The 141,758-nt window shown below is 37.1% G+C and overlaps 12 protein-coding genes across 18 annotated transcripts; 6 read left to right on the forward strand and 6 right to left on the reverse strand.

Moving 5' to 3' along the window:
• Positions 1 to 469: 469 nt before the first annotated feature.
• fbln5 (fibulin 5) lies at positions 470 to 21,871 on the reverse strand. Of its 2 annotated transcripts, XM_048205416.1 has the most exons (12): positions 21,450 to 21,871; positions 21,092 to 21,351; positions 19,491 to 19,545; positions 19,185 to 19,233; positions 18,776 to 19,096; positions 5,488 to 5,610; positions 5,162 to 5,278; positions 4,903 to 5,019; positions 4,617 to 4,739; positions 2,367 to 2,493; positions 2,044 to 2,239; positions 470 to 1,339 (listed from the first exon to the last, which is right to left on the reverse strand). In XM_048205416.1, the coding sequence occupies exons 2-12, from the start codon at positions 21,133 to 21,135 to the stop codon at positions 1,178 to 1,180; spliced, it is 1,434 nt and encodes a 477-aa protein (XP_048061373.1). In that variant the 5' UTR covers positions 21,136 to 21,351; positions 21,450 to 21,871; the 3' UTR covers positions 470 to 1,177. The 2 variants fall into 2 exon arrangements, with proteins under 2 accessions (XP_048061373.1, XP_048061372.1); XM_048205415.1 differs by having other exon boundaries at positions 21,092 to 21,871.
• A 3,378-nt stretch (positions 21,872 to 25,249) lies between these two features.
• On the reverse strand, positions 25,250 to 51,755 carry trip11 (thyroid hormone receptor interactor 11). The gene is made up of 22 exons (XM_048205370.1): positions 51,210 to 51,755; positions 45,612 to 45,688; positions 45,289 to 45,399; positions 44,843 to 45,148; positions 44,677 to 44,748; positions 44,409 to 44,574; positions 43,903 to 44,238; positions 43,727 to 43,767; positions 43,391 to 43,489; positions 42,954 to 43,160; positions 40,078 to 42,816; positions 39,702 to 39,983; positions 38,533 to 38,673; positions 38,180 to 38,373; positions 37,663 to 37,826; positions 37,369 to 37,472; positions 37,191 to 37,290; positions 31,146 to 31,227; positions 30,916 to 31,030; positions 27,853 to 27,975; positions 27,632 to 27,770; positions 25,250 to 26,551 (listed from the first exon to the last, which is right to left on the reverse strand). Exons 1-22 carry the CDS (start codon positions 51,346 to 51,348, stop codon positions 26,328 to 26,330), a joined length of 5,961 nt encoding a protein of 1,986 aa, XP_048061327.1. The 5' UTR covers positions 51,349 to 51,755; the 3' UTR covers positions 25,250 to 26,327.
• A 1,923-nt stretch (positions 51,756 to 53,678) lies between these two features.
• On the reverse strand, positions 53,679 to 64,427 carry golga5 (golgin A5). Of its 2 annotated transcripts, none has more exons than XM_048205378.1 (13): positions 64,236 to 64,427; positions 62,787 to 63,455; positions 61,066 to 61,290; positions 59,439 to 59,658; positions 59,202 to 59,325; positions 58,861 to 59,064; positions 58,607 to 58,774; positions 55,244 to 55,372; positions 55,049 to 55,147; positions 54,686 to 54,908; positions 54,458 to 54,563; positions 54,313 to 54,376; positions 53,679 to 54,190 (listed from the first exon to the last, which is right to left on the reverse strand). In XM_048205378.1, the coding sequence occupies exons 2-13, from the start codon at positions 63,442 to 63,444 to the stop codon at positions 54,110 to 54,112; spliced, it is 2,301 nt and encodes a 766-aa protein (XP_048061335.1). In that variant the 5' UTR covers positions 63,445 to 63,455; positions 64,236 to 64,427; the 3' UTR covers positions 53,679 to 54,109. The 2 variants fall into 2 exon arrangements, with proteins under 2 accessions (XP_048061335.1, XP_048061336.1); XM_048205379.1 differs by lacking the exon at positions 64,236 to 64,427 and adding an exon at positions 64,045 to 64,191.
• A 591-nt stretch (positions 64,428 to 65,018) lies between these two features.
• rtf1 (RTF1 homolog, Paf1/RNA polymerase II complex component) lies at positions 65,019 to 79,624 on the reverse strand. Its single transcript, XM_048205380.1, has 18 exons — positions 79,465 to 79,624; positions 77,616 to 77,726; positions 73,796 to 73,946; positions 73,504 to 73,708; positions 72,108 to 72,225; positions 71,904 to 72,015; positions 71,465 to 71,606; positions 70,654 to 70,831; positions 70,402 to 70,484; positions 70,229 to 70,316; positions 69,915 to 70,022; positions 69,738 to 69,815; positions 69,535 to 69,656; positions 68,255 to 68,312; positions 68,093 to 68,170; positions 67,890 to 67,988; positions 67,689 to 67,803; positions 65,019 to 66,088 (listed from the first exon to the last, which is right to left on the reverse strand). Exons 1-18 carry the CDS (start codon positions 79,546 to 79,548, stop codon positions 65,982 to 65,984), a joined length of 2,037 nt encoding a protein of 678 aa, XP_048061337.1. The 5' UTR covers positions 79,549 to 79,624; the 3' UTR covers positions 65,019 to 65,981.
• A 24-nt stretch (positions 79,625 to 79,648) lies between these two features.
• ndufaf1 (NADH:ubiquinone oxidoreductase complex assembly factor 1) lies at positions 79,649 to 83,551 on the forward strand. 2 transcript variants are annotated; one of them, XM_048205421.1, is made up of 5 exons: positions 79,649 to 79,836; positions 80,666 to 81,204; positions 81,981 to 82,166; positions 82,756 to 82,830; positions 82,987 to 83,551. In XM_048205421.1, the coding sequence occupies exons 2-5, from the start codon at positions 80,704 to 80,706 to the stop codon at positions 83,125 to 83,127; spliced, it is 903 nt and encodes a 300-aa protein (XP_048061378.1). In that variant the 5' UTR covers positions 79,649 to 79,836; positions 80,666 to 80,703; the 3' UTR covers positions 83,128 to 83,551. The 2 variants fall into 2 exon arrangements, with proteins under 2 accessions (XP_048061378.1, XP_048061379.1); XM_048205422.1 differs by lacking the exon at positions 79,649 to 79,836 and adding an exon at positions 79,843 to 80,117.
• Positions 83,134 to 89,978, reverse strand: nusap1 (nucleolar and spindle associated protein 1). The gene is made up of 12 exons (XM_048205393.1): positions 89,702 to 89,978; positions 89,459 to 89,524; positions 89,223 to 89,372; positions 88,930 to 89,119; positions 88,685 to 88,768; positions 88,395 to 88,507; positions 87,921 to 87,971; positions 87,515 to 87,678; positions 85,461 to 85,627; positions 85,222 to 85,344; positions 84,999 to 85,104; positions 83,134 to 83,718 (listed from the first exon to the last, which is right to left on the reverse strand). Exons 1-12 carry the CDS (start codon positions 89,924 to 89,926, stop codon positions 83,631 to 83,633), a joined length of 1,527 nt encoding a protein of 508 aa, XP_048061350.1. The 5' UTR covers positions 89,927 to 89,978; the 3' UTR covers positions 83,134 to 83,630.
• Positions 89,979 to 90,002: 24 nt separating this feature from the next.
• On the forward strand, positions 90,003 to 92,619 carry oip5 (opa interacting protein 5). Its single transcript, XM_048205430.1, has 5 exons — positions 90,003 to 90,364; positions 90,527 to 90,593; positions 90,674 to 90,796; positions 92,228 to 92,309; positions 92,451 to 92,619. Exons 1-5 carry the CDS (start codon positions 90,133 to 90,135, stop codon positions 92,532 to 92,534), a joined length of 588 nt encoding a protein of 195 aa, XP_048061387.1. The 5' UTR covers positions 90,003 to 90,132; the 3' UTR covers positions 92,535 to 92,619.
• A 6,158-nt stretch (positions 92,620 to 98,777) lies between these two features.
• Positions 98,778 to 109,183, forward strand: tmem39b (transmembrane protein 39B). The gene is made up of 9 exons (XM_048205412.1): positions 98,778 to 98,997; positions 102,246 to 102,422; positions 102,521 to 102,740; positions 102,849 to 102,932; positions 103,033 to 103,187; positions 105,023 to 105,365; positions 106,848 to 107,035; positions 108,501 to 108,621; positions 108,809 to 109,183. The coding sequence occupies exons 2-9, from the start codon at positions 102,292 to 102,294 to the stop codon at positions 109,040 to 109,042; spliced, it is 1,476 nt and encodes a 491-aa protein (XP_048061369.1). The 5' UTR covers positions 98,778 to 98,997; positions 102,246 to 102,291; the 3' UTR covers positions 109,043 to 109,183.
• A 587-nt stretch (positions 109,184 to 109,770) lies between these two features.
• On the forward strand, positions 109,771 to 122,762 carry ccdc28b (coiled-coil domain containing 28B). Its single transcript, XM_048205429.1, has 6 exons — positions 109,771 to 109,961; positions 114,427 to 114,679; positions 114,791 to 114,963; positions 115,181 to 115,335; positions 120,698 to 120,720; positions 121,126 to 122,762. Exons 2-6 carry the CDS (start codon positions 114,444 to 114,446, stop codon positions 121,178 to 121,180), a joined length of 642 nt encoding a protein of 213 aa, XP_048061386.1. The 5' UTR covers positions 109,771 to 109,961; positions 114,427 to 114,443; the 3' UTR covers positions 121,181 to 122,762.
• A 475-nt stretch (positions 122,763 to 123,237) lies between these two features.
• Positions 123,238 to 125,573, forward strand: iqcc (IQ motif containing C). Its single transcript, XM_048205428.1, has 5 exons — positions 123,238 to 123,398; positions 123,778 to 123,921; positions 124,734 to 125,034; positions 125,129 to 125,250; positions 125,343 to 125,573. Exons 1-5 carry the CDS (start codon positions 123,357 to 123,359, stop codon positions 125,379 to 125,381), a joined length of 648 nt encoding a protein of 215 aa, XP_048061385.1. The 5' UTR covers positions 123,238 to 123,356; the 3' UTR covers positions 125,382 to 125,573.
• A 1,789-nt stretch (positions 125,574 to 127,362) lies between these two features.
• dcdc2b (doublecortin domain containing 2B) lies at positions 127,363 to 135,466 on the forward strand. 4 transcript variants are annotated; one of them, XM_048205392.1, is made up of 15 exons: positions 127,363 to 127,610; positions 127,820 to 127,930; positions 128,167 to 128,365; positions 129,929 to 129,986; positions 131,204 to 131,274; positions 131,383 to 131,514; positions 131,624 to 131,770; positions 132,403 to 132,442; positions 132,740 to 132,799; positions 133,071 to 133,248; positions 133,351 to 133,460; positions 133,530 to 133,601; positions 133,678 to 133,854; positions 134,029 to 134,140; positions 135,186 to 135,321. In XM_048205392.1, exons 2-14 carry the CDS (start codon positions 127,849 to 127,851, stop codon positions 134,134 to 134,136), a joined length of 1,434 nt encoding a protein of 477 aa, XP_048061349.1. In that variant the 5' UTR covers positions 127,363 to 127,610; positions 127,820 to 127,848; the 3' UTR covers positions 134,137 to 134,140; positions 135,186 to 135,321. The 4 variants fall into 4 exon arrangements, with proteins under 4 accessions (XP_048061349.1, XP_048061348.1, XP_048061347.1 ...); XM_048205391.1 differs by having other exon boundaries at positions 127,380 to 127,610; positions 133,678 to 133,855; positions 134,029 to 134,117; positions 135,186 to 135,466; XM_048205390.1 differs by having other exon boundaries at positions 127,381 to 127,610; positions 132,761 to 132,799; positions 134,029 to 134,117; positions 135,186 to 135,466.
• tmem234 (transmembrane protein 234) lies at positions 135,378 to 140,000 on the reverse strand. The gene is made up of 5 exons (XM_048205433.1): positions 138,878 to 140,000; positions 138,383 to 138,534; positions 138,230 to 138,296; positions 135,971 to 136,063; positions 135,378 to 135,893 (listed from the first exon to the last, which is right to left on the reverse strand). The coding sequence occupies exons 1-5, from the start codon at positions 138,888 to 138,890 to the stop codon at positions 135,787 to 135,789; spliced, it is 432 nt and encodes a 143-aa protein (XP_048061390.1). The 5' UTR covers positions 138,891 to 140,000; the 3' UTR covers positions 135,378 to 135,786.
• Between the last annotated feature and the right edge of the window lie 1,758 nt (positions 140,001 to 141,758).

Here is a 141,758-nt window from a genome sequence, read left to right on the forward strand (position 1 = left end):
GTGTATTACTGCCCTCCACAGGTCAAAGTTTGAACTAATTGTTATATACTTGCACAAGCATATTGTATATGACAATATGGTTCAAACTTAAAAAGAGAGCTAGCTCAAGACAAGCGTTTATGGTTAAAACGTATATATAATTTTAAAACTTTTTTTAGAAAATGAGAGATGGTTTCTCTAGATAAGACTCTTATTTCTCATCTGGGATCGCTGTAAACTGTAATTTTGACCTTCAACCGTTTGGAGGCCAGTGAAGTTCACTATAAGGAGAATAATCCTGTAATGTTTTCATCAAAAACCTTAATTTCTTTTCAGCTGAAGAAAGAAAGACATGAACATTTTGGATGACATGGGGGTGAGTAAATTATCAGGAAATTTTAATTTGAAAGTGGACTAATCCTTTAATGCCCATCATAAACTTTCTATGCATCAGTCTAAATTTGCTAAAAGTGAACACAAACAAACTAAATTTCAGGTCATCAAATTTTTGTTTATTGATTGACCAGGCTCTCTTTACCTGTCAAATAAAAAACAGATACACAGGAAATTCTGCACAGATGCAAATGATAAGAAATTCTGAGCCAAACCAATGACTTTTTCTTAGACTTTCCTGGCTAACGGGTGTTGAAGATGCACTGCAGACTCCTGTCTGAGTTATTTAGAAGATTTTTAAAAACGTGATTTTGTAGCATGTGCAAGCCTAGCAGCTCTCTCATTGCTTGGGGTATTCAAAGGTCAAGAACAAATTAGAGTGGCACTCAAAAACTCACATTCACATTGAGACAATGTGACACAAGTGCCACTAAAAGTATCAACAAACAAATCCAGCTTTAAAACAAAAATGCAATTGGAGGAAGAAAAAGCACAATGGGAAACACAAACAAATGAGACCAAAGAAACACAACATAAATATTCTTCTGTTTACGGGTACATTTGTGTGACTGCGACAGCCAGGCAGCCTAATTAAAAACCTGCATTATGAAATATCAAAGATCAACACAAGCTCCGCCCACAAGAGAGCAGACAGAGAGGGCGATGACCACATGAGAGTCCAGGACCACAGAACAAAAAAAATGAAGAAATGCAGCTGCCTGAAGGGTAGTGCAGTAACAGGAAGTCCATGATGGAGGTATGGGGCCATGAAGAGGTGAGAGGTCAGAGGTTCATTTGTAAAGCCTCAGAATGGATGTTCGGAGACAAATATTGTGAGGCGGATGATTGAACTGCCTCGGAAGTTGATGACGTTATTAACGGTAACCATCTCTAGGTCTAGAACGACGGTCTTTGGTCCTTTAATGGGCCGGGCCAGAACCAAAGTTGCACTGATATTACTGGTTTGCTGTGGTGAAGAGAAAGAAAAAGTCAAATTAAAAAATAAGAAGTTTTTTTTATTTTATTTCACAGGACAGGCGTTGAAATAACAGTAAATAATTCATGTTTTATAAATGAATGCTGGTTTTGACATTCTTTCTCTTCACAGATGAATTCTTCCAACAATTTCATCAGCTTATTCATTAAGGGATATATAAGACCAATAAAGACTTTGTGGTTTGGCTCCAGAGTAATTCTGACAGAAAGTTTCACAGAAATCCTTCAGCTCCCTCAAGTGGTCACCTTTATATATACGCTACTCTTCAAAAGTTTGAGGTTGGTAAGAATTTTTAATGTTTTTGAAAGAAAACTTCTCTTATACTCACCAACACTGCATTCATTTGATCAGAAACACAGTAAAAACGGTAATATTGTGAAATATTATTACAATTATAACAATTGTAATAATATTTCACAGCATCATTACTCCAGTCTTCAGTGTCACATGATCCTTCAGAAATCATTCTAATATGCTGATTTTGGTGCTCAAGAAACATTTTTTTATTATTACCAGTGGTGAAAACAGTTGTGTTGCTTAATATTTTTTTGGAAACCAATCACTGGGGTTTAGACAAATCATATATCATTGTACGAATTAGCCACCTCGTAAAATACATTATGAATTGGTCGTGAGATAGCGTTGGATATATAGACAGAAGCCCACTCACTCACCCGCATGTAAAACTCTCGCCCCTGATTGCCAGACTTGATCTGAAAGATGTAAAATGCTCCAGGGTAACGTGTGGTGGCCTGCATTTGAAAAATATCGGCAGGAACACTGCGGCCAGAAGACAAATCCATATGCCTGTACAGGATAGTAAAGGGTCTTTCCCGACATGCAGGATTCTCCGCAGAACACATGCACTGACTGAGAGAGAAAGAGAAATGTAACAATATGTCACACCTGTTCAACAATAAACCAATAAGTCAAATGACTGACTTCATGCTTTAACTACAGTAAACAAGTTGTCTACTGCCAGCATTCATGAACTCACTTGTCACTGAGCTCTATGTAAGGTGGATCACATCTGAGAGGATCCAGACATGTGTAACCTCCCTGGAAATTGAAACACACTTGTGCTGTTGTACAGGTGTTGTTACCAGACTCACATTCATTGAGATCTTCAAAATCAAACACACAACAGAGTCAGGTTATCATCATGTTCATCATTAACAGCAGCAACTGTAACAACAAACAATCAATGTAAAGGAAGCTAAATGGTGCAGTAGATATTAAATATTCTAACTCGCTAATGCCAGTGGTGGATGAACTGAGAAAATGTAGCCATAAGTATGACTTACTGGCCGTGAATGTATTTTTCATAATATTTTTTCATTTTATATTATTATTTTTTTATTATTATTATTATTTTTATTTTATTTTTTCAATATTTTTTCATTTTATATACACACATATATATATATATATATTTATATATACACACACATATATATATATATATATATATATATATATATATATATATATATATACACACACACACATATATATATATATATATATATATATATATATATATATATATATATATATATATATATATATATATATATATATATATATATATATATATATATATATATACATACACACACACACATATATATATATATATATATATATACACACTCACACACACACATATATATATATATATATATATATATATATATATATATATATATATATATATATATATATATATATATATATATATATATATATATATATATATATACACATACACACACACACACACACACACACCCCGATCAGGCATATCATTATGACCACTGACAGGTGAAGTAAATAACACTGATTATCTCTTCATCACAGCACCTGTTAGTGGGTGGGATATATTAGGCAGCAAGTGAACATTTTGTTCTCAAAGTTGATGTGTTAGAAGGAGGAAAAATGGGCAAGCGTAAGGATTTAAGCGAGTTTGACAAGGGCCAAATTGTGATCTCCAAAACTGCAGCTCTTGTGGGGTGTTCCCGGTCTGCAGTGGTCAGTATCTATCAAAAGTGGTCCAAGGAAGGAACAGTGGTGAACCGGCGACAGGGTCATGGGCGGCCAAGGCTCATTGATGCACGAGGGGAGCGAAGGCAGGCCAGTGTGGTCCGATCCAACAGACGAGATGCTGTAGCTCAAATTTCTCAAGAAGTTAATGCTGGTTCTGATAGAAAGGTGTCAGAATACACAGTGCATCGCAGTTTGTTGCATATGGGGCTGTATAGCCGCAGACCAGTCAGGGTGCCCATTCTGACCCCTGTCCACCGCTGAAAGCGTCACTTGGGGGCATGTGAGTAGCAGAACTGGACCACGAGCAATGGAAGAAGGTGGTCTGGTCTGATGAATCATGTTTTCTTTAACATCACGTGGATGGCCGGGTGCGTGTGCATCGCTTACCTGGGGAACACATGGCATCAGGATGCACTATGGGAAGAAGGCAAGCTGGTGGAGGCAGTGTGATGCTTTGGGCAATGTTCTGCTGGGAAACCTTGGGTCCTGCCATCCATGTGGATGTTACTTTGACATGTACCACCCTTTGTACACCCTTTCATGGAAATGGTGGCTGTGACCACAAAGCAAAAATGGTTCAGGAATGGTTTGAGGAGCAAAACAGCGAGTTTGAGGTGTTGAATTGGCCTCCAAATTCCCCAGATCTCAATCCAATCGAGCGTCTGTGGGATGTGCTGAACAAACAAGTCCGATTCACAGTGGCCCCACCTCACAACTTACAGGACTTCAAGGATCTTGGTGCAGATACCACAGCACACCTTCAGGGATCTAGTGGAGTCCATTCCTCGACGGGTCAGGGCTGTTTTGGCAGCAAAAGGAGAACCAACACAATATTAGGAAGGTGGTCATAATGTTATGCCTGATCTGTGGGTATATAAATCATACAGAACGAGTTTTTTTGAGAAAGTAAAAATGTGCACAGTTTTCTGTGATGGGTAGGTTTAGGTGTAGGGGGATAGAAAATACGGTTTGTACAGTATAAAAACCATTACGCCTATGGAATGTCCCCACAATTCACAAAAACAAACGTGTGTGTGTGTGTTTGTTTGCAAAACTGCGCTTGTCATAAAAACATGAAGACATTTTCATTTTGTTGGTTTAAAGTGATAAATATTTCCCCCAGATGCACCTAGAAGGCCAAACAAACATTTATAAAAATATGCACAGAGAAGAAGCACATAATATAAATATGTACTGATACCTTCACAGCTCCTTCCATCCTCATACACATAATATCCTGGCGGACACACACAGGAGAATGATCCTGGCGTGTTCACACACGTGTGCTGACAAAGGAAGTCTGAGAAACTGCACTCGTCCAGATCTAAGAACAGGTATTGATGAAGGTAAACACATTACACACAACTCACACATACAAATATAAGCAACACGCATCCTAAACCTATCTCTAAAACCTCTAAACTGGACTGTCCTGTTTTCTGTTCCCTATTTTCCTCCTTTCCAATCATCTCTTCTCCCCTGTTTACCGTTGCAGGTGGTCCCATCAGAGGCGAGCTCGAACCCCTCGTCACAGGTGCACATGAATGAGCCGTATGTGTTCAAACAGCCGTGAGTGCAAGGGTTTGTCTCACACTCGTCCACATCTGGTGACAGAGAAAAAGGAAGAATGAAGGAAGGATGGAAGAAGATGGCATATCTCAAGATTTTTATTGAATAACAACTTTACTTTAACCTAAACTGTAATGATCAAAACAATACAAGTAATGTTCAAGTGTATGTGTTCACCTTGGCATGTCCTACTATCTGTATTAAGAAGGAATCCCGGACTACAGGAGCAGGAATATGAGCCAGGGACGTTAGCGCATAGCTGCTGGCAGTAACCATAGCGACACTCATCAATGTCTAAAGAAAGGTGAGTCAGAGAGCACTAAATACACAAAACAACAGTGACAACTGAATTAAGAGATTGTTTAGGGTCAAATAAGAACAACTGAATTATTGCATTATGTAACTAATGAAATAACTGATTTGTCATATAATCAAACTGTTAAACAAGTAACTTGATTTATAATGTACACTACCGTTTCTTGTTATTATCAATGTAATCTTACCTTGGCACTGTCCACCCACCAGCCAATAGCCCTCAGTACATGAGCAGGTATATCCACCGGCTGTATTTATACACACCTGAGTCGGGTTACACTGGTGTGACTCTGTCTCGCATTCATCGACATCTAAAAAATAAAAGAAAGCCATTGTCAGTTCAGTTCACTTGTGCTTTTCCCCAGCTGACCACTTTATCAACTCACCTGAAACAATCCATCTGTACAATGAGCTCTTCTGATTTATGACGTTGTATTAATCTGTCTTACTGATAACTTGCCCTATGTGGACAGATCTTTACTTTACTTCACACTTAGCAGGTCTGTTACAACTCAAACTCCATCCCTGACCTCATAAATTTTACCTGACTATCACATCTTACGAAAATAACTAGTCTTACACAACACATTTCCAAAACTGGAATTCATATCTCCTCGTTCCACTCTCACTAGCTCATTATCAGCACAAGTCCTTATGAGGGCATTATATGCCTTAAATACCCGAAAAAGCACCCTTGGTTCTCAGACCATGAAGTCACATATTTTAAAAGAAAGCAAATGTTACTATGAAAGTGATGAGGGCATGATGGAGTCGGGGGGTAGGGGACCGTGTGAAAGCCAGATAATTATAGTTTCTTTGGTCAAAGCTGCCAACAGTCCCACTGTTACTATATGGGTAGAATGATGCAATGGATCCTGGCAAACCGAGCTGAAATTCCATAATATGTTACTTCACAAAGCCTGAACAGTCCAAAAAGTCTAGGTGCATAAGCCACAAAAATTCAAATAGGCAAAAGTTGCAAAAAGGCCTGTACACTATGAAGGTTAAAAAGGAACAACATAAAAGCAAATGCAAGAGAAAAAGAACACAGCTTTATTGAGGAACAGCAAATGTTTTGGTCACAACATGACCTTCTTCAGTGCCTAATTTTAAATGAGTTTTAAATGACCCATTCACTTGCATTTGACATTTCAACAAAAGTGCCTTACTGTGCAGAAATCACAAAGGCAGTCATATGTTTTGCATTACATCTACCTGGAATTGAAACTTTGCGTTAGCAGCTCAGATCCTTAACAATTACATAGCTTGTTGGTAATACGTATCAGAAAGCATTATTATGAGGTGGATTCAATACAGCCAGGTCTGATAGCAGAGATGCAGGCCACATGAGACAGAAAACCCGCTCAGGCCCAGCTGGATCCCAGAAAGCGAAGGAGAGCATCTGGATTACATGTGTACAATCACACACATCTGATCTGAGGTAAAAGGATCTGGGGCATTCTGGGAATGAAAGCATTTTTGGGATCAGATCTGATCTGGGAACAGTAAAAAAGACTTAAATGAGGGTCAAAGGAAAGACATGTTGTGTAAATGAAAGAGAGATAAACATGCCTGCATGTAAAAAAGGAAAAGAGATCAATGATATTATTTGTCGGCGGATGATATCATTCATGCGAGTCAAGACTTTAACTGCACCTTTAACAAGTTTACTACGGTATAATTCTTTAAACTTAACAAGGGGTCCAAATAACAGATGTTGTTGAGGTCATTAAATCTAATCTTCACATCGGAGATATCCAATCCCTTAAAAGTAAACCCAGGGGGAAAATCTGAAGACTTTAATTGTATTTGGAAAATCTGTGCAATTCTATGAAATAGATTTACACTTGCTAAAATGTGTTAAAGTGAATCCATAACACTCTAAATTGTAGGTGAAAGCAAAATCAAATTAGCAAAAATATATAACAAACACAGAAGAGGGTGGGGAAATTGTAGAATCGTTTGAATGACGGGTGTTAGAATTCATACTCATAAGTTAGGACATGCTTGTAAAAATTAAAGCCAAACAATTAAACAAAAAAGAAACATGCAAGTCTAAACTTTTCAGGCATGGAAAACTTGTAGATGATTAACATGAACAAACAGGTTGAGGTCAATCCAGGACCCAAGAATCTGGCACCAACTCAAAGCTCTTGCTTCTATATGCACCTCTTCATTCCAGAGATTTAATGCCAGTGATCTGTTGCCACACACTGGTTGTTTAAATTATATCAAAGGCATTTACAATCCACCACTGCAATAGTTCAAGCAGCCCGGTCAAGCAACGCTTCACACAGCATATGTGAATTAGCTAGAGTCATTATACTAATGTGCGGTGTACAGCAAGGTAATAATTGCATTTTGTGTGGAATGTCTAGTGCACGAAGTCAGCCACAAGAAGAGTCTTTTTTAAAAAGGTGTAAGGCGTGATTTTCCTGCTAAACGGAAACTGAGATCATGCTTCCTGCAATAAAGCAATAAAACTTGCCTAGGGAAGAAGATATCAAAGGCAAAGGCACTGGCAACGCCTTGCCCCAAAAGGACAATACCTCCCCCACCACACACACACAAACAAACACACCTTCCCTTCCCCCTGACTGAAAGTTATTCAAAACATATAATGTAACTTGTGTATTTATTGTTTTTCCCTTTTCATGTTTGGTACCATTTTAAAGGTCTCAGTGCGAATTGGTAAATGGTCTCAATTTCACAGCAGTCACTGGTGTTATGAAGAAGATTGAAAACTAAGGAAAATTCTGTCCCCTTTTTGGGTGGTGTCTCTCTTCTCCTCTCCCCCAAAACAGGTGTTGGTGTAATAAACATTTACAACTCTTTGTTCTGGTCTGTATATAAGGTAAAAAGCAAAGCAGTCAGGGGGGATCTTCTGCAGGCCCCCGCAGAGATGGGTGAATGTCTGAGGACATTCACCCATCCCTGTGTATATATGCATTTCTTTGAGTAATCGATGTTATGCATTTAACATTTCTGAATTGGCTTTAATTGTCTAATTGTAATGTAATTGGCATCCTATATTCTTACTTGACAAATAAAAGGTTATATTTGGTTGATTCTGTATTATTCTTAATCCATTATTTTTAGTAGATCAAAGCGAAGGTATTACCTCAAATCTGTGTTCAGGATTGTTCATACGAAAGGTTTAATAGATGGAGCATGGGGCACGTCAATTAAATCCATTTCGATTTCTGACTATCACTGCCTTAAATAAGTTGCAGTTTTCGTAAATATATAAAAACTATGCTTTTTGTTACGAGTAAGCAGAGCGCGACCGACTTAAAGGTAGATATTTACCCTGCATCCAATGTTTAAGGTCAGACTGACGAGTTTGTGTCCGGGAAGAGTGCTCAAATCGGCCGAAGTAACTCTTCTAAAGCGATACCGGGACTGCAGTGAACGAAATAATTGAAGCTATAAGGTAATCAGAATAATCGAATATCTAAATTAATACATAACAAATGATTAATTTCTAATTGGAAACACAACCTAAGAGTAATAATCATTTGAAATTGGAGTCAGATTAAACGAGTGAAATTAAGTGAACATTCAGAGGCGCTGAAAAGGCATACACGCGTTAACCTTCCCCGTCCTGTGGGAAACCGTCATTGGACCCATTAGACGGGCCTTACAAAGTGGTGACGTTCCCTCCGTGATCTCCCATATCCTGTTGGCGAGTGTCTTTTCAGTGGAAAATTGGGATTTGCAACAAGTAAGAGGCTTGATCATCTTCTCTTTCTTCAGCTGTGGTAAGTCCATTCTTATTTGCCTTTTAGAAGTGTTAAGGGAAAGATAGCTGCATCCTACACATTCGTAGAATGGGTCGGCATACCCATAGATTTAAGACCGGAGACCGAAATCCGGTGGGGCTGGAGAATTAGACAACCACGTTATCAGGGACATGATAGCAGCAGAGTAGATGAGAAATGATATCCCTTGCTTTAACTTTAAAGATCTCCTTGTTTGCTTAAGCAACAGGAGGTTAACCTTAAATTGGAATAACATCATCCAAATTTTATTCTGGTATTCAGCAGAGGGCTGTAAATTAAAAAACCTAATTTCTGAGGTAAAGAGCTACATGTTTATTTGCCTTGCTGCAACAACGTTGCAACACTGAAAATAAGCAAATGGTCACATTGTGAAAAAATCTTGTGATTGGATAAACCAAAAGATAACAAGGGAGAAAATATCTCACTGGAATTCTTTGTGTGTGAAAATGTAAAGCTGGACAAAGCAATGTTGTGAAACTAAAAGTTTTCCAAAGAAAAAGATTTGGGCATAATTCTGTCTCAGTCCTGGAGAACTGCTGCCATGCAGAAGTCCTAGAGACTGCAATTGGGAAAACATTAAATGTTAAAACTAATGTATATAATGATAAAATGATGTCACTGAGAGGCTTGCAACCAAGCCTGAGGGTTTCACCCATTCAGAGGACATGCTTAGCTTGTCTTTTTCATAAAAGGAATTTAACCAAAGAATAAGATGAATTACCATACTTTGGAATTGTTCAAGAGGTGCTAAGAAGGTTTACGACTGAGGTCATAAATGGTGTAAACAGCACTGGTTAAGTTCAGAATTAAAAATTCTGGTCTCAGTTCAGAGAAATAATAATTACTGCACTCTTGTATGTTGTTCAGTGCCCCAAAAGAGACTGAAAAAACAAACAGACCAAAAATTAATCTTTGTGCTCAATCAAACCTGTGTTTGTCCGACCTTTCTTTTCACATCCAAATAGATTCTCAGAAGAGTGTAATTGATAACATCTTAGACCCAAAAAATAAGAAAATTGTGTCCAATTCTATATTGTAGTCACAAAAATCTTAAAGTTGAGCAGATGATTTGACCCAACATTCACAGCATCAAAGTCTATAACTGTTTCCAGTTTAGCCTGTTGCTGTGAACACAATGCAATGCCATCACAGTTGTAGCTGCAGGGCCAAATGCCTTCTAAAAGAGGTGACAAGTCACTCTCTGGGAAAATGACTCAGCCAAGACCCTCTTGATACCAGCAAATAGAATTATTTTTAATGTATATTATTTTAATATAATATAATTTATATTATGATCACATCATGATATATATTATATTATGATGGCCAGGGATGGCCTTTAATCTCATGATGATTCAAGCAATGGTGTGGTAGAAGAGAGGATTTTGGAGAGGAGCAGAAGGAATTAGAATGTAGTAAGATGGAACCAGAATGGAGACAGAAGTTGGGAGCACTATTAGTGCTGAGAGAATTATGAGGAATCAATGGAAGGATTCAAATTTGTAATTGTGTTAGACACATTGTTCTCACAGAACACACATTCTAGTTGTTTGTGCTACATGTGCACCTAGACTAGTTGAATTTATTCTTTAAAACACATGACTGCCTTACTGTAAGTGATGCGTTGACACACTTAGGTTTGAGGTTAGATGCTATGCATTTTAGACCATGTGTCTTGTGTAAGTTGGAATAACTAGTACTGAAATAGTACAACATGTGTGTCTGTGTTAAATTTGTTTGTCTCCTAAATGGAACACTCAGCTATCTTCCATATAGCTGCAGTTAAACCATGCACAGGAGCATAGAATCGCCAAAAGGCTACAATGTGCTTCACAATTGCATTAAATAAATTAAGAAAAATGGAAGGAATAAATAAAATTAATGGGAAAGAACTTCTTTATCTTCTATCTGTGCAAGAATCTTTAATGAGAAAAATTACAATGACCAGTATTTATTAACTAAAACAATCAACCCGATTGTCATATCTTGAATAGGCTAAATCCATTCAAGATCAAAACATGAATCAAAAAATTCAAATTCTATTGATCTGTAACCCAGTGACAAGAGGAAGTATAAGTTTTGATTTTCTTTTGCAACAAAACCACAAACAAAGTGGACAAGTGTTAGCAAACTCCTCTCTGGGAGCGCTAGATCATGTATGGGATCTGATCAGGGAAGTTATTTTACTGGAAATGTAATTAAAGTTGTGTGAAATGTTAATATCTAGCAGAAACTCTTCTGTCTTTACAGACCACAGAGGTCCAAATGGTCAAGTATTTGAATGACCCCATAAATACCGATTGCTAAACAAACAGCACAACACCACAAAAGGTGATCTGGTGTCCTAATCACAGATCTGATAAGTGTGAGATTCCCCCAGGAGAGCCGGGTGTGACAAAACTCACAACACAACAGACTGTGTAAGCACAGCTGTGATAGCAACTCAAGGTGTAAGATTCTCTGACAATGCTTAACACCAGCAGTCAGATCTGACCAATAACATTCAGTTTTATCTGGCCTTTTCTTTGCAGAAGCAAAATCATAATAATGATCTATGTCTCTGTAATCTAAAACAAATTTTCTTCTAATGGCATACAATCTTAACAGATTAAAGCCATTTGCAACAAGTGTCTGGATAAAACCAATTCAAGAAAAATTAAGATGGCACCATCTACCTTAACATAATTTGTTTGAAGGTTCAAGATAAACTGTTTTCCCTGTGTGTTTGTTTCCTTTTCAGGATTGACAGCTGCCATTTTAAGGGCCATAATACACAACTTTACACGCAGGAGATGGGGGTGTAGAAACTTCATGGGGCCATCCACATCTCATGACACTAATAGAGACATGGCCTCCCAGTGTAGAACTGGAACTAAATTATGCAACACAATTATGGTAGATAGACACCACCCATCTTCTACACAAACATACAGAACACACACTACAAACTCACAACATCTCTACCTGGAATAGATCATATAAGACTATCTAGGCTAAAATTATTCACATAAGGCAAACCTAACATATCATTCACCTTCATACATATAGGACAAGGGAAATTATTGTCATAATTTCTTTTCTTTTTTAACTGTGTCAAATTTGAGGTATAATGGAAGCACTGTAATATGCAGGACATGTGCATGGCTTTAGTCACACATCAATTAATAGAATTTCTGATCATTCCAATTACAAATTACAAATCTAAATGAGACCTATTCAGTAATGTAACTGGTCTTTCTCAGTCCTTGGCATTGTTGCAAACTAGGAGGGCCCCCTAGTTTCCAACATATGACTAATGACAAATTGAACTAAACAGCTAGAAATGAAATGCAGACATTTCTGCAAATCAGTTACTCAATTCCTAGACCTCTATTCTTGAGTGTGACTTAGCCTGTACATCAAATGCACAGATGATGGTTGAAAAAACTAAACAAAAGATTTTAAATCTCTGTTTCTGTAAATTCCATTCTCTAATTGACTTGAATGAAACCTTAGTTTTGCATTAAGGATGCACAGTTAAAACAACTATTATAGACAGTTTTATAATTGTAATTATGAAATTGTGTATTTCCATGTTTAAGTATGTGATATATTTAATTATGCATACCACTGGTAAATATACCTGTTATTTAGACTCTTTGCTACTTACCTTTAACTCATCCAGACCAAGTCTAAATTCCACTATCATATATGATAGTGAAGAATCTGGTGATTAAATGAGACCTGCTCACTAAAGATAGGACGAAAGAGAGACCTTGTTTACCATTCGCACTTTTGATATGTTCATCATGTGTTATTTTGTGTTATTCTGTTTCTCCAACAACCCTTTTCCTCATCTTACAATAACACCAAATTCATCAGTGTTCAAGTATTGAATGGTCACTCAGAAGTTGTTCAGGTGTCCTGCACGCAATGGAGCATCATCAGTGGAATGAATCCTTCACCCATGGAGATTTGACCTGCCCGGCAAACCAAACCTTCTACTTAAAGGTAACCGAGGATTTCTCACAGGATCAATTAAACCTGGGGCGGATACAGGTGTTTCCGAAAAGTGCAATGAGACTTTCCTGACACGTTCTGCTCGTGCTGACCAGCACAACAGACTTGGTACAACCAGTCATTCTACAGTCAGAATACCACCACAGCCAAGTGCAGGTGGAAGCAAACCTGACCAAGAGGATCACAGACAGCTGCTACAGCATCCAATCAACACAGTACACAACTAAAGGGACTGTGTGTCACAGAGATGCATCCTGCAGTACTTTCATCTTAATGTTCAACCTGCCTTAATGTTGTTATTTCAGGTGACAGCCTATGGACACTCTGGAAGCAGGAAATGTTCAAAAGTGTTCAAAATTGGCCCCTCAGGGACTCATTGAATTTGCCCCAAGGGACCAGGGGCCATCTGTAAGGCGTGATTTTCCTGCTAAACGGAAACTGAGATCATGCTTCCTGCAATAAAGCAATAAAACTTGCCTAGGGAAGAAGATATCAAAGGCAAAGGCACTGGCAACGCCTTGCCCCAAAAGGACAATACCTCCCCCACCACACACACACAAACAAACACACCTTCCCTTCCCCCTGACTGAAAGTTATTCAAAACATATAATGTAACTTGTGTATTTATTGTTTTTCCCTTTTCATGTTTGGTACCATTTTAAAGGTCTCAGTGCGAATTGGTAAATGGTCTCAATTTCACAGCAGTCACTGGTGTTATGAAGAAGATTGAAAACTAAGGAAAATTCTGTCCCCTTTTTGGGTGGTGTCTCTCTTCTCCTCTCCCCCAAAACAGGTGTTGGTGTAATAAACATTTACAACTCTTTGTTCTGGTCTGTATATAAGGTAAAAAGCAAAGCAGTCAGGGGGGATCTTCTGCAGGCCCCCGCAGAGATGGGTGAATGTCTGAGGACATTCACCCATCCCTGTGTATATATGCATTTCTTTGAGTAATCGATGTTATGCATTTAACATTTCTGAATTGGCTTTAATTGTCTAATTGTAATGTAATTGGCATCCTATATTTTTACTTGACAAATAAAAGGTTATATTTGGTTGATTCTGTATTATTCTTAATCCATTATTTTTAGTAGATCAAAGCGAAGGTATTACCTCAAATCTGTGTTCAGGATTGTTCATACGAAAGGTTTAATAGATGGAGCATGGGGCACGTCAATTAAATCCATTTCGATTTCTGACTATCACTGCCTTAAATAAGTTGCAGTTTTCGTAAATATATAAAAACTATGCTTTTTGTTACGAGTAAGCAGAGCGCGACCGACTTAAAGGTAGATATTTACCCTGCATCCAATGTTTAAGGTCAGACTGACGAGTTTGTGTCCGGGAAGAGTGCTCAAATCGGCCGAAGTAACTCTTCTAAAGCGATACCGGGACTGCAGTGAACGAAATAATTGAAGCTATAAGGTAATCAGAATAATCGAATATCTAAATTAATACATAACAAATGATTAATTTCTAATTGGAAACACAACCTAAGAGTAATAATCATTTGAAATTGGAGTCAGATTAAACGAGTGAAATTAAGTGAACATTCAGAGGCGCTGAAAAGGCATACACGCGTTAACCTTCCCCGTCCTGTGGGAAACCGTCATTGGACCCATTAGACGGGCCTTACAAAGGAAAATACAGTAAACCAACAGCAGAAAGTACCATTAGCATGTGAGCATTTGAAAATAACCAACTTTACCTGTAGAATCAGAAATATCTCCAGCAACTCTGTCTTAAGATCTTAAGAGCTTAAACCATTCTACAATAACGTCACACAAAGTACAAAATGCATGGTTGATATGAGTAAATTAATAAAATCTTTACAGTTTGGGGTCAGTAAAAATGTAATACTTTTTCAGTAAGGATCCATTAAATAGATCAAAAATGACAGTAAACATTTATAATTACAAAAGATTTACAAAAGAGATACAAAAGATTCTAATTCTCAAAGAATCCTGGAAAAAAAAGTTTCTCACAGTTTTTCAAGAACAATGTTTTCAATGATGATTAAAGTAAGAAATGTTTCTTGAGCACCAAATCAGCATATTAGAATGATTTCTGAAGGATCATGTGACACTGAAGACTGGAGTAATTCAGCTAAGGAATACATTTTAAAATATATTAAAATTTACAAAAGTATTTCACAGTATTATTGTTTTTACTGTATTTTTGATCAAATAAATGCAGCCTTGTTGAGAATAAGTGACTTCTTTCAAAAACAAAAAAGCAAAATCTTACCAACCCCAAACTTTTCAATGGTGTACTGTATATTAAAAAAAAATATCATTACAGTTAAGTTACAGTACAGTTACGTTCAGTGACTCAGTACTAATAATGACATCATACCACAATTTCCAGACGTCCCACTAAGCTAAAACACATTAATTAGTCTGCAGTACTAGAGCTACTCTCCATTTGCTGACAGACACCAGTTACAGTCCCACAGCCTGAACGGGCAAGTTTCAACTTGACAAATCAACATTTGGGAACCGTTTCAAGTTCCCACCTAGAATAAGATCATTTAAGCTCTTGAATTTTGATGCAAAGCATTCACATTCCAGAATCATAAGTGAGCCTTAGATCTTATTTTCTCAAGTTTCACCTGAACTGAACTGTCTTTCAGAAGTTTGCATGGGTTTATAAGTACAGAGGCTCAACTCAGGACTGAATGAAGTTATGATGGACACATTTCAGGTACTGACAGGGTTGACTGATTTGGTCCACCACATCTTAGCGCCACTGGCAGGGAGAGGGCATTCCCTTGTTTTTACAAACACACAACACCACAGCAATACCTGTAGGATGAATGATGGAATGGTTTAACACACTTCCTGTACAGTTTCTCTTCCATAACAGCATCCCATAACATACATAAATACTGAACGCACACTGTACAAAGGAAGCTTACAAGTCGCACAGCTGGTCAATGACAGATTTCATACAACAACCGATGACCTCAGATCCCGAGAAACCGCAATGGTTTGTATTTACGATTTTTCACGATTTATCCAAGCTTAACATGCTGTTTCTACAAGACCTTTCTGTGTCCAAAATCTGGAACAGGACATAACATTCATCTTCATTACTAAATCCAAGTATTTCCCAGGTCAGGACATGTGTGTGTGTTTGAAAAAGCGCATTCATGAGCGCATCTGTGCATCTGTCTTCTTTATAACACGACTGTCTTGGGCTCAAAAGGTAACAAATCTATCACTCTGTGTTTCTGCAGAAGAGTAAGAGAAGACTGGAGAATGCATTAACTGCAAAGACTGGCACCAACTCGAGACAAATCCGCAGACCATATCGAAAAAATAGAGCGCACAGTTATTTGTGCTACCATTTATCAAACGGCACGTGAAATAGGTCAACATGCTGACACACATAAAGACTCCAACAACACAATATATAACACCCATCTAGATGGAAGCAATAAAACATAGGAGATATCATCGACACCACATTCAGCTCAACAACTTCAACAGAAGCAGACCACATAGAGCCGGTTGCAAACTGATGATTTACGACAGTGAATAAGAAACTCAAAAACCGTTTCATTGTATTTGTAAAGTTGGATCAGTGCGCAGGGCTGAATGCCAGGACCTGTGTGTCTTCCTGCCTCTTCACAAGATGTAGTTTGTTCTGAGGTTCCACGGTATTTTGTGGTTCCACACTAATGTCTGATCCAGTCCAAATTACAAGATTCATTCTGCTGAAGTCTTTAAGATGCCACTCAGCCCACCGCAGCCATTACTAAATTACAGTCCAGCACAGAACTGAGTCTTTGCTTCATTTCAAAGCGAGAAGACCCATGGTCCATTGCAGAAAATGAAGTAAACATAAGACCACAACCTGATGTGACCCCACAGTGAGTACTGACCATGTCTCAAAGAGTCTTCTTAGCTTGTGTTATGCATTATAAAGAACTGGCTTTACATATGCCAGAATGTATGAAGTTCTTCTTGGGCACTAAACTTGAATTTGGTACTTTAAAAAAAAAAAATGTAAATCAATTATTTGCACATGATAAAGCACAATGCAAGACATGATAACATTTAAAGGGGACCTATTATGCAAAATTCCCTTTTACATGGTGTTTGAACATAAATGTGTGTCGGCAGTGTGTGTACAAAACCACCCTATAATGGTACAAATCCACCCACTCCTTTTTTTAATCCTCATAAATCATAAGCAGTGTCTCATAACAAGTCGTTTGCAGAATCTACCTTTTTTGAGGTCACAAAATGCCTAGGCCCCGCCCACGGACTGCAGACGGACTATTAGCACAGTCCCCGCCCTCAGCGTGCTGTACACAGTCCACCATTTTTATCTCCTTGCCAGTGCATTTAACAGCAGCGTTAAAGCTACTAAGTTATTAAAGAGAGCAGTGAATGATTTTATGTTTTTCCTTTGTTGTTTGATTCATATTAACAGCATATATAGCAGTAGGTACTTACACTGCTTTCACTTTAATACACAGATCTAATATACACACGTGATTTCTTTTACTTTATGTTCACAGACATAACCAACTGTGATTATGTGAACTTTGTGTGTTTTTGACATATCCTTGTGTGTTTGACAGTTTAAGTGCAATAACATGTGAAAGAGAACTTAGTTTAATACTGACGGGAAGCGCCATCTGACAGCCAGCTTTCTGTGTGCATGTGCTCAGAAAACCATATATCAGAAGTTTACACTGATATGGCTTCAAAACACATGCAGATAATAAATTTTCATGATGATGCAGAACTGCAATGTTGTGAGAGTGACCGCGATAGAGATGATAATCAAAACCAAACACATGTTTTGTTACTTTTGGCAGAGCATCCGAGGCAAAAGCTGTACAGGCTCCGCCCTCTTCTGGAAAGCGAGGTGGATAACAGCAGCTGATTTGCATTTAAAGATACATGCACGAAAACAGCATGTTTTTCCTTGCACTCAAAAATGGGCATTTACAACATGGTATAATAAATGATCTGTGGGGTATTTTGAGCTGAAACTTAACGACTTATATTACATCTTGTAAAAAGGGGCATAATAGGTCCCATTTAAAACTAACTAGTATCTGTTTTGTTACTCATTCTTAATTTCTAGTAAATAATCCAATAGTGACTAATATATATTCCAGCTGTCACTAGTAGGGCCTTCTTGTTCATTAGATACTAGTACTGTAATTAGATAATAGTAGTTTCTATTCAGTTAATGACTAGTACATGTTCATTAGATACTAGATGCTATTAGATACCATTTTTCTTTTGTACTAGTCACCATCTCTTTCTTATATAACAAATAAATATATCATTAGTTGACATATATTATTGCATTGGCTGCATCTCCTGAGTAATATATGGCAAAATATATCATATATGGTCATTTACGCTACCAGCCAAAAATTGTATATACTTGACTGACTGAATTTCTGTTTCTTATGACCTCAAAAGCCTTTTGATCTAAAGTATTAAATTACATTTTTAAGGATAGTAATTGCCCATGCATATATATTTCTGTACAAAGCTATTAAAACATTTTTTAAATGACAATGACAATTTTTAAAGAAAAGCCAGGCATGTGTTCAAATCTTGTGAGTTTGCACCTACAACCTTTTCTGGTACTGTCTTTAACAAACACCTCCGTGATCAACAAGGTTGTACAGGACACAGAAATGTATAGGACCATTAGGCAAACTTACCAACACAAGTGCCATCAGCACCAAGCGTATATCCGAGAAGGCAGGGAGTGGACCGGCTCACTATTGGGTAGCTTGGGCCGGGGCCTGGACCAGGGCCTGCTCCCACAGGAGGACCATTAGGAATGAACGGTTCAGAATATCCCAGCGATCTGTCAGGGTAGGACTCTTCAGGATAGGAAGACTCGGGGTAGGAGCGTGGGCTGTTGCGGGCATAAGATTGGGAGTAGAGTCCACGGGGGATGCACAGGTATCCACCGTTCTGATTTACGCACTGCATGTCACCCCGACATGGGTCTGGCAGTGTCCGACATTCATCAACGTCTGAAAGTATATGTGAGAAATGATGTTAACAGCTGTATTTGAAATACAAGTTCTTGATGAACATATTAATATCATGACATCCACTAACCGATACACTGTCTGGCACGGCGGTCATAAGTAAATCCATCTGTGCATGACTGGAGAGAAATAGGGATTTCATAATCAATCCATTAGATAAACAACATTTTATAGAGTTCATTCTGTGCAGCATGAAGGATTTCTGAAGAAGTTTGGCATTGCTATCATATGTTTATGTATATTACAGATGTACAACAGCACTGTAAAAGCAAAAAAGCCAAACTAATCAAAAAAGAACAAGTGAGACACTCTTATTATGACAGACATCAAACAATGGCAAGTTTGAAAAAAACAAAACAAACAAAAAAACACTTACCTGACTTTTCCCAGAGTGAATGCAGCATATGATACATATTAAAACTGACAACATTCTACAAATAAAAAACAAAATATCTCAGTAAATCATTTTGAAAACAAAAAACATTAAAATTCTTAAAGGGTTCATTTACTGATATAAGCACTAAATGGTCACCCAAAACCAAGAATATTTACAAACACTCACTAAGTTGGATCATTTTACCATCTTATTACCATGGTTCACATATTCTTGTGAAGCACTATGACAAAGCACAATAACATTTAATCATTACAAATATCTATCTGTTTTGTTACTGTAATACAACAATGACTAATATCTGTTCAATTTGTCACTAGTAGAGCCTTCTTGTTTATTAGATACTAGTACTTACTTCAACAATGACTAGTATATATTCAGTTAGTCACTAATAGGCTACATGTTCATTACAGACTAGCACTTATTTGCTACTAGTTACCATCCTGATAGTGATAATGTTAATAGTAATATTACTAGTAATATTTTTAATTATACTAGTAAGATTTTGAATTGAATTATAAAGTAGCCATTCTGACTAGTCAGTACATACAGTATGACACACAAAATGCAATTGTAACTAGTTGGATGTTACTAGTAACAATTGGTATGGATACCAGGGTAGCTACTTTATTTTACAGTCCTGTTCACCATGTGCATACTATGTACTTATTTTATAATAACTGGGTAATAACTAGGTACAACCCCTAAACCTAACCTTAACCCGTGTAGTTACTTTATATGTGACCCTGGACCACAAAACCAGTCATAAGTCACACAGGTATATTTGTAGCAATTGCCAACAATTCACTGTATGGGTCAAAATTATCAATTTTATTTTATGCCAAAAATGATTAGAATATTAAGTAAAGATCATGTTCCATGAAGATCATTTGTAAATTTCCTACCGTAAATATATCAAAAATGTATTTTTGTGAGTGGATGTGCATTGCTAAGGACTTCATTTGGACAACTTTAAAGGCGAATTTCTCAATATTTAGATTTTTTGGAACACCCTCAGATTCCAGATTTTCAAATAGTTGTATCTCTGCCAAATATAGTCCTATCATAACAAACCACACATCACTGCTTATTTGTTTATTTATTCAACTTTCAGATGATGCATAAATCTCAACTTTAAAAAAAAAAGACCCTTATGACTGGTTTTGTGGTCCAGGGTCACATATTACCCAGTACTTTCTTACACAAAAGTGCATATACTGTAAAAATAAAGTGCAACCAATACTAGTCTATAATAAATAAACTAGAATAGATCATTTGTAACAACAACTGGAATAGTTACTAGTACTAAGAAATTAACTACAAATCCCCAATGGCAATTAGCAACTTGTCACCAGTAACAATGGAATATTTACTTGTCACTACTAGAATGGTGACTTAGCAAATGAACAAGTACTATTGACCAGCTGAAGAGATAAGTCACACTAGTGGGCTATCAAATGAACAGTCAGTGAAAAGATAGTCAATATAGGATTACTTAGCAAATCATAAATAAGTGGCATAAGTTGTAAGTAATGTATGCTAAAGCGGCTTGCCATAAGCACCAGCTGACTAATTAAACTCACCTTTTGTTGGTCGACCAACTCAAGCCACGTAGTTCAAATAACATGTTTATGTGAATCCTTGTGGTTCCCTTGGAAAGAACGTCACACCACCAACCCGTAAACTCCTCGCAATAGGAAAAGAGTTGATCTTTGTGGTTTTACTACCTTTACGGGCTCGCAGGACCCAATGCGCAAAACGGAGTACCCAAAACGCCCCCTCCGCGTACGCGCGTTCACTTGAATGTCGAGACACTTGGCTTTGGTCACCCGCTGCGGCCGCCCTGTCGACCAAAGGCAAGAACGTGTGAGAACATTGACCAATAGTAAGAGGAGGGTCTTACTATATAAAAAATAGAAAACTTGCTGTATTTCTCCGTACTCGAACCACTCCACGGATTGTTTAGCAATGCAAATAAACGGGCCCCCAGAGCACTTGGCCAACAGCTGGATCCCATCAAAGACAGACAGCCCCCTTTGGAACGAAAGCGCGCACAGGGAGCCGCCACAGACTCAAAATGAGGAGAAGGAAGACGGCGATGAGGAAAACCGAGCAAAGAATCTAATAAAATTACGCATAATTAACTTGTGAGGCTCACCAGCCTTCTTAAATTTAGAGAGAGCTACTGTAGCCTACGTACTGGTGTCGAGTCATCACGTCAGGCGGACCCCATCAACCATATTAACTATTAAATAGAGTCGTTCAGGCTACTAGTAAAGTAAAACAATAGTTTTTTTAACGAAGTAAAACTCTTATGGTTTTACAGTTCGACTAAGGAGTGTAAAACGGTGTCAGAGCAACATATTTTGGACCAAAGGAAGTCAAAACAAAGGGTGGGGGTCTTTAACAAATAGAAGTAAAAAGTTCGCCCCACACACACACACACACACACACACACACACACACACACACACACACACACACACACACACACACAAAAGTTAGTCAAAGACAGAGCGCGTATTTATATCAAATAAATGCTAACGAATGGACGTAGTAAGTAACCATAGCAACAGTAGGCTGCTCTCGCGCTTGCCGGTGCGTCAAGTAGTAGCTGCACGTCGATAAGTATAATTATTTTTCACTTGTAAATATAAAAAATGTACACATCAAAAATGGCATTTATTACCAAAAACAGCCTATATCACAAAAAAGTTTTTAATTAACAAAAACATAAATGACCTTTAACTGTGTTAGTTAAAGAAAAAATGATTTAAAAAGTTGACTGCAGCCCAGTGGTTGGACAGCAGACCATAACCACAGTAAGTGTCACCTTGACCTGCATCTTATTAGCTATTGCCCAGTGTAAATATGCTGAAATAACCTTGTACTACTAACCTTTGAGCTATTAACACACTCGGCCCACACACTTGACTGGAAGGCTGCACATACAGTCAAACTTTGTTTTTATTGTATCCTTTTATATCAACTAGCTTTGCTTTTGCTTTTGTCTATTGATTAATTGGGTTTAGAGTAGGTTTGGCAGCATCTAGCAAGCCAGATGTGGACCGAATTCAGCAGGGAAGACTGCTGGGAGACCGAGACACTGTATCAGAGATCTTTTGGCATGGATAAAGGAAAGAAGATGGAGTCAATGGTCACATCACTGCCCCAGTCACTCAAAATAACTAAAACTCAACTGTTCAGTGTCAACAGTAAACTTGGGCAGTAGGCTTACAGTGTGCATGAAGAGGAAAAGTTTTTCGAGAGTTACATCAGCTAATAGTTCAGCAAGCCACTGAATGCATCAGTGATGTTACTGAACATTTCTTTAATGACTCAGACATTCATTAGACTCTGAAATACAAATATTTTCAGGCTCTGGGTGATCAAAGCCTGCCAGATTAACACACCCTCTAGGCAAAAGCCCATTTGGGTGGAGATCTTGAGATATAAAAAAGGTTTAGACTTGATCTGACGCTGATAAAACAGACAGCAGAGTTATGACAGTTCAAGTGTACACAATCTAACAGCGGGAAAAATGGCTGCAAGGAATGTGGGAGGCTGAAGCAGGTGTTCCCTGGTGAGGGCAGGGTTATTTTGTCTGGCTTTGTGAGTGCTGTGTGAGCAGCGTTCACATTAAAATCTGACACCTGCTTACATTTACTATATCCAACACCTTAAAAGTGTTTCCACCATCTAGTGCAACGGATTTGCTTCAGAGCACCACAGTTATTTTTTACAATTCAAATGTGCCATTACAGCATAGTAATTGTTTACATAGTGTATGTTTGTATAAAATAGCAGTAATACACCATGATAACAGTGTCAAATCATTAATTGCACTAATGACAACGGCAGTGATGTCTAGCACTCATTGAAGTCTATGCGTGAGACATCACTGTCGTTGTCAGAGCGTGATCAGACCTCACTAAGCGAGTGCTGAACGCAGTTGGATGTAATGGTGTATTAGAGGTAAAAAATGATATAAATACTGTTCGGTTTCTCCCACAAACCGATCGGTTCGTGTCTTAGGACATCAATGTGTCGTCACAAGCCGCATGGTTTAATTTGGATTTGTATGTGCATGTTTTTTTGACTCTTATTGTTCGAGTTCCCATTATTTGACTGACAGACGGCAACGGTTGGAGTTAAAAATCATTATTTGTGTTCTACTGAAGAAACAAAGTCACCTACATCTTGGATGCCCCTGGGGGTGAGCAAATAAACATCAAATTTTCATTTTTGGGTGAACTATCCCTTTAATATCAGAGTTAGAAACTGTTGTGCTGATTAATGTTTTTGTGGAAACCATTTGTTTCTGGATTCATTTGGAACATTTATTTGAAATAGAACTTATTTTAAAATAGAAAGTCTTTACTGTCACTTTTGATAAATTTAAAGCATCCTTGCTGAATAAAAGTATCAAGTTCTTTAAAAAAAAAAAAACTTTTCAATGGTAGTTTATGTACAGTGGCCAAAAGTGATGTCTGGCCTAGGAAAATTGGCATCTTCGCCCTTTATTCAAATATTATTTATTAAAGAAATGTTTGCAGATTGCATAGTTGTGCTTGGAGTCAACCGTTTTATTTGTGACACATGGCCTGGCTCTCATACAAAGAAATTATGAACGCATGCAAAAACGAGAGAAACAACAAAATATTATTGACTATGTTGTAGTCTATCTGTGCTTGCTTTTTCATGTGAGCTTTTTGTTTTTCTATGATTTTTTTGCATAGTAAAATTTTTTTTTTTTGCGAAATAATTTTGTCAGATAAATGTGTTAACTGAGTTTAGGGTTTTGTTCTTCTCTCATATTTAAAGTTTTTAAAAATATAAAATATTTTCCTCATATTCTTATGGTTTAATCAAACTTGTAGGGTCATTAAATATCCCCTCCGGACATCATTTTTGGCCACTGCTGTATATCCACAGCTGGATGTCAATATCAATATAGATTTAAACTGGTTAAATGTTCCAAGAATCTACGCACCAGATTACAGAGAACAGAGAGCTGTATTAGACGCGGTTACACTACAATTGGAATTCCAGACGGGGTTTTCCCTAGAGACATATTGGGAGAGACGGACATTCCCTTTTGAGGTTAATCTGGTCTGATAATGCTCTAGACCACTGCCTCCATAAGCACTTTTAAATTACAGCCTTGCGATTACATAGTCTGCCAGAGAAAAAAAAGAAAAAACAGAAAGGCAAAAGATCAACAAACCCCTATAAGTCTCATAGATTAGATGATTTACTAATTAAGTACCTAACAGCTGGATTTCCTTTTGCATAGTTATCATTAGATGCATTTCTAAAGAAAAACACCAATTATTAGAATGGAACCATAAAAACGTATTGAAAAGTGTAAGTGACGTGACGTGTAGCCAAGTATGGTGTCCCATACTCATCTGTGCTCTGCATTTCACCCAGCAGTGAGTTTTGAACACACACCTGGAGCAGTGGGCAGCCATTTTTTGCTGTGGCACCAGGGGAGCGATTGGGGGTTAGGTGCCTTGCTCAAGGGCCCCTCAGTTTTGGGTAATGTGAGTGGAAGAGAGTGCCGTTTATTCACTCCCCCCACCTACATTTCCTGCCGATTCTGAGACTCGAAACCGCGACCTTCGGGTTACAAGTCCGACTCTCTAACCATTAGGCCACAACCGTCCAAGAAAATTGCACTCGTGCACAAAAAATAAATAAAAACAACATAACAGAGTGAAAACAGAAAAATGCAAATATACATACAGAAGAGTTTATTCTGCAGAAAAGAGAAACACTGTTGTTGAATATCACTTTCATGAGCTATCTTTCAAACTTCAAAAAGATTGATCAACTTTAAATAAACACCAGCTCAAAATGTATAAATGTCTCCTAAATCTATATAATCAAGTGCACCCAACTGTTATGAAAGATATAGTAACCAAAAAGAGAATTACTAAGGCCATTTTCTCTTTAAAAAAAATCCACTTCTTCATATTAGGCCTCAAGGAGATGGCATTTTTAAATATTTGGTTGGAACCCACTGAATTAGGTGTCCTCTGTTATAATGATAACACCAATTTTAAAATATACAGGTCATTTTTACACTTTAATCCTTTCATTCCTTCTTATACTTCCATTTTTTTTTTCCAAATTGTATATACATAATCTTTCTTTCTACCTAGAAAGATCTGAATATTGCAGATATATTTTAGCTTATTCCCACTGCATAAGCGGTGAAAAATATGATCGATGTACAAATAAATAACATAACCGCACACTTGTACTGCATGGGAGCATGTGCAGCAGTCTAAATCCAAGATCAAATGTCACTTCTTGATTAACTGTTATTGTACCTGCCACACCATTCGGCCAACCATTCATAGCACTCAAAATGGGAGGATTTTGAAAGAGTAGGTAGCGTTTTTTCAGAGGTGGAAAAGGTTTAATAAATCCATTTGTGTGGTGGATGCCAGACAGCATCAGACAGTCTCTCAACACACTAGAAAAACATTAAACACCTCTCTTTGTCTAAAAATGAGAAGCTGAATGTTTATACGACATTAAATAAATGATGGGAGAACGTCACAAGAATATTCGATAATGTAATCTTCCTCAGTTTGCAAACTGAATTTGATTCTGTCAGACTTAGGCTTCAGTTTAGTGAAACCCAACGAGCACACGCAGCGCTTCGATGCTTTATCTTTTCTATTCCAATGGCAATCAGCCATTTTAGTAAATATTTGAATCAGTGACATGGCCCAGTTTCTGTTCCATCTGCTGGAACGTAGTGTCATGATAAGCTAAAGTGCTCTGAGTGGCAGTTCAGGTGGCCAATCACTGCTTGAGTAAATCTTTCAGCACGGCCCCACCGCTGGCCTCAGCTGACACAGGTACAGGTGTGAATGTTGGCAGGGCGTCTGAGATGGGTTTCATAAGCAGGTGGCCCCCAGCGCCTGCAGTGCTGCCTGCACTTGCGGTATTGAGGAGGGGTACGGCAGCAGAGCGGGGTGCCAGGAAAGGGTTTGAATCCCCTGTGCGCTTACCTGGGCCTGAAACACCTGAAAGAATATAAGCAGCATTAGAAATAAACACAGATATAGACATTTTGCACCAGAGTAACGTGTGCGCAGAATTTTAGAACTTCTTTAGAACTTCAATTTTCACAGTAGCCCTGTATATTTATTTCTATGGCATCGCTATCAAAAGAATAATTAGCTGGTGAAGTGGATTTACTTATTGTAGAGTTAACAAAAGTTATCATGAGCATTGTAATGTTTAAAGCAGATGTCTTAAATGTCAGTAGACCGGGAAGATTTTAAAATGAACAGTTAATTCATAAATATGTAAAATCGCTGTGGAAATAGAAACCGGAAGTCAAAAGACAATGAGCGCAGCGCTGAAAAGTGGCAGGGCTACATAAGGTCTATACGGGCATGTTCACACCAAGAATGATAGTTATAACATTAACTATATTAGCGCCCACACCAATAAGTGCATGCTGCAGTTATGCTGTCTGTTCCTTAAATTCTCAAGCTCTTTAAAGTTGGGTGAATTCTGATTGGTTGTCAATGTTTATCATTGATCAGAAAGAAAAATCATTCTGAAAACGTTTTCAACAATACCTATTCTCTGTGGCGTTATTGTTATAGCTGTGGCGTGGACTGCTATTCTCATAGAATTAGACTGATTAATAACACTTTATAGTTATTATAGTCATCATCCTTAGTGTGAATGTACCTTAAATTGAGTTATTTTGATTATGGACAAACTGATATTAAATTCTGGGCGATAAGTAGATAATCATTTTCATGTTATGGCTGATAACTGACAAATGGTTGATATTAAATTCTGTACTATTTTGTATGAATAAATTAAAAAGAAAAATGTAACATTAACAGTGTTAACTAAGTAAACTTCCTCAAATTTTTAAAAGTTAACTTAAAATAAATGTAAAAATAAGGGAAATTATCATGCACATTTAAATGTCCAATATCGGCTGATACTGATACATTCAAAAATAAATGCTAATATGGGCCAGTACCAATAAAAAAAAAAAAAATAATAATAATAAAAAAAAAAAAAAAATCAACAGATACCAATAATTGTGCATCCCAATTTTTTTTTATGTGACATTATACCTGATGCAGGTGTGCTAGCAGTACTCCGGCCAGGTGGGGGCGCACTCAGAGGCTTGATGTCATAAACGGGCAGTTTAGGGGCAGGACGTGCAGGAGTAGACTCTACCTCCAAGAACTTCACAAACATCTCAGAGAAGGACTTTAAAACACAGACAGTAGTGTAAGTGGAAAATGCACTTGTGTAATAAAGTGTGTGTGCATGCATTAGCATGTGCACCCACCGAATTAAGGTTCTGTGTGTGTGTAGGCCTTTGTGGGGTGTTGGGTACACTCTGAACAGCTCTGCCTCCCAGCCAACTCGAGACCCATCCGGTCACCCCAGTCTTGCCCTCTTCTTGTAATAACTGCAAAAAGAGAAAACGGTCAGTAAGTCAGTTGGTCAGAGGGAGTGTTTATGTGTGTGCGCCATCTTTGGTTGTGTGTAAGAGTTGTATTTTTCCCCTCTTAATTAAACAAGATAACTGTGCAAAGTTCAGCGAAATACTGATACAGAAATTTCCCTCTAAAAAAACACTGTCCTCAGAGCACTCAGACTAGAGCAAATTAATGATTTCTTTTAAATAAAACCACTGAATCAGACTTTAAAAAAAAAAAAAAAAAAAAAAAAAAAAAAAAAAGGAAAAAAAGGGCAGAACAGAATTATTTTTAGTCTTTGGAGTTGTAAACAAAGACATCTTGAGTGGAAACTTAAACTTAATGTGTAGCATAAAAAAAATGTGAGAAAGGTGTAGGGAGGAGTGGAGAAAGAAAATATGGGTTAAAATGGAAAGTCGATTGTGTGACACACACACTTTCCTTCTCTCTCTTCTCTTGGGACTGTTGGGTAATTTTGCTCACCACTTGCTGAATAGTTAGAGTCTCTCCTGCCAGACCCCAGCCTACTTCTAAGGGATTGTGGGTAAGGAAATGCTTTGGGTGCAGGATTGGCATGGGCCCATCATCTAATTCAGTATTTGTCAGTCTCCCAGTCTCTCTTTCTTCCTCTGAGTCTGTAACTCCTGATTTCTGCCTGCTGTCTGTTCATCTCCTGTTGCTTACTTACTTTATCAATTTCTATTGCTAACTTTCATCTGCAATAAAATCCATCAGGATTTAACTTGAAAAAAGTTTATATGACAAAATGTTAACAGAAATAATCAAACTTAGCCACTGAAGTGAGTATCACCTAGTTGGGATCCACCCATGGATCGGACTCGTACGTTCAGCACAACCCACAGATGCTCGATTGGATTGAGATCTGGGGAATTTGGAGGCCAAGTCAACACCTCAAACTCGCTGTTGTGCTCCTCAAACCATTCCTGAACCATTTTTGCTTAGTGGCAGGGCACATTATCCTGCTGAAAGAGGCCACAGCCATCAGGGAATACTGTTTCCATGAAAGGGTGTACATGGTCTGCAACAATGCTTAGGTAGGTGGTATGTGTCAAAGTAACATCCACATGGATGGCAGGACCCAAGGTTTCCCAGCAGAACATCGCCCACTGCCTCTGCCAGCTTGCTGTCTTCCCATAGTGCATCCTGGTGCCATGTGTTCCCCAGGTAAGTGACACACACATATCCGGCCATCCACGCGAAGTAAAAGAAAATGTGATTCATCAGACCAGGCCACCTTCTTCCATTGCTCCATGGTCCAATTCTGCTGCTCACATGCCCCCAAGTGACGCTTTCAGCGGTGGACAGGGGTCAGCATGGGCACCCTGACTGGTCTGTGGCTATGCAGCCCCATATGCAACAAACTGCGATGCGCTGTGTATTCTGACACCTTTCTATCAGAACCAGCATTAACTTCTTGAGCAATTTGAGCTACAGGAGCTCGTCTGTTGGATCGGACCACACTGGCCAGTCTTCGCTCCCCTCGTGCATCATTGAGCCTTGGCCACCCATGACCCTGTCGCCGGTTCACCACTGTTCCTTCCTTAAACCACTTTTGATAGATACTGACCACTGCAGACCGGGAACACCCCACAAGACATGCAGTTTTAGAGATGCTCTCACCCAGTCGTCTAGCCATCACAATTTGGCCCTTGTCAAACTCGCTCAAATCCTTACACTTGCCCATTTTTCCTGCTTCTAACACATCAACTTTGAGGACAAAATGTTCATTTGCTGCCTAATATATCCCACCCACTAACAGGTGCCGTGATGAAGAGATAATCAGTGTTATTCACTTCACCAGTCAGTGGTCATAATGTTATGCCTGATCAGTATATATCAATCATACTAAAATAACACTGAGCAAAATGGCTAATTAGGTACTGTTTCAACAAACTCATATTCAGACTCTATTCTGGTATGGAACAATCCAATTAATTCCCATTTCCCCCTTGCTGAATATCCAGTTTCACTCGGAAATACAACACATTATGGAAGTAAAACAGTTTGTGAACAATTGCAGCGTAATTCATTGCAAAAGAAAAAATTCCATACTGATTTTGACCCTTTGAGGATAGTGGCTAAAAGATTACGGCTTTTCCAAGAAAAAAAAAATTAAGCCACATCCTGCTTTATCATCAGAACTGATCTGTCCTAGTTATTGAGAAATTCAGCCCCACCAGGATCAAAACGGAAAAACAGCTATTCGAACAGAAAACAAATCAGCCCTATTAGCATTCTGCCAAATGAATGCGGTCATATGCGTGCAGGGTTTCCGGGGATGATGCCTTGTCATTTAGCACAAGCTGTCACAGGCAACCAAGAGCAGAAGTCTCTATACCCAGATTACCAATGAGGACTGAACGCAACTTGCAGTCATCCTTCAAAGGACTCAAAACAAGGACCTTTTTCAACAAGACCAGCGTGGGCAGCTCGAGGCTTGTGCCAAATTAAACACATGAGGTAAAATGAGTGGAAAAATCTTTTCAACATCTGATAAAAACCCTCACGCTGACATCAAACATGAGATAATTGAAAGAAAAAAAAAAAAGTAATTAGAGGCTGGGCGGAGAACCGAACATCAGGAGTCAGGAGGTCGAATATTAAATCCACACTTGTTTAACTATCAGGTTTCAGAGGTAAGACAAGGTCTGGAGCAGAGCCACATTTGAGAGTGATGAAAAGTCAGAGGAATTTTACAACAAGGGTAAGATAGAAAGGAGGAGTAAATGACAAAAAGTGAAGGAGGCTGCTCCTCTTTGAAAAATTTGACATAATATTTACTGAAAGTGAATATGAAAGCATGTGCACATTTGCGTTTGTGAAGAGGAATACTTGCATTTAAAAAAGTGAATGCAAAAGGGAGGATAAAAAGAAATGTACAGGATGAGAAGCAGAGCGTGCTGACCTACCTCGCCCACCTCATCTCGGTCCAACCCAAGCACATTACCCATAAGCCTCAGCACCTCGGAACGCTTGTTTTGGGGGGTATGAAAATAGCCCAGGTAAAGATTCTTCATCAGAACCCTGTGTCAGAAATGAATGAGGTTAGATGATATTTCACAGAAACACCCTTTTGAAAATATTTGGATCTAAATATATAGGAAATATGTTTCCAATGCAGACTGTGTTTTGGACTCACTTATCCACTTTGCCTTCGGTGGTGTTCAGGAGGTTCATCAGTTTCCTCTGAGCCTCTTCCAACATCTCCTGTCTCACATCCACTGCAAAACACACATAAGCACCGGTTTGAGTATTATGTGTTATTTTATCCTTCATTGCTGTCATAGTTAGGGCCATGAGTTATGAGCTAATTCATAAAACCAACACATTAATAAAGAAATAATTTACTTTGCTAATGTCTGGCTTCTATCAGATATGGCTGCGTGTCGGGTGCATTTTCTTTTCACACACACAAGTGATTTTTTTAGTTAAAATAATAGAATTTTATATACCCACACAGACTACAGTTCAATAGGGTTTTAGGGCCTGTAAATATATATATTTTTTTAATTAATACTTTTATTCAGCAAGAATGCATTATATTGACCAAAAGTGGCTATAAAGACATTGTATAAAACGATTTCTATTTAAAATAAATGCTGTTCTATTGAACTTTCAACTCAAAATAAAACCCTAAAAAACCTTTATCACCATTACCACAAAAATATGATGCAGCACAACTGTTTTCAATTTGTCTGGCTATCACCAGACCAAGCTCAATTAAAAATTGAACATTGGTCTGGGGAGTTTGCTATGTATTTCCTACTGCACAAGAGGCGTGATCAACGAGCATTATTCACGCAATTGGATAGTCCTTCAACCAATCAGATCAACGATCCGGGTGACGTACTTTTGCAGAGCGATGCGAAAACTCCAGACAGGTTTAGTTTGTATTGGTTTGTAGCATTGATCAGCGGTTTGCAGAAGCAGCAATGGCATCGAGCGATTTTTGCAGGTTGTGCAAAAAAAAATGAAAGTGAGTGATATTTACACCCAGTCGAGCGATTTGTTTGCTAAACTAAAGAAGTCATTTAGCATCGTTGAGAGGTTAAAAGGAATTGGATTGACGGTCATGCGAGAGACGTCATCGTGTTATACCCGCCAATAGCGAGCAAGGTGGATAAGCCAGTCTGTGATTGGTTCCCGCAAAAGTGTAACAGATGCAGCAGAAATGAATGTACGGGTTTCCAGACTGAGGTGCCGGGCGAAATCAAATCGCCGGCAGATCATGCTGGGTTTACCCAGTCTAGTTTTCAATATGTAATAATAAGAAATGTTTCTTAAGCACCAAATCAGCATATTAGAATGATTTCTGAAAGGAAAAAATGAAAATTCTGTCATTTATTACTCACCCTCATGTCGCTCCACACCTGTAAGACCTTCATTCATCTTCAGAACACAAATTAAGATATTTTTGATGAAATCCGATGGCTCAGTGAAGCCTCCATTTCTAGCAAGATAATTAACCAAAAAATAATTGAAGCTTCAAAGCTTCACGAATCTTTTGTTTCGAATCAGTGGTTCGGAGCGTGTATCAAACTGCCAAGTCATGCCCCCAGTGGTGAACCATTAAAATTTCGAAACACTTATGACATAACGAAGCCTCGTTTACTGAAATCACGTGACTTTGGCAGTTTGATAAATGCTCCAAACCACTGATTCGAAACAAAAGATTTGTGAAGCTTTGAAGCTTCATGAAGCAGTGCTTTGAAATCACCCATCACTAGATATTGTTGAAAGGTCATTATTTTGTTTTTTGGCGCACAAAAAGTATTCCGTCCCTTTATAACATTAAGGTTGAACCACTGTAGTCACGTCAACTGTTTTAAATACGTCTTTAGTAGCTTTCTGGGCATTGAAAGTGTTAAAGGTCCCGTTCTTCGTGATCCCATGTTTCAAACTTTAGTTAGTGTGTAATGTTGTTGTTAGAGTATAAATAAAATCTGTAAAATTTTAAAGCTCAAAGTTCAATGCCAAGCGAGATATTTTATTTAACAGAAGTCGCCTACATCGAACGGCCAGTTTGGACTACATCCCTCTACTTCCTTCTTTAATGACGTCACTAAAACAGTTTTTTGACTAACCTCCGCCCACAGGAATACACAAGAGTTGCGTTTGTAGAGTGTGTTTGTCGCCATGTCGTCGAAACGCTGTTATTTTCATCCCGCAGTCCAATCACCGGGTCTGATTCCGGCTCAAATTGACAGGGTAAAATTAAAGACATGTTTACAATAACACTGAGTGCGTGCATCTCCACGTTATGGTAAGAGGCGTGACTTTTCCGGGCAAGATGCGCTAAACTGCTGTCGAATCACAACACAGGAACCGCTGGCACAATCAGAACTCGTTACGTATTTCTGAAGGAGGGACTTCATAGAACAAGGAAGTCATCAGCCCGTTTTTATGACAGTGGAAACAGCGGTATACAGATAAGTAAATTATGTGAAAAATACTGGGTTTTTTTTTACACGCGAAACATGAACACGTTATATTGCACACTATAAACACAATCAAAGCTTAAAAAAAAAAAAAACACGAAAAACGGGACCTTTAATTATCTTGCTGGCAATGGAGGCCTCACTGAGCCATCGGATTTTATCAAAAATATCTTAATTTGTGTTCTGAAGATGAACAAAGGCCTTACAGGTGTGAAACGACATGAGGGTGAGTAATTAATGACAGAATTTTCATTTCTGGGTGAACTAACCCTTGAAGGATCATGTGACATTGAAGACTGGAGTAATAACTGCTGAAAATTCAGCTTTGCCATCACAGCATTACAGTAAATTAATTAATATTATTAATATTAATATTAACAGAATTAATATTAATTTTAAAATATTCTAAAATAGAAAATAGTTATTCTAAATTGTACAAAACATTTCACAATATTGCTGTTTTGATTGTATTTTTGATCAAATAATATTTGCAGCCTTGGTAAGCATAAGTGGCTTCTTTCCAAAACATAAAAGTCAAAATTAAATTTACTTCACTATTAAATTCCTTATAAGGTTACAAGCCACTGGCAAGTCTTTTATTTCTAGCCAAAGCCAATTTTACTTGCACTTGGTGAGTTATTTTTGGACACTGTATTTGTAAGATGCAGACAGAGCTTTCAGCAGAAGGTGGTATGACTTTGTTATCTATTAATGCAAACAGTAGAGAACAAGTGTTTGCACAGAATTAATAAGTATGTGTGTGTGCACCTTAACATAAACAGCAATAACATGGGTATGGGGTTAAGTGCGTCTGGGAATGTCTCTTGGAGTAATAACAAAGATGTGTGCGAGTATGACGTGCTCTAAATGCCTTTATCACCAACACCCCTTACTGGTCCAGAAGGTTTGGCGGTTTGGCTCTAGGGAACTCTTTTCCTCTGAGACTTTACCTCCAGAGACCACATGAACGCAGCGATAAGAGAGGGTGAGAGAGTTCCTGTCTGCGCTAAACACCATGGAATGTCTGTCGGCTGCACTTGTGCTTTGCTAAGCAAAAATGAACCGTTCTCGATCATTCTGTCTACATTCTCCTCAGTCGTTCTTTGACAGATGCAGTAAAAATCCCAGGGCTCATCCCTCACCTTCCTCTCCCTCTCAGACCGACAGCATCGTATTGTTGATTTGGGGCTTGATACGGACAGAGAAGAAAGGGATGGCTGAGATAGAAAGACAGGGTGGATGGAAAAAGAGAATCTTTGTCTACACGGTTTGGCTACTGACATGCCATAAATATCATCTCTCTGACATAAAGGAGATGCGAAGGAATGCTAAAAATCTATACCATCTACAGACCTGGCTGCTCTCTGTGCATCTCTCTTACAAATGCACGTTTCTTAGTGTCTGCACAGATATTAATCAAACTTAAACCACTACATAATGCAGAAATAGTCTCAAAGAGTCAAACATAATTTAATGGTTCCTGATGTTACTTGTCCTGTTGACATTTACAAGTCTCCTCAGAAAAATGGTTTACAGTGCTACAAATCTAATCTTGTATATATCGGACAATGTTTTAAGTTTCAGGGCTGAGAAAGAAAATTATTTCACATTCTTAACATCATTCTACATTATAGAAACACTAAACCATAAATAATGAGCCTTCAAAAAATAAATTACGCATTAAAACACAATGCTTGCCGCAGCACACCGGCAAAAGTAATGATTATGAATGTGTGTATGAATGTGAATAGAAAGGAGATTGTCTGAACATTTTAATTATTTATTAATAAACAAGTGTTTTTGAGTCATTGTCTGCGACAAAGATGAAGAGGTTGACGCTGACTCTCATCTCTGCAATATAGTGGATGCGTTTATAGAGAGAAATGCACAATAAGTTAAAAATGTCACGCAGTAAGCGCTGTACTAATTTAGCTTCCACACTTGCACAAACACTTGGATATGTGCCTAATAATAGTGCACATTTATAGTTTATTGTTAGAGTGAGTGGCCATGTAAAGTGGCTAACGTTCAGCTACTACTTACATGTTTCAAATGATGACATATTTGATGTTGATGAATGAAAGGCGCACATTTGGATTTTCTGCCTGACATAATTACCACATGGACCAACAGTGTTCAAAATCTGTCCGTCGCACTGCATGACTTTGCTAATTCCTGTGGATTTTTTTTTTCTAACCGACTAATTAAAATTTGGTCCACTAAGCCTCTTCTCGTCGACTAACATTTAGTCGACTATTAGGGGGCACCGCTAAATAAAATGCTACTTGATTAATATTAATAATAATCATTATTGTTATTTTATTAACCAATAATGAAGACATGAACAGTCACAATGCAAATTATACACAATCTGGCAATTATGTAATAACTGACAATACAACATTGTAACTGAAATGGACTCAAATCAAATAAATTAACGAAATCGAATCTAACTAAATTGAGAGATTCTGAATCAGAATCAAACTGAATCAGGAAATAAATACTGGATCTCAACCAGAGGACTGGGACAAAGGGACCACAGGATGACTTAAATTTATTTAATTATATTTTTTAAAAATTAAAAAAAAAAAAAAAATGGATAGTTCAACCAAAATTGAAAATTCTGTCATGAATTACTCATCTTCATGTTGTTCCAAACCCATAAGACTTTCTTTCATCTTCGGAACACAAATTAAGATATTTTTGATGAAATCTGCAAGCTTTCTGTCCCTCCATAGACAGCTACACGAATACCACTATGATGCTTCAAAAAGTTCCAAAAGAGATTGCAAAATTAATCCATATGAATTGAGTGGTTTAGTCCAAATTTTCTGAAGAGACACTGAATTTAAGAGACATGAATTTAAGCTTTTATTCACATATAAACATTCATCAACTCACACATCAGTTGTGGTAAACGGAAGCTCAAGCAAGTTTGCTTGATGTGTGAGAGAACCAATGAGGTTCATTCTCATGTGTTATGCAGCAAGTTTGAGCTTCCGGAAGATTTTTTTTCTCGCGTGTCAATCATGTTCGGTTGAGCTTCTGTTTATGTTCACTGATCAATGTTTATGTGAATAAAAGCCTAAATTAAATCTGTTCATCACATAAAGCGATCGTGCCTCTTCAGAAAATTTGGACTAAACCGCTCAATTCATATGGATTAGTTTTACAATTTCTTTATGAACTTTCTGAAGGGTCAAAGTTTCAGTTGCAAAGGCAGTCTATGGAGGAACATAAAGCTCTTAGATTTCATCAAAAAAGACTTAATTTGCATTCTGAAGATGAACAAAAGTCTTAAGGGTTTGGATCAACATGAGAGTGAGTAATTAAATTACAGAATATTCATTTTTTTTGATGAACTAACCATTTAATTAAAATGCTAAAAGCAATTATTCAGAGCCCAAAAATTAAGATGTAAATGAAAAATTTCCCTTAAATATTATTTTTTATTGAAATCAGCATCTCAAATTTTATAGAATCACAAATTAAATAAATGCTTAAGTATGTAATCACTCCCAGTTTCTGTTAATAAAGTTTGAAAACAACCAGTCATTATCAAATTTACAGAAGAAATACTAGAGGAATTATCTTATGGGGGGCCTTCAAATATTGTGTTAAACAACTGGGGCCTTCAAGTCAAAAAGGTTGAGAAGCACTGTCCTAGTTACACAATGAGGTGAAATGCTGAGTTCTCATGCACTGATTTCAACATAGTCATTGGTGATATACTCAGGTGGTCTCACCTTGTTTCTTCAGATCTTCTATCTGTTCCTCTTTGAGGTCCAGTTGGTCAGTGAGGCGAGAGGCAGATTCTAGAGCTGCGTTCGCTTCATCCAAGTTTATCTACGATTACACACAGACATTGAGCAATGATATACTTGTGTCAAGCAAAGTGCAGAAAGGACAGAGGTTTGAACTGACTTGCAGAGCAGCAGCCTGATCCTCAAGATTTTCTGCTTTATTTCTCCACTGCTCTTTTTCTCTCTTGAGTTTTTCCAGTTCTGCTGAGTACATGGCTTTTTCTTCTGTAAGGAGAGATATAGTTGTCAACTTTGTTCAGGATTGAAGACTTATTGCAGATTCCTCTCTTAATCCAAACATTTGAAAAAGGAAAAAAAAATCAGAAAATGTACACGGATTTTAATTGCTTTAATGGTCATCATTGAAAAACTGCTTTCTTAAAAATAGAATAGCAAAAATAATGTACACTCTTGCCTTGTTGAAACTGTTCTAGCACCATCTGCAGGTTAGAGAGTGACACTGCGTACTGGTTGACCTGATCCTGAGAGGCACGGAGCTGAATAAGTGCTTCATCTCTTTGTCTGACAGCACCATTTAGCTGTTCCTGAAGAGATTCCACCTGCAGGCTTGCCTGCTGACTACATACATCCACACACAATAGTTAGACACATTAGTGAGGCTAAAAAAAATACAATGGGTACATTAGAAAAATCAACTACAAGCATACTGTATTTAAACATTTTTAAATAGACTGCAGCAATTAACATTTTGAAGAACCTCTAGTAAATTACATGTTATTTTATTTAGTTGTCTGTTCAGAATCGTAATCTCTGTTTGAAACAAAAAAATCATATTTCTCAATTTATCCCGAATCGTGCAGCTCTATTTTGTGTGAATTGGTGTCAAAGCAAAAGTGGGGGAGGGTGTTGGAAGCAAACTCTGGTTAGGACCAAACAGTCTTACCAACAAATAAAAACCCTCTGACTCCCACCTTGCGCTCTCCACGGCGTTAGAGGAAGACGCCAGCCGCTCTTCTAGGAGTGTCACTCTGCGTCTCAGCTCTCCCTCTCTGTCCTCAGCTGCCAAAGCCTCACGCGTGTACGAATCCTCAATCTCTATCAGGTGATTGCGCAAACGCTCCACCTCCTGCTTCAGGCGCTGCTCCTTATCACGTGTGTGCTGCAGCTACACAGAATGAGCATGAGAGTACAGTAATTCTCCTATTAGAATATATTTTTAATGAATGCAATAGGTATTAAAGAGAATTGGTAGATGGTAACAGTTTTCAGTACTTCAGTAGGGCAATAAAGCACAGTATTGATGTGTAATCTTGGCCTTTGTTACCTCACTCTGCAGAGCAGATGTCTCCATTTGTTTCTGTTTGAGGGCCATCATCACTTGATCTCTTTCCTGCTGAAACAACACTGCCTTGTCCTGCATGGACCTAACTTCATTCAATAGTTGGTTCAGCTCACCAGATTTACCCTACAGTACAGACAAAGGCAGAATAGATTCATTTCACAACACATATAAAACCAGAAAAGTCCAGATCAGTGTTTATGAAAGAAGCCTCTTGTGCTCACCCAGGATATTTATTTGATCAAAAATATATTGTGAAATAGTATAACAATTTTAAATAACAGATTTTTATTTTAATATATTTTAAAATAATTTATTCCTGTGAATTTACAGCAGTCATTAATCTTCAGAGTCACATGATCTCCTCAAGTAAAATTTATCAATGTTGAAAACTTTTTTTTAAATAAACTTCAAAATATGACACTTTTTTAAAGTAAACATAAAATTTTAATAAGTTAAACAATGTCATGTCAACCACTTTCGATCACTTCTGTCCTGATTTCTTCGAGGAGAGGGTCTACGGCCGGGTAAATGTATGTTTTTTTCAGATCTTTCGATCTAATAGACAAAATGAGCTTGCACAATTTACGTATGAACACAACCATAAGAAGACGGCAAAACAGAGCATCAGCTTTCGTTTCTACGTGCGTGTTAGAAATCAGAAATGGTTCTGTTAAGCTTATCTGTACTATATATTTCTCCAATTAAAAAAAAGAAAAGAAAAAAAAAAGAAATCAGGAAGGGTGAGAGAACATTGTGCTTGGTATGTTTTTCTTCTACAAACCAAAATTGGGTCTTCATCCGATAAAGTTTAAATCCCGTCTGGCTAGCACACATTAGGTCAGCATGCGGACAGTAGGTGGTCTTTTGTGGCTGTTTGAACACATTCGACCACATAAGCCCCTACACTACGAAAGCAATCTGGTCAAATGTGTTTTCGAATACCTCGGGAAGTGATCAAAAGTGGGCAAGCTCAAAACTTTTACACCCCATTTACACCTGTATTTAGCATTGTCCACTTGTGATCCGATCAACCAAAACGCATCTTAATACCAGGTGTAAACAGGGCCTTAGGATATGATTATAACAAAAAGGGTCAGGAAAGGTATTATAAAACAAAATGTTTAGATTTAAACACAAACAAACATACAAACCTGCTCTTTATCTTTTAGCATCTTCTCCATGGCAATGGCCTTTTCATTCACAGCACTGAACTGAAACTCTCGTTCCCGAAGCAACAGCGACACCTGCATGTTGGTCTCCTGCAGGGCACGGAACTCTGTCTCTTTCTCGCGAACTTTTCCTGCTATCGCTTCATTCTCCTCCTTTAATTTCTTCACATCGAGTTCCAGGATCAGCGCACGCTCCTTGAGGTTCGTCACAGCCTGCTTCAAGACCTCGTTGTCATTCTCTCGGTTACGTAAATTTTCACTCACCTAGAGTGTACAGGGGGAAAAAAGACTGTCTAAAGTACTGCACATTTTACAGATTTCCCTAACAAGCATTCAACACATCAGAATTGTACGTCACCTGATTGAGCTGGTCTCCCTTGGTCTTAATGAGTATATCTTTCTCTCTTAGGGAGCGCTGTAGTGATTCTTGCTTATCTCTGGCCTGCTTGAGCTCCTCTGCATGGCTTCTCTGCTCACTTTCAGACAGAGATGCAGAATTTGACAAGCGATGATTGTTTTCCTGCAGAGTTCTTATCATGCTCTCCTTCTCTGCTAATGTTCTCTGCATTGCCTGCAACTCTTGATGTAGACTCTCATCTTGGCCAGGTAGTGCTGCCCCCTTCAGTTTTGGAGGATCAAAAGCCTGGGTAGCAATCGCAGCAGAAACTTCTGGAGATTGATTGACACTGCCTAGCTTCCCAAGCAGCACGTCTTTGGTGCTGCTCAACTGGCTGATGCTCTGCTGCACCTGTGCCAGCTCTTGATTCAACAATCCCAGCTTTTTCTCTTTCTGCTCATAGCTCTGAATAAGCCTCGCGTAATCCACCGAGAGCTTTGAGCTGCAGTCGCTGTCGGCAGAAACCTGCCCCTGCAGCCTGAGGAGCTCCTCTTGCAACTGAGCAGATTCATGCTGCATGTTCCTCACCGTCGTGATCACCTGCTGTTTCCACTCTTCCATCTTCTTCACTTGTTGTTTGAGGGTGTCACGTTCTTGTAAGAGCTCCTCAAACTGGTTGCTGCTAACGCCTCCTGAGCCACCGCTCACGGAATCATTGGCGCCAGAAGCCTGAAGGACAGAGACCAGGGTCTGACATTTCTGAGTCAAGGCGTCAATCTCGATATCCTTCTCACGGATGATGCGGGAGAGGTTCTGAATGGTCTCTCGAAACATCTCTTGACTGCCTGAAGGGTCGCTCATGGTGGAGAGCCGCTGGTTTTCTTGCTGGAGTTTCAACAAGGCTGCTTCCTTGGCTGCAACGATGTCCATAATTCGATGGTAGTCTGAGCGCAGTTGGCTGTTCTCTCTGGTTTTCTCGTTGAGCACAGCCAGCACCTGTTCACGTTCCACTGCATATGCCTGCAGCTGCTGCTGCAGGAACATCACGTCTTGACCATGGCCACCAGACACTCGAGCGTGGAGTGCCTGGATTTCTAGATCTTTTTGAAGAACCATTTGTGACAGTTTTCCCAGCTCATTTTGAGAGACCACAAGTTGGTCAAGCTGCTTGGTTAGAGAGAGGTTTTTCTCATTTAGCTGGTTAATCTCAGTCTCTTTCTCCCTGATCCCTTTGACTAGTTTTTCAATCTCTACTTTTGAAAGGTCATGTTTCTCATTACCATTTTCACCATTCAATGACTGGGTCTTGTCCTCCTGTAGGATGTCAACGGACTGTATTTGACTCTGCCCTTGCGTGCTTAGGCCCTCCACTTCTGACTGAAGCAGGGCAATCTCCTCATCCTTAGCACTGATGAGTCTTTCGTAATTGAGTGAGCTTTGTTCATGTCTTGTTCGTGCTTGCTCTAGTTCACTCTGTAGCATCTGTAGAGAATGCTGGGACTGCAGCGCTGTGGCCTGCTTCTCCTCTGATACCGTCCTCAGAGCTTGGACCTCTTCTTCGAGTTGATCTCTGGCAGCTTTGAGCTGGTTCACCTCGGTCTCAAGCTCTGTGATGATGTCCAGTGTCCGTGGCTCTGACAATAACTGCGGTCTACTTTGCTGGTCCCTCAGACGGTCAATCTCTTCTTTCAGATGGCTGTTTTCTTCCTTCATGGCTCCAAGCTGTTTGTCCTTCTCCTCCACTGACCTTCTCAGAGAGTCACACTCTTGAGTTACTCTTAAAACACTGGACTCTAATTCCTGTTGCATTTCCACAGCTTGAGCTTTCAGGGTTTCGGCAAAGGCGTCCTTCTCCTGCAGAAGCTCTGTGAGTTGATTTTGACCTGCCACAGTGATGTCCAACATCTCGCTGGTGTCTTTGTGGTCAGAGACCATCTGCTCTATCTCACGCCTGAGCTCTGCAATCGTGAGATCTTTCTCCTGATTCAGTTTCACCATTCGCTCATGTTCGGTCTGCAGTGCAGAAGCATCCATAGAGCGTGCTCTGGTCAGTTCATCGATGGTTTGTTGATACTGTTTGGTCTGATCTGACAGTTGCTTTTCAGTTTGACTCAGCTCAGATTCTAACTGGCTTTTCTCTAGCTTCAAGGCTTCAATGCGGGTATCTTTCTCCAGGGACATCCTGCTCAGAGAGGCTTGATTATCTTGGATCTGCCTTTCCAAACTGTCTATCTTGTCCAAAGCCTGAGTGCTCTCTTCTTTCAAATTCCTATTTTCAATTTTCAATTCAAAGTCCTCTGAAACAGCCCTTTCAAAGGAAGTCTTCATTTCTGCTAACTCTGTTCTTAAGTCCTGAATCTCTTTATCCTTTGCCTCAAGTACCTTCCTGTGACCCTCCAACTCATTCCCCTTCTCCCCAGAATGACTTAACTCCTCACGAAGTGCAATAAGTTCTGTCTCTTTCTCCTGAAGTGCCCTCTTGAGGTCGGAGGACTCCTGCCGCAGCTCTCTGCCCAGATCCTGCGACTTGCACAACTTTTCCCTCAACTCCTTTACTGTGGTTTCCAGTTGCTGCTTTGCCATGTGCAGTTCATTCAAGGAGAAGGCACTTTGACTTAGCTTCTCCCCCTGAGCTTCCAGCTCCAGTTGAAGTGTCCGTCTCTGGTCAAGAGAGGAGCTGAGATCTGACTGAAGACGGGCTTCTTCTGCCTCAGCCTGAGTTTTCTGCAGAGACAACTGGTCCTTCACTGCAATAAGATGCTGGAGGAGGAAAATAGAGCAAGTATGCAGTATATTAATTTAAATGTGAAACATTTAACAGATCCAATTATTGTTTTTTTTTATTATTTTTTATAAACGGGGAACATACATTGGCATGTATACATTGGCAAGAGTACCTGTGTGGCCTCCTGGTTCTGCTTGTCCAGTTCTTCCAGTTCAGTACTGAGTGTCTCTATATCAAGATGGGCTTGCTTTAGTGCTTGCTCCCGTCTGTCTAGCTGGCTCTTTAGGTCTGAAATTTCCTGTGACAGTTCCACAGCACCCTTTGACTCTTCAGCCCTGTGCCTCTCCTCGGCCAGGGTCAGTCTCTCAACTAATGCAAGCTAAGGAAGAAAAAGTAAAAAATAACATTAAAAAAATTATATGGAACTAGTTCGTCAGTTAAGCACATATTACCCTTTGCATGATAACATAAAAGTGTCCTTTCAAAAGGCTACTGAAGTATTGATCAACTTATCTTGAAAAGATTCAACAGATACTGCAACTTCTGTTTAAAAACAAGAGGAAATAGGTATATTTATTGTGTACCACAACTTTGTTAACATATACAAACCTTTTCTCTCTCCATCTCTTCCTTCTCTTTCCTGAGGGTATCAATAATGGTGTTGAGCTCCAGAATGTCAGCATGCTCCACTTCTTCTGTAGGACCACTCTGCATTAAATGAAAGTGGGGAATTATGTGAAAAGTATTATGACACTTGTGACATTTGAAGAATAAGCCCAGGTGTATTTCATATGGCAAACAGAAAGTGTCCAAATACTTTGTCTAAATTTCAAACATTTACATCAATTGTTTTATATTTAAATCCTAAGCATGCATAAAAATGTCTAAATATTCCTGGGCCACAAACTTTTAGCCTGTGCCGAGGAAGGTTTTCAGCATATTTACCTCACTGAGACTCCTCAATCTAGCCATCTCTTTCTCTGCACCTAAAAATAAAAAACAAAAATATAACAGTAAATAAGAGAGAGCAGTTTATGTTTCCCATTTAAGAACAACATATGATATGATATGATGAACATGGAGTCATGATGATCATACAGAATTTCTGGGATTCTCTATACCTGCCAGAGCTTTTTTCAGGGCTTGTATCTCATTGTCATGCTGGGCTTTCAGCATAGACTTCCCCTCCTGTTCCTGGACTCGATCCTGGAGTTCATTTACAGACTTCTGAAGGCGACTGTAATTCTGCAACAATTCTGCATTTTCTGCGTTAGCCTCCTCCTTCTCCCGCTCTATCTTGGCTTTATGATGCTCCGCCTCCTCCAGTCTGGCCAATAGATCTCTGTACTCTTTGCGCTGAAGCTCTGCCTCCTCCTGTAAAGACTGAATGGTCGATTGCAGCTCTTGAAGTTTGGAGTCCTGCACCGTGGTTGATTTTTGGACAACATTTCCACCTTCTGGGAATAAGGGAGATAAACACAGCATTGTACTCAAAGTTCATTTCACAAACTGTTCATTTTAAAGTTAACTACCAAATACAAATCAAATTCAAAACTGATTTCAACTGCATTTAAAAAATACAAAAAGGTTATCTCTAATTTTAAAATGGATCAATGCTACTCCTCACCACTCTGAAGCTGCTCCTCAAGCTCCTCGATTCTCTCCTCATACTCTGCCAGCTCCTCCCTGTGCCGTTTTGAGATTTCAGCCATTTTCTGCCTCTGGGCGTCCTGCAATGCAGCCAGTTCGTGCTGGTGCTCATCCACCTCCCGTGCCATTTCCTCTCTCAGCTCCTGATTGGGTCAGAATGTCAATTAGGTTAAAAACAGAACCCGATTCCAAGAGCTGACCAATAGCAAAACCCCTACTCTATTACAGTTCAAAAGGTTTTTCACCTTGATCGTTCTTTGCATTTTCAGAACTTCACCCTGGTCTCCGTTCCCATCAACTCCTGGTAGCTTGGATGCCTGGTAAATTAAAAGAAAAAATGATCTAATTCTAGTTCGATAGCTATACCATGACATTTGTTAAACTGTATCTGAGGTATATATTAAAAGTGACCTGAGCAACTCTCCTCCAATGGGCTACATCAGCCTCTAGACGATGCACCTCATTGGAAAGACGGTTAATTTCCTGCTGTGACCACAAGACATCACTGAGGTCCACCTCGTCACCATGGAAGCCTTGATGGACAGCTGAGGACCGGTGCAGAAAGGAAGATGAAGTAGTGGTAGTGGCAGCAGTAGTGACAGGAAGCACAGCAGCATCGGTGAAGCATGAGCTGGTTGCAGCTTGAGAAGAGTGTTGGAGTTTCTGAACCTCCTCTTGTAGACTACTCTGACGGGCCTTGAGGTGACTGATCTCCACCTTCACAAAAAACACACACACACAAAATCATCACTATGATTAAAATTTTTTCTCCTTTTTTATAGAAATTCTCTCACTAATATTAGATAATTGTTCAGCTCAGATATAGACCTTAAGTGGAGTTAGTTATAAACCCAAACCTCTTTTTGTTGCAGGAGGGTTCTGTATTCCACTGACTGCTGTTTGATCTGAATCTCTGCTGCCTCTAGCTTCTCCTCCAGCTCAGCGTTTATTCTCCGCAAGCGCTCATGCTAAAACACACAAAAATAAACAGAAAAACACAATTTTAATTTACAAATCTTAACATTCATACAAAATGTTTTGAAATGACTCATCCTGTAATTTAATTGTTGCGTAATGGGGTACAAATAAATGAAGTAAAAATGTCTCGTGATAGAATAGAGAAATAACAGCAGGATTTAGCATCAAGCAAGGTTTTTTGTGCATGTGCTTAATCAATCACCTCAGATTTTTGTGTTGCATATGAAGTCTCCAATTCTTGCAATCTAGAGTTGGATACGTGCAGCTCAGACGCAGCATCTGTAAGAAAGAAAGACACACATGCAGTCACTCAATAAAGTCATGGTTTCTGAAATAGCTGAGCCTACATCTGTACATACAGCTCTATTATACAGCAAGTGAGAGTGACAAATGCTTCCCATTTACATAAATAAAAAATATGATTAAAAAATGATGATGGGAACCTCTGTTCTTCTGTAAATTGTTATAGAAAGAGATGAAGATGATACACTGACTAACTAGAAGACCTCACTGGTTAAAGGTGAACAATCTTTGCCAAGTGTGTAGAGAGTAGAGATAACATTAAATCCACCCAGAGACGACAACAACAACAACAACAACAACAACAACGACAACAACGACAACAACGACAACAACAACAACAACAACAACAACAACAACAACAACAACAACAACAACAACAACAACAACAACAACAACAACAACACATGGTTTTAATGGATACATTTAGTCAATTGTTGGGTGACTGTCCCTTTAAATGCCAACATTCCAGAGGACATAGAGGATCAAGTTCAGTTATTTTATCCCAGCAGCTGCACAGCCAGAGCAGAATATTACACGTATATAACTGACAAGTACACTTGGAAATAAATAGGCCTACAGACGTAAGATTCTTGAGTAAATAACAAGAGGGGAAATTTAAAAATAAGTAAGTCTTAAAAACTCTTAAGAGTGACAAAAATACAATAATAGGTAACAGCATGTTAGCACCTTTGCAAGCTCTAAACAGTAAGGTACTAATTTCAGCGTGGTTAAAGTTCATCTGACAAACAAGAAACATTTACACACAGAGTAAGCTTACTCTGGCTCAACCACACTGGCAAATCTAATGCATACACATAAGACTAAGATTAAATAACTTATTTTCATTATAAAATAGTGATTTAAGAAAAAAAGTCTCAGTTTAAACTTTAGCATACGGCCAGAGTCTTACATTACTACATTTGAGCATTAAGGAACTCAGGAAATGACCAAACAGCCTTAAAACCACAATTGGGGTGGTGTAGCATAGTGTATAACAGCAATAACTGTATTAAATGTACATTAGTAGTTAGATAATCCTCTTGAAGTATGAAGCTAAGCCTGGCTCAAGGACACAATGACCATGGCTCATTGTTTGAATCTTATGGGGCTTGAACCAGAAACCATTTCAGCTAGAAGACCACACAAGTTAAAGGGACAGTTCACCCAAAAATGAAAATTATCCCATGATTTACTCACCCTCAAGCCATCCTAGGTGTACGTGCCGGGAGCTCTTTATTTTACTTCATTAAGTTTTAAATAAGGATATTTATCTTTCATGAGTGCATTGATTGGCTTCAGAAGGCCTTTATTAACCCCCTGGATTCGTATGGATTCATTTTTTTATGGATGGGTGCATTTTTTTGTCCACAAAATTTGGGCAGCCATTCACAACCATTATAAACCTTGGAGGACTAAGGATATTTTAAAATATATTTCCGATTGTGTTTGTCTGAAAGAAGATAGTCATATTCAGCTAGGATGGCATAAGGGTGAGTAAATCATGGAATAATTTTTGGGGGAACTATCCCTTTAACAGAAACTACTAAATGACTACTTGACATTGTGTGCACAGTGATGGAGTCACTTCAATATAGCCTTTATTTAAAGCAACTAACAACAGCAAACTAATATAACAGCAATTTCTCAAAAGTACTGCCTTGCTCAAGGGCACATTGCAAGTAGGTGATTGCTGTTGTGAATAGGACATACCCCTATCAGGTGTCACACCTGCCACTTCCAGGCAGCCAGCCAGCCATCCAAAAAAAAAATGCTACTGTACCATCTGTAACACTTTACAATAAGTTTCTATATATTAAGGCCTGGTTTCACAGACAGGGCTTTGATCAGGGTTGTCCAGTCCTGCTTCTGGAGGGCCACTGTCCTGCAGAGTTCAGCTCTAACCCCAGTTAAACACACCTGAACAGCTAATCAAGGTCTTACTAGGCATACTACAAACATCCAGCCAGGTGTGTTGAGGCAAGTTGGAGCTAAACTCTGCAGGACAGTGGCCCTCTAGGACCGAGTTTGGGCACCCCTGGCTTTTATTATGACAGGTGTAGGCCTTACACAGTGTCTGGACACAACCGTTGTCGCTCGCATTGCAACAGCTGTCTACACTGGACACAATAAAGAACCTGTTGCAAAGAATTTGCCCTCCGTGTCAGTACATCTTAAATAGAAAGAGGCATCAGTTCACTGTCAGAGATTTGTTGCTCGAGTTACACCGCATCCAGTGTAGACAGAATCATTGTTTATATTAAGTTTTGTTTTTAGTTGCACAGCTTGCGTCCGGTGTAGACAAGGTGTTAGTTCCTTCTTGAGAAAAAAAACAACAACAATGGAACACACATATTTTAAGGGTGCAGTGTGTAAATTTTAGCGGCATCTAGCTGTGAGGTTGCAAATTGCAACAAACGGCTCAGTCCACCGCTCACCCCACCCTTTCGAAGCACTTAGAAAAGCTACAGTGGCCGACACAGGACAAAGATGTTGTCGTCTGAGACAGCAGCGAGTAGCCAGTCAAGCAATGAGGTTTCTTCCTACTTCTAACAAAGCTTTTAAGTAGGGCTGGGCGATATATCGCATGCGATTGTCACGCGCATTTCGTCAGTAAAACCGGTTCCCTGATTGCCGCTAAATCGCCATCACCTGCTTTCAAATGGAGCGGCATTTAATAAACAGAGCCGTAGTTGATAACTGATAAGCTACGCAATATCGCGTTCATTATCGAAGGCGATTCATCTGCGATAATGAACGCGATATTGCGTAGCTTATCAGTGATCTACGGCTCTGTCTATTAAATGCCACTCCATTTGAAAGCAGGTGATGGCGATTTAGCGGTAATCAGGGAACCGGCTTTTACTGACGAAATGCGCGTGACAATTGCATGCGATATATCGCCCAGTCCTACTTTTAATAAACCAGACCAGATGACTACTACTACTACTACTTCTTCGTGCGTATTCAATGGAGTGACGATGCAAGCTGCCTCTAAAAACAGCAACAAAGAAGAACAACATAGGGACGAAACACACTCTGTAGAGCAGTTTGCCCGTTAAAGGGTTAGTTCACCCAAAAATGAAAATAATGTAATTTTTACTCATCCTCATGTCGTTCCACACCCGTAAGACCTTCGTTCATCTTCGGAACACAAATTAAGATATTTTTGATGAAATACGATGGCTCAGTGAGGCTTACATAGAGAGCAATGCCATTCAAACTCTCAAGATCCATACATGTATTAAAAACATATTTAAAACAGTTCATGTGCGTACAGTGGTTCTACCTTAATATTATAAAAGGACGAGAATATTTTTTGTGTGCCAAAAAAACAAAATAATGACTTTTCAACAATATCTAGTGATGGCCGATTTCAAAACACTGCTTCATGAAGCTTCAGAGCTTTACGAATCGAATCAGTGTCTCGGAGCGCCAAAGTCACGTGATTTCAGCAGTTTGATCGGAGATCCGAATCACTGATTCGACACAAAAGATTCGTAACGCTCTGAAACAGTGTTTTCAAATCAGCCATCACTAGATATTGTTAAAAAGTCGTTATTTTGTTTTTTTGGCGCACAAAAAATATTCTCGTTGCTTTATAATATTAATATTGAACCACTGTACTCACATGAACTGATATAAATATGTTTTTAGTGCCTTTATTTATCTTGAGAGAGGAAGTACCATTGCTGATGCTGGCCTCACTGAGCTCTCGGATTCCATCAAAAATATCTTCATTTGTATTTCGAAGATGAACGAAGGTCTTACGGGTGTAGAACAACATGAGGGTGAGTAATTAATTACATTATTTTCATTTTTGGGTGAATTAACCCTTTAAGGGCTATTGCTGAAACATGCCAGCACAAAAATGTAAACTTAACACGTGAAGGGACCTGGTCCGCGATGTATAAGATAGAAATGGCTCATTCTAAGGCAAGAAAAACATAACGGTTCATTATGTAAGGCCTTTATACATCACTAAAAAGATAGTTATGTATATTATATGGCATTTCTGTCAATAGATCCTCCTAAATATTACACTTTAGACCTTTAAGATATGCCAGTGCAAGTTGCTTTCAGTTAAAAAAGTTAAAACATGCATTTTAGTCTAGGACTAGGCTTCAGCCTCGTCTGTGAAACCAGGGGTATAAGTAGTTAATGAAATATATGACATGAAATAACAATAAACAATACTTTTAAAGTATTTATTAATCTTCTTGGTTATTGTTAATTCCTGCATACAGCTATTAATATATTTCTAACATTTCAAATTTTCAAATTAACACGAATATTAATGTATTAGAAATGAACAGGGATTAACAAAAAAAATTATATTAATATTAACCTATATTAATAAATGATGTTCAATGGTTTCATTATACCAAATGTAAGTGAACAGAACCTTTTTGCCACACCACCTTTATTTAGTATAATCTGCTTTGAAAGCCCTAACAGGCAGGTCGATGCATCGTGAGACATGACAGATTGACTCAAGGTCTGTCTGCTTTGCTGGAAGCTGCTGATCAAAGTTCTCAGAGTGTGTTTCTCCACTCCTCCAGTGGTCAAAAAGGGCATATTTACTTTAACACCAGCAGAGTTTTTGGTGTTTCTGTGTTTGCATAATTAATCAAGCTGATACAACAAAGAACAAGGCAGAGATACCCACCAAAGTACTTAATTTTAAGTCCCCACTCACAAAGGAAAACAGAGGAAACCACAGAACTAAGAACAGTCCAGCACTTTCTGGATTAAGATCAAGTGCCTAAAACCCAACCACAGCTACATCTCGGATAGGGATTCAATGGCTGTATGCAAACAAACCTCTCACTCTGTCTTACTATAATTACTTCATCCCATTATATAAGCGCTCTGTAGCACCATATGTTAAATTATAGAGAATGACAAGGGAAATCTTAAAGGTACAACACACTAAAAAGAAACTCCGCCAACCATCTATTCACCCTGACCTCACAAAAGTAGATGTTAAACAGAAGGACAGCCTCAGTCACTAATTATTTTCATTGCATTAGAGAGGAAGATGCAGATCCCTAACATTTCATTTTGTGTTCCTCAGAAGAAAGTCAGTCATTCAGGATTGAAATAGCATGAGCAAAATGTAAACAATGATAATTTCTCACTCTCTCTCTCTTTAATTTCTTTCAGGAGATGCCAATGTAAACAAAATCACATCTTCAAAAACCGAACAATAATATCTCAACAAAAAGAAAAAAAAATCAATTAGTACATTTCACAGAGAAATTAACTCGGATAATCAAGCATCACTGGACTGACTGTATTCATAAACTAATCAACATAAAACTGTCACATTCAGTAGTCTAGCCTACAGTTGTGTTCACTTAATATAAATGCATAATAAACACTTTTATCAAAAACTTTCAGTTTTTTTTTAAATGACACCCATTTAAAAAACAGCTGTCCTTACTGTACAAAGACGTTAAAGGTCTGTATAGGAAGTGATATGATCTTGTCAACTCACCTCCCACTTCCTCGGCGCTTTCCAGAAGAATATCTTTGGTAAAATTAGAGATCTGTCCAGTAAACGAAGACAAGCTCCCCCCGACCTGACCCAGACTCTGACCCAGGCCAGAGCCTAACCCTCCCAGCCAGGACGACATGACGAGCCGAACCGGATCTAACCCTTAATCACCGACCCGAGCCTTTCACAGCACAGTTACGTGCAAACGAGGGTTTCATGTACTCAGGCTAACTAATTACGATTAGCGTTGTGTGCTGGTTTGTTTTTAATAGAAGTGATAATCATTAATCAGCAGCAGATCCGGATTCCAGCTGGTTCGAAACTTCATGACATAAACAAAGACAAAACGCCGGATAATACGTTTTAAATCCACGGCAATTACGAAGACCTGGTCGCCGGGTTATATCCACATATGGTCAGGCAGGTTTCTGGTACGGGTTTGTTTTGGGTCGCGGTGTTTTTCACGCGGATAAAGTGCCAGCTCAACCGCGGCCATCACAGCCGGACTGATCAGCAGTCAGATGGGACGTGGACAGCACAGATGGATTATGGGACGGTGGAGGACCAACATAATCCAACTCACACTTCTCACGCATCCACAGCGACGCCACTGGACAGAATGAGTACTGAAGGGACAGCAAACGTGGTAGTGTGGCAAATGAGATCATATTACTATATTAAATTACTATATGATGAGATAAGATATATTTATTATAATTAGGTTATATGATATACACTACAGTTCAAAAGTTTGCGGGGTCAGTAAGATGTTTTTAAAGAAATTAATGTTTTTAATTAGGGATGCATTAAAATGATCAAAAGTGACAGCTTACACAGTTACAAAAGATTTCTATTTCAAATAAATTTTGTTTTTGAAGCTGCTATTCATCAAAGAATCTTAAAAAAGTGTCAAGGCTTCCACAAAAATATTAAGCAGCACAACTGTTTTTAATATTGATAACAATAAATGTTTCTTGAGCACCAAATCAGCATATTAGAATGATTTCTGCCAAGTCACCTTTATTTCTATAGTGCTTTATACAATACAGATTGTTTCAAAGCAGCTTTACAGTGATAACAGGAAAATGATGCAAACAGATTTCATTTTGGCTGTACAGCAGCTCTAAAAGAAAACAGTGTCATTGTTCAGCTGAAGTTAGTTCAGTGTTGATTCGGTTTCTGAAGGATCATGTGACACTGAAGACAGGAGGAATAATGGTGAAATTCAGCTTTCAATTACATTTTAAAATACAGTACAGTCCAAAAGTTTGGAACCACTAAGATTTTTAATGTTTTTAAAAGAAGTTTCGTCTGCTCACCAAGGCTACATTTATTTAATTAAAAATACAGTAAAAAAAAAAAACAGTAATATTGTGAAATATTATTACAATTTAAAATAACTGTTTTCTATTTGAATATATTTCACAAAGTAATTTATTCCTGTGATGGCAAAGCTGAATTTTCAGCATCATTACTCCAGTCTTCAGTGTCACATGATCCTTCAGAAATCATTCTAATATGCTGATCTGCTGCTCAAGAAACATTTAATGTGTACAATTGTACAAAATATTTGTGTACAATATTTTTTTTCAGGATTATTTGATGAATAGAAAGTTCAAAAGAACAGTGTTTATCTGAAATCTAATCTATTGTAACATTATAAATGTCTTTACTGCCACTTTTGATTGATTTAATGCATCCTTGCTGAATAAAAGTATTCATTTCTTTAATTTCTTTTCAAAAAAATAAAAATCAAAATTCTTACTGACCCCAAACTTTTGAACGGTAGTGTATAATGCTACAGAAGCTTTGTATTTCAGATAAATGCTGTTCTTTTGAACTTTCTATTCATCAAGGAATCCTGAAAAAAAAAGTACACAACTGTTTTCAACATTGAAAATAATCATAAATGTTTATTGAGCAGCAAATCAGCATATTAGAATGATTTCTGAAGGATCATGTGACACTGAAGACTGGAGTAACGATGCTGAAAATTCAGCTTTGCATCACAGGAATAAATTACTTTGTCAAATATATTTAAATAGTACACAGTTATTTTAAATTGTAATAATATTTCACAATATTACTGTTTTTTACTGTATTTTTAATTAAATAAATGTAGCCTTGGTGAGCAGACGAAACTTCTTTTAAAAACATTAAAAATCTTAGTGGTTCCAAACTTTTGGACTGTACTGTATGTTTAAAAAGAAAACAATTATTTTAAATAAATGCAGGTTCTGTGAGCATGAGAGACTTTTTTTCAAAAACCTTCAAAAATCTTACTGACCCCAAACATTTTAACAGTATTGTATAATTAATTATATATTAAAATACATTTATGTGTTATTTTTAAATATTATTCATTTATAATATATTGTAGCAACTTCTACATTTTCCTCATTATCTCTCCTCCTGTGCCCATCTGTACTACTATATAAAGAGTCACAAAAACAGCTGAGAGAATAAAGATTATGTCTGTGTTAATATTTATTAAGATAAATCTGCTTTACAGTATGAGGAATACAATCTGTTATTTCCTGTAACAAAAATAATCATGATTACATTTGTGTGAAATAGATGATTAAAAGAAAAGAAATTCTTAAATCGAATAAAACCACACCTTTAAATTACACCTTAAATATTTCACTTTATACTGCTCTTAACACTCACACCATACTTACTGAAAATGGGCCAAATAAATGAGGTGGAATGAGGGAAAATGCAAGTGTAACAGAGAAAGAGAGAGAGAGAGAAACGGCCAACAGCATGTCTGTGCAAATTGTATATGAATGCATATTGAGCCACTGTACAGCAGCCCGAAATCTCCCTAAGTTTAACCTTTAATTAACTTTCACTAATCACAAATAGATTATTTTGTTTTATTGTAGATAGAAAGTCCTTTATCTCCCATCAGGATGACTAGGGTGCATCTCTGGTGTGTATGTCAAAAGGACAATCATTACCCAAAGGTGTAGTAGTGCCTGCAATGAAAAACATACATTCAACAAACAAATAAATAAACATGGTAAACACACAACACATTACATTTTTCCCATAAGTTTGACTTCTTAATCTTTACTTCCTTGACACGCTATGAACTCACCATATAAATAATAACAAAGACCCTGGCCATGGGGTAACGTCTGAGAAAGATTCCTAACCGTATACTAGAGGAAAAGAAAAAAACATTTTTAATGCTATTGGAACACTGTAAAATATATTTATCAAATTTCCAGGGACGCCGTTACCTGAAGCGGTCGATGGTGCTGGCCGCTTTACGGACCCTCCCGTACACTCCCGTACCCGGTCCGTCTGCATCACTAAACAGGATTGGTGTGTTCCTCTGCCTAGTACCTGTACACACACAATCATGTTTGGCTTTCAAAAATGAAATGGTTCCATTCAAACAAGCTTGCGTTGAGTGGTTTGATTAGAAAAAGTCCCATAAATCCAGTCCTATCATGCAGTGCACTGACCTGGTCCCTCCATGGCAGCCATGTTGATGTGTGAGCTGCTGTTCTGACCACCCTGCAGGCTCTTCAGTTGCTGTTCCAGTCTCTCCAGCTGAAAGACCAGTGAGTTTTTCTCTGTGCCCAGGGCCTCTAACATGGTCTGCTTCTGAATCAGTGTCTCTGTCAGCTGGTGCAAACGGCCCTCCAGCTCCGCCTGACTGCTGTTGCTAAGAGCCTTATTGGTCAGCTAGCAGGAGAATTGTGAAATTTCCCATCAAAATTCAGAAAACTGCACAGAGGTTTCTTTTAAACATGCTTACTGTAAAACCTTAATTGCTATTCCATCCTCATAAATCTGTGTCCACCATGCATGTGTATGTGGGGTACCTGGTTTCTAAGCTTCTGGATCTCATCTTCACGGTCTTTGACGCGACCCTGAAGGGTGATTTTAGTACGATGATGCTCTTCCTCAATGTACTGCAGTTCCTGCATTAAAATGAATCAACATTCACTCAATATTCAGCATATTACTCAACCACCACTCACCCTCTCTAAAAACATGAATGGTGCCATCTCAAGTACCTGTTTGGATCTTTCCAGTTCTGCCTCTGTGTCCTGTTTGGCTCTGATCTGCTGGGCATGTTGTTCCTGTACTTCAGCCAGCTGTTCTCTCCAGTTCTCGGCCTCAGTGAGTGCCTGGGTTTCCAGATCCTAGAGAAAACAGAAGCGGTGAAAATCAAATATCTAGAGTGTTTGAATCTGCATTAGAGCTGGCCGATATACCTATCAAACATTCATTATACACTGCCCGGATAAAAAAAAAAAAAAAAAAAAAAGTTGCTGTTTGGATTTTAATAGGCAAATACTTAAAAATCTATGGATGGATCATTATTACAGTGATTATTATTTTCCTAGCATGTTATATGTTTGGCAACGGTCCTTTTAACCCTAAAAGATGGAGTGTGTAGCTTTTCATTTCTTAAACAACCATGTATTAAGATGTATCATGGCCATATTCCAGGATGACAATGTCAAGATTCATCAGGCTCACATTGTGAAAGAATTGTTGGGAGGGAGCATGAAGAATCATTTTCACACATGAATTGCCACTGACCTTAACCTCAGTGTAAGTTTTTGGGATGTGGTGAAGGTGATTTTACAGAGTGCTCATCTCTTGCATTGTCAATACAAGATCTTGACCAAAAATGTATGCACCTCTTGATGGAAATAACATCACAACATTTATTTCCATCGAGAGGTGCAACATTTTTTGGTCAATATCTTGTATTGTAGACTCTGTAAAGTCTTCTACAGCACATCCCAAAAACTTTCAGTGAAATTAAGGTCTGGACTCAGAGGTGCCAATTCATGTGTGAAAATGATTCTTCATGCTCTCTGAACCATTCATTCACAGTTTTAAGCCTGGTGAATCTTGACATTGCGTCATCCTGGAATATGGCCATGATGTGTCCTCCTACATGGTTGTTTAAGAAATGAAAAGCTACACACTCCATCTTTAAAGGAACCGTTAAAGAACTGTTGCCGAACATATAACATATTAGAAACATAATCATCACTGTAATAATGATCCATTCATAGATTCTTAAGTATTTGCCTATTAAAATCCAAACTTTGGAAAAACAAAAAACGACTTTTTTTGGCCGGGCAGTGTACAGGTGCTGGTCATATAATTAGAATATCATCAAAAAGTTGATTTATTTCACTAATTCCATTCAAAAAGTGAAACTTGTATATTATATTCATTCATTACACACAGACTGATATATTTCAAATGTTTATTTCTTTTAATTTTGATGATTATAACTGAGGAAAATCCCAAATTCAGTATCTCAGAAAATTAGAATATTGTGAAAAGGTTCAATATTGAAGACACCTGGTGCCACACTCTAATCAGCTAATTAACTCAAAACTCCTGCAAAGGCCTTTAAATGGTCTCTCAGTCTAGTTCTGTAGGCTACACAATCATGGGGAAGACTGCTGACTTGACAGTTGTCTAAAAGGCGACCATTGCACAAGGAGGGCAAGGTCATTGCAAAAGAGCCTGGCTGTTCACAGAGCTCTGTGTCCAAGCACATTAATAGAGAGGCGAAGGGAAGGAAGCAATAGGGATAACCGCACACTGGAGAGGATTGTGAAACAAAACCCATTCAAAAATGTGGGGGAGATTCACAAAGAGTGGACTGCAGCTGGAGTCAGTGCTTCAAGAACCACTACGCACAGACTTATGCAAAACATGGGTTTCAGCTGTCGCATTCCTTGTGTCAAGCCACTCTTGAACAACAGACAGCGTCAGAAGCATCTCGCCTGGGATAAAGACAAAAAGGACTGGACTGCTGCTGAGTGGTCCAAAGTTATGTTCTCTGATGAAAGTAAATTTTGCATTTCCTTTGGAAATCAGGGTCCCAGAGTCTGGAGGAAGAGAGGAGAGGCACACAATCCACATTGCTTGAGGTCCAGTGTAAAGTTTCCACAGTCAGTGATGGTTTGGGGTGCCATGTCATCTGCTGGTGTTGGTCCACTGTGTTTTCTGAGGTCCAAGGTCAATGCAGCCGTATACCAGGAAGTTTTAGAGCACTTCATGCTTCCTGCTGCTGACCAACTTTATGGAGATGCAGATTTCATTTTCCAACAGGACTTGGCACCTGCACACAGTGCCAAAGTTACCAGTACCTGGTTTAAGGACCATGGTATCCCTGTTCTTAATTGGCCAGCAAACTCGCCTGACCTTAACCCCATAGAAAATCTATGGGGTATTGTGAAGAGGAAGATGCGATATGCCAGACCCAACAATGCAGAAGAGCTGAAGGCCACTTTCAGAGTAACCTGGGCTCTCATAACACCTGAGCAGTGCCACAGACTGATCGACTCCATGCCACGCCGCATTGATGCAGTAATTCAGGCAAAAGGAGCCCCAACTAAGTATTGAGTGCTGTACATGCTCATACTTTTCATGTTCATACTTTTCAGTTGGCCACGATTTCTAAAAATCCTTTCTTTGTATTGGTCTTAAGTAATATTCTAATTTGGGATTTTCCTTAGTTGTCAGTTATAATAATCATCAAAATTAAAAGAAATAAACATTTGAAATATATCAGTCTGTGTGTAATGAATGAATATAATATACAAGTTTCACTTTTTGAATGGAATTAGTGAAATAAATCAACTTTTTGATGATATTCTAATTATATGACCAGCACCTGTATATTTCAAATGATTTTGCTGCAACATTGTAAATATTTTGATTTTATTAAAAGAATGAATGTTTGGTATTTTTCAGAAAATATTTTAGTAGAATATAAGTGAATATTGCTATTTATTACTATGTATTATTATAGAGATAAATATAAATGAATATAATTGAATATGATTTTTAGTTGTGTTCATCTAGTGTGGAATAATCAAGACACATTTTCTACAATTTTCCAGCCCCATTTCCATTTGTAATGATATAAGATGATCATATATTTCCAATGATTTTTCTGGCAATTAAAATGAAGCAACATTGTAAATATTTGTGATTTTAAACTATGCTTTTATTAATGTGATAAATAAATAAAAAATAAATAAAATGTTTGGCATTTTTGATCTTAAAATATTTTAGAAAACATAAATGATAAATAAATAAGTAAATATTGCTGTTTATTACCATATATTATTATAGTGATGCATATAAACAAAAATAATATAGTGTTAATATAGTGTAAATTTAGTGTTTGGTATAAATTTTGGTCCTTCAACCTTTGAAGTAATTTAAAAGCAAACTCGCAAAAATAAGGAGATGCACTAAATACCTTCAAAAGTCTAAAAAAAAAAAAATTTTTAAACCACATCACTCAGCCCTGATCTGCATGTGTGTGGACTTTATATCCATAAACTCTTCATTAGAGTGTGTATATTTTGGAATTTTGTTTAGTGTGCGTGTACCTGTATCTCCGTCCGCAAGCTCTGTACTTGGGCCTGTAGTTTTTGAATCTCTTCTCTTTGCAGCTCTTTCTCATGACGTAGCTCTTCGAGTTCAACTCCGGCCCCGGCCCCCTCCAACACCTCCAGACCTGAGCCCTCCTTCAGACTGCTGATCAGCTTCTCCTTAGACTGGAGAAACAACACACACCCATGATACTTCATACGCTTATCAAACCAAGATAAAAGGTGACATGAAAATAAAGAGAGAATGAGACCTGTAATATGCGTGATGCTTTGTTTTTGTAGTCCTGTAGTTCCTGTTTGGTGTACTCTGCTGCAGATCTGGCGCTTTTGACCTGTTGCTGTAGTTCTTCAGCTCTCTGTTTCTCTTCAGTCACCCGACGCTCTGCGTTTGTTAATGACTCCGCCAATGTCTGACGCTCAGCCTCCACCTTCGCCAGTCGTGCTGCAAACTCGCTCTGTGAGAAAATGGCACGTAACTTTGATCTACCAGGTCCATCTGTTTATCTCTAGATCCTACAGAATGTATTTGGACTAACAGAGACTGCAACATAAAACCTGTTTTTTATAGCGCTATTTACGCCTGTCAGCTCACCTGCATCTGTCTGTAGCTCTCCTGTTCTCTCTTCACTGCTGCGTCTGCATCTCTTACTCTTTCTTGTAGTGTCTGTAAAGCCTGAGACTGAAGACTGCTGCCCTCACTCTGATCCTGAAGAATCCTAAAACACAAAAAACACCAAATAGCATAAGAGGTTTGTTTATTCACAGAAGAGAAGTTATGGGATAAACCAGAAGTGATGTTCTGCTTCCTTGAGTTGTTGAAGAGACCAACCTGACCCTCTCACTCTGAGCTTCCTCAAGGGCTGAACTTCGGGCCTTCAGTAGCTGATCTGCCTCATCCAGTCGCACTTTCAGGACCGCCAGCTGACCATCTTTTGCCGACAGGGCTTCTGTGAGGTCATCAACCTGCGCGCTCAGCTCTCGAACCGTGCGATCGACGCGAGACTGGTCCGAGTTCCACTTGTCAGCACGAGCTCTGGAAAGGTTCACCTCTACACAAGCGGAGGAAATAATCATTTAATGGCTTCCTAATGCCGGGTACAAACTGCATGATTCTTCTCACACTACATGACTGTCTGGGGTACCATTTAGTTGCTACTGTGTGCACATTACACGACGAATCGGCGACAGAGGCTAACACATTACACAAAATTTCAATAGGATGAATAGCAAGACTCTGTCTGGTCTACAAACTATGTTTCACAACACATGCGAGAAGCGATACAGGAAATAACGTAAAATCACGCATGAGACAAGAGTTTTTATTTCTCATTTCTGTTAAAAACAGTAGCCCGCAAGAAGCTTGTGATCCAAACTGTACGCAGATTTACAATGGAAAAAAAAAAAAAAATGAAGAAGAATATGAAGGAGAGAATGGTTGCTGGCAGAAGCCATGCTTGCTGATGTTCCATTGCAGGTCTAGGACTCCTCCACCTGAACTTTGCCTTGTAGGTCATAGCTGATAGAATTTCCAGTCAAAACACATTCTGAGTCACAGACAGGTCAAGATATTTAGCATGCTAAATATATCTCACTCTTAGCATGCTAAATATCTGTAAGATAATGCCATTGATACACACTACGCAACTGTCACTCTTGTAAACGAGCACCGATTTCAGGCATTTGTTGGCGATTTCCACAAAACTGCAGACAAGTGAATATCAGGGCTAAAATCGTGCAGTGAGTCTCTGGCATAAGCTTCTGTACTTATTTTATTGTTATTTCAATATCAGTGTTGTTATTGTTCCTTAAAAACTACTAAAATCATTTTCGTTAATTGAAATAAAATAAATATTCGATGAAAAACTTAAACTTGAAAGACTTGAAAAACTTAAATTAAAAAAAAAAAACTAAATAGAAATGTTGCCTTGGCAACTAACTGAAATCAATAAGTTTAAAGTCAGCATGAAACGAAAGCTGTGATAGTCTTCTCTTCCCTATTGTGATGAATTTCCAAGTGAAAATTGATTGGATCGTTGGATGATTGGATGATCGCTTGCTATTGGTAGATCTCATGCGAGTGACAGATTGTACCGTCCTCGTGCCAGTAAACATCAGTGGATAAATCATTTATAATAAACACTGCAATATTCCATTGAAAAAAAACAACTGTCCATTTTGATTTCACGGTGACTTAAAGTACTAAAATGACTATAACTAAAACTGAAATAAAAATAAAGGAAATCTAAATAAAATTATTCAAAAAATAATAATAAAAATTACAAAAGCACATAAAATTACTAAATTACAAAACAAACTAAAATGAAAATGAAAACTGAAAATACAAAAATAAAGGCTAATTCAAAATATTAATAAACACTATAAAAGTATATATCTAACTAATACTGATTGATAGCATACAGTTCAACAAACACAGGTCAGAAATCTCTCTGGCTCACCCTCCTGCATGTCTTTGGCTCTCTGGATTAGAGAGGCCATCTCCTGGTTGAGAGAAGAGACTTCACTGCGCAAAAGCTGGTTCTCGAGACGAAGACTGGAGATCACCTGCTCCTGGCCCTGCTGCTGCTGAAGCTCTTGATGGCGGTCCTGATGAGGGATCTCCGGTGTTGGCTGGGCCTCTGCGGGAACATCCAGCTCTGGGTTCAAACTCTCTAAAACAACAGCTGGACAGAGAATAAAAAGTCAAAAGAAGGCACAAAGAGGAAAAACTACATGAGATCAAAACTTTAGGTGTGTGCCTGAATTCTCTTGTAGCGTTTAAAATATTTTGTTTTTAGTGTTTAATTTAGACAAAATAGATCAAATAGTATACATTTAAATAATATGTTTAATAATATGTAAGTGTATTGCCATTTGAGCTTAATTTTATGGTAAATACAGATTCAATATTCAAACATTTAATAAAATTAAATTTAGAGAAAAAAAGACTAAATTCAGTAAATACAAACTCTATGAAAGATTCTTTAATTTACTTGTAAGACAAAATAATAAAAAGATTATAAATATCAGCTATTTTTCAGTTGTTGGGCATGACAAATATAGTACTTTAAAGTGGACAAAGAAGTGACATTTACTCTGTCCCTGGCCTAAAAAGCAGACTTAGATCTCATTATGGTCCATTTAAAGGTCCCGTTCTTCGTGATCCCATGTTTCAAACTTTAGTTAGTGTGTAATGTTGTTGTTAGAGTATAAATAAAATCTGTAAAAATTTTAAAGCTCAAAGTTCAATGCCAAGCGAGATATTTTATTTAACAGAAGTCGCCTACATCGAACGGCCAGTTTGGACTACATCCCTCTACTTCCTCCTTTAATGACGTCACTAAAACAGTTTTTTGACTAACCTCCGCCCACAGGAATACACAAGAGTTGCGTTTGTAGAGTGTGTTTGTCGCCATGTCGTCGAAACACTGTTATTTTCATCCCGCAGTCCAATCACCGGGTCTGATTCCGGCTCAAATTGATAGGGTAAAATTAAAGACATGTTTACAATAACACTGAGCGTGTGCATCTCCACGTTATGGGAAGAGGCGTGACCTTTCCGGGCAAGATGCGCTAAACTGCTGTCGAATCACAACACAGGAACCGCTGGCACAATCAGAACTCGTTACGTATTTCTGAAGGAGGGACTTCATAGAACAAGGAAGTCATCAGCCCGTTTTTATGACAGTGGAAACAGCGGTATACAGATAAGTAAATTATGTGAAAAATACTGTTTTTTTACACGCGAAACATGAACACAATGTTATATTGCACACTATAAACACAATCAAAGCTTCAAAAAACCACGAAAAACGGGACCTTTAAGTTGTATCCACTATCTACTATCCTGCTTTTTGGAACTGAGCTAACGTTACCTGAATGTTATATAAATTATTAATATTCTTATTTTTATTATTGTTACCATTAATATTATGCATTATTATATAATATATCAAATATAATATAATTTTCCACATTGATGCAGCATTGTAAGGCAGTTCAGATAAATCTCTTTTACTTCAAATGTAGGAAGATCTTTGAGTTTCATTAAACTAAACTCCTCATCTCCTCTGTCGTTAACCTGTAATGGTCAAAAAATTGAAATATGGCAAAATTCTCTCCCTCAGACCAATGAAATGAACCAAATGTCAGAACATGATGTACGGTGTATCTTTTGTACCTTGGCTTTGATCTCGAGTGGAGCCATCATCTGTTTTAAAACTTTTAATGCTGTGTGAGCTGTTTGAGAGAGAGCTGAGGCTGGAATTTCTGGACAGGCCCTGTGTGGAGGAAGGGGTAGCAGCGACAGAAGGGCCCATCTGGAGATCGCTGGCCACAGAGAGAGGGGGCATCTGGGTCTGAGCTGACCCCGCTGTAGGACCCAAAGCTTTAGATGCCGATTCTCTCCTGACCTCCTTTCTTTCACTCTGCGGTGGGTCCGAACTGTTCAAGAAGTCAAAGAGCAAATCGTCATTCACTTCTGGCTTTTTGGGTCGCACAAAGTTGGACGATACTTTGCTGCTAGAACCCAAAGACATAGCGCTGGAGACATTGGCTGTACCAGCCAAAACCGTGGCTTTGGGTTTCTTTATGTTTCCAGCAACCGTAGAGATGAAAGCTGAATTTCCAAGAGATGGGGCAGAGATGGAGTCCCTGTGCTGTTGGTCATTGGTGGAGCTGTAAGCTGCAGCGTTGTACTGGATGGAGTCTTTGGTGTCAGGGCTGCTGTAGGACAGAGAGGACTGCTGAGCATTTTTTGTCAAAGCGCTGGCAGCACCCTGGTCCACTTTATTCAGGAAGTCCTCTGCCTTCCCGGCAAGATCAACAAGCCAAGACATCCTAAGATCCTCTGGAATAGAAAACATGTGTGCAGAGATGTTAAAGTGAAGACAGGCCTGCTAGCCTATCATGCTATATAATTTATGTCACCCGTTTCTTGCATTCAATGACTCACCCATATTTCAGTGCTTTTAAGTGTTTAAAAAAAATTGAACAAAAACAGATAATTTTTTGAATCTGAGATACCAACGTGAATCACATGATCAGTGAGATATGTAATGTTTGACTTCTTCAGAGCAAACAACCTATCCCTTAGAGTATACTCTGGATCCACATCCAGAGCTTTTAAACTCTTCTCATTTAAATCAATGATAATATTCTCTAACATGAAATATAATATATGTGCACATACATACATATACACATATACATATATACATATACATTATATATATATATATATATATATATATATATAATATATATATATATATATATAAATTCAAATGTATAAATTATTTCAAAATCCATCAATTGATCACTAAGCATAGCAAAGGAATAATTGTTTATCTATAGTTTTTGACATTTCTTTCTAAACAATATTTGTTTACGTTTTGCGTCCAAATCCACTTAGCACGGTGTAAGTTATTTATACAAACCTGTCAGCTGTCACTTTAAAATCACTATCCTCTACATTTCGCCTAGTTATCGAGTAAATTACGTGATAATTTGTAGAGCAAATCCTCTAAACAAACTGACAGCAGTGTTGAGCATCGCACAGTCAGTCTCACGTCTTCTGCCCTATAACAGCATTTAAGGTTAGATTTGCTGCAAGCATTGGCACTTGTACCTGAAGGGCTCCGATCTCTCAGAAAGTAAATAAATCTCGCAGGGGCATTTTCTGGAGAATTTCAGGAGAAATTGTGTCTACGGCTATCTTGAGAGCTTAACGGTGACTGTTTTTATCCAGTTTCTCATTCTGATCCAGACCGACGTGGACCAGGAACTACACGAAGGACCCATAACAGTGCGCCCTGCACACTGCCTGACTGGAAAAACGTTGAATGTTGTTACTCTGCCTGATTGCAATTAGGTCATTCCAAAGTCCCTTTCTGTAATGTTGTAATGTAATAAAATGAAATATAATATATATTACCTTTTATATGTGTAAATCTTAATGTACTTAATTTTTCATGGCCCCAATAAATCATTAAAACTCACATTTTGTGAACATAGATATATTAATTCAATCAATTTAAAAACATTACTTTAAAATGCACCCCTATTTTCACCACATTGTGATATTAGGTGTATTTTAATTTTACTGATTTGGTTTGAAATTGCAATTTTCTCTTCAAACTCTCCTAACCCTTTCCTCAATATTCCATTTGAATTTCCTTTCTCTAATCAAAATGTTTCAAACAGGACATGTTTTATAAGGATAATATTTTAATTAGTAATTATTTACATGTTTTACTGCATCCTCAATATCACTTTCAATCTGATTAGCCTTTTGTATTATCCCTTTTTCCTAACACAAGTTACATGACATCCTCCATTAAGTCACATAATTTTTGGTGGGAAAACCACAGTACAAACATGAGCAAGAATAGTAAATACACAAACACGGGGATTATGAAACAGTTCCTCCTTTATTCAGCAGCGCTCACTCAAGATCGCTTATTTACAAGGCATGCCACAACGATACGAGAACTGACTAAAAGACTTCAATAATTAATGATCAATAACACTTACATCAGCTCTGAGGGAGACAGAGGTATGTGGAAGAAAAAGAGCAGTAAAAACAAAAAGATACATCAATTCTCAATGTTTTCTTTCCATGCCAGACATGTTTATTTGATCATTGTCTTACATGAAACAAATGTTTATCTTTAGGGAGTGTGATGTCATTGTCAGACTCCCCCTCTGATTGGTCGACCCCTCAGAGTTAAGAAGGGCTGTCCTAACAACCCATTACACATGGATCGGGGGGAAAAAAAAGCTTTCAAAAATTCAGAGCGTTTTCAAGAGGAACAAGGGAGCGAGGCAGACCCAATCACATTATTGACAACTAAAAATAACTTTCAAAAAACCCCAAGATTTGTGTTGTCTTTTTTTTTTATAGTGTCCTTTGAGATAGTCATTCACAAGCTTGGATATAAAAGGGTCGTTTCTGTGAGGGTCTGAGAGGGAGAAAATATGCTGCATACATTGGTACGAAAAGGAGAATCAGAGGTAATCCATTTCTGTTCTCATGTCGGCACTCGCCGTAAATAACGCAGAGGAATTTTCATCTCTCAAAAAGTGACCCTTTGCAGGAAAAGACCTGAAAGTTATCATTATTCATGAATATTTCCTCTTACAAACAGGTGAAACATTTACATACACACTCATTCAGTCTCCAACACGTTCAGCCTTAAAGGTACGCACTTATTCTTTCTCTTTATCATACACGCTCTCTCTGTCTCTCTCTCACACGCACACAAACACACACACTCGCATACATTCCCAAACACACTCACACACACAGGGGTGGCCGCAGCTTTTACACCCCTGAACAGGTGTCCAATCATGCAGGGGAGGATAAAAACGTAGGTCAGATGAGTCCTCGTCTCTTCTTGTAGTCCTCCAGGTTGAGAGATCGGCGTGGCGCCCCATCTTTAACAGGCAATGCATTTGAACTCACTGACAAAGACTTTGCTTCTGTTGATGAGTGAAATAAATAATAAATTAATATAATAATAATAAAAATAAAAAAAACTGGCAGCTTTAGTTTCTTACTTAGAGTATCATTTCATTTTTAATTTTTTTTCCATATTAATTAAAAAAAAATAAAAAAAATAATAATCACAAAGTGTAGTTCATCCAAAAATTAAAATGTAAAATTCTGTCATAATTTACTCACCCTAATGGTAGGGAAAGCCTAAAGTTTATGTGTAATAAATTCTATGTTGAATTAAATATAATTTTTTTTTTTTCTAAAGCTACTTTTTGTAATGTCTATTTGATGCTCTTCTCATTTAACACAATAATGACTTTTAATTATCTTTTGGGGGTAATTTCTCAGGCAAATTTTATGTGCAATTAATTAGATTAATTAATTACCACATCCTGTAATTAGTTAAATTTTAATCGCATATATACTAGGGGTGGGAATATTTAGTAACCTCACGATCCGATCCCGAGAGTCACGATCCGATTCCGATTCTTGATCTACTTTTTTCCCCCAATTAAATAATTAGTTTACCGACTTAAAAACCTTAAAATCCTTACATTTACATATCCTTACATAAGTAATTATAAGTAGGCCTACTTTTTAAAATAATTATAAATTTTAAAAAATTATTAAAACAATTGCATGTTAAGAATTTTAAACTAATATAACTTCAAAACATACAAGCAAGTAGCAAATAATAAAGAGGAGCAACTAAACATATTACAAGCAATAAACAAAGAGTGCTTTCAGTATTTAAGATTATCTGAACGTTTTCTTTCTCATGTTTACTGTCGTTTGATTAGACAGCAGTAGATCTAATAAGCTGCATTCACGCACGGATCTCTTTTGAAATATAATAAGTAATGCGTTTTGTCTTGTCCATTTAATCCCTTAAGACAACACTGGCTGTGTTTAGGCTACATTAATTTTGCGTGATAAAACCATTTTGAGACGCAAGTGGATTAAACCACTTACACAGAGTTGCACGCAGCCACGTGCGCGAGCACTCTTCACAAACAAAGCGTCAGCATTTGAAACTGAAAGCAGCCTTCTGTAAGTGAGTTTCATATTTTAAATATATAAGTCTACTGCTTTCCAAACAACATAAATGATGCCTTCGTAGAGAATTTGTAAAGAAAATACCAATGGGCGAGACCATGCACAGCAACATCAAACAAAGCTCGAGTCCCTCGCAGCGCATCCTGTGCAGTGAAGCCCGCAAATGACGTTGTAATTCGCTTCAACTTTTCCAAACTTTATGAAAGATTATTTTACGGAAGGTTCGAGGGGTGTATGCATGTGAGGAATTGGAAGCAAGCAGAGTCCAGGTGTATCTAAAGCACACTCAGCGTCATCACGCATCTGAATAAAAACTAAGCTCAGAATCGATCCAGAATCCTTGGATAGAGAATCGCGATGCATCGATGGATCTTTTTTTTTCTCCCACCCCGAATATATATAAAAATATAACCAACCCCCTTTTGAATGGTAATACAAATTACACACCACTTTCCTGCTGGACATCAGGACGTCCTTTAAAACTAAACTAAAATAGTAATATAATTATTAGACCTGAGACACACTTACCAGCATTAGGAACCTGTAGGTCAATTTTGACATCAAAGTCATGAACTTTGAAAAGGTCCTCTGAGAGGTCACTGTTTGGCTTGGTAATGTCTTTGTCTTTCTGGCCAGCCTGGCCCTGCATAATAAACAAGTTAAACACAAGTGAATTCTGGGTCAGAACAGGCTCATGTTGCTGAGGACTTGCTTGAGAGTGTGTGTTACCTGTTTGTTAGCCTGCTGACTGTTGTCTTGGCCTGAGCCTGAACCGTATTTCTGGTTAAGATGAGCCAAAATGGCGGCATGAACTGAGGGATCTCTTGCCTTTGAAAAAAAATTATAAAGAAAATTTAGTTTCTTAAAATGATCAAAAAAGGATGAGAATAAAAGTGAAGTAGAACAGCAGAGCTGAAAGAAAGATGCCTCACATTGGACACCATAGTCGGTTTACACTGCCGTCTGGTGAATGGATCCATCTGCTGGTTCTTCGCGTTCTGACCCTCTGCCTAAAACACAACCAAGACATTTTAGATTTCAGAATGTTTTTAGGAGAGTTAAAAAAAAAAAAAAATCCTGATGGGAAAACCTACCACCAATGCCTTCTCAGACTCCACAATATTCCAACTCCGATTCCTCTGATTGATATAGCTGGAAAAGAAAAAAGAAAAAAGATGATTATGAAGAGGAGGGATTAGAGGGTTTTTGTGTGTGTACGCACTACTGTTCAAAAGTTTGGGATGAGTAAGCCTTTTTTTTAATACTTTTATTCAGCAAGGATGCGTTAAATTGATCAAAAGTGACAGTAAAGACATTTATAATGTTACAAAATATTTCCATCTGAAATAAATGCTGCTCCTTTGATCTTTTTATTCAAAGAACCCTGGGGAATCACAGTTTCCACAAAAATATTAAGCAGCAAAACTATTTTCAACAATTTTAAGAAATGTATCTTGAGCACCAAATCTGCCTATCAGAATGATTTCTGAAGGATCATGTGACACTGAAGACTGGAGTAACGATGCTGAAAATCTAGCTTTGCCATCACAGGAATAAATTATATTTTAAATTATTAAAATAAAAAAAGTTATTTTAAATGGTAATAATATTTCACAACATTACTTTTTACTATGTTTTTGAATGAATGAGGCATTTATATAGTGCTTTCATATGTACTACTGTACACCCAAAGCTCTTTACAATCGTATCAGGGGTCTCTTCTCATCCACCACCAGTGTCCAGCATCCACTTGGATGATGCGACGGCAGCCACAGTACAACGGCGCCAGTGCGCTCATCATACACCAGATGTTGGTGGAGAGGAGAGAGAGTGATAGAGCCAATTCAATGGATGAGGATTACTAGGAGGCCATGATTGATAAGGGCCAATGGAGGGTATTTGGCCAGGACACCAGGGTTACACCCCTACTCTTTACAAGTGCCATGGGATTTTTAATGACCACAGAGAGTCAGGACCTCGGTTTAACATCTCATCCGAAGGACGGTGCTTGTTACAGTACAGCAGTGGTTATCAAAGTGTGGGGCGCACGGGTACTGCAGGGGGGGGCGTGGGAGATCAGCAGGGGGAAAAAAAAAAAAACAGCTGTTGCAACGGCGAATGTGCATAAATAGCGGATGGTGCTCTGCCTTTATAAAGTGGGACTAAACTAATTACACTAAATCGTTCTTCAGATCGATTCTTCAGACCGTCTGAACAAGCCCAACATAGAAGTTGCTTGCTATAGAAAAGCGCGAGCACCGCTCCAGTGGACGGAATCAAAAGCTGCTATTATGAACGGCGCGCGCTCCGCTCCAAACTATTGAGTAGTTAACTTGAGTAGTGAGTAGTATGCGAGTGTATGCGAGTTTCTGACCTGATGGCAGAGATATTTTTGGTTCTCTGTCGGTCAAGTGCTTCTGCTCTCTCCTCCAGCTCATTCAACTGATCTTGCAGTACTTTCGCCTTCTCTCCATCCCCACTCTCCTCAGCCATGGCCTGCACACACAAGTTATGCATGATTAGCATGAGAACAAGTATGCACTTATATCTATTTGAAGTACATCTAATCATTACAACCTTCTCTTTGAGAAGTTGCGTTTTCTTCATGGCGTAGTTTGGTGGCGCCTTTCGGAATCTGTCCTTCTCTTTGACAATCTGTCATAAATATAATTCACATTAATACAATGATAAAGCTGACAACAATCAGAATATCCTGTATTAAGGACAATAGGAAATAACATCAGTGGGACATACATCCTCAATGTCTTTGTCATTAAATTTGTAGTTGACCGCCTCCTTGATGGACTGCTCTTTTTTGGAGATCTCATCAAGTGTAGGAAGCTGCATTCCTGCTGACATCATCTATGGGGCAGCAACAAGGTTACATTTCATTATGCTACAGTGTGATTGCAGTTCTACAAGTAACCTAAAATGCAACTGAAATTCACCCCCAATTCAAATTTAGTTTCCATAATATTTTTTGCTTAGAGTAAATACATTTTAAGTACAATAGAATACAGTTCTTTTAAGAATACAGAGGGTTTTTTTTTTTTGTTTTTTTAACTCACCGCCTCTCTCCATTTCATGAATTCGCTTTCAGTGAACTCCTGATTGGACACAAACTCGAGTCTGAAGACGCGCATGTCATTTCCGTGTCTGCAAACATGCAATACACATTACACAAGTCATGGATGACAAAGAGTAGAACGCACATATAATTGGTTTTCCTGTGCAAACGTACCGGAGCTGAAGGCCTTTATTTGTTCGTGTGGACCCCAGCTGATAAACTTTAGCCGTCTCCACAACATCAATGATTTCAGCCACCTGCAGGATTTCATTTCAGAAATTGTCTATCTACAACTCTATATATTCCATGTGATATTTTAAAATGTGTGTTTTCAGATTGCAGTTGTTTGTGGTGTCACAAAAGCTTTTTATAACGTGAAAAAATATGTTTATAACGTGAATGGATGAGAAACAATTTTTTACTGACCCGATAAACAGGCTTGCTGCTGCTGTTTCCAATGCCAATTCGAACAAAACAACCAGTAACAGTTTTAGCAAAGAACGGCATGTGACACCAGCGCTCCAGTTTGTGCCGGGACAGCCGGATCCGATTCAGCTCATCTGGTAATGACACTGGCTGGGACTTGGGCGGAGCCTCCTCTTTCCTGAAATACAGGTGCACAGTTGATAAACATGCTCATTACTGAGGGATAGAACCATACCACTATAAGAGGAGGGAGGAGGAGAGAGAGGGAAAAAAACCCCCCCAAAAAAAACACACTACTGTTTTATAATCAAACAAAATATAGGAGTATTAGAGGTATAAAAATTATACATAAATTTACATATATATATATATACACACACTATTGAAAGTAAGATTTTGGTTTGGAAGGTGAATACCTTTACTGCATTAAACTGATCAAAAGTGACAAGAAATATATTTATAATGTTACAAGAGATTAATATTTCAAATAAATGCTGTTCTTTTGAATTTTCTATTTATCAAAAATCCTGGAAAAAAGTATCTCAGTTTCCAAAAAAAAAATTACATTACATTATATCACATTCAAAATTACATAACCATACACAAAAAAATAAATATATATAATATAATATATACATAACTATATTAAAATAGAAAACAGTTATTTTAAATTGTAATAATACTTCATGAAATACAGTATATTTTTATTTTATACATGTCATTTTATTTCATTTTTAATTGTTAATGTAAAAACATTTTAGCAGTCCAAATTGTTGTTTCATACTAAGAAAGTTAATTTCCTAATACTTACTCCTCCTCTTCATCAAAAGATGAAGACCTTGAGCTGCGGTCACTCTTTACTGAAGACTTGTCATCATCATCTTCCTCCTCCTCTTCATCATCCGAGTAGACCTCACTTGTCTTCAGCGGCTGCCTTTTGGCAAGGAGCTCAGCTGAAAGGTTAAAGGTTATAGATCAGATACTGGCATCACTGGCTACAGAATGCTAATTTTCTGCATAATACACTATATACTGCTTAATGTTTTTATTAAAAATGCTTAATAAAAGAAATGTTTTATACATTAGTATGCTACATTGTAGTTAGATCGCCCTGCATGTGAGTGGAATTCAGTTATCAACTTCAAAGTACATAGGGTTATTTAGCATTTTTAATGATAAATTTTTCTTTTAAATTCAGTGTGTTATTCAATATTGTCTGATTAACAATGAGAAAGTGATAGGAAAAGTACCAGTTCTGTTTTTCCTCTTCTCTCTTTCTGCTTTCAGCTCTTCCATGGCCTGTGACTTCTTGTCCAGCTTCTCATCTCTTTTGATCCGCCTCTCTTTGTTATGGGACATTACCTGCATGAATAGAGAGAAGAAACACAAGAGCGTAAAACCATATTTGCGTTCCTAATTTAAAAAGGGCTTGTTGGCCCATGCACTTTACTTACCACCTGAGTGTCGGGGACCTGAGACAGTTTTCTCTTCTCTTGCTCCTCCTCCTGTTTCTTCTTCTTTTCCTCCTTTTCCTTCTTCTTCGCCGTCTTCAGTTTTTGCTTTATTTCAAACCTTAAGAAATACACATTTATTGATAAGAACAGTTTCTTTACAAATGATGTGAAAATTTAATTGTGCCTTCCTTCACAGCTAGATTTAATTTATTTCTGCACAATACAACCAGTGTTGTTATTATAAATAAATTAAAACTATTAAAAATAATTTTCGGTAATTGGCACCTAATGCATTAGCTAATATTTTTCCCCCCCAGTAATTCAAAAAAAGCTGCAAATAACAAAATACTTAAAAATGAGAAATGAGTGTTTCAGTACTAAAATTACTAAAACAAAAAATAAATTAAAGCTGTATAAAAATATTTAAGGTGCTACAAAAGATTTAAAACATTTTTTACATGCATCCAAGGCAAAAAAAACCCAACAACTTTAATTTTCTTATAATATACATTGCACATCACCTTATTTCTCAAAGTGTCTGAAAACTGTTTGTTCAAAGATTCAGCCTCTCTAAACCCCTCCTTTCCTCGAGTCTACTCTGCTCTGATTGGACAGATGGCCCAGTTTGTTGTAATTGGTCTACCGCTTAAAGAGCATGTCAGAAGCAAAACGCCTATTACCATATCTGAATTTCAGCTTCGAAGGCTTCCTCAGCTCTTGATACACAGTGATACGAATAGTAACAATGGTGCCGGTTTTTCCATATCAATTCCAGTGCAAGTCCTCATTCTTTTTAAGTGCATACAATGTGGACTCTCATCACAGAAATCAGTGTCTTCTTGACATGTTGGCAACATAAACCAAACACTTCCAGGCCTACAACTACAGTGGTTAAAGCAGACAACCTTCGTGGGCAGCCAATGAAGACCATAGGCTGGCTTTAAGCAAACTGATGACGACTCATTTCAGCAGTTCAGAATCCAAGTTCATGCCAGTTTGAATTCTTTCAGGAGACAATATTTTTATTTGTCTTGCACTTTGATCTTTGAAACTTTGCAGACCTTTTACACTCACAAACAGCTACATTACACACTGCATGAAAGGTTATATTTGAAAAAGCAAACAAAAATTAAAATGACAACTGAAAATATAAAAACAAAAGATAACTCAAAATATTAACAAATACTATAATAACATATAAAAAAATACTAAAGTAAAAGAATACATCTTAGAGAATATTGCAGTATTTAAATGCTCTTTATTAGCCTGGTGTGATTCCTAAAGGCCATGTAATTAAGGCTATTGTCGTAGTTCCATCTTTTCTTTGCAAGTATGAAAACGATAAGACTAATTTAAACCTTGGATGCTCAGATGTGAGCTTTGAAACTCCTCTCACCTCCTCTTGAGGACTTCTCTCTTCTCTATACGGTTAAACAGCTCCTGTTCTCTCTCTTTTTCCGTCATCTGCTCCAAACGGGCCCTGTCCTCCTCATCCCCCATTAGATCGTCTCCATAACCATCCCGGAAAACCTCATCCTCTGATGACGAGTCAGAATCCGAGCTGGATGATGAGCTGTTACTGTCGGAGTCTGACACCTCACCTTATGAAACATGAAGCAGGTATGAACAACTTTTAAAATGTACTTTTCCAGAAAACAGCATTACAAAATCCAAAACCGGTGCCTTACCCTCCTCTGGAGCCGAACTCTCTGCTGAACTGTCTCCATTTGAGCTGCCAGATGAAGCCGTCTTGCCCTTTCTTTTCTTGACTGTGTTCTTCTTTTCGGGCCCTTTGCTAGGTTTTCCCTTCTTTTTGGTTTTAGTGCCTCCAACAGTCCACTAACAGATCAATAGAACAATCAATAAGGCATTTAATTTACAAGCAGCTTTTGACATGGACACTAAGGATTTCATTAAAAGTATTTGAAACATGTAACAGCACACACTTCAATTGCCTAGTAGTCTATATTGTATTATATTGTACTATATTATAGTATGTTCTAAACACATGAGGAACACATTCAAACAGTCTATCTAATCAGCTTGAGAGGAGGAATATATACACCGATGAGAGCCGACTCGCCTATAGTTACTTCATCGGTTTTGTGCATCCCTTTGCCACCCCGTCCCTCACTCTCGGCTGGGGATAAGGGGAGAACTTTGGGTTTGGGCTAAATTCCAAGCTCGGAGCCCTCGATCCTCTTGGACAGCACACCGAATACGCTTATTATATATTTTATTACTCTATTCAATCATTTGTAAGTGTGAACTCATGAAAACCACTGCAACAGGTAATCTGACAATATTTATTTATTTGTTAAAGATTTATTTTTGGAGTCTCATCGTAGATTCAAATCTATAAAATCAAAATGTATTGCATTTATGAAGAAAAGGTTCAGCACCCAAGGCTCTATTGCTATTGCCTCAATGGTGTACAGTTTCTTTGGGTGGATTAGAACTGTTTGTGATTTGGTCTGACTGACTTAGGAGTCCTCTTGTCTACTACTAGCGTTTCACAGATTTAGAAGCTAGTTTTAGCGCTTAAATGCTTTGTGAAATACTCTAAGAGCAAAAATTTAAGACTCCTAAAATTAGTACTGACACGCCCATTATTTTTAAAGGTGCCATCGAAAGTTTTTTTACAAGATGTAATATAAGTCTAAGGTGTCCCCTGAATGTGTCTGAAGTTTCAGCTCAAAATACCCCATAGATTTTTTTTAAATAATTTTTTTAACTGCCTATTTTGGGGCATCATTAACTATGCACCGATTCAGGCTGCTGGCCCTTTAAATCTCTCGCTCCCTGCCCATCGAGCTCGCGATTCTATAATACAGTGCATTTACAAAGTTCACACAGCTAATATAACCCTCAAATGGATGATGTTCGTCATGTATGCTGCATGCATGCTTCGGGTCATGTGAGTATAATATTTATTTGGATGTTTACATTTGATTCTGAACGAGTTTGAAGTGCTCCGTGGCTAAAGCTAACATTACACACTGTTGGAGAGATTTATAAAGAATGAAGTTGTGTTTATGAATTATACAGACTGCAAGTGTTTAAAAATGAAAATAGCGACGGCTCTTGTCTCTGTGAATGCAGTAAGAAACGATGGTAACTTTAACCAACAGTAGCTTACATTAGCAACATGCTAACGAAACATTTAGAAAGACAATTTACAAATATCACTAAAAATATCATGATATCATGGATCATGTCAGTTATTATTGCTCCATCTGCCATTTTTCGCTGTTGTTATTGCTTGCTTACCTAGTCTGATGATTCAGCTGTGTACAGATCCAGAGGTTACTGGCTGCCCTTGTCTAATGCCTTTCATAATGTTGGGAACATGGGCTGGCATATGCAAATATTGGGGGCGTACACCCCGACTGTTACGTAACAGTCGGTGTTATGTTGAGATTCGTCTGTTCTTCAGGAGGTCTTTTAAACAAATGAGATTTATATAAGAAGGAGGAAACAATGGAGTTTGAGACTCACTGTATGTCTTTTCCGTGTACTGAACTCTTGTTATTTAACTATGCCAAGGTAAATTCAATTTTTTATTCTAGGGCACCTTTAAGAGTTTCTCCTAAATCGGCAATTTAGGAGCTACTTTTAGCCTTAAGATGTTTTGTGAATATGGCCCCAGAACCGTATATTAAACGGAATGGAAAAGTAGCAACACAATTTTACTTCTGTATTGTAACATTGTGACCGTTCAATTAATCTGTTGTTATTTGGATGGCTGCAGATCTGAATGCATGCTTGCAAAACAGGGCAGGTTTAAGCGGAATAAATGACTGGAGAAGTCCAGCATACATCACCAGAGACAAGTCCGGCATTTCACTGGATGATCTAGTCATGACATTTTGATAAAAGATTTTTGACCTTGTAATATTTTAAAAATGAAACATGCATATGCAAATGAGAATTAAAAGTGTATTCTCACTGTATGATCCTGATTTACTGATTTGGCAGACATCCTGATAAACTTTTACTTGCAGTAAAAAATAAACATGTGGGGAGAGGGGGAATAGTTACTTATTTAATCATTCATTTACTTGTTTATTTACTCATTTAATTATTTACTAGTTTTATTATTGCAGGAAACGAGAATTGTTGTCTAACATTTTGCAAGCAAAGATAAAGACAAATGTAATGTCAAACGGCAAGCCTGTGGATATTACGCAAGCAATTTGCAAATTCTGCACGAGAGTTAGGCCTATGCCAGTGAAGGAGTCTCAAACCACAGTCAAATATTCCCTGAAAGCGAAAGTGAAAGCAAAAACGGACCAAGCTTTTGGTATCTGTTGCTGCACGCCACATTAATTCTCTCTGACATGACAAGAGCTGTATCTACCTCAGTGCTGATAAGGGTATATCATCTCTTTATTTATTGGCTTAATATTTCTCTTGTGGACCATACATTAATGATAGAGGGGGAAAAAATTAGAACAATAAATATTTCTTGTTATGCAATTTTTGTTTTTCATTCAGTCGGTGTTTTGAAGCTGCTCTTGATTCTCATCATTGACTGATCATAGTGCTGTGTTCGGACTTGCTATTATATAATCTTAGTAATAATGTTATTATTAATAATAATAATAAATTGTAATTGTATTGTTATTAATGTAATTAAAATCTTTTAATGTGCTATGGAAACAAATGCTAAAGAACAACAATGCCGTTTTCGCTTTGGCTTAAACAACAACTGTATAAATGATGCATCTCTTTTATAACAAGCACTCTTGACAATTTGTGAATAAATCACCTTGCAATTCAATTTTGATGTGGGATGTAGTTTTGTAGTCTGATTTAAAAACAATTTCACTGAGGAGTCCTCAACCCTCAAACAAATGTGGTTATGTCATTATGAAATTATTGAAAGGCAAATGATTTGTAGGCCCTAATATTAATTTGATAATAATAAAAAACAACATTAATAATAATAATTTAATACATTAATGGAAAAACGAGCCAATTATCGTCTTGATATTGTCAAAGGCATCGGCTATTGGCGATATTTCTGACTATCGTCTACACACATTATCTGTACGTTTTGCATGCTCGCGAATCCTTTCGTTATAACCAACACTAAGTCTTGGAGAGTAAATGAAAAATAATAGACCTGCCACTTTTTCTATGTAATGTGTTACTTTGTTGTTCTAACTTTTCAATAAGTCACACAGTGACTTTTAATATATACATTTACAGATTAAATATAAAATAGTTCTAAGCACTTTTTATCATCATCTGTCCCGACAGTGGATTATTTGTTAATTCGTGAATAAATAGGATAAGTTATTACAAACTTATTACAAACTATTTGCATTTATTTTGGATTTATTGTCAGTACTGAGCTTGCAGTTCACATGGGTAGGGCACTCTGAACTGTGTGTGGATGACTGTGTTCGTTCACCACAACAAAAGACCATTTTTGACCCAGGAAAACCCTGACTGAACACCCAAAAAAGTCAGACCACCTTGAGTAACTGAAAAGCTCCATACCTCATCATCGCTGTCTGATGTCTCAGAGTCCGTGGAGGCGGCAGGTTTACTAACAGGCTCTTCCTGTTCATCAGAATCCACACGCTTTCTCTTGGCAAGAGACAGCAGCTCCTGCAAAAAGCAGAAGAAGATTGACAGCTATTATTTTCCCCAAGTGAAAGTCCTTGATAAACAAAGAAGGTGGAACCCCTTTCTTTGTTGTTCATTGAAAAACAAAAAGAAAATGTGCAAGCTAGTCCACAAAATATTTGAAGCTTGCAGGAAAGGTGTGGCAGCGGAAATACAGCTATAATGAAGAACAAAAGCAGTTTTTCTATCTTTTTAATGAACCCAAATAGTGAGCTATAAGCATGCCTGTCTGTCAGGGTGTCTGTGCTAATTTTACCCTGGAATACTAGAACACATAAGACAGAGGGATTTGGGATAGTTATAACTCAACACTCTCAATACTCTAACAAACACTATATGGCTAAACAGGGTCTAATCATCACAATGCACAAACAGATGTCAAACTCCACTGAGCATGAGGTTTTCAGTCCAAATATGACTTGTATTTGAGCATAATTATGTTATGGTACTTGTTTAATCTGTTAGCATTAATTAAAACTTCAGCATATCATATGCATGCAACTCAAAAAACACTTTTCTGCATAAGTGTCAGTTATCACACTACTGTTAAGTGTTTGTGTTGTGCTGCTAGCTGGCTAGATCTGTAATTTGTCAACACCATCGAAACGAAAACAAGTGCACAGGTTGATAAAGCAGTGTAGTATGGAGTACTGCCTATAGGGGGCGTATCATGGTTCAAAATAATTTGTTTGCCATAACACAAGGGTTTTCAAACTGGGGTCTGGGGGCCGCAAGGGAGTCCTAGTCCCGTGTAAATCTGTATTGAAATAACAGTGTTAAAAAATGTAAAAATAAATAATATGATTAAAATAAGTAAAACAAGTAACTAAATATAAATTAAGGAACTAAATATTTTCCTATCAACATTTTAGACATTATATATTTACTTTCACAGTATATATTGTGCATTTATACAAGAAACTATATATATGCTTTTTAAATTTTAGGATGGGAGTCACTCACACGAGGATGATCATATTTAGGAGTCAGTGACACCTAAAAAAGATTAAAAACCTCTGCCATAAAGCAATTGAAATGTTCAATTATTATTATGGATATTTTAGATTATTAATCTAAAATTGAATATTTGTAGAAATATCATCATTAAATAAAATGTAACATTTATAAGCAATTTTTTGTCTAATGAAATGTTTAATGTTTATAACAACTTTTAAACTGTAAATAACTTTATAATTTTTCAAATGACCATTAGCAGTTTTAAGCACATCATAAAGCACATAAGCTCTTTTGACACAACAGAAAACTTTATTACTTGAATATGTCTCCATATTCTTATTTTCGTGTATCATGTGACTTTGAACTGTCCAATCAAACCCGCTCTCGGGATGAGTTTGAGCAGAGTCTGTCCTCTCTAGCCTCTCGTCGTATTTCTACAGCTACAACCGAAATAGAACTTTAGCCGCGGCGCTGTGACGTCATAAAACAGAAAAGGTTCTAAACGCGCGCGGCCACTTTTGTACAGCTGAGATACCCGCGTGCTGCAGGCGACAGTAAAAAGCACGTAAAATGTCCAAAATCCAGGTGTAATTGTCTTAAAACCAACACGACGCCACCATATAGGCCCCTGCTAACCAGCTAGCTTTCCCACATCACTTAGCATGGGACTTCAACACACACATACAGTTCTGACACCTTAATGCCTTCCAGATCGGTAAACAGCGAGGTTTTTGGATCACATTCACGTGAATGATATTCCTACCTGATCCAAATTATCATCGCTTGCACTATCCTCCGAGTCAGAGTCAATCACGACCCGACCTTTCCGTTTCTTTACATTCACCATGGTTAGCTGCCTGGCTCCCCTGTGTGTGTGTTTAAACAGCAGCGCCGCACTCCTCCACACAAAGGCGCTAGAGCTGCACTGCGCATGCGCACACGTCACTCCAATAAACAGCGACGACATACACGGGATCACAAATGTGCTGTATCTATTCATTGTACATAATATGTATGCATACACTTAGAGAAAATTATAATAATATTTGCTAACCACTAAATGTGATGTGGGCGGGAATCAACTGCGAGAGATATTTGTTTTCGGTAGGACCATAAGCGCGTTTGCTTGTTTCAGGTAAGGGCAGATTATAGGACGGACGGCAATGGCACATTTGAGTGTCACAAATGAGTAGTAAAAATTAACAGCTTTTCGAGACATATTTTACGTTTATTTATGTATTTTTCATTATTTTTAAATATTATAAATGTGGCACCCTCAGTGTTTGTAGCATAGCTGTAACATGTAACTGTTATTAACATTCAATCACGCAGTGGCTCTTACATGTAATGACTCCTGAATGTCATATAAAGTCAACTAAGATTCATTCCCATTGCTCATTACAGTCAAGTGAACATGTAAGTGTTTGCAAAAAAAAAAGAGAAAATTTATATTTTCATCTATAAAAGACCAAATGTATGCTAATTCAAATGGACATACCATACTATACCAATTTAAGATATTATTTGGAAAATATAGTACTCACTATAGTACTGTACTGTTTGTTTAAATCTAATTTTTATTATTTACTCATTTAATTTAATCACATTATTATTCTTTATGTAATTATTTTAATCTAATATGTATTATTTATTTTAATCTATTTTTATTTAGTTATTTATTTTCATGTATTTATTTATTTGAATATATATATATATATATATATATATATATATATATATATATATATATTTCTTTTTTTTCTCTCTAAACTTTTCCATGGGCCTCTTAGCACTTCCTTGCGACCTCCTGGGGATTCCTAGAGCCCTTTTTTTAACTACTTTAGCTGACTGACATTTTCATTTGGAGTAGTGAAAACATTTGAATCCAGAAGATCAACCTGTATGACATTTGATGGTTAATATAAAAAGGCATATCCTTACATATGATGTTTTAACTTTTTCAGCATTCTGCTGCTCTGGTCTCAAGAGCTACTCTGACCAAATGGCTGTATCGAGGAGAGCATTTTATGGTGTCATTCACAGGCAGCCACTGTTATTTCCATCCACTCTCAGATGTTCAGCTATACTGAGCACCAGGAGCATCTATGAGCGAGATTACCGCAGACCGGGTCAGCCCCCAGACACCCGTTGGCCTTGGCAAAAGATACACTTTGATTTCTCCAAAGGTGTGGAGGGTATCAAGAAGCACATTGGGTTGTTGAAGGATGAGTTTGTCCAGCGCTGGACTGGACCGGAAGGAAGGCCTTTACTAGAGCACATGCTGGAACAGACCCGTGTCCAGTGGGAGTTCCGTGGGCCGGAGAGTCTCGATGAGTGGGTCGTGTCATCTGATCAGGAGATTGGGGGCCACAGTGTGGCATACATCAAACTGGGAAAGAACAACACCACGTGTTTTCTGTACGGAACTTTGTGCTCAACGCCTCCCCGTGATGGAGAGACTCGATACAGTGGATACTGCACTCTGCGCTCCAAACAACCATTGGTCAGTACAGTTCATCTCTTACTCTGATCCATTATCTGATTCCTAATTCATCATATTTCAGATGTATTATTCCATTTCTCTTTTCTTGCTGTCTGCTTGGTTTAATGATAAATAAAGACTGAGCTTTCTACAGGTCTTTCTACAGTGGGTATTAAGATTATTAATGAGAATAGGTTAATGAGAAAGTTTGAATTAAATTGTAATATAATGACTATAATTCCTTTCAAAATTATATTTTCTGTTGTGCATTAAACTGACCCAAATGGCATTAAAACATGGTTTAGACAGAATCTTGGATTTACATTACCATTCAAAAGTTTGGGGTCAGTAAAAGAAGTCTCATATGCTCACCAAGGCTGCATTTATTCGATCAAAAATACAGTAATATTGTGAAATATTGCAATTTTATTCTTTGATGAATTGAACATTTAAAAGAACAGCATTTTTTTCGGAATAGAAATCTTTTGTAACATTGTAAATGTCTTTGTCACTTTTGATAAACTTAATGCATCCTTGCTGAATAAAAGTATTAATTTCTTTTTTTTAAAAATCTGATTGACCCCAAACATTTGAACAGCAATGTGTTTTCAATTTAGAATTGTTCAATTCATGAAGAAAGTACATTGAAACACTATAATTCATGAATTGTAAGGTATTTGAAGACAAGAGAAATTAGAAACACAGCTTTAGAGGCTGTTATTTGCATACATTTAAATTTAGCAGTAAAGGGGCAATAGCATGTAATTTGACCTTTAAAATATTTCTTTCTGCTGCAGGCCTCATTTGACAGAAAAAAGCACTACGACTGGTCAAGTTTCAACACATTACATATGCGTATCCGCGGAGATGGAAGACCGTGGATGGTAAACGTGTCCGCTGAGACCTTCTTTTCTCATCAGAGAGATGACATCTACAGTTACTTCCTCTACACTAGAGGGGGACCCTACTGGCAGGATGTTAAGGCAGGTCTTAAGAAATTTACATTAATGGAGATCTAGAAGAAACTTCATCTGCAGTTCATATGAAAGTGCATCCAATTGAATCTATTAATATGAATCTCTTAAAAGTTTGGGGACAGTAAGAAACTTTTATTCATCAAGGAAACATGATTGTTACAAAAATTCCTTTTAAAATAAATATTTTTCTTTTAAACTTTCATCAAACATTTCTGAAAAAAAAAAACAGTATCATGGTTTCTACAAAAATATTCACTGTTTTCAACATTGATAATAATCATAGATGTTTCTTGAGCAGTAAATCAGCATATTAGAATGATTTCTGAAGGATCATGTGACACTGAAGACTGGAGTAATGATGCTGAAAATTCAGCTTTGCCATCACAGGAATAAATGACATTTTAAAATATATTAAAATAGGGAAGTTATTACAAATTGTAATATTTCACAATATTAATGTATACATGATCAAATAAATGCCTTGGTGAGCATGAGAGACTTTTTTAAAAACATTTTAAAAAATCTTACCAGCCCCAAACTTTTGCAGTCTAAATCTCTTGCTTAATAATTGTAAAACCATCACTCTATTTTACAGATCCCTTTCTCCAAGTTTTTCCTTTCCAGTCGGGGAAGAATACAGGATAACCAGCATGTCCTCTGGTTAGATAAGGTCAGCATGACTTTGGTGTTTCCTCATAGTTTATATAGTAATTGAAATGAACATCTACTTGTTTATCCTTCTATTTCCTCTGATGATATTATTATGAGAGCATTGTGGTGCAAATTCATTATACCTCAGATTCAAAACTTGTTTGTGTGCTTTTAGGTAAAGAGTATTGGTTTCACATTGGGGGACAAAGCAGATGGCCCATTTCAGCTGGAGATTGACTTCATTGGTCTGTGTAACGACCTTGCCCACACAGAGGAGTTTGCATATGAGCTTTACAAGAGAAACCCTGAGGTCTAATTGGATTAGAGGATTCAGCAATCGCAGATAACAAACACAGTGTTTTATTAATAAAAACTTTGAGAAAAAAAAGTCATTGGATGTATTTTTTTAAAGGCCGGATGTCTTTTACACATACACATATATACACAAAAAAATGACATGAAAGACATAGTACAAAATGATAATTTATGAATATCGCTCAAGTTCAAATAGACATTTTGTGTGACCAACGTTTAGAGTGACTACTGTTTTTATCCCAGCACAGATGTAACCATTCATACTAAATACAATTTATCAGGGCATCTCTTCACACATACATCGAAAACAATGTTTAAAAGTATAAAATCTATAAAATGGATAAAAAAAAAAGATTTTGTTTGATTACCTCACTGTAAATTAACATATGGTAATAAACAAGTCGTTACAGAAGAGTAAAAATGTACAACAGTTTGGAACAAATCCAACCAAAGCTAAACATGTAGAAGTAAGTGTTAAATGGCAAAACAGTAAAAACAGTGGAGTTAGGCCATGACCAGGCCTCGTCTGGCACCCAACATCTTCTCTTTCTTCTGTTTTCGGTCTTCTGTGTGCTTGACACGTCGCTCTTCTCTGAAAGTTAAAAAAAGCAAATAGCATTCAGTGATTACCTTTCATTTCAGTCTATGAGACAGATAAAATTCAAATGCACACAAGTGCTTGAACTGGGGACGGTAAAATTATTTTTAATGTTCTTGAAGTTTCTTATGTTCACTGAGGTTGCATTTATTTAATCAACTACAGTTAAAAAAAAAAAAAAACAGAAATATTATTAAAACTTAAGAGATGTTTTCTATTTTATTAAATTTTAAAATGTAATGGCAATGCTGAATTTGCACATGATCCATCAGAAATCATTCTAATATGCTGATTTGGTGCTCAAGAAATATTTTTTATTATTATCAATGTTGAACAGTTGTGCTTCTTAATATTTTTGTGGAAAATGTGATACTTTTTTTTCTCCAGGATTTTTTAATGTATAAAAAGGTGAAATGAAGAGCATTGATTTAAAATAAATCTTTTAGAATTAGAAACAGAAAAAAAAAAAATTTAATTTTTTAAATGTCTTTACTGTACTTTTGATCAATTTAAAGGGTTAGTTCACCCAAAAATGAAAATAATCATTTCGGAACGCAAATTAAGATATTTTTGTTAAAATCCGATGACTTAGTGAGGCCTCCATAGCTGGCAATGACATTTCTTCTCTGAAGATCCATAAAGGTACTAAAAACATATTTAAATCAGTTCATGTGAGTACAGTGGTTCAATATTAATATTATAAAGCGACGAGAATATTTTTGGTGTGCCAAAAAAACAAAGTAAGGACTTATTTAGTGATGGATGATTTCAAAACACTGCTTCATGAAGCTTCGGAGTGTTATGAATCAGCGTGTCGAATCAGCGGTTCAGAGCGCCAAAGTCACGTTATTTCAGCAGTTTGACACGCAATCTGAATCATGATTCGATATGCTGATTCATAACACTCTGAAGCTTCATGAAGCAGTGTTTTGAAATCGGCCATCACTATAAAAGTTATTTTGTTTTTTTGGCGCACCAAAAATATTCTCGTCGCTTTATAATATTAATATTGAACTACTGTACTCATATGTACTGATTTAAATATGTTTTTAGTACCTTTATGGATCTTCAGGGAGGAAATGTCATTGCTCCCTATAAAGGCCTCACTGAGCTATCGGATTTCAACAAAAATATCTTAATCCTTTAATGTATCCTTGCCTTGCTTAATAGAAGTATTAATTAAAAAAATAATAATAATAATAATAATAATCTTACTGACCCCAACCTTTTGAACAGTAGTGCACCTCAATGCATAACCAAAATAAGCATCTAACCTGGTTTGAACTTCGTGCTGTTTATAGTTTTTCTGGTGTGAAGGAACAGTCTGAGATTTATTAAGTGCTGTATTCTCCTGTGCATCTCCGAAAGGCTTCAGTTTTCCTGCAGAAATAAAAGAAGACAATGATTAGCAAGCATATACAATTAAATTCAAGAAAGCACTGCCTGACACATTAGTCTTAGGCATTAAATTATATATTTGTCTTAGTGTGGACAAACCTTTATGTGGTTTGTAGGTGAGTGGACGAGAGAGACTGGCCTTCAGATCAAATGCGTTCTTCTTGGTGGTACCAGGCGTGAGTGACACGCTGTTATTGCCATTGAAAACAAATGGAGTAACTCCTGCGAAAAAAAAAAGAAAAAGAAACAAACAAAAAAAAAAAAACACTACAAATGAAACCAATAGTTAAAAAAAAATCAATAAAATGATCAGTGCAACACAATGGTTTTAATCGTACCAGGTGTTTTATTGATGGCGTTGCCACTTTTATTAAGTTCAGGTTTGGTACTATGAACAATAGATTTTCTTCCTGGAGTGGAGGTGAGAGGGACAAGAGGAGACATACGAGCTGGAGTCTTTACCAGCGAACGCTTGTATTCGTTATCTTGAGTGGCCTGCGTGAACCTAGACACAGAAATGCAGCAGTTAAGTGAAAAGTCAGTTTACTTGTCAATGCTTGGCTTTAGCACCTATATTAAAGGGTTAGTTCACCCAAAAATGAAAATTATGTCATTAATGATTCACCCTCAAGACCTCCGTTCATCTTCAGAACACAGTTTAAGATATTTTAGATTTAGTCCGAGAGCTTTCTGTCCCTCCATTGAAAGTGTATGTACGGTATACTGTCCATGTCCAGAAAGGTAATAAAAACATCATCAAAGTAGTCCATGTGACATCAGTGGGTTAGTTAGAATTTTTTGAAGCATGGAAAATACATTTTGGTCCAAAAATAACAAAAACTACGACTTTATTCAGCATTGTCTTCTCTTCCGGGTCTGTTGTCAATCCGCGTTCACGACTCCGCAGTGACGCTGCTGACGTAAGACGCCCGAGCTTCGTTTACAGTCTGAGGCCGGGTTCACACCGCACACGTCAGCAGAGCGTATTTTTTTCGCCGTCCATGTTAACAGATGAGAGCATTCACACCGCACGCAGAGGCTGCGCGGCAGCGCGTTGCAGAAGCAGAGCAGAAGCAGCAGTGCCGCGATCGTTTCGGCACTGGGTCTATTTTTTCTGCGCTGCTAACGCTCAATTAAAATGAAAGTACACCTTTGATGGACAAAATAAATATGATTTCACACAAAAAGTGATTAAAATGCACAGAATAAGCATATCTAGTGTGTTTTAACAAGAATTGTCAGGAAAGAAAATTAATATTAAAAAATATTTATAGAAGATTTACTCATTTAAACTTGTTTTTAATTATTCAGTTTGGGTTAAAGTATGGTATTAAAAAAACTAAACTAAACTAGCCAGAAAATAGGATATATAAACATTATTTTAGTTATTACACAGACAGCAATATAGGCTCTAGCATACCCAAATCAAACCCGAGTTTGCTGGCTTTTTTCGCTGAGTTTGCTGTGTTGTAAACATGTTCATGCGGCAGATGATGTAAAACACAAAGCTTACCTCATTCGTGTGCAGCAATGGATGATACGAGGCTTTTATTTATTTATTTTTTATTCATTTTACGTTTATATATTAGTGTTGTACACCTTGCATGTTAAAAAACTTTCAAGACTATCAAGTTTATAAATGACAAACTTATAAAAACAAATTTATAGCTGTCTTTGTAAAGAAATGCCCACTTTATATGCAGCTTCGAGCCGCTGTACAAATGCTTCCAGTGTGAATACTCGCGCGTCTCTGCAGCTGCAGTTCACGCTCACGCGCTGCTGATGCTTGCGGTGTGAACCCGGCCTGAGGGAGACGCACGCTGTAAACAAAACAACCTTCGCAAACATGTCTAAGGATTTCGACACAGAGGAAGACTTGCATTTTTATGCTCAGCCATATTTATTTGAACCCGAATACACGGACGAAGAACTAAGAGCGATGGAAGAAGCTCCTACACAGCAGCAACCGCTGTCACAAGCAGAGTCACTGCGGAGTCGTGAATGCGGATTGACAACAGACCCGGAAGAGAAGACAATGCTGAATAAAGTCGTAGTTTTTGTTATTTTTGGACCAAAATGTATTTTCCATGCTTCAAAAAATTCTAACTAACCCACTGATGTCACATGGACTACTTTGATGATGTTTTTATTACCTTTCTGGACATGGAGAGTATACCGTACATACATTTTCAATGGAGGGACAGAAAGCTCTCGAACTAAATCTAAAATATCTTAAACTGTGTTCCGAAGATGAACGGAGGTCTTACAGGTTTGGAACAACATGAGGGTGAGTCATTAATGACATAATTTTCATTTTTGGGTGAACTAACCCTTTAATCTCAATACTAAAGCATTATAAATGTAAGTGGAATAAGCATACTGATGTATTTACCTGACATTGATTTTATTGGTGGTGAGGACGGTTGGCTTAAAGGTGGAGCTGTCCTTCAATGCAGACTTGCTAGCAGACTGCTGAGTGAGCCTGCGTCTGTCTGCCACTGGTTTCTTCTCCTGCACTTCAGGACTGAAGAGAGACGCCCGGCTAGCAGGCACCTTCTAATGGGAGACAATACCAAAGTTTGATTATGATTCAGGTCAACCTCTTCCAGAAATAAACTTGACTGACTCAGACATAATACAACTCTCGTCCAACAAGATGTTAAATTTCTTTTCAAAGTTTTAGAAAGATGTGCCAGTTTAATTTAATTGAATAATATTTGACACAAATTTATGATCAGGATGCATGTGAATTCAAAAAGTGAATCCTGAAAGCTGATATTAGCTGTTCAGTGACTTACAGTTTGAGCCTTTGTCTCGACTGATTTCATCAGCGTCTTTTCTGATAGTGTCTGAAATTACAAAAATAAATAAATAAATAAACGAACCACTAATAAATAGCACTTAGAACTCAAAATAAAGCATAAACTCCTAAATAATACTTCAGACATATAAACTCATTCTCAAACTTGTGTTTTTTTAAAATAATATTATAGTTTTTAATTAATATTTTGAATTAGCATATTTTAATGTTTATATTTAGCTTCATGTGTTTGGACTAAAACTGAAAAATCATTAAAAATTAGTTTCTTTTTATATATTTCCAGTTAGTGGTTTTAGTGCTTAACTTAAACTTCTCAGTTAGTTGCCAAAACAAAATTCTTAAGTTCATTTAATTTTAAGTTTTTCAACTAATATTTCTATTTTATTTTATTTCAGCTAAAATAAAATGTTTTTATAGTTTGTTAATGATAATAACCCTAGGTCAATGTTACCTTCAGCTCCTTGACTGAATTCCTGAGCACCTCCATTTGTTTGTTCTTCCTTTGCACATAAGAATCGATGGACTCCAACTTTTTGAAATGAGCCTCATGGAGTTTCTTGAAATCTGGGAAATAGAGATTTGCAAATACATTACTGAAAGGCAGATATCCGAATAGTTAGTTACAAATTGTAAATAAGCTCAGATGGAAAAGTCATCTAAACATGAAACTGTCTTTTAAATATTACAGAAACTAGAAAATATATTTTGTTTTAGCATATAAAGTGGGAAGGATCTTATTACTAGGAGTTGTCGGCCGCAGTGTAGGTTTCCTCTTCATCAGACCTTCATGACGGGGGATTTTACCCACTGTTCTTCTCCCCACACCTACAAAATATACATATTAAAAGTCATCACCGAATACAAGCACAAACTAATAAATAACCTCCTCAACCTCCCTCATCTATTAGACTGTAATTAAAAGGCTAATTAATAATATCTTCTCTCCATGAGAAACTTAAAATGGAATATAATTCTTAAAGCCTCACCTTTCACACTTGGCTCTGTACGAGCATCTTCAGAGTCTGGTTTGGGTTCCCCAGATTCTAGAGCTTTCTCCACAGCATCCTTTTTAGTGGAAATTTCAGAGGGAATCAGAGAGGAGGAAAGCTTGGCTGAGGACACTTTCCTCCTCTTGGAGCCCCTTCGGCTCTCCTCTTGTGCCTGCTTCTCTTCAGTCTAAATATATAAAAAATGAGTTACAAAACGTTTATATATTAGAATGAAAGATTAAATAGTATGTATTGAAAATCAAAATCTTATAACATATGCTCATGTATACCTGAGCAGTGACAGATGTGGAGTCACTGAGCTTTCTCTTGGCAGTGCGGCCTTTTCCTCGGCGCTCGGTCACAAACGTTGCCGTGTGCGCGCTTTGCTCGTCCACGGGCGGAACAGCATCGTGCGCGTCGGCGATGGCTGCATCATTTCCCTGCAAACAATGCAGTGTTGCTTGTTAATGCGAATATTCACATTTCAAACAGATTATAGTTGACAATACACAAAGATATTACTCACATTCTCCGATGTCTGCTGTTGCTGTTTTGAAAAATGCTCTTTTAAAGCTTTCAGCAGCTTTTCAGCCTAAAAGCAATTAAAATCAAGCATTTAGAAAATATAAACCCTACAGCCACAAACTAAGCGTTGTGCTTTAGTGCAAAGGACGTCAGAAATAGAGATACAGATCGTTTAGTACACATGGGTAGGCTGCATGTAACGTAAACAAAACTGCATCACTTTAACTCAGTAAACGCGATTTACCTTCATATTCGCTTTCATTCCCACTTCTTTAGCGAGGCGCTGCAATTCCGCATATTTAAGCGAGTCCAAATCCATATTGTAGATAAACTTAATGTAAACTGCAGAAATATAACGTAATCTCGACTCTCTGGTGTACAGATCGGTTTGTTTAGGTGTGATTGCCGTTTGAAAAATACCGCGTTTCAAAAACAGACTCTCCGTTAGATGATTAGCTGAGAAGCCCATGACGACACTCCACTACATCCAATAAGAAGCGGCGTTTATGTCTCGCTGGTTTTGATTGGCTTCAAGGCTTCGGCAAAGGCAGGGCTTGGGTGAGCGGTTTAGGGCGCCACCTAAAGTTCAAGCCAATAAATGAGTTATTAACGTGGTTGCGTCTTTTGAACTTGTGTGAGCTGAGCAGAGCAAGAACAAAAGTTGCTAAAGAAATAATGTCGAACAGTACTCGAAGTTTGCTCGAAAGCTCTTATGATATCGGTCCATGTGACTCGACACAGACTAGTTCAATTGCAGATCAGCTAAGAGCGGTGAAGGACAGAGAAATCTGTATGGTAGACTATAGGAACTGCAGTGTTCTCCAGTGCATGACTTGCAACACAGTGCTTGGAGACTCTCTCGGCATCTGCGGGGAAGTCCAGAGCCTCCAGAGTATCATTTGTTTGAGTAAGTTGAGGTTTAGCGAATTTTAAAAGCATGCAGACTAAAAACTGTGTAGATATGGATTCAGTCATGATGAAAATGTGTGTAAAATACAGCAAACACGTGTGTGTGTGTGTTTGTCTTGTTATAACCAGTACAAAGACATTTGAATCTTTCCCTTTGCAGATGTTACTGAGGATGTGAGGGTGAATGAAAAGCTGGAGATGAGTTTGAACAGTCATCTGGCTTCCTCGTAAGTATTGCTCTCTATTGATCTCAGCTCATGTCCAACATGGATGTCCCATCATCATCATGTGATTTCTCTGTCTGTAGCACCTACCAAGTCCTCCACTGTGCTGGTTGCCATGGTACTATTGGCCTGGTTCTTCACTCCACCCCAGAGCACCTGTCTGCTTTACGAAACCTCTTCCTTTTACGAAAAGAGCTGATAAACTGGTGGGAATAGTTTGTATTAATGTGCACACAAACAATATTGATGTAACTAATAATGTGAAGGATTTACATGTCAGATTTTTTTAAAGGATTAGTTCACTTTCAAATTATTTTTTGAAACCCCATGTCATCCAAGATGTTTATGTCTTTCTTTCTTCAGTTGAACAGAAATTAAGGTTTTTGATGAAAACATTCCAGGATTATTCTCCTTATAGTGGACTTCAATGGACTCCAAACGGTTGAAGGTAAAAATAAAACGTTTCAGTGCAGCTTCAAAGGGCTCTACGCAATCCAGGTGAGGAATAAGAGTCTTATCTAGTGAAACGATTGGTCATTTTGTAAAAAATTTTTTTAAACTATATACGTTTTAACCATAAACGCTTGTCTTGAACTAGCTCTCTTCTTAAGTTTGAACTAAATTCTCATATACAATATGCTTGTGTAAGTATATAACAGTTAGTTCAAACTTTGACCTGTGGAGGGCAGTAATCTACAGTGCTGGAATTCTAATGGAGAAGAAGAGAGCTAGTTTAAAGGCGCTAAAGAGGATCTTTTCGTCAACTGAGAAACCAAAGACTGTTAGTGAGTTTTTGAAATGAGCGCATGCGTAAGAACAACCCCCCTCCTTCGAAGGAACGCCTCCCAAAACTCGTAAACACTCGTATTGGAACACAAGTGTTTACCACCGGCATTCGCTGTGTCGTGTTTTTTGGATTCATTATGTCGGACTCACCGCAGGTAACTCATAATCTGCAGTTGTTACTCCTGTCTCCTGACAAAAACATTGCATGCGGCGCCTGTGGAGTGTGGAAAGTTACTGGAGGGCGCAGCCGCGCTCGTCTCTCACAAGGAACGTCACGGCAGTGATTGACAAGCCAGAGGGCCAATCGTTTACGCGATTGGCTGATGTTTTTAAGGCCCTACCTCATGCACAGATGATGTATATTAATATTATTCCTTTCAGTGCACCTAATAAATAGTCTTTTATCAGTTAGTAAAGATAGTTTCAAGTAATATTGCAAAAATGTATAAAACAAAACATCCTCTTTAGCACCTTTTAAGATGAGTGTTTGTGGTTAAAACATAATAATTTTACTAAACAAAATAATTTTACTTTTTTAGAAAATGACAGATCATTTCGCTAGATAAGACCCGTATTTCTTGTCTGGTATCGTTTAAAGCCCTTTGAAGCTGCACTGAAACTATAATTTTGACCTTCAACCGTCTGGAGTCCATTGAAGTACACTATAAGGAGAATAATCCTGGAATGTTTTCATCAAAAACCTTAATTTCTTTTTTTGACTGAAGAAAGAAAGACAAACATCTTGGGTGACATGGGGGTGAGTAAATTATCAAGAAATCTTAATTTGAAAGTGGACTAATCCTTTAATGGTTGCATTACTTTATTATGACAGCCATTTTTTTTTTTTTTAGTTACATGCTAAGAAGTGGCACATGTGTTAAAGCCTCCAAAATCAACTTCAAACACAGACTCATCGACAAATCTATTAAAGAGGTTTGTATTTATGTTCTCATGCATTCACTGCTTATTGTACAGAAGGAGAGCAACAGTATATTCTATTAAATTATATTTTACAGCTGCTCAAGTTCAACTGAGTTGATTGAACATTGTGGATTTTCTTTCTCCTTTTTCTAGCTGAAGCAGGATTTAGAAGCTCAGTTGAAGCAGGTGAAAATTCTGGAGGGAATGATGGAAAAATTGTGCACACACACAATGTAGACTAAAGAAATGGCAAGCATGGAATATGTACAGGTTTCTTGTTGTAACAGTGTTGAAATAAAGTATTTTTGTATGATGTATTGAATAGGAGTTTGATTCTTCAAAACTGTGTGAAACATTAACTAGCTTGGTTACTATGTTTTGCATTTATTTACATTTGCATTTATTTTATGATAAATATAGAATATATTGTTGTAATACTGCAGGAAAAAAGTCTACTGTGATTTCTTACACTACTCAATAATATAACACTGAAGAAAGGAAACCACACATTTTATGATTGGCACCATGCTGCTTTTTTATTGCTAAAATTTCATATTTTTGTACAAAATCATGCGGGGTGCATCTGTAGTGCATAGATCAGACTAAGCATAGAGTTTCACATTCAGAGGCAAAATCAGCAACACAAATCAGGTCAGCAAAGCATAGAAACTTATATTATTTAAACTGCATTATTTGCATTGAACAAGAATAAGTCGTCAAATTTTATTTTTATGTTTCTCCATTTAAACTCACAATTGTTAAGGCTTTGCTAAAACTTACTGTATCCGACTTTGCCTCGAATCACAGACTCAACAATTTGATTTTCATCATACAATATTCAAATCCAAAAAGTAACATTTCTTAATGAATACATCTGTGAATAATTTACAGTAGAGATAAACCTTTGGGATTTCATGCATTTGAAAAAGAAAGTCACAACATTAGTCCACTCATAGATTTAGTTTTATCACATTTCTGCATAAATATGTTCAAGCAAAGCTCAATTATTGCATGCAGCACAAAACATTTCTTATTCACTTCTACCATGCATCAGCAAATGTTATTTTTTGCACTCTTATTAAAAATACACGTTAATTCCCAAATGGATCCTCTCCGTTTTGTGGTATATTCTATTTACCCAGGATTTATTGATATAATGAATCATCAGAGTGTCACAAACTGCTACCCAGAACACTGCTCATATTGCTGTCAATGAAAATAAGCTGTAAATAAGCATACAGCTTATGTGTGTTCCACAATGGTTTGTATGTAAACATGCAAAGTCAATAGAAGGGCATTAGGCCCTGCATATCTATATGTATATATATTTCCTATCTACTTTCTTCCACCTGTTCTAAAAAAATCCTTTATATTAATATTTGTCACACCCTCAGTGCTACCCTCATATATTTATTTGGTGCAAGTGAACAATGGGGCTGTTTTGTACTACGAAATGTAAATAGTTCCATATGAGCAATGGACTGTTCGTTAAAAAACACTTACTACACTCACAAATATGCTACAGATTTCTATTTCACAAACACCACTGAACTGTTCTGACACTATAATTCATGCATAAACTGATTATTGCTTCTAAATCATGAACGTAATACACATCATGGCTTGCATATCTTCGAGTATATTTAAAAATATAGTTTGCATTCCAGTCATTGAGGTATTTATCTACATTACAATGCTTTGATAATTGCTTTATGCCACTTAATATTCTACATGTTACTTTAAAATCGAGAGTTTCTGCTACTAGGAATAATCAACCCACAGCTCTAGTCTGAGACAATAATACCTGATGGAGAATGCGATATTAGAGGTATGAATACAAACACAGTTCTAGGTTACCCTTTCTAATCAGAAGAGAGTACTGTATTCTCCTATTATTACAGACCAAATAAAACTTTCAGGATGTACCATTTTAGCAAAAGTCTTTGTTTCCATAATAAGGAATCATTTTGAAACGGGTATCGAATGAAACTCTTCAACACCTGTAATATCGACTCATTTTTTTAGAGACTCGTTTTGATCTAAGTCGACTATTTTGGGCCCAGAACTTAATTTTTCACAGTACAAACTAGGACAAACTCACACAGTGCTTATGAAACATATACATGTATTTCAACATGGCTAGCCGCACGTCAATACCAACAGCCATTGTTCTAATCCTCAGCATGCTACAACACATTATTATAAACTAATAGTGATTACCCATGAATAAACAACCGTGTGTGTCAATTAAAAACTAAAACAAACTCTGCACAAATGAAAATGACTCACCTAGCCGCCTCTTAATCAAATCGATCAAGTTGTGGATGCTGCATTCATGGTGGTTACTAACTAAATCTTTGTCAGCCTAATTTATTTTCTAAACGACTTATTATAGCATATACTGAATGTCACTACGACTATTAAACTCAGCAAGCATCGCTACCGTACATGCATGGCCACGTTTATGCTGGCACTACAAATCCCGCCACCTTAAAGCAAGCGGATGAAACTATACATCATTTAATGGAAGACATTGGTGATTTTGTTGTTTTTGCGAACAACTTGTCACTTGTTTGTACAATATACATATTCATCTCAAAACAAGACAAAGGAAAGAAACAAATATTGCACATTTCCCACACTGAGGCCTCACTACTCTTCCTCCATGAAAATTCTTACCGCATACACAACACCTTTATTTCTACCAATCCATATGATAGAAACTACTGTACAAACAAAACAAAAATTGGGTACATTTTCTCATTACAGATGAAGATAAATTCCTATTTTCAAAGTGCACTGTAGCTGAGGATGGAGCACAGGCTGTGTCGGATACCCAGAGACCGAAACATACTAAATTATAAGCAACTACTCTCAAACGTTGTGACCAGGGAATAATATGTAACCATTCTACTGCCTTTCTTCAGGCCTAATGAGAAGGATAACAATGAGAATGTTACCGTTTTCTCCTGGAGAACAAATAGGACAAATATACAACCAGTGAAATATAAGGTCTCTATATGATTTGTGTGATATTCCTACACCTATTAATAAGGTAATGTACATGAAAAGAAACATCATCACTCCTCTTCTATCAGATTACCAAACCATTTAACAGACAATGACTATATTTATATAACGGTGAGAAAAAAATCTGAATATTGTTTGATTAGAGCGCTTGCTGTGTGGGTCTGAGCTGTGGTAACTTCTGAGGTAGTAAAATAATTATATTTCATTATGTCCTGCATCTTATCAGCACCCCACCCCCACTAGTAAGGTTTAACTGTGGAATTTATAACGCTTATGCTTGGGTCAGTGTGCCACTGTCTATCTTGGTATGTCAGTACAAGTAGACAGAAAACATGAAAGAATGGTTTTGCTAAAGCACCAATATGAGTTCTAAATTGAGAGAACAAACAAAAAAATGAAGAGCGCATTCTGTCTACAGTTTGTCGTCTCATTTTCAGGCATTTTCAAAGACTAAATAAATGACCAAGCGGTGCTTTAAACCTTGTAGGTTTAAAGCTAAACTAAGTTATGGAAAGAGTCAATTGAGAGACAGGTGCTGTTAAAAAGAGATGCTTCTAGGCACTTAGTCTGCAGATAATAAAATTGTTGGATGAAGCTACTTCATCTTGCTTGCATGCTTTAGTTTTTGAAGCTACTTCATCTTGCTTGCATGCTTTAGTTTTTAAATGTGCATTTGTTTTACCTGCAAAGCAAGTGCGCTTTTGATATTTCCATTTTCAATTTCTTTTAACTCAACCTGCGACTATATAAATAGTCCACTGGATTTATTTATAACAAGTATGACCAGACAATGGTTCTGTACTGTGGCACAATCATGTTGTTATTTAAGTTTTTTTGGACACATGAAGAGTTTATTGTTCTTTCATGAATAAAAACAACTTCAGTTGTCATCTTCAAAGTGCAGAGATGATATGTTCATAGACCAGGGAGAGTTGGTATGCTGAACAAACACTTCCCTGAAATAACGCTGGAGGAAAGTCAACTTATCGGGATGGAGGGCAGTTTGAAGAATGAAGACAAGATGGTCTCATCTGCACAGAATGGACATTTGAAACAGATCAGAGAAGGCAAGAAAGTGCCCAACAATGACAATTTAGATTACTCGATTTTAATATATTTTAATATATATATATATATATATATATATATATATATATATATATATATATATATATATATACATATACATATACATATTGATATTGATTATTAAATCCCAAGATCGATCTTTTAGTCTATGCTGTTTTCTGTTGATGCATGAACAAAACTTCACTAAATGATATTTGTGCCAGCCTCCCATTCAATAAGCTTTGTGCTTTGGTACTTTTGATACAAAATTTTTAATGTGGCGTGACAGAAGGTACTTTGAAGAAACATACAGTACCTGAAATGTCTCGAAATCGCTTATTCATCATTGTTTCAACCTCAGAAACAATGATTGAGCAATGATTGTCACATCACATTACATTTACATCAGGAAAGGCATTTAATGTCCATAAAAAATACTAAATTGCTAAATAATATTCATTATGTTTTTACTTAACCTGTTATAGTGATGTCTTATTTTAATATTATAGTGACAGGGTTGCTTGTGTACATTACAGATTTAGTTGAGAGAGACTTGAGAATTGACATGTACTGTACCTGAAATATCTAGAAATTAATTGAATCAAATTAAATCAAGAGTTTGTAAAGCTGAAGCGAATGAAATCTGTGTAAATACCCAGCCTTACAAGGAAGTATCTTGTGTTATTTCTTCTGCACAAACTGACCTACCTGGTCATGTCTTCCTTTCAGGCTGTTCCTTTCTCTTCTTGTCATGACATATGAGGGGCACTGTTTTGATAAGACAAAGCAGGTTCATTAATATCTGCATTTTCATTTAACAATGTAGCCATTAGTTCTAGTGCACTTATGGAAAGAATAGACAAAGTAGCTTGAAAGAACAATGAAAATTATTATTAATGCACAACCAAATGATGTAAATCTCGACTCCTGCACAATGCATGACCATCTACCGAGTGACGCAAGTGCTGGAATGCGAAACTGCAACACAAAGATTAGACAAAGCCAAGCTCTTGTAGTACATGCCAGTACTCATCGTGCACTCACCGTCTCCGGTGATCTCGTGCTGGTTTGGAAGCGAGTGAACTGGAGCGAAAAGTCATCTCCATCATAATTGTTGGATGAAATACAACGGGCCAGGCTCTGAAATGTTCGGTGAGCCTGGCCCCGCTGCGCTGCTGCGGCGGTGAACTGCACGCTACGCCATTTCAGTCCCGTGTGCTGCTGCTGCCTCTGCTGCAGCGTTCTTCCGGCGCGCACCCGTGCGCATCGGTATCTGCGCTCTGATTGGACAGCCGAGCGATCCGTCAGACGAGAAACACCCGCCCTCTTGAACAATAACAGACACAAGGGTACAGGACAGGTGGAGGAATATTTTTATATAGCTAAGCTATATTAATGAACAATGATGAATAACACCATTATGAATAACAACCAAGAGAAAGGGAGGAAAACGGGCAAAAATGCCACAGGGAATCAAAAACAGGATGAAAAAAGTGAATAATTCACATACTTAATCCATGAATATTTAGGAAAACTTCCAAATATTTAAAGTCTTGATGGCTTTAAAGTTTGCTATGCAAAAAACAGTAATATTTTGGAATATTACTAATTATTAATTTTTAATTTATTTAAAAAATATAATTCATTCCAATGATGGCAAAGCTGAATTTTCAGCATCATTACTCCAGTCTTCAGTGTCACATGATCCTTCAGAAATTACTCTAATATGCTGATTTGGTGCTCAAGAAACATTTCTTATTGCTATCAATGCTGAAAATGAATGTGCTGCTTAATATTTTGCAGAAACCATGGTACATTGTTATGATTATTTTATGAATAGAATTAATTATTTTAAGTTTTTTTTTTTTTTTTTTGTAAATATTGTAAGATGTTTACTGACACTTTTGATCAATTTAATGAATCCTTGCTGGTTGCCAGCCACCGTTAAAAACCAAGAAGAAGAAGAAGAAGAAACTTTTTTCTTTTCTTTAAAAAAACTCACTGACCCCAAACATTTGAACAGTAGCCTAGTGTATGTTTATGGAACGTAGCAACAATTATAATAATAATAAAATATATATTTGAAATACAAGAGAAAGAACACGAGCCTATTTGAAGTGATTGCATAGTTGACTGTTTTGCATATAAATGACTGTTTTGCATAAAATAGCAAAATCTATGGTGAATGACTGTATCAATGATTTTATGAACGATATACAACAAATATTTAAATAATGATAACTGTTTAAAATCTGACATTATACATAATGTTACAAATGTTCAATAAATATGCATAAAACACTGCATGCATTAACCTATCCAACCGGTTGTGTGTAATGTCATGTAATGGCCTGAAGTGTGCTTTGATCTCGCACACTTCTCCTCTGAACACGCACTCGCGCACGCTTGCCTCCTCCCCCTGCTCTGTGCGCGTGCGTGAGTGCCGTACAACATCAACAGAATGAGCCCTCCTCGTTTACTGTCAGAAATAAAACAATCCCTTTACGATCCAAAGTAATTCATTCTGTACCTAAGTATTGAGTGTGTTTCCACCTACATCCTACAGTCGCCTTATCCGGACTAATCTCCGCGGTTTAAAGTGGTAAGAGGCATTTTTCCGATTTCTTGAAATTAGATTGTGCAAATGCAACAGTGCTAGGCCGCAGTCTTATATTCGAGCATGCATTTATTTCTCTGAGCGTTAAGACTCAAACAGACCTGAGAAATGTTTGTGCATTTTAAGGCAGTTTGGTTTCAGAAATAAAAAAACTACATGTCTTTCAACCTACATGTTTAACAGCAACGCTTCCGCAAAAGTTGGCTATCAATAAAGGCAGGGCTACAAAACACTAGAACGATCAGGAAAGATTGGTAATCGTTTCGAGCCGAAAAAAATCTGTGAAAAGTAACCATAACACAAATGCATTATTTTGGCTTGCTATAGGGAGACCCTATCGTGGCACGTGCATTGGTAAGCCAATAGTGTTGCATGCGTGTGGGTCTTTGTCAATGTACTGTGCATGAGACCAGTGGTGCTGGAGATCTCCATGGTTGTCTGTGTTTACATGGGTATAAATCCACTGATGCAATGAGTCCTTTAATTACAAAACATAATGTACAGTCAGACTCAATGCAAACAGTTTTGATTCTGTATTTTAGGCATCTTTAGATTAAATATCAAGCCATCAGATCATGAAGTCCAGGCACATGTATCACATCTTGTGACAGCAAGCGTCTTCTCTCTGGTTTGACAATTGCTGCCATAAAAGGTTTTACGATGCATCTAGAAAGAAAATTGTACAAGTGAAAGTAACCTACAGTTACAGTATAAGACATATGAGGAAGAGTTTGTGAAAAGACAGTTGGATAATTCACTCAGTAAGTACAAGACCAGTGGTGTTGGTAACTTACAGTAACATTTTTAGGACTAGCCAACATCTACTAACAAACAAATTTCATTAAAAGCTAGTCCAGACATGGTTTCATAATAAATGTGATACAGCATGTTGGTCCACACCAAAATACTTTTTTCCCCTCAGGCTGTATTTTGTCCTGCAGACCTGGTAAAACTACATTTTGTGCCACTCTATAGCTTGATTGACAACAATCTAAACGTGACTTTACTTTACCGTGGTATTTTTTAAGCGTCTTGACTCTTGGGTATACATGTAAATATGCCATGGTATATGAATTCATTCAGTAGCCAGTGCAAGTGTTCCACTATCCTCTCTGCATCTGTTTGAACAGGATTACTAACTAACTTATTGTCATATGATCTCATTTGGTACGTTGAATACATTTACATTTAGTCATTCAGCAGACATTTTTCTCCAAAGTAAATTACAAATGAAAATAGTAGAAGCAATCAAATCAACATATGAGTACAACAATATGTAAGTGCTGTGTCAAGTCACAGTTTCATCAGTAAAGTGCTTGTGGAAAGGTATTTTTTTTTGTTTTTAAATATACAAATAGATGGAGAAAGAGAATAGAAATCGAAAAACGAGAAGTAAAATATAAATAAAAAGTTCTAACATTATTGGGTCAAGTGTTGACGAAAAAATGAACACTTGGATAGAGCGAGGCAGGTCATTCCACCAGCCAGGAACAGACCAGGAGAAGGTCCGTGAGAGTGATTTTGTGCCCCTTTGGGATGTCACCACAAGGCGCCGTTCACTTGCAGAACGCAAGCTTCTGGAGGGCGCATAAATCTGAAGTAGTGAGTTTAGGTATTGTGGTGCAGAGCCAGTGGTTGTTCTATAGGCAAACATTAGAGCCTTGAATTGGATGCGAGCAGCTATTGGCAGCCAATGCAAACTGATGAAGAGAGGTGTGACATGCGCTCTCTTCGGTTCATTAAATTCGGTTCGGTTCTGCAACATTCTGGATCAGTTGTAGAGGCTTGACAGTGCATGCTGGAAGGCCTCATGTACAAGCTGGAATACATCATGTACAAGCAAAAAAATCTTTTGCATTTTTAATTTGTCAAATGTAGTTGGTCATCCACATATTCCATCCACAAAAAGAAAATTTACATACTGTGCACACACGGCATTCAATTCATACTGAATACTGCAGAAATAGTAAAATTAATATTGTACTATTGCAAACATCTGAGCTTCTGAACTACCTGTGATGATTAACAATAAACAAAGATATAGAATAATTTATCTGTAATAAGCATTTAATTACTTGTAATGAGGAATAGTCTGGGCTTAGTATGATTTTTAAAATTAGTTTTGTTTTAATAATACTTTTATTCAGCAAGGATGCATGATATTGATCAAAAGTGACAGTTAAGATATTTATAATGTTACAAAGATTATTGTTTTTAAATAAATAATTTTCTGTTCATCAAAGAATCCTGAAAAAAGGTATCACACTTTCCACAAAAATCAGAAAAGCAGCACAACTGTTTTCAACATTGACAATAATGTTTCTTGCAGCAAATCAGCATATTAGAATGATTTCTGAAGGATCATGTGACACTGAAGACTGGAATAATGATGTTGAAAATTAAGCTTTGCCATCACAGGAATACATTTAAAAAAAAAAAAAAGAAAAGATATTTTAAGTTGTAATAGTATTTTGCATTTGTATTTTTGATCAAATAAACACAGCCTATGAGCTTTAGAGACTTATTTCAAAACATTAAAGGTGCCCTAGAATCAAAAATTGAATTTACCTTGGCATAGTTGAATAACAAGAGTTCAGTACATGGAAAAGACATACATTGAGTTTCAAACTCCATTGTTTCCTCCTTCTTATGTAAATCTCATTTGTTTAAAAGACCTCCGGAAAACAGTTGAATCTCAACATAACACCGACTGTTACGTAACAGTCGGGATCATTAATATGTACGCCCCCAATATTTGCATATGCCAGCTCATGTTCAAGGCATTACACAAGGGCAGCCAGTATTAACGTCTGGATGTGCACAGCTGAATCATCAGACTAGGTAAGCAAGCAAGGACAATAGCGAAAAATGGCAGATGGAGCAATAATAACTGAATATGTATTATAGTCGAGAGCTCGGGGGTGCAGGGAGCGAGAGATTTAAAGGGGCCGCAGCCTGAATCAGCACATGGTTAATGATGCCCCAAAATAGGCAGATAAAAAAATTAATAAAAAAAACCTATGGGGTATTTTGAGCTGAAACTTCACAGACACATTCAGGGGACACCTTAGACTTATATTACATCTTGTGAAAGAACGTTCTACGGCACCTTTAAATCTTAGCATAGAGTGATTGATTATATGATATGATTTAGTGTATATCTGACCTCGTTTTTTTTCACAACACAGTCTTAGTGTGTTTGGAGCTTATTGTTGTGATTTGTTTTCCTACAGGTTTCTAAAGTGTAACCAATTGAGACAGGGGAAGGGCAGATCTGGAATGGCAGGAGGAAGAAGAGGAGCGAATAGAACGACATATTGTCGTTCTCCGCTGAGCAGTGAGACAGGCTCCGTTGGCAATGGCAACCATTCCACCAGCTCACCTGTGACGGGTGTGAGGTCACGGACCAGGTGAGGGTAATGCTACACATGATGAACTAATGTTCTGTTGCTATGGTAACATTCGCCTCCTGTGTAACCTACCGATTTCAAATCTGTGTGGTCATCAGGAATGGGTCCGGAACGGGAATGTCCAGCCCTCCGTTGGCCACTCAGACAGTGGTGCCACTGAAGCACTGTAAGATTCCGGAACTCTCCATGGACCGGAACGTCCTGTTTGAGCTCCATCTGTTTGTGTGCCATCTTACAGCTCTGTTTGTGCATTACGTCAACATCTACAAAACCGTGTGGTGGTACCCCCCTTCACACCCACCTTCACACACCTCTCTGGTGAGTCACGTCTCAAGGCTTAAATTTAAACTCTACAGAAGCATTCAGTCCTTTTTTTTTTTTTTTTTTTCACAAAATGATTTTTTTTTTTTTTTTTTTTTTTTTCAGAACTTCCACCTTATTGACTATAATATGTTGGTGTTCACCGTCATAGTTCTGGCACGCAGGCTAATTGCTGCCATTGTAAAAGAGGTAATGCGCTTTATCTTTTAGCTCTGTATGTCATTTTAATAGCTTTTAAAAATCAACTAGTAGTGTATCATACTTTTTCCCTTCTTTCTTTGCTCCAAAGGCATCACAAAGTGGGAAGTTGTCCTTCCCGCACTCTGTCTTCCTGGTGACGGCTCGTTTTGCTGTCCTGACTCTTGCAGGATGGAGTTTGTGTCGTTCACTCATTTATCTCTTCAAGACGTATTCCGTACTTAGCCTGCTCTTCCTCTGCTATCCGTGAGTAATAATCTGTACATCCACTGCTATTGATTTTAAAGGGATAGTTCACCCAAAAATGAAAATTTGATGTTTATCTGCTTACCCCCAGGGCATCCAAGATGTAGGTGACTTTGTTTCTTCAGTAGAACACAAATGATGATTTTTAACTATAACCGCTGCCGTCTGTCAGTCAAATAATGGGAGTGAATGGGAACTCTATCAATAAGAGTCAAATAAACATGCACAGACAAGTCCAAATTAAACCCTGCGGCTCGTGACGACACATTGATGTCCTAAGACACGAAACGATCAGTTTGTGCGAGAAACCGAACAGTATTTATATCATTTTTTAACTCTAATACACCACTATGTCCAACTGCGTTCAGCATTCGCTTAGTTAGGCCTGATCGCACTCTGACAATGGAAGTGATGTCTCACGCATATACTTCAATGAGTTTAATTTGGATTTGTCTAAGCAAGTTTTTTTGACTCTTATTAATAGAGTTACCATTCACTCGCATTATAAGACTGACAGATGGCAAGGTTGGAGTTAAAAATCATCATTTGTGTTCTACTGAAGAAACAAAGTCACCTACATCTTCGATGCCCTGGGGGTAAGCAGATAAACATCAAATTTTCATTTTTGGGTGAACTATCCCTTTAATGTATTATTAAGGGTTAGTTCACCCAAAAATGAAAATTCTGTCATTAATTACTCACCCTCATGTCATTCCACAGCCGAAAGACCTTCGTTCATCTTCAGAACACAAATTAAGATATTTTGATGAAATCCAAGAGCTGTCTGACCCTTCCATAGACAGCAATTTAATCACCACTTTCAAGGCCCAGAAAAGGTACTAAAGACGTCGACGTGACTGCAGTGGTTCAACCTTAATTTTATGAAGCGACAAGAATATTTTTTGTGCGCAAAAAAAAAAAAAAAGACTTTATTCAACAATTTCTTCTCTTCTGTGTCATTTTCATACGCTGTTTACATTGTAGAGACACAAAATTAAGGTTGAACCATTGCAGGCAGTCACATGGACTGTTTTAACGATGTCCATAGTACCTTTCTGGGCCTTGAAAGTGGTAATTAAATTGCTGTGGAGGGGTCAGACAGCTCTTGGATTTCATCAAAATATCTTAATTTGTGTTCTAAAGATAAACTAAGGTCTTACGGGTGTGGAATGACATGAGGGTGAGTAATTAATGACAGAATTTTCATCAGTTTTGGGTGAACTAACTCTTTAAGATGCTGTCACAAAGTTTTTGCAGGCGAAATCCAGTAATTTCATTAAGAATCCATGCAGTCTTGAATTACTTGCAAGGTTAAAGATTTCCCCATGCGCATTTCACATCAAGTTGGTCACACAAATTTGGATGGATGGATGGATGGATTCATGGATGGATTGACAGAGATTGATAAATGGATAAATAGTTTGACAGATAGATCGAACAATAGATATAATGAACCTTTTTTGCTCACAAAAGTTTGATAATGTGTCAGCACCCTTACTGCTTTCATAATGCATACATGATGGTCGACTAGTCAAATGTATAATTTATTTTTTTCAGTTTTGATATTTTTAGTGTTGTTACTTCACAACACCAAATATCTTTGAAAGGATGGATAGACTGACAGACAGTTCTATAGATGGCTGAATAGATAAATAGCTTGTTTGAGCTGGTAATTAGGGTATTTTGGCTGGTTACTAGGCAGTGATAGGTTGTTCACTAAGCAACGTAGTAACTTGCACAGTCATAAATGTTTAGTCATAAACAGTCAGAATTTACAGTCATAAATATCCACCTATGACATTTTAATATTTCAACACTGTTCTTTCCCCCTTTAGGTTTGGAATGTACATCCCTTTCTTCCGACTCAGCTGTGATTTCCGCAGGGCTGGATCCATGTCCCCGTTAAGTGGCATGAGTCCTAAAGAAGTGGGCGGAGCTGCTTTGGGACGTGGGGGACGGGACTATCTGTCCGTCCTGAAGGAAACATGGAAACAGCACACCAGTCAGCTGTACAGTGTTCAGCCCATGCCCACCCACGCCTGCTGTCTCTCTCCTGACCTCATCCGCAAAGAAGTGGAGTACCTGAAGATGGACTTCAACTGGAGGATGAAGGAGGTGTTGGTTAGCTCCATGCTAAGTGCCTACTATGTAGCGTTCGTACCTGTTTGGTTCGTCAAGGTGAGTGCGACAGCTGGTCTTTTGTTCACCTCCGCACATATGCATAAACGCATACAATGTGTGGACTGAGAGAACAGGTTTTGTTGATGAGGAATACAGGTGGTTCATATGTAATAATTATGTTTAGATCAGATTGGCCTAAAGGGAAAAAAAATAATTCTTCCCATTTAAACCAACACATGCAAATAATATTTTCCAGGTATTAGTTTTGTGGCTTTTTTTATCTGCCCTCAATGCAAAACTTTGGTTTTAACGCAATGGGTTCTGTTGACAACATGTTCTTTGAAGAAACATTTTTCAATGCAAGCCGCTTCGAAATAATGAGTAATAAAATATATGGCAATTATATTTGCTTGCTTATTGCTAGTAATGCTATACAATCCAAAAGTTTGGGACAGTAAGATGTTTTTTTTTTTTTTTTTTAAATAAGTCTCTATTGCTCAACAAGGCTGCATTTATTTGATAAAAAATACAGTTAAAATAGTAATATTGTGAAATATTATTACAATTTAAAATAACTGTTTTTGAATTTGATATATTTTAAAATACAGTTTATTCCTGTGATGGCAAAGCTGAATTTTCAGCATCATTACTCCAGTCTTCAGTGTCACATGATCCTTCAGAAAAGGATGTGTCATTTAATGTGTCATTGCTAAATAAAAGTATTTATTTATTTTAAAGATCTTACTGACACTTTTGAATGAATGTTATTTGGTAATGTGCATCAAAATTAAGCATTTGACATTTAAATACATAAAGGAATTTTACAGGTTTGTTTTACTCTGTAACACCCAGGACAGCACTTTTTGTCTTAAGGGGATAGTTCACCCAAAAACTCACCCTCAACTCACTCCAAACCTGTATGAATGTCTTTCTTCTGCTGAACACAAAAGAAGATATTTTACAGTTGGAAGACAATGGCGTCCCATCAACTGTTTGGTTACCAACATTCTTCAAAATATCTTCTTTTGTGTTTAACAGAAGAAATAAATTCATTCAGGTTTGGAACAACTTGAGGGTGAGTAAATGATGACAGAATTTTTGGGTGAACTAACACTTTAAAGGGTGAACTAACACCGTTAGACCTTTGGAACACAAATTAAGATATTTTTGATGAAATCTGAGGGTTTCTGATCCACACATAGACATCGTTAAAATAGTCAACATGACTACAGTGGTTCAACCTTAATGTTATGAAGCAACGAGAATACTTTTTGCACGCAAAAAAAAAATAAAATAATAATGACTATGCCTATGTGTGGATGAGAAACCCTTAGATTTCATCAAAAATATCTTAATTTGTGTTCCGAAGATAAGCAAAGGTCTTACGGGTTCGGGACGACATTAAGTATGAGTGCTTAATGAAAGAAATTTTATTTTTGGGAGAACTAACTCTTTAGCCTGAAGAGTTTAAGTAAATTGTTTTACATTCCTACACATTTGACAATTTTTTTTTTCCCCCATTTTTCTCTGTTTGTGTAGAGCACACAGTATGTAGATAAACGCTGGTCCTGTGAGCTGTTCATCCTGGTGTCCGTCAGTACTTCTGTCATTCTGATGCGGCACCTACTGCCTCCCCGTTACTGCGACCTGCTTCACAAAGCTGCCGCACATCTGGGCTGCTGGCAGAAGGTGGACCCCTCTCTCTGCTCAAACGTCCTCCAACACATGTACGTCTGACCTGGGGACACTGCTGGGGTCATAGAAATGTCAAAAGTTTAGGTTGTGCTAGAGTTTTTTTTGTGTGTGTCTTTGCTGGATTATGGTAAATGTCATTTTTAGTGCTAAAATGTCACTACAGCAGGTGCTGAATCATTTCAAATGCTTTTAAAGGTGCCATCGAACGTTTTTTTACAAGATGTAATATAAGTCTAAGGTGTCCCCTGAATGTGTCTTTGAAGCTTCAGCTCAAAATACCCCATAGATTTTTTTTTAAATAATTTTTTTAACTGCCTATTTTGGAGCATCATTAACTATGCACCGATTCATGCTGCTGGCCCTTTAATTGCTCACGCTCTCCGCCCCCTCCCGAGCTCTCGACTCTATCGTTGCATAAACAAAGTTCACACAGCTAATATAACCCTCAAAATGGATCTTTACAAAGTGTTCGTCATGCAGCATGTCTAATCGCGTAAGTATAGTATTTATTAGGATGTTTACATTTGGTTATGAATGAGTTTGATAGTGCTCCTTGGCTAACGGCTAATGCTACACTGTTGGAGAGATTTATAAAGAATGAAGTTGTGTTTATGAATTATACAGACGACAAGTGTTTAAAAATGAAAATAGCGACGGCTCTTGTCTCCGTGAATACAGTAATAAACGATGGTAACTTTAACCACATTTAACAGTACATTAGCAACATGCTAATGAAACATTTAGAAAGACAATTGACAAATATCACTAAAAATATCATGATATCATGGATCATGTCAGTTATTATTGCTCCATCTGCCATTTTTCACTATTGTTCTTGCTTGCTTACCTAGTCTGATGATTCAGCTGTGCACATCCAGACGTCCTGCCCTTGTCTAATGCTTGAACATGGGCTGGCATATGCAAATATTGGGGGCGTACATATTAATGATCCCGACTGTTACGTAACAGTCTGTGTTATGTTGAGATTCGCCTGTTCTTCTGAGGTCTTTTAAACAAATGAGATTTATATAAGAAGGAGGAAACAATGGAGTTTGAGACTCACTGTATGTCATTTCCATGTACTGAACTCTTGTTATTCAGCTATGCCGAGGTAAATTCAATTTTCAATTCGATGGCACCTTTAAAGAAAGAGCCTAATTTTAGTGAAGTGCTCAGTTCTTGTGCACTTACCCTTATGAGAATGGATGCATTGTGTTGCATGTTTCAACATGTTCATTTGATCTTGGGTGTTGCCATCATCAACAGATTTATTTATAGCACATTAAATGAATTTGAAATTTTTTGTTACTTATTGATTTGACCATAACTGTAGAATTGTTTGACCTATTCTGTTTTCATAAATTAACATTTTCTCATTTAAATGTTTTTTTTTTCTCACATAATATGTGCTAAAAAGCTTTGTGACATTATTTTTGCTTTTGTTGGTAGACTCTAATATCTTTCTTTTGCTTTTTTTTGTGTTTGTTTTTTCTACAGATGGACAGAAGAGTACATGTGGCCACAGGGAGTTTTGGTCAAACACAGTAAAAATGTTTATAAGGCCATGGGCCATTATAACGTAGCAGTTCCCTCAGATGTCTCACATTATCGTTTCTATGTAAGTATAAACTGTAGCCGAACTCTGAAACAGAAAGTGCTTTGTTTTTTGCAGAACAAGTTTGCTGACTCATCAGAATAAATGCAGATGTTATTAGAAATATTACAAAGAATGCATTATGTATTCATTGTGGGAATAATATTACATTAACCACCCTTCCCCCTTCTTTTTTCCTCTCTCCTAACAGTTTTTCTTCAACAAACCACTTCGAATATTGAACATTCTCATAATCCTGGAAGGTGCAATGATATTCTACCAGCTATATTCACTGATGTGTTCAGAGAAATGGCATCAGACAATATCATTAGCTCTAATATTATTCAGTAATTATTACGCCTTTTTTAAACTGCTCAGAGACAGAATAGTTCTGGGGAAAGCGTATTCGTATTCAGCCAGTGCCTCTAATCAGAAAGTCAGTTAGACAAGCATAAATTATTGTCAGTCATCACAGATGAGCAGAAAACATGCATGAGAGCTCTTTATTTTTTCTACAAGTGCATTTTTTTGTCTGTTTATGTTCTGACTTGCCATGAAATAAAAAGGAAACATATTTTTGTACTAAGTCTGCTTCTCTGAAGTTTTTTATTAATGCACCACTTTTTACATGACTGTCATAATCATCTGACATAATCAGACACAAATGTGTTACTAGAATTCAAATATTTTCTTTATTTTGAAACAAATATCCTTTGAAATCAAGTAAGCACTCGTTTTATCATCGTTATATTTCTCAGGTATGTCATTTTTTTCCGTTACTGTACCACATTCGCCTTTAGATGGCGATAAACAACATTTCTCAATGGCTACAGATTTCGGTCAAGGATTGACTGTACAAAAATTAATTATAGAGCTTTTTGTGGTATAATGGCTCATTAAAACACGTTTAAGTAGCCAGCTGTGTGGTTGAGGTTTTAATGGTTAGTGTGAGGCTCTGTGTCTTTAAACGGGAGCTTAGCTCGCATCTTATTGTGACCACTTTCCTAGTATGGCGAAGGTTTAGCTCATGAATAGTAATTTTGTTATTTTGACGTTGCTCATACGCATCCCTATTGTTGAGGCTGGGCTCTTGAATATTAATTAGGTAGTCGGGACGCTTCTATAATACCTTCCAATAGCAAAAGCGCATCTCATGAATATTAATAATGAAGCTTCACCATAGTAGGAGTCGCAGAATCGCGGTCGGGAAGTAGGAGAGCTCCCGCTGGAAACAGCACGCACTTGATATCGGCTTTTAAAACGGACCGCGTATAAATCATACGTTATTGGAATGGAAAAACCAACACCGGCGCCTTAAATTTGCGTTGGAAAGCTCAAAGAGCCCCATCCTTATCCGCCAGCCGGTGAGTAAATCATTTTGTTTAGCCATACGACGATGTGCGCATCGTGCCTTATAGGGCATCTTGTGCAAATCCTTTCCATTCTATGCAAAACCTCTTCCCCAAATGAGAAATGCATTAGATCTTGCGTTTATTAACATATCAAGTCATAAGCTCAAATTCTAAAATTGCAAAGAAAAAATTGTCTCGCGGGAAGAAGACGCAATGTAAAATAAAGTGCATTCATTAAAATTGAGATTTTGACCCAGATTGTTTAGTGCTCACTGGCAATGAATAATCCTTCACCTGAATGACTATTATAATATAGAATCTGTAATATATAAGTAGGCACAATTCACGTATTCATCATTCATTTATAGGGGTGTCACAATATATCGCAATACAAAAATGCAACAATATGTATTGTGTATAGTTCACCCAAAATGAAAATTACTGTGTGAGAAAAAAATCAGGTTTACAGAGTTTTAGTGTCAGTACTACAATAAACTACTATATATAATGATTATAATGTATAATAATGCAATGGGTGAAATTTGTGGGTCCTGATAATGACAAATGTCTTGTGTTACCAGTAAAAAGTGGCCTACAGTATTTTAAATATATCTACTCAGTGACAGAGTGCATGCATATTCATATTTTTCTGTATTTTCATCTTCAGAATCATGAATATTTTTATTCTGGTGTCACTATTGTCCTTTGCATTGGGTTACCAGCACTAAATCCAAGCCTATTTCCAATGTAATACCAAATTTAGCATTTTAATCAACAGTTCATTTTTTGTTAACCTTTTACCATGTCTTGGAGTATCGCAATAATATTGTATTGTGAGTTCAGTATCGTAATATGTATCTAATCGTGACATGGGGATATCGTTACACCCCTACATATACATATTTAAAGAATCTAATTTATTAATTCAAATTAAATTATTTAAAATGTACCATTTATATGCAATTAAGGGTTGGCAGGACCATACAAATCACACAGAAATTAATTTATTGCTTTTTTCCAACCTATTAGGTTTAGGATTTAAATAATAGGTCTTTTAATGAAAAATATTGCTTATATTTTAAATTTTTCTAAAAGGTCAGTGATCTTCTTAAGATGCCATGCTACTTTTAGATAAAATTGATGCAAGAGTGCAAGATACCTGACACAAGTAGTTGCAATTTCTGAGAAAAAAATTTGAATATAGGTATGAAAATATATATATTACAGCAATAAAAAAAAAAAAATTAAATAAAAAAAAAAAAAAAACCCTGATGGTAGACATAAATCATTGTATCCCTGGCGGATGGACAGCAGGTACTGGAGAGTCCCAGAGAGATCTGAAGTGTCTAAAAATATTTCAGCTGCAGTGCAGCTTGATAACAAGGTATTTCTTTACACAGGGTGAGAAACAGAACAGAAGAATAAATAAACCAGAAAATAAGAGAGGGCTACATTATCCATAAGAGCCAATCTATAAAGTTTTGGTGTAGTTTGAAACTCCACAAAGTTAGGATGATTAGAAGTATGTCTTGACAGATACATTTACCAGTGACATTTATCAAGCATGTTACCTCTGATATTGTTAATTGACTTGCAGTCACACAAAACATTGGATTTTCCATTCCATCTGTTAGCAGCTCAAGGTCAGACATTAATAATTGCTGCCTAATCTATGAATGTTTAGCACAGACACTCACTGACCTGCTGTAATGATCGGTTCGCTTCAAAGCTGAAATTGACTTTAGTTCAGTGATACCAACAGGACTCTCTGGGCATGTGACAAACCTTCAGATTTGGGCCCCCCACATTATTTAATCTATCTCTGTAGGGGCCCTTATTATTATGCACTGCTCCTGTTTGCCTTCCCACCCAAAACAAAGAAGAAAGAGCCTGAACAAGCAACTTTTCCCACGAAAGTAGATTGCTAATGCTTTACAATGATGGCAGTGTTCAGGTAACACTCTTTCATATAACAATATTTTTGCAATTCCATTCAGTGACTCTAAAAAAGAAATTACCCACTCTACCTTTACCTTTTTAACATTGTGCTAAATAAAGGTTCTTTATTGGCATCTATGGTTCTATGAAGAACCTTTAACATCCATGGAACATTTCCATTGCATCTTTAAGGGTTCTTCAGATAATTAAAACGTTTTCACAATAAGAAAAAAAATGGTCTGTTCACTGGAAGGTCATTTGGTGAACCAAAAATGGTTCTTTCCCAGCTAACAGGGAATGTTCTGGTAAGTTATAAACAAATGTTTTTTCCAGTAACATTAATAGAACGTTTCTTCAAAGTTCAAAATAACGTTCTCAAAGCGTTAGCACAAAAACATTATCTATACATCATTCATAAAACATTTTTTTCTGAAACGTTTTAGTTGGACGTTCATCTAACATTTTTAAATGTTACTAATTGTTTCAGAGAACATTCAAAAGCAATGTTCCCATAATATGGAATGTTCCCTTAAAGGTGCCCTAGAATCAAAAATTGAATTTACCTTGGCATAGTTGAATAACAAGAGTTCAGTACATGGAAAAGACATACACTGAGTTTCAAACTCCATTGTTTCCTCCTTCTTATATAAATCTCATTTGTTTAAAAGACCTCCGAAGAACAGGCGAATCTCAACATAACACCGACTGTTACGTAACAGTCGGGATCATTAATATGTACGCCCCCCAATATTTGCATATGCCAGCTCATGTTCAAGCCATTAGACAAGGGCAAAACATCTGGATCTGCACAGCTGAATCATCAGACTAGGTAAGCAAGCAAGAACAATAGCTGAAAATGGCAGATGGAACAATAATAACTGACATGATCCATGATATCATGATATTTTTAGTGATATTTGTGAACTGTCTTTCTAAATGTTTCATTAGCATGTTGTTAATGTACTGTTAAATGTGGTTAAAGTTACCATCGTTTCTTACTGTATTCACGGAGACAAGAGCCGTCGCTATTTTCATTTTTAAACACTTGCAGTCTGTATAATGCATAAACACAACTTCATTCTTTATAAATCTCTCCAACAGTGTGTAATGTTAGCTTTAGCCACGGAGCATACTATCAAACTCATTCAGAATCAAATGTAAACATCCAAATAAATACTATACTCACATGATCCGATGTATGCATGCAGCATGCATGACGAACATCTTGTAAAGATCCATTTTGAGGGTTATATTAGCTGTGTGAACTGTGTTTATGCTGTTCAAGGCAAGCACGAGCTCCGGGGGCGGGGGAGCACGAGAATTAAAGGGGCCGCAACCTATATATCGGTGCATAGTTAATGATGCCCCAAAATAGGCAGTTAAAAAAATTAATCTATGGGGTATTTTGAGCTGAAACTTCACAGACACATTCAGGGGACACCTTAGACTTAAAAAGAAGTTCTAGGGCACCTTTAATGTTTGCATAACCAAGAAAGCTGGATGTTTTGAACATAATGAGCCCTATCTTGCACCCAGCGCAATCGACTTTGTACACCGACGCATGTGTCATTCCTATTTTGCACCCTCGCAAAGCGCGCTTTTCCCTCCACAGAAGCACGTCGCTAAACTAGTGAATGAACTTGCGCTCCCTGGGCGGTTCAGCAAAAAAGGAGGTGTGTTCAGGCGCATTGCCCGCGCATTGCTATTTTAAGGAGCTGAAAATAGACTGCGCCATAGACCAACTCAAACCTGGTCTAAAGTCAATGGCGCAATATTTTTTTGTTAGAGCGCGTTGGTAGAAACTGCGCCTCTGGGCGCGTCCACAGTGCGCGTTGACTTTGCTTATTACACACAGGGATGCGCATCACACAAACATGCCAAATATTAAAAACAAAAGGATTACAGTGTAAAAGAATATTATTGTGTACATAAATATAAAAATGTAATGATGAATAGTCATTGCGTGTATTAGAATTAGGCTACCTATTTTCAATTCAGCCTATTACTACTTATAATAATGAACGAAATTGGCTAATTAATTGAACAATCGTGCCAATACACACACACACATATATATTAACTGACTCATCGCGTGTACGCCATGTAAATAGCAATCCGCCATGGCGCGAGCGCATCTCGCTTTTAAAGGGAATGGGAGATGACACTCTGATTGGTTTATTTCACGTTACGCCCAAACCACACCTATGAATAATGAAGCTACTTCAGACCAACCCATTTTAGATTTGCGCCGGGCGCAAGAGCCATTTATCCCGCCGGGAAAATAGCAACAGCGCCGAGACCCGCCCACAAAGTTACTTGCGCTTCGCGCTTTGACACTTGCGTTTCAGATCGTTAAAATAGGGCCCAATGTTTTCATAACATAATGGGAACATTAGAAAAACGTTCTTAGAACATATTTTATGTTAGCTGGGTCTGTTGCATCGCTGCAAAAAAGACCCTTTTGGAACCATTATTTTTAAGAGTGCAGGATCAGATCATCTTGTTCCAGTGGCTGAAAGCTCTTGTCTATGTCTCTTAGAAAGTGCCACTGCCCTCATGGAGGACAAGAGGAAGAAAAGGAGTCCCAAAGTGTCCCTGCCCCAGCCCCCTCCTCCACCAATCAACCCTCGAAAACTCTCCGTTCTCCCGGCGAGTAAGAGCGCCACATTCTCGTTGGGTCTGCCCCAGCCCCCCTCCCCCAAACCCAGGGGAAAGTACAAGAGATCTGTGGGGGCAATGGGTCCATCTAAAGAAGCTCTCGCCGTTCCCGTGATTCCCCCTAAAAACACAAGGTTTGTGTGTGTGTTCTCCTATGCAACATATCTCTGATAGTTTGATCTTTGTGTTTTTAATTGACATTTAAAAGTCTAGTAGTGATTCTGGTTCTATTTGTACCGATACAGGCCACACAGAGAAAAGCCCAGAGCTCCTCAGCCTGCCGGACCCAGCCGCATGTCCCAGTCCTCCTCACCGCTCCAGCACTCGTTCCTCACCGACGTCTCTGATGTGAGAGAGATGGAGGGAGGACTGCTCAACCTGCTCAACGACTTTCACTCTGGAAAACTACAGGCTTTTGGTATGACACATGTGCGCTTGGGTTTCATTCAGAAGCTTTAATTGTTTGGGCTGTAATTAAATATCTTAACTGTTGGGACATTTTTGAGGAATGCAAAGGCGTGTAAGGGTGGCACATTTACACCACTTAATTCATCAGTGAGTTGATTCAGATTTGTTTTATGAATCTAGGAAGGTACTGTCTCAGTTTCTATGTGTATAACACGCTGTGTTTGCAGGTAAGGTGTGCTCCTTTGAGCAACTAGAGCATGTGAGGGAGATGCAGGAGCGTCTGGCTCGGCTACATTTCAGTCTGGACAGTCATGTGGAGGAGCTCTCTGAAGACCAGAGAAAAAACGCTTCGGACCGCAATCTAGAACACCTGCTTTCTAATGTGAGACATTCTTTCACCTCATTTTATCATGTAACTCTTGTAGGGCTGTACAATTAATCGAAATAAAACCAAAATTGTGATATGGCCTAAAGTGATTATCAATTGAATGAAATGAAAATATGTGGTGCGTGTTTCAGAGTGAAGTTCTTTTACATGTGAACAGCTCAAGATTCAGTGTTTTCAGTGTCTTTTCAGTAAATTCTGCTCCATGCGAGCTCATCTCTGCATCCATATGGATCACGTATAACCTGCATTTAGGAACGCCATATGCACCAACCATCTTCCCCCCTAAAAAACGTCTGTTGTCAACAAAAGAGAAGCTTTAAGAGATTAGTAGCAATCATAATATAATATAATAGTAATAATGATGATTATTATTATTATTTTCAAGTCTGTTATATTGATATAAAATCACAACATATTTGGCCAAATTGTGCAGCCATAAAGACGAGCACAACAAACCTGGAACGTTTTTTTAATTCTAATCACAATTTTAATCTTATGCATTCACACTGAACCAACTTTAAACCACAGACATTCGTTCTCCTTTCACACACACATTTATATTTGTACCTTACAGTAGACACACACATTAGTGGAATCTGGATCTAATGGATATGGAACACAAGTCTACTTGTTCTCTCTCCACTATTCAAGCACTCTGAACGTCTCTCACACACAAATACTCAAGGACTGGACACAATAATACCCTGTATCTCAATACAGGCCCGTGGCTGAATCTTTTATTATTATCCAAATCCAAGTGTCACCGTCTGACTGAATTCTTTCATCAGCCTGTGAAGGGCTGGACAGTTACTATTGATAGTATTTCCCTTCTAGCTGTCAGCTCAGTGGTATGTGGTAGAGAGCCCAGAGTGTGTGAGAGAGTATGTGTGAACTGTTTCATTATGGGTGGTTCACTCAGTATAACAGAGTGTATATGACTGAATATTATAGTTCAGGTTACTTTTTACCTCACTTTTTTTTCCATTAAGCTTGTTTTCGGACTGTTAAAGGGTTAGTTCACTCAAAAATGTCGTTCCAAACCCTTAAGACTTACGTTCATCTTCGAAACACAAATTAAGCTATTTTAATGAAATCTGAGAGATTTCTGTCCCTCCATTGACAGTCTACACAACTGACATTTTGTCACTTCAAAAAGTTCATAAAGAGATCATAAAACTAACCCATATGAATTGAGCAGTTTAGTCCAATTTTTTTGAAGAGACTCAATTGCTTTATATGATGAACAGATTTAATTTAGGTTTTTAATCATATATAAACATTAATCAGCAAACTTAAATAGAAGCTGAACCGAACCTGCTTGACGCACAGAGTCGGCGCCAGAGCAGATCTACTGGAGGGGCATTGGGTCATCGGCGGTGGGGCACTGCCGTTTGAGAAATATTTTTACGCAGTGGCGACATCACAGTCCAACACAGCAGAAATGCAATAAATAAGAGAAACACGTTTTATTAATATTAATATTATTATATTATTATTTGCGAGTGTCGTTTATTCTCGTTGTTGTTAATTTCTACACAAGAATGAACCTCATTTTGTGGTTTGTTGGAAATATGAACTGAATTTAGAAATGCTTTTGAAATTAAAAACGTTGCATTTAATAAAAAAAAAAATTTAAAAAAATGAAGACGTTTGGAGTGGAGCAAAAAAGGCAGAAAAAGCATAAAGTTATGCTTATTTGATTCAGCTCAGTCCACACAGTAGGGCTGTCGTGGACTATACAAAAAATGCTTTACCCATCTCTGATGTGAAATGTTCATCCACCTCTCAACAGTTGATTCCAAATTATAGGCCTACCACTGGTATAAACATGACAACATGCCTCCAAAAAACACCCCTAAAAATAGGCCTATTTACTGTTTGTATTCGGGATGCGCGCGCATCGTGGTTGCAGAAAACCCGGGAGTGTAACCAGTCGACTAGAGAGTACGACGAAGCGGTTCAAAGATTAAGATTTAGAAACTTATAAATATTTTGATTTGTTATTTTTTTAAAATGTTGTCGGCATTACAGCAGCTACCCAGCGATAAGCACTGTTATCAAAAAATTAACATTACCGTGTCAGCTCGGATCCGTTTGCAGACCTTGTCAGTGGTTAATTGAAACGAAATGGACTAGTGGCCAAGATATATATTTACGATTGACACCTCGTGTATAGCCTCTCAGGAGAAGCTAAAAGCGTATAAGTCTCTTGAGGCGTACAACTTTGTTTTGTTTTTGTTTGTCAGAATTAAAAGAATAAAAAGTTAATTTCGATTTATATCTCACAATTTATTTTATTTCTCGAACTGAGTTTTATCTCACATTTCTTACAAAGAAAAACAATTGTGAGATATACTCGTTATTCTGTCTTTTCTGAATTGCAATTTATCCCGCAATCACTTTTTTCCCCTCAGAATTGTGAAATAAACTCACAATTGCGAGGAATAGCCGAACTGGGAGTAATAAACACGCATGCAAGAAAAAAGTCAGAATTGTGATTAAAATTGTATAGACTGTTTAAAAGTTATCTATGTGAAATGTTATAGGTTTAAATATTATTTCTCTGTAGATTTGTATGTCCTCTGATGCATATGTGAAATTAGAGACTCTGTTTACTCATTCCTGCTTTAATAGTGTTTCAGGTGTCATGTCCATCTGTGAAACGTCTCCGTTTACTTCAAAGACGTTTTCAGGTTTTCTTAAAATTAAGACTATATTTTTTGATTTCCGATTCCAACATCCAGAGGCACAACAAAACATTTTCTCTTATTCTCTTATTTTCCTCCAATTGGAACGACATTAAGGTGAGTAAAGGACAGGACCGCTGATGACAAAAAATGTTTTGAGAATGGTATCAATAAGAACTAACCCTTTAAGACTTAAAGGGTTAGTTCATCCAAAAATGAAAATAATGTCATTAATTACTCACCCTCATGTCGTTCCAAACCCGTAAGACCTTCATTCATGAAATGGATTATGCGCGCAGCGCGCTGAAAATCAGAACACAAATTAAGACATTTTTGATTAATGTTTTCCCCGTTGATTTCATTTTATTTCGATGGCTCAGTGAGGCCTGCATTCAAAGCAATGACATTTCTTCTCTCAAGATCCATAAAGATACTAAAAACATATTTAAAACAGTTCATGTGAGTACAGTGGGTCAACCTTAATATTATAAAGTGACGAGAATATGTTTTGTGCAGCAAAAAAAAAATGAAAATAATGTCAAAATGACGACTTTTCAAAAATATAGTGATGGGCCGATTCGAGTTACTCGGATCTCCTAAACTGCTGAAATCACGTGACTTTGGCGCTCGGAGTCACTGATTCGATTCGTAAAGCTTCGAAGCAGTGTTTTGAAATCAGCCCATCACTATATTTTTGAAAAGTTGTTATTTTGTTTTTTTTGCCATATAAAACATATTCTCGTCACTTTATAATATTAAAGGTGCCATCGAATTGAAAATTGAATTTACCTCGGCATAGTTAAATAACAAGAGTTCAGTACATGAAAATGACACACAGTGAGTCTCAAACTCCATTGTTTCCTCCTTCTTATATAAATCTCATTTGTTTAAAAGACCTCCGAAGAACAGGCGAATCTCAACATAACACCAACTGTTACATAACAGTCGGGATCATTAATATGTACGCCCCCAATATTTGCATATGCCAGCCCATGTTCAAGGCATTAGACAAGGGCAGCCAGTATTAACGTCTGGATCTGTGCACAGCTGAATCATCAGACTAGGTAAGCAAGCAAGGACAACAGCGAAAAATGGCAGATGGAGCAATAATAACTGACATGATCCATGATAACATGATATTTTTAGTGATATTTGTAAATTGCCTTTCTAAATGTTTCGTTAGCATGTTGCTAATGTACTGTTAAATGTGGTTAAAGTTACCATCGTTTATTACTGTATTCACGGAGACAAGAGCCGTCGCTATTTTCATTTTTAAACACTTGCAGTCTGTATAATGCGCAAACACAACTTCATTCTTTATAAATCTCTCCAACAGTGTAGCATTAGCCGTTAGCCACAGAGCACCATCAAACTCGTTCAGAATCAAATGTAAACATCCAAATAAATACTGTACTTACGCGATTAGACATGCTGCATGATGATCACTTTGTAAAGATCCATTTTGAGGGTTATATTAGCTGTGTGAACTTTGTTTAAGCAAGGATAGAGTTGAGAGCTCGGGAGGGGGCGGAGAGCGCGAGCAATTAAAGGGGCCGCAGCCTGAATCGGCGCATTTCTAATTATGCCTCAAAATAGGCAGTTAAAAAAATTAATTTAAAAAATCTATGGGGTATTTTGAGCTGCAACTTCACAGACACATTCAGGGGACACCTTAGACTTATATTACATCTTGTAAAAAAATGTTCAATGGCACCTTTAAGGTAGAACCACTAAACTCACATGAACTGTTTTTAGTACTTTTATTGTTCTTGAGAGAGGAAATGTCATTGCTTTGAATACAGGCCTCACTGAGCCATCGGATTTAATCAGAATATCTTAATTTGTGTTTTCCGATGATGAATGAAGGTCTTGCGGGTGTGGAACAACACGAGGATGAGTAATAAATGACATTATTTTCATTTTTGGGTGAACTAACCCTTTAATATTTTCAGTTAAGCACATTCTCCATAGTGCAATGTTTATAAATTTGTCTATAATTCTAGTTATTGATTCTTATTACTGTACTACAGTCTTTTTTAATGTATTATTTTTTAAATCAGCAGTATTTAAAGGCAGTACAACAAATACTACCATGATATATTTTACTATTTAAATAATACATATATTAATTACAATGTTAAATTAATACAATAGTTATTTATTCATTTATCTATTATTGTGTTAATGAAAATTGGGAGGCAAAAAATATTAATAATATTGAAAATAATGCCACAGAGCAAAAAATGTAATGGTCCTAAAAAATATTTATTTTTATGATATATATGATTTTTGATTTTAAGGTAAAATATGACCCATTTATAATCAATTTGATGTCCAAGAATTCACATAATCTTGTAGATGTTTATAACAAGCAAAAATAAAATATTTAGGATGTATTAAATTAGTATACTGTTAGGGCATGGTGTAAAGAAGAAAAGCTTTTCTGCAGTGCAGTTTGTAATTTTTGAAAAAGGACAGCATGTATTTCACAAATCAGCTCAGTTTTTGTCAACATACAGGCTAAACAAAAGAACCCATCAGGATTTTGTTATTGTTTGAAGTCTGCTGCTCTACTGATTCTGTCAGCTCAACCATAGATCGGTCTTTTTAAAGCAGCAGCAATTATATTGATTTTTTGAATGCATCTCTGTTTTTTTCTCTTCTTATAGCTGGAAGAATTGAGCAGCTCAATGTATCCTTCCACACTATGGTTTGTATGTGTTGTACGTTGCAAGAGTAATAAAATGCAATGTTAATTGACTTTTAATCTTAATCAACTCTGGTCAAGTAACATATTTTGTGAAAATGTTACATGGTGTTTTTCCAGCATTTGTGTTTGTCCAGAGAGGGTTTGTGTTAGACTGAAAGCTCTCAGTGTTCTCAGCTAAGCACTTAGTTTTAGTTCCAACAAAAGCAGGGATTGTGTTTCTCAAAACATCTCAGATCAGTTGTGTCCTAATGGAAACCAAATGGATACAAGCATTTAAATGTGCAGAAAGAATACTGGAGTCAGCATTTTTATATGTAATAGGCCCTCCAGAGTTTGTTCATTAGGTGTACATTAGGACTGCATATCTCCTTAATGCAATTTAACCAGACAGAAACTCCATCTGGCAGAAAATCAAGACTTACCCAAGACCTCGAACACCTGAAGCAGGAAACCAAACCCAGCCGACCATCAAATCACTGTGCAGATCAAAGCCCAAGTTGCCATGGCTACAACTCAACTGCAGGTTAATGAGCGCCATCACCGTGATCCGTGGCTAACGCAATGCTAAGTGACTGCATCAGCATCAAAGCACATTCTCCATGTGAATGAAATTCAACAGCAAAAAAGGCACCTCTTGTTTTTCCAAAATATTTCTTGTCTTTAACAGTTTCTATTATTTTGAGCCTGACAGCCATTTTTGTTAGTGTTTTAAGTATTTAAATTGGGATAAATAGTAACTGTACTTACTGTAGGGTTTGAATGAGTTGATTCCACCGGTTCATTCATCACTGGTAAAGGATGACTTAGTTAAACAAGAGCAGACTTCAGAAACCTTAGATCTAGAATTATCAGATCAACAATGACAGAAGTGAAGGAGAAAGTTAACATTTACATAATCAGTCATTCAGCACATACACAATTGATTTTCATTTAGTAGTTGGTCAGTGTTCTCTGGAATGATGTTGTAAATGGCTGTGGAGTAGCTATAAACTCACTCAGGACTGCTTGAGATCATTGATCTTAGTGCCTCTTCTCAGTGTCTAGATTACATTGATTGTTTTACCGTAAGCTCTTCATGGGACTTTTCAAATGATGGAACTGGATCTTTTTGTAGATGCTTGTACATTAAAATTATTTAAAATAATATGTTATATACCATGTTTGTAAACTAGAGATTTAATAGCTGTGTTGATATAGGAACAATTATGCTAGAAGTTGTTTGTTATTCTATATAGTTATGGCACTGATGGAAATGTACAGTATTTGTGTGTGTGTTATCTTTGTATAATCTAAACTGAAAACACAATGGAATCAGCCATTTCAAATTTCAGGTTCTAAAAAAGTTGAGATCCAGTGCTATTTGAGTAATTTTAGAATTAGAGACGAGTTGACTCGAGAATTCCTCCATTTCTTCAGTGAGCATATGGACTGTATTTCAAGATTTGCAGTCTTTACCCCAAAGCACAAAAGAGGGCATCCCTGCAGTGCAGCATCATCTAATAAAGATCTGCAGTGGATCAAAACCGTTATGTTACATAATACAACCTCACTAACAACAACCCCCTTCCCATTTTACACCAGTTTCACTTATAAAACATCAGCACAACAAATGGACAGGTTTAGGGAAAAGCAAAATATTTGATGTTTATATATATACATTTCATAATGCAGTAACTTCACTTCACAGCTGACCTCCGCTATGCCTACCTCCAACTATTTCGATAGAGAATCAGTACTGTTGCCTTGAGGGGAAGTCTGTTTAAATTCATATCAGATTGATTCATGACAGGATCTGATTCTGCATCAGCATGTACAGGCTGTTTTCTCTGCCCTCATTGTCTGAGTCTAAAGCATTTGAAAGCATCACTTAAAAATCACATTTGTATTCTTTCTGTGAATTTCAATTATTTCAAAGAGAAAATATCTGTGTGCTTTGCTTTTTGTCCATGTCTTTTGTTTATCAATGCTTATAAACTATTTTCTATTTGTGTGCTTTAAGGAATAAAACTTAATGCAACAATTTACTCACTTTGACTTTTGACTTGTGCAATTATGGGTCATCAAGTAATAGGTAGTGAGCAATTTTATTAATTAAAAACAGAGAAGTGTGTGGGGGGGAAGGGGGATTATGTATTTATTGTTTTTTTAACAAATGTTACAGTAAAAGCATGCAAAAATATATCATTAGGGACTATCTTTTGTTCATTAAAAGGATTGCAGAAGCCACAAGTAATGCAGTTTTGTGTGAAGCATTTTAATTTAATTAAGAAACACCTAAAATATTTCTTTATAATTTGCTAGTTTTTTTATATTAGAAGTTTAGAAGCATGAAACGTGAGAAAATGGCAACGTGCTCAAACCAAAGTAGTGTTTTTTTAAATTCACCTCTATTTTCACTAAACTAGGCTTAAGAAAATACATTTAAATTCAACATTTTATATTAAAACCTATTTATATTGGGGTCATGGGTAAATAAAATTACTGCACAACAGGAATGACCCTATTACCAAAGCATCTTCCAAACAGCGGGTGGCGGTCGTGAGCTGCAATCGAGTCCGATCCTCGGTGTGTCTGTAGGGGAAGAAAAACACAATCAGCCGTTCAAACACGGAGGCGCTATGAACGAACAGAAATTGATTCAGATATTAACTCAATTTCAGGTATTATTATTTTGATTCAGTTCCTAAAGGTGATGTAAATGTATTTTATAAGTAATTTGTTTAACCGTCTGTCGGGGAGTAACTAACTTAGGCAAATTCATTTTTGTTTACAGTCGTTAAGTTAATTATTTTCATTTGTTTATCTACATTTGTGGAGCAGCTGTCATTTTTTCTCAGTGCTAACTCTTGTCTGTTCTTTTTTTCTAGTCAATACATTTTAAAAACTGTATTAGATTACAAAATGAAGTTCTCAAAAACTTCTGTAGTTTGTGCTTTATACATAAACATGAGCAGAGTTTTAGTTAGTCTTCTTAATATATAGTATATAATATAAAAGTATAGGGACAGTAAAGGTAAAATAGTGTGTCGTGTTGTCCAGGCTCAGTGTCGCGGTTATGTGATGAGGCAAGGTCTGAGTTTGGTTCAGACTCAGTTTGAGGACGTCGTGCGAGAGATTGATGGAGGATTGGATCACCTGCAGTGGAGAGGAAACATTATTCCCAAACCTCACTTTACTGACACTGTGAGCTTCAAGTTGTGCCATATTAGTATCGTTATTACTTTAAGATTTTCAGATCTTCTTGTGTAATGTTAAAGGGTTAGTTCACCCAAAAATGAAAATAATGTCATTAATTACTCACCCTCATGCTGTTCTACACCAGTAAGACCTTCGTTCATTTCAGAACACAAATTAAGATATTTTTGATGAAATCCGATGGCTCCGTGAGGCCTTTATAGGGAGCAATGACACTTCCTCTCTCAAGATCCATAAAGGTACTAAAAATATATTTAAATCAGTTCATGTGAGTTCAGTGGTTCAATATTAATATTATAAAGCGACCAGAATATTTTTGGTGCTCCAATAAAACAAAATATCGACTAATATAGTGATGGCTGATTTCAAAACACTGCTTCAGGAAGCTTTGGAGCATAATGAATCAGCGTGTCGAATCATGATTCGGATGACGTGTCAAACTGCATAGGGAGCAATGACACTTCCTCTCTCAAGATCCATTAATGTACTAAAAACATATTTAAATCAGTTCCTGTGAGTACAGTGGTTCATCGGATGGCTCACTGAGCCATCGGATTTCATCAAAAATATCTTAATTTGTGTTCCGAAGATTAACGAAGGTCTTACGGGTGTGGAACGGCATGAGGGGTAGTAATAAATGACATTATTTTAATTTTGGGGTGAACTAACCCTTTAACTATTGAACACATGTCATCTGATGATTGATTGATTGCTTGATTCGATGCATGTCAGTATCACTAATAATGTTGCATAATGACAGATTTTAAGACAGATTTTAATGTGTGCAATGTAATCTATAGGAAAGCCTATTGCTGCAGTACGAACGCTCCAGGTTTCAGTGCCATGACCATCAGGATGACTCTGAGAGAGAACAGAAGATAGAGGATGAGGACAGTGAGAAATCTCTCCCACAGTCTGAAATCCAGGTACCGGAGAGAGATGAAGCTCCTGAAACAGCCAGCAGAGACACTTCCACACCCGTGGATGGAATTGTAGACGAGACGGGAGAGAACGTGGTTGAACAAAACCTGACAGATGATCCTACTACACTTTGCAGTGCTGTGAATTCAGACGTTATCCACAGCAGCTTATTTCAGACAGGTGCTATGAGAAGAGATTTCTCATTTAAAAAAAGAATACAAAGATTATAAAAAACAGGCTGGACTTTATGTGTTTGTTTTTTTGTTTTTGGCAGGACCAGGTTTGCATTCAGTTTTGAAAGACACCGCACACACTCCTGACTCTCTGAAGCAGCAGCGGAGCACTTTGGCCATGGAGCTGCTGTGGATCCAGCAAGCCATCAGTAGCAGAAAGAAAGTGAGAGAAGTTTATCATTTTTAACATGAATGTTTTATATATGTATTAGGAAAAAAAATGATAGAAAATTAATCTGCTCTGCTCCTTTGCAGTATCTCACCCTCAAACAGAGAATGAATGTGTCACACTGATACTGGACCAGTTTTGAAGCGGATCAACGTTTTGAGAGATGTTTTTCTCATTTCTTTGTAACATTTACAGCACAGAATGATTGTAAATAATGTTTATTTATAAGTTTGTTTTGTCCATATATGTGTCTGTTAAAAAAGTTTTTATTTTTGTACAAATGACATTTGAGAAATAAACATAGTATTGAGATGGGATTTTCTGTTTCTGTTTGTTTTTTTTTTGGTTGGTTTTTTTTTTTTTTTTTTTTTTTTTTACATTGGATATATACAGGGCTATGCACACATAAAGCAACACCGTATATAAAGCAAATCTCGACTACATGATTGTTTATATTGTTGCAAAATGTGAACTATTACACCCATATGAAGTTGAATATATAAATATATCCATCTTTACCCGCATACATACAGTACACTTACGTAAAGAGGTATACATTATATAGCAGAACTGCTTGATTATTTATATTGTCACAAAACGATTTTATCACCCAGCTCATCCAAATATACGCTATATCTAAATATCCTCCTGGGACCCAGGAATAGACTTTTGTCCTCTGTAGTGGACATTATATTTTAGTGATTTTCTCCGACATCATACATGTCACAGTTTTAAGTCTGGATGTCCTGTAAAGAGCACATTCAGGGCTAACTAAATTGTTAGAGGTTTCACTATGACAACAACAACAACTCCTTGGTCTTTAAATATGACTGAAAATCAAAATTAGCACTCTTATGGAAAAATGATATTTTGTAATTTTCATTTAAATCTGAATAATTTTCAAATTGTTTGTTATAAATCAACATCTCAGGAAAATGTTATGGGGTTTATAATCAAAATATGACTTTTTGTTATGAAACAGGACATTGATTTCATACATGTCCACTGTAGCTCTAGGACAACAGGACTTAATTCATGATTATCAAGCATTTTGGGAGACACAACAAGTGAATAGGGAAAGAAATTATATATCAATATTCCTATTAATTATTAGATATATATAGACACTTATTTTTTCATTGCATGTTGCTCCAAGAACACATTAATATGCAAATTAGATACAGTGTATTGTATTGAATGGGAAAACCGATGTATGACTATTTTACCCACATACTGCATAAAGTAAAATGGTTTATCGATTCATTCCATTATATCTTTCATAACATATTTGAGAATCATCTTTATACAAAGTTTGGTTAAAAAAAATCCTGAAGCCTAAAAATTGATTGGCGATTTAAAAAAAAATCCCATCGTTTTTGCCTATACATGTCATTTTATTTTTTAAACAATTGAGTCCTGGTGTCCACTACAGAGGACATAGCATAACATATGAATAAAATATAATTTTTCAAAAATGTTTATTTTTCCATTTGTTTCTTATGCTCTAAACAATGTAATGACGTGAAAAAATACTAAATTCAAAAAACTTTTTTTTTGTTCTGGGTCTCAGGAGGATAAAGACTATAGTGGCCCAAGCCCATTATAAACGTGATTTGAAACAATGTGTAGGCTATTTTTAAAATTGCTATACAAAAAAAAAAAGAAATTGACTTGGCAACAGACAATCTACAAAATAGAACCGAATTTAAGGAATTACTATTTTATTTACATTAGCCTACATCAAACATGTTTCAGTAGGCCCTACCTGATGTGGCCGTTAAGGGCTTTTAGACTAAACAAAACCATTAAAAATTTCTGGCTTGCTGTTTTATATTTTTTGCAAATGAAACGAAAGGCAGTTTTTCTTCATTATCACTCCACAGAGGTTCTTTACGTCCCTGTGTTTAAGGTCTCGGGTCTGTAGGTGATGATAAGGAGCATAATTCTCCAAGGACACGAACAAACACTTCACACTTTTTTATTGCACAGCCCTGGATATAGCCGTTTGGAAGGGCAGATTTATTCAGGCAGATTAAAGCGATTATTTTTCGGGAGATAGAGGTAAAATAGTCTTGGTCGTGTAATTAATAAATTGAAGTATTTCTCTAACCCTCTTCCCCCTCCCTCACCCTCTCCGTATTGTTGTTGTAAAGCCCCACCGCCGCCATAGTTAGTAATGCTGCCATGGCAACCGGGAAACACTTCAGTGTGTGTATGCGAAAGGGTGGGAGTCTGGATGAGGTGTTTGAGTCTCTCACACTCAGGGATTTACTATTAGAAATAAAAACATCTGCACAACTACAACTAACAGACCACACTTAGATGAGCTTTTCTCCAGGTGATCAGCTTCCTTTGTAAGTATTTTATTGTGAGTGTGTGTGGATTTGCATAAGCATGAAAGTGCATCTGTGAGCTGTAAGTGAATTAATGTGTGTGTTTTAGGTGTGAATAAGTTTTGGATCTGTACTTTTACAGTTTTGTTAACAAATACATGGTTACATTTTGATGGCATAAGTAAGTTATCCTATATAGGGGTTAATCTCTGTTTGTGTTTATATTACAGGTGTGTGTTAATGTGTGTAGTTTAGGGTCATGGCATCCACCGGTGTCACTAATCACCTGCCTCCAGTCAAGAGTGTGAAAGTCTACAGAAATGGAGACCCCTTCTTTTCAGGTTAGAACAAAAACAGTTGTCTGTATAATTGCAGTACGCTGCTGTCAAAGCATATACAGGGCCTAAAATTAACAAGTGCCAAATCAGTTAAAACACACATATATATATATATATATATATATATATATATATATATATATATATATATATATATATATTATTATTATTATTATTTATTTATTTATTTTTTCATGTGTCTTTTCATATATGTGTGTATGGTTGTCTTTCTGTATCAGGAAGGAGATTTGTGGTCAACCAGAGACAAATCTCCACCATGGATGCATTGCTTAATGATATCACTCTCAGTATCGGAGCTCCGTTGGCTGTTCGAACTCTCTATACACCACGCTATGGCCACCGGGTCACAGACCTCACTGACCTACAGCAAGGGGCACAGTATGTGGCTGCTGGGTTTGAGCGCTTTAAGAAACTGGAGTAAGTGTGAATTCAATTAGAATGGAAATATTCTGAATTATACTGTCTTTTACTTAGAGGGAAGGATTTGGTCTGAGCTAGATGTTCAGACACAGTGGTCCCAGTGTTTGGACCATGGTTTGGACACTTTAGGTCATTTTAAAGGGTTAGTTCACCCAAAAATGAAAATTCTGTCATTTATTACTCACCCTCATGCCGTTCCACACCCGTAAGTCCTTCGTTCATCTTCAGAACACAAATTAAGATACTTTATAATATTAATATTGAACCACTGTACTCACATGAACCGATTTAAATATATTTTTAGTACCTTTATGGATCTTGAGAGAGGTAGTGTCTATTGCTCCCTATGGAGGCCTCACGGAGCCATCGGATTTCAACTACTTGAAATTTTTGGAGCGCCAATAAAACAAAATAACGACTTATATAGTGATGGCTGATTTCAAAACACTGTTTCAGGAAGCATCGGAGCGTTATGAATCAGTGTGTTGATCATGATTCATGATTCAGATCGCGTGTCAAACTGCCAACTGCTGAAATCACGTGACTTTGGCGCTCCGAACAGCTGATTCGACACGCTGATTCATTATGCTCCAATGCGTCCTGAAACATTGTTTTGAAATTGGCCATCACTAAATAAGTCATTGTTTTGTTTTTTTTGGCGCTCCAAAAATATTCTCGTCGCTTTATAATATTAATACTGAACCACTGTACTCACATGAACTGATTTAAATATGTTTTTAGTACCTTTACGGATCTTGAGAGAGGAAGTGTCCATTGCTCCCTATGAAGGCCTCATGGAGCCATCGGATTTCAACTAAAATATCTTAATAAAATATCTTGATTTGTGTTCTGAAGATGAACGAAGGTCTTACGGGCGTGGAACGGCATGAGGGTAAGTAATAAATGACAGAAATTTCATTTTTGGGTGAACTAACCCTTTAACTAATACTAAAATTAAAAATCATTTTCTGAAGTTGAAACAAAGCTGAAAATTAAATAAAATATAAATATTAGATGAAAAGCTTAAACTTAAAAACCTAAAAATGTTGCAACTAACTGAAATGTTAAATAAGTTGAAGTACTAAAATACAAAAAATGTTTGATAAATACCTTGAATAAAATAAAAATGTCAAAAGCACATAACAAAATTAAAATTAAGAAGAAAATATCTAAAATTACATTTATATACATTTAATACATATATGTATTAATAATACAATAATACAAACTAGATAATATATATAAAAATATTCATAAATACTACATGGGTTATTGGGATTGATTTAGGATAGTGAGGTGTGACTCTTCTGTCTTCACCCAGTGGGGTGTGTTGTCTTGGATGTGGACGTCAACTTCCTGAGGAAGTGTTCAAATGTTAATTCTCGTGAGAATCGTTTGTTTTCTCAGAGAATGGCGCTCCCCAGGTTCAGCCATCTTTGTACCAGCCTTACATCATACATCAATAAACTAGTTTCCAGATTTATTGTGGAGAAGGCTTGATATTATGAAAAATGGCTAAAATATGCATCATATTTGTTTGTCTTTTCTGTACGTGTTTAGTTATCTGAGTGTAGGATTGAAGAAAGGTCCAATGTTCAGAGCTGTGGAGCCAACACAGGTACACCAATTCACTTATTACTGTACTTATTACTGATTTGTTGGTTTTAAAATTGAATTAAGCCATAAATCACATTTTTATAGTGTTCTAAAATTGATATATGTAATAATCATAAGTTCATATATGTAATAATGGAATATATGTAATAATTATGCATCAAAAATCATACCTGTTTGTCTGTTTACTGGTGTTATGTTGTGTTTGTGTTTTTTGTTGCTGTGGATGTTTGAGTGTGTCATAAAGAGGAGGAGATTGAGAGAGGGGTGTTATTGTGCCTTCCAACAATGGAAGGCCAGGGGAGACACGCTCTTAGTATTATCAGATCAGAAAGCTTGTTAGGACATGTTTAAGTGCCTGACCCCTTAATTCTGCACACAGAGCTGCTAAAACCACTGTTAATAATAGCCCTGAGAGCAGGGGACACTGACTCAGCATCAACAACCTTGATTTAAAGTCACTGACTGCACATTATCCTACTTTTTACACAGCTACTTGCCAAATAAAGAAATGGACATGAAATATTGATTTGCGGTTTTTGTATTATTTGAGAATTAAGAGGAAGCAAAGTGATTTGAGAGACGTGAAGTTGTGTGAAGTATTAGTTTACAGATTAACAGTCAATATACACAAATATTAGACCTTAGAATCAAAGTCCCTTTAAGACAAGTCATTTCACTCGGCGGCCATCTTTGAAATGCCTCTCGGGCATCCTGGGCATCATGCAATCTCTTTGAATGGGGAAACATCAAATTCTCCAAAACTGTTTGCCAACCTTACGATTAAATTTCATATTTGAAATCACCAATGAAATCTAACAACAACCGGCTCATAAATTTAGTTTCTAAATGCTTGAATCATGACAAAAAACAATTTTTCAGGCTGGATCAAGCTAATGCACATGCGCAGACCTAAATGCGCGTCTCTTCGGAGGCGTTTGTCTGACTGTTTCTATAGAAACCGGTGATTCTAACGGCCGCTGAAGTGACGCGATGACTTTACCAGTCGGCGATTGGCTCTTATTTAGAAGGCGGGACTTATTCCGCCATATTGCGCGTTACACTTTCTCCCATTCAAAACAATACGAGTGACGCTTCTTGTGTTATTCTATAGTCTTTGTTAGAATGCTGCGACTGGCTAATCAGAATCAAGTATTCTCATTGTTATAGATAAAAATCATACATATAATTGTCCATTAATAATAAATACTCTTTTCACAGGCTAAAGCACTTGTCAGGCCTAATGTTTCTGCAAAATGGAGGAAGGTCATCACTCTGCCCTGCATCATACAGTGAGAACTCAGACATTTAAATGCACAAACATAATGCTTTTCCTCTGTTAGACCAGTTTTTTCCTCATGCTTTCAGAGAAAATTCTTCATTCTCTCTCTCATATTCAGTGTATTTAGGAACGGGGACATCCTCAGTCCTGCCATGCGTCTGATCATTCCCAGACACATGCAGAAAAATCTAGAGCAGATCCTGAGCCTCATTTCGGAAAAAGCCATGCTTCGCACAGGAGCCGTGCGCAGGTGATCAAAATATACATACTGTATGTTTTATGATGTGCATATGAAGCAAGTCCTCATAAATGGTGTGGTTGTTTTGATTTCCACAATCATTTCACCTTTGACCTCTCAGGCTCTGTACTCTGGAGGGCTTCACAGTGACCTCCACAGATGAGCTGGAGTCTGGGCAATGCTATGTTGCTGTTGGAACTGAGAGGTTCAAGAAACTCCCATATGTGGAGATACTGCTAAACAAAGCAACTGGCAGCAGTGCAGACAGGTGATGATGGTGGATAATTGAGATGAAATGTACTCTAATTCTTATGCACAATTGCACATACACTACAGTTCAAACGTTTGGGGTTGGTAAGATTTTTAAAATATATTTTTTATATTATATTTTTTTGAAAAAAGTCTCATGCTCACCAACGCTGCATTTATTTGATCAAAAATTCAGCAAAAAGTAATATTGTGAAATATTATTACAATTTAGTGACACAATTAAGTTTTCTAATAAAATTTATTTTGAAAATATAATTTGTTTGTGAGGGTCTTCGGTGTCACATGATCCTTCAAAAATCATTCTAATATGCTGATTCGATGCTCAAGAAACATTTATTACCAATGTTGAAAACAGTTGTGCTGCTTAATATTTTTGTGGAAAGTGTGATATGTTTTTTAGGATTCTAAATAGAAAATAGAAATAGAATATTCAAAAAACAGCATTTGTTTGAAATATAAATCCTTTGTAACATTATAAATATCTTTACTGTCAATTTTGATCATTTTAATGCGTCTTTACTGAATAAAAGTGTATATATAAAAAAATATTTTACTGAGCCCAAACTTTTGAAATGTACTGTAAGTATAAATGAAACCATATTAAATAGGATCTGTCTGTCTTCACTGTAGGCATTATGCAGGAGACAGAGGATTACAGAGAAGAATTGAGGTACTATTAACACTTAATATACAATGGAGTTAAAATATATCTTCAATATTCATTTTATTAAAAAAATATGTATTACAAATTTAAAAAAAATTATATTATAAATAGAGGAATTTCTTCTTCATTTCCCCCCAAAAATTTTGTTTCCAGGTTTAAATTATTTTTTTACTTTTTAATGCAGTCTCAGACTTATGGACCCCTGCTGTAAATTTATTTTTAGTTTGTCAGACTAATACATTTCCATAAGACAAATTGTTCTATTGAAGTTCGTTATTGTTCTCTTATGACGATCCGACTCAGAGTAGAAAGATTTTTCCCCAGGACAGCCACAGTGACTCCACCCTCCTGAATTCACCTGAGGTAAAAACCAAATCTATATTTTATTTTGTTTTGTTTTTTTAATTATTTTTACAGATTTTTTTTTTTTTAAATACATTCATTGTGTAATGTTCTACTTGTTTACACTATAATATTACTGTTTGTTTCTCTGTTATACAACATACATTTTTAAATCCACAATTCTTTATTCATGCTTTGAACCAGAACATCATTGTTCAACCGAACCCAAAAAGGCTTCAGATCATTGACCCACTATACTGAACCTATCTTGTGTAATGGTGTCTGCTTTCAGAGGGAAGGCAGGCGTGTGAAGTCCACAGGAGATGAGGTGGAGCGAGAGAGCTCCCCTGGGCTGGTTAAGAGGAGAGGAAGGAGAGGAGAAAGAGAAGAGAACTCTGTTTTCTACGCCAGACCTGTGAGAGTTCGCAGACACCCACCCACACACAGACCTTCACCTAAAGCTGCAACAGGTGAATGCCTGAATAAATAAATACTTACCAAATAAAATGTAACTTTTTTGTTTATTAACCTGTTGCAGTCTGTCTTTTGTGATAATTTTTATATTGTGTTAGATAAGCATAGTGTGTTTAAGGCCTCTGAAAGCAGTATCAGGGAGGAGGTTCGAGGTGCTGAGGAGGTCGCAGAGGACGAAAACACAGCTGTAGAGCTTCCCATTGACCAGGTACACCTCTCCCCTTCTTTTGTCCTATCTTATCTCATCTAGTCTTTTCTAAAAATGTTATAATTTCAGAGAGAAGCAGATATTGTGGAGGATGAAGAGCTTCCTGAAAGAGATCAGTTTGACCCAGCCAGTACAAATCATGTGAGTGTGTGAAATGCACATGAAATGAAAGTAATGACAACTCAATTATGAAATAACACTGTTTGTTCCAATTAAGAAGCATTCAGATGAACTACACAGTCCATCAGCTGATCTCTCTAATGAGAACAGAGAGAAAGAGTTTGTAGAGTCTGAGAGGGAGACATGGGACGACACGTCAGCTCTGCAGAGAGAAACACAGCAGAGATACACGTCCAGCAAAGAGTCTCCGCGTGATTCAAACAAACATGACATTGTAAGACACTGTGCATTGAACATTGACTTTGTTTTTGTAGTTGTACATCTTAATTGTGTTTTCACTTGGGCTTACATGGAACTAAATCAGTTTAGAGGGATTATAGTATAGTCTCAATTAATTATGCAGATTTTCTTCAGGTCTGCATAACTCTTTCATTCTGTTCCTGTTTAGATTCAGACACACGGCATTCCAGATCTTCATCATCATCACCCAGGGTATCTGAACATTCCCCACGAAGTGAAGAAACACAGCAAGAACCAGTCAGTTTATGAGTTTTAAACCGGTATATTTAATGCATTTAAGAATATTTTAATTTTTAGTGTAGTGCAGTGGTGCCATCTCTATTAAAAGCCTGATATCTAATTGCTGTTGGTAGTCTACACTTAAAGGGTTAGTTCACCCAAAAATGAAAATTCTGTTATTAATTACTCACACTCATGTCGTTCCACGCCCATAAGAGCTTCGTTCATCTTCAGAACACAAATGAAGATGTTTTTGATAAAATCCGAGAGGTATATGACTCATCCATAGACAGCAATTTAATTACCACTTTCAAGGTCCAGAAAGGTACTAAAGACGTGGTTAAAATAGTCCACGTGACTGCAGTGGTTCAACCTTAATTTTATAAAGTGACGAGAATACTTAAAAACAAAAATAACTTTATTCAACAATATCTTCTCTTCTGTGTTATTCTCATACGCTGTTTACGTCCAGCGCTTCCAGGTTCTACGTCAGAACGCCGGCTCAGTATTGGCCGGCTCCTGCGTCAGCATCACATGGACACGTAATGCTGCTCACATGAACAGCGAACAATACTGAGCCCACGTTCTGATGTAGAACCTGGAAGCACTGAACGTAAACAGCATATGAAAAGAGGATATTATTGAATTGTTATTTTTGTTTTGTTTTTGCGCACAAAAAGTATTCTCATTGCTTTATAACATTAAGGTTGAACCACTGCAGTCATGTCTACTGTTTTAACAAAGTCTTTAGTACCTTTCTGGACCATGAAAGTGGTTTGTCTGTCTATGAAGGAGTCATATACCTCTCGTATTTAATCAAAAATATCTTAATTAATGTTCCTAAGATGAATGAAGGCCTTACGGGTGTGGAACGACATGAGTGTGAGGGTGAGTAATTAATGACAGAATTTTCATTTTTTGGGTAAACCAACCCTTTAATGCATCCTTTTTTATAGTTTAATATCAAGTTACATTTAGTGGAAATTTTATGTTGCAGCCTTACCCATATATATTTAGCAATTATTAGAATTATGTGTAAAGATTAATCATTGAAACACCTTGTCTTGCTCTCTCTGTGTGTTTTAGATTTGGGGATCCCATGAGGAACAGACAGACAGGGATGCTGAGCGCCCTCTCCAGGCTGAAGATGATGCAGGAGACAGAGGCACACCTTCCCAATCCACACTCGAGGTCTGAACATGGAGATCACTATGAAATTGACATAATTTTGATGAAAAAATGGCATTTAAAATAATGTACCCTGCAAAGTAACAGTGATTCATTGAAAAATATGCTTTTTTTTATTTCTTCTAACAAAATAAGACCTCAATGTAAAAGACATTTAAAATAAAGGTATTTAAATAATGGGCACTTTCACATTATTAATAAAATCCATATAAACTTCAGTTAAAAATACAACATTTACAAATATTTTCCATGTTCCACAATCCACATACACTTAAAAGTGACTCTTTCCATAGTTGCAATTAAAGTGCAAAACATTTGGATTTCACCAACACAGTTTTAAAGTTATACATTGTTTTCTCCTGGTAAAAGTTCACAGCATATACAGAAAAAGAAGCAGCACAGATATTGTGTCAGTTTTCAATTAGGTGAATATGTTTCACAACTGCTGGAGTAGATCCACGGTCCAAGCTTTCTCCTCAATCGCCTTCAGTGGCATGTTTTAGTGGTCACTTGTGTTGCGGAGCCCTGTGCCGTCCGTCTCAGAGACAGAACTCAGGATGCACACAGTCACTCCAGACATGATGAGTAACATTCCCAGCAGAGCTCCTACATTGCAGAGAGACAGAGTGTAAAAGACCCGTATAACTAAGGAGAGAGTGAGTGATGTTATTAAAGCTACTTACTCTTTCCTCCAAACTCTTCTCCAAGCAGTTTACCCATTAGTAATGTGAACAGAAATGTGAGGGAATTCACCATGGGCACAGCCAGAGATAGATCTACAAAACAAACAGAATTTAAAAATCCAACACTAATGCTGGCTAATACAATTTTCCATGGTTGTATAGTGATTATGCTGGGAATGATACTGCCAACAATTCAAATATTTAAAGGGGTGGTCTAATGCCATTTTTACAAGATGTAAAGTAAGTCTCTGATGTCCCTCATGTTTTAGCTCAAAATACCCCACATATAATTTTTTATAGCATGTTAAATTTGTCACTTTTTGAGGGTGAGCAAAAATGCTCAGTTTTTGTGTGTGTCCCTTTAAATGCAAATGAGCTGCTGCTCCTAAGCAGAGGGCGGAGTTTCAAGAGCTTGTATTAGCAGCTCCGATTACCTGACGCAGACTGACTGAAAATGTCAAGACACTGTTCAGCCTTTTATGTTCAAACCGGAGTCGGACAATGATGGAGAGACTCAAGAAGAAGTGACAACATGTAGAACGCAACAGGACATTTCTGAATGGTTAGTTGATGAATTCATGTAGCTGATATGGGATCTTAAAGTGATTGTGATTAGTATATTCTGTCATGATAATCTATAAATCGCTCATGTGGGAACTGTTGTAAGATCAGAGTCAGAGAATATATGCTGCATGAAGATAGAACAGGTATAGTTTAGTTTAATTACGGTTATAACTTATGTTGTCATCTTGCTTTTATGACATGCTATTGCATTTGTGTTACATAATGTATTGCAATAACATGGCCTCACCCGATTGTTGCATGTTCTTGGGGGCAGGGTTTATGTAAATTTTAGGGTTAGTGATGTCACCAACCCTGGAAGAAGCTTGTTGTAGTCCCTACCAGCCATTTGTTGTAGTCCTTAAACAGAATTCTTTAAAAGAAAATATCTCGCTTTGCTTTGAACTTTGAGCGTCGTAACTTTGCAGATAGTGTGTGTTGCTGTTTGAGCACAAACAACAACTAAAGTTAAAAAAGTGAATCATAATGAACCACCCCTTTAAAAGAAGACATTTCACATGGTCATGTTGCATTTAAATTCAGTAACTGGCAACCGGTATCATCTTAGTAATAAAAACAATTATTTTGCATCCAATACTTTGTGTAAAATTGTTATCTTTTAGCAACCTGATTCAAAACATGAGTCATGAAAGAGTTTAGTGCATTGCACTGTGGGACAGTATTACAGTATGCTCTGTATTATAATGTTCATTTGTGACCTGTGTAATGGGCCATCGAGTTATTAATCATACAGAATTTCTGTGCACAGTATGCATCCTATATACTGCAGGAGACTGAATCCAGGTTTAGGCTCATTTATACTATATAAATAGTAGTATGATACTATCCTTAAAGGGTTAGTTCACCCAAAAATGAAAATAATGTAATTTATTACTCACCCTCATGTCGTTCTACACCGCAAGACCTTCGTTCATCTTCGGAACACAAATTAAGATATTGTTGATGAAATCTGATGGCTCAGTGAGGCCTCCATAGACAGCAATGCCATTCAAACTCTCAAGATCCATAAAGGTACTAAAAACATATTTGAACCAGTTCATGTGAGTTCAGTGATTCAATCTTAATATTATAAAGTGACAAGAATACTTTTGTACGCCAAAAAAAAAAAAAAAATAAATAAAGACTTTTCAAATATCCATATGGGCCGATTTCAAAACTGCTTCAGAGCTTTACGAATCGAATCAGTGAATTGGAGCGCCAAAGTCACATGATTTCAGCAGTTTAGCTGTTTGATAGGAGATCCGAATCACTAATTCAAAACAAAAGATTAATAAAGCTCAGAAGCTTCATGAAGCAGTGTTTTGAAATCGGCCCATATAGATATTGTTGAGAAGTTGTTATTTTGTTTTTTTTGGAGCACAAAAAGTATTCTTGTCACTTTATAATATTAAGATTGAACCACTGAACTCACATGAACTGTTTCAAATATGTTTTTAGTACCTTTATGGACCTTGAGAGGTTCAGTAACATTGCTGGCAATGGAGACCTCACTGAGCCATCAGATTTCATCAAAAATATCTTAATTTGTGTTCTGAAGATGAACGAAGGTCTTACGGGTGTGGAACGACATGAGGGTGAGTAATAAATGACATTATTTTCATTTTTGGGTGAACTAACCCTTAAAGAACATAGACAGTCAATACCTAGAAACTTAAAAAGAAAAAAATCTCTTCTCACCCGTAGAAGCAAGAGTGAAGTAGAACATTAATGATCCACTTTGGTTCAACAGGAATGGCACCAAATACTTAAAAAAAGTAAATTAAATATATATTACAATTCTCCAATCGTAAGCACTTGTTACATGCGCTTAAAAGGATGATAAAAACACACCTTGAAATTGAGAAACAGGAATTTGACCTCAGCCAGAAACTGGAGGAGTCTGTTGTCCCTCTGAACCCCTTCAATGCCCTCTGTGCCTTTTTTCAGGAAGGGGTTTGTTCCTCCCCACAAGATCGCGACCAAAAACAGACAAAACACTTCACCTGGAGAAAACATTTATTACGACAGACATTTATTATACGCATTAAAAACAACAATCAATATGTTTAAAGAAATGCATATCATGGCAATTCTACATAATATGCGAAACAACTGATCATCCAATTATTATTCTTGTTTACTCGGAACAGGTCAGAAAAAACGCCCCAATTTTTTTTTCAGATGTAAACTGATTGATTTGCACAGACACTCGAGCAAAGCGTCACGTGCACTTTCATAACAATCTCTGCAATTTATCTTCAACGAGGCGTATGTGGCGGACGAATTTATTTAGTTAACGTTAGACCGTTGTGGACGACATTGCCAATATCTTTGAAAAACTCTTACTTGTTGACACCATTTCAGAAAGGGAGAGGATCTTAATCGAGAAACAAAAACTAGTCCAAAGAAGAGAGGAGTTTCAAGGCGTTTCTGTCATGCATTGAAGAGATTTTGCAAATAGCCTCAGATGATTCTTCCATCCGTTTAAATGGGGCGTTTTAACCTTTAAATAGTTGCGTCTATGAATAAAATGTTTATGTAAAAAAATCGGATTATTTATCAAAAAGTCTAAGTTCTTATCATTCAAAAATACTCCAACTTGAATTGATATCCCATTCAAAGGACGCAGCGATATATCTTTATAATGAAGGCAACTTCAAAACGAAAGTCGAAATTTGTGTTCAGGTTCACTTCCTGCTGATATCCAACTCAAAAAGATGGGTTTAAGCAAAATGAACGCCGCTCATTTCAAGCGGCCATTGTCTATCCAATGCAGCTACAGATCTGCAGTTCATGTGTCATACATACGCAAACAGATTTTAAATGAAAAGACTTTTGAGGCAGATCTCATTGGGCTGCCCTAATTTATAATATCAACTGGGGAAAAGCATGGTTGTTAGCCTATAAATATTTTATTCCTAATAAGACTAAAGAAGTCCACTTTAAAATACTGCATAAGATATACTCGGCTAATTCAACAATATCCAAATATGTTGATATTCCTAGTACTTGCTCATTTTGTGGTCATGAAGACGAAACATTGATATATTTATTCTATTCGTGTGAATTGGTTCAAAAGTTTTGGTCTAACTTATACTCCCATTTAAATAATACCCCCATTAATACACAATCTTTTGATTTGAAAGATATTATTTTTTATTACACTGAATCTAAAGAATATATTTAAAAAAAAAATATTTTGCTTGCCAAATTTTTCATCCACAAACAGAAATTTATGAGCTCACTTCCTACTCTCGCACATTTTTTGATTGAATTAGACTCACTGCTTAAATCTTTTAGGTTAACTAGTAATGCAAAATGTGATCAGTTCTTTTGTGATGGCTCTGATGGTCAAGTTTAATCAGCTTTCTCTCTTTTTTCCCTTTATTTATTTTAGTATTGTTTCCCCATAAATGTATGGTACTTATCCCCTTATTTCTCCCTTTTTTTGTCCCTTGTCTTTTATGTATCCTCTTCATATGTATGTAAATGATTCTTAACACTTCCTTTAGATATTTGACTCTACATACAAATGTCTTATATTTCTTAATTCTAATGTTCTCCTGAAGGTGTTTGTATATTTGTATGATTCTTGAATTTTAAAAAAAAGCGTTAGAAATAATGTAATAAAACAAAATCATATATTGAAATAAAATGAACTTTATGTGAATAAAATGAAAATTCAAAATGGAAAAAAAGAAAAAAAAGAAAAGACTTTTGGTTCCGTTGATAAGAACACACAACACCTGCATAACCAAGAACAAAATTTAAATCAAGAGTAGGCTATTGAAAAAGGTAGATAAGTTGATCAAACAAACAAAAAAAAGTCTGAGCTCCCAGATCACTAACCTCTGGTTTGCTTTATTTAATGTGATAATATCATAAATATATTTGAATATTTTCATCAGAAAAATCATAGTCAATATTTAAAGGACTTCATAGGGTTTTGATTTGTAACATCTGTATCCAACAGAATAATTGACTTGAAACACAGTTTGTCATCATTAATTCACTCAGAGAAATGACCGTCCATACACAGAGAACAAAATTCTGTTCAAGTTCACTTTATTAGGGTCACAGATCACATTATACATAAATTATAAATAAATAAATAAATAAAAAGAAATAACCTCTCATTGGTGGTAATTACTATTATACCGCTCTATTGTATAGATATATGTTTAAAAAATGGATTTGATTCGAATGCAAAGTACACCTAAAAGAACAATTACATTTATCAGCTGCTGAGGTAAAAAGAATCAAGAAACAACAGATATGCTGAAACCACTGTCATTTGTATGATAACATGTGAAAAGTGCAAAAGTAAAAATATGTAAACAATTATGGTTATTCACGGAAAATAAATCACCAAACAGTGGCAAAGGTATAACAGCATAACATTAAAGGGTTAAAGCCACCTTTATACTCAACCCATGGCCTGTTACAGCTCAAAGACCCCAATATTGCTTTTTATAAGTTAGCTTTTTTTGTTTGTTTGATTTGTCTGAGGCTCTCTTTGCACATTTAGGGAGTATAACATTGTTAACTTGTTGAAATGGCTATGGTTCAGTACCACTGGTTTGGAGGGATTCTTTCAAATGCTTCTGGCATTTACCATATAAAGCTAATGTGGATTTGCTCCTTACTCCTTTCAGCATGTAAACAGTAATAAATCCACTTAAAATGACGCATACAACTGAGAGAACTATGACTGGGACAGTGACTGCACCTCCAGCATCTCCTGGAACTAAAACAGACACATCTGTTAGATACAGTATGGATCAACCCTACATTCATTTTTTGATTTACAGTATATCTACAGGTATATTCAGATTCATTCAGACACAAAAACAGGTTTGTTATACGATTCACATTATTTTTAATGCAAGAGCGGGTGCAGCCATTTGTAAACTGAATGTATCCGGCTTCCAGTCTCATCCATTTCCAGTTATTTTTAGCTGTACGTAACAGCTCATTATGCTGCTTAATATTGCAAACTAGTATTTCTTACCATATTATTTTAATGTCATAATTAACACTGGTTTGTATCACAAATAGCTTTCTGCATTTTGTTGTTCTTTTAGTTGTTTACCTATAGCAGCAAATGAATCGGAAGTCTTGCAACTTCACAGAAAATAGCTTTCTTCTGTGTTGTAAAGATGGTTTGATACTAGTGAGGACATCTTATAGACTTTTAATGATATTTTGTATCACCGAACCCAACCTT

Source organism: Megalobrama amblycephala, linkage group LG10 (assembly GCF_018812025.1).
Source record: "Megalobrama amblycephala isolate DHTTF-2021 linkage group LG10, ASM1881202v1, whole genome shotgun sequence".
NCBI classification, from domain to species: Eukaryota; Metazoa; Chordata; class Actinopteri; order Cypriniformes; family Xenocyprididae; genus Megalobrama; species Megalobrama amblycephala.

Bases quoted from the DNA above. Each gene is read 5' to 3' on its own strand.
- fbln5 (XM_048205416.1), bottom strand. From the start codon at position 21,135: ATGTTATTTGAACTACGTGGCTTGAGTTGGTCGACCAACAAAAG. The intron at 19,546-21,091 runs GTGAGTTTAATT...TTTTATTTGTAG, and splicing joins AGTTGGTCGACCAACAAAAG to AATGTTGTCAGTTTTAATAT. The intron at 1,340-2,043 runs GTGAGTGAGTGG...TCTTCACCACAG, and splicing joins GGCGAGAGTTTTACATGCGG to CAAACCAGTAATATCAGTGC.
- trip11 (XM_048205370.1), bottom strand. From the start codon at position 51,348: ATGTCGTCCTGGCTGGGAGGGTTAGGCTCTGGCCTGGGTCAGAGTCTG. The intron at 44,575-44,676 runs GTGAAAAACCTT...TGACCCAATCAG, and splicing joins AAATGCAAAGAACGATCAAG to GAGCTGAGAGAGGAAATGGC. The intron at 38,374-38,532 runs GTAACAAAGGCC...CATTCTGTGTAG, and splicing joins CATCTGCTCTGCAGAGTGAG to CTGCAGCACACACGTGATAA.
- golga5 (XM_048205378.1), bottom strand. From the start codon at position 63,444: ATGTCTTGGCTTGTTGATCTTGCCGGGAAGGCAGAGGACTTCCTGAAT. The intron at 59,659-61,065 runs GTGAGCCAGAGA...CCGCTTGTGTAG, and splicing joins AGCCAAAGACATGCAGGAGG to AGGTGAACCTTTCCAGAGCT. The intron at 54,909-55,048 runs GTACCCCACATA...TTCTCCTGCTAG, and splicing joins TCCAGAAGCTTAGAAACCAG to CTGACCAATAAGGCTCTTAG.
- rtf1 (XM_048205380.1), bottom strand. From the start codon at position 79,548: ATGGTGAATGTAAAGAAACGGAAAGGTCGGGTCGTGATTGACTCTGAC. The intron at 77,727-79,464 runs GTAGGAATATCA...TGCTTTTTGCAG, and splicing joins GCGATGATAATTTGGATCAG to GAGCTGCTGTCTCTTGCCAA. The intron at 70,485-70,653 runs GTCAGTAAAAAA...GAAATCCTGCAG, and splicing joins GCAGCAAGCCTGTTTATCGG to GTGGCTGAAATCATTGATGT.
- ndufaf1 (XM_048205421.1), top strand. From the start codon at position 80,704: ATGGCTGTATCGAGGAGAGCATTTTATGGTGTCATTCACAGGCAGCCA. The intron at 81,205-81,980 runs GTCAGTACAGTT...TTTCTGCTGCAG, and splicing joins TGCGCTCCAAACAACCATTG to GCCTCATTTGACAGAAAAAA. The intron at 82,831-82,986 runs GTCAGCATGACT...GTGTGCTTTTAG, and splicing joins ATGTCCTCTGGTTAGATAAG to GTAAAGAGTATTGGTTTCAC.
- nusap1 (XM_048205393.1), bottom strand. From the start codon at position 89,926: ATGGGCTTCTCAGCTAATCATCTAACGGAGAGTCTGTTTTTGAAACGC. The intron at 89,525-89,701 runs GTAAATCGCGTT...AATTGCTTTTAG, and splicing joins GAATGAAAGCGAATATGAAG to GCTGAAAAGCTGCTGAAAGC. The intron at 85,105-85,221 runs GTTTGTCCACAC...TTATTTCTGCAG, and splicing joins CACCTACAAACCACATAAAG to GAAAACTGAAGCCTTTCGGA.
- oip5 (XM_048205430.1), top strand. From the start codon at position 90,133: ATGTCGAACAGTACTCGAAGTTTGCTCGAAAGCTCTTATGATATCGGT. The intron at 90,365-90,526 runs GTAAGTTGAGGT...TTCCCTTTGCAG, and splicing joins CCAGAGTATCATTTGTTTGA to ATGTTACTGAGGATGTGAGG. The intron at 90,594-90,673 runs GTAAGTATTGCT...CTCTGTCTGTAG, and splicing joins AACAGTCATCTGGCTTCCTC to CACCTACCAAGTCCTCCACT.
- tmem39b (XM_048205412.1), top strand. From the start codon at position 102,292: ATGGCAGGAGGAAGAAGAGGAGCGAATAGAACGACATATTGTCGTTCT. The intron at 102,933-103,032 runs GTAATGCGCTTT...TTTGCTCCAAAG, and splicing joins TTGCTGCCATTGTAAAAGAG to GCATCACAAAGTGGGAAGTT. The intron at 103,188-105,022 runs GTGAGTAATAAT...TTCCCCCTTTAG, and splicing joins CTGCTCTTCCTCTGCTATCC to GTTTGGAATGTACATCCCTT.
- ccdc28b (XM_048205429.1), top strand. From the start codon at position 114,444: ATGGAGGACAAGAGGAAGAAAAGGAGTCCCAAAGTGTCCCTGCCCCAG. The intron at 114,680-114,790 runs GTTTGTGTGTGT...GTACCGATACAG, and splicing joins ATTCCCCCTAAAAACACAAG to GCCACACAGAGAAAAGCCCA. The intron at 120,721-121,125 runs GTATCCTTCCAC...CAATTTAACCAG, and splicing joins GAAGAATTGAGCAGCTCAAT to ACAGAAACTCCATCTGGCAG.
- iqcc (XM_048205428.1), top strand. From the start codon at position 123,357: ATGAACGAACAGAAATTGATTCAGATATTAACTCAATTTCAG. The intron at 123,399-123,777 runs GTATTATTATTT...CGTGTTGTCCAG, and splicing joins AGATATTAACTCAATTTCAG to GCTCAGTGTCGCGGTTATGT. The intron at 123,922-124,733 runs GTGAGCTTCAAG...TGTAATCTATAG, and splicing joins AACCTCACTTTACTGACACT to GAAAGCCTATTGCTGCAGTA.
- dcdc2b (XM_048205389.1), top strand. From the start codon at position 127,849: ATGGCATCCACCGGTGTCACTAATCACCTGCCTCCAGTCAAGAGTGTG. The intron at 127,931-128,166 runs GTTAGAACAAAA...TTTCTGTATCAG, and splicing joins TGGAGACCCCTTCTTTTCAG to GAAGGAGATTTGTGGTCAAC. The intron at 131,771-132,402 runs GTGATGATGGTG...TCTTCACTGTAG, and splicing joins ACTGGCAGCAGTGCAGACAG to GCATTATGCAGGAGACAGAG.
- tmem234 (XM_048205433.1), bottom strand. The intron at 136,064-138,229 runs GTGAGAAGAGAT...TTTGTTTTGTAG, and splicing joins CTTCACTCTTGCTTCTACGG to ATCTATCTCTGGCTGTGCCC. The intron at 135,894-135,970 runs GTAAGTAGCTTT...TCTGCAATGTAG, and splicing joins AGAAGAGTTTGGAGGAAAGA to GAGCTCTGCTGGGAATGTTA.